The 110,880-nt window shown below is 66.3% G+C and overlaps 15 protein-coding genes across 28 annotated transcripts; 7 read left to right on the top strand and 8 right to left on the bottom strand.

The window, feature by feature from the left end:
- Positions 1–548: 548 nt before the first annotated feature.
- Positions 549–3,309, bottom strand: DMWD (DM1 locus, WD repeat containing; the record flags this gene model as incomplete). The annotated part of the gene is made up of 3 exons (XM_054811467.1): positions 2,902–3,309; positions 2,327–2,509; positions 549–1,737 (listed from the first exon to the last, which is right to left on the bottom strand). Coding segments are annotated over exons 1-3 (1,765 nt in total), but the record flags the coding sequence as incomplete, so codon positions are not given.
- Positions 3,310–3,576: 267 nt separating this feature from the next.
- Positions 3,577–17,060, bottom strand: SYMPK (symplekin scaffold protein). The gene is made up of 27 exons (XM_054811458.1): positions 17,005–17,060; positions 13,334–13,450; positions 12,458–12,523; positions 12,252–12,305; positions 12,077–12,150; positions 11,705–11,831; positions 11,377–11,626; positions 11,108–11,278; positions 10,658–10,897; positions 9,917–10,071; positions 9,656–9,806; positions 9,099–9,312; positions 8,859–9,009; positions 8,530–8,765; positions 8,169–8,250; positions 7,975–8,088; positions 7,747–7,894; positions 7,514–7,674; positions 7,329–7,437; positions 7,159–7,259; positions 6,951–7,041; positions 6,015–6,116; positions 5,724–5,911; positions 4,419–4,595; positions 4,224–4,310; positions 3,891–4,125; positions 3,577–3,797 (listed from the first exon to the last, which is right to left on the bottom strand). Exons 2-26 carry the CDS (start codon positions 13,439–13,441, stop codon positions 3,958–3,960), a joined length of 3,525 nt encoding a protein of 1,174 aa, XP_054667433.1. The 5' UTR covers positions 13,442–13,450; positions 17,005–17,060; the 3' UTR covers positions 3,577–3,797; positions 3,891–3,957.
- A 564-nt stretch (positions 17,061–17,624) lies between these two features.
- On the bottom strand, positions 17,625–19,703 carry IRF2BP1 (interferon regulatory factor 2 binding protein 1). Of its 4 annotated transcripts, none has more exons than XM_054811468.1 (2): positions 19,484–19,703; positions 17,625–18,803 (listed from the first exon to the last, which is right to left on the bottom strand). In XM_054811468.1, exons 1-2 carry the CDS (start codon positions 19,655–19,657, stop codon positions 17,625–17,627), a joined length of 1,353 nt encoding a protein of 450 aa, XP_054667443.1. In that variant the 5' UTR covers positions 19,658–19,703. The 4 variants fall into 4 exon arrangements, with proteins under 4 accessions (XP_054667443.1, XP_054667445.1, XP_054667444.1 ...); XM_054811470.1 differs by having other exon boundaries at positions 19,467–19,567; XM_054811469.1 differs by having other exon boundaries at positions 19,471–19,534.
- A 4,857-nt stretch (positions 19,704–24,560) lies between these two features.
- On the top strand, positions 24,561–28,235 carry CCDC61 (coiled-coil domain containing 61). Of its 2 annotated transcripts, XM_054811454.1 has the most exons (14): positions 24,561–24,847; positions 25,440–25,599; positions 25,682–25,764; positions 25,869–26,026; positions 26,136–26,288; positions 26,391–26,574; positions 26,687–26,769; positions 26,855–26,997; positions 27,102–27,180; positions 27,312–27,376; positions 27,465–27,546; positions 27,642–27,699; positions 27,823–27,889; positions 28,005–28,235. In XM_054811454.1, exons 2-14 carry the CDS (start codon positions 25,452–25,454, stop codon positions 28,100–28,102), a joined length of 1,401 nt encoding a protein of 466 aa, XP_054667429.1. In that variant the 5' UTR covers positions 24,561–24,847; positions 25,440–25,451; the 3' UTR covers positions 28,103–28,235. The 2 variants fall into 2 exon arrangements, with proteins under 2 accessions (XP_054667429.1, XP_054667430.1); XM_054811455.1 differs by lacking the exon at positions 24,561–24,847 and having other exon boundaries at positions 25,465–25,599; positions 25,740–25,764; positions 28,005–28,173.
- A 213-nt stretch (positions 28,236–28,448) lies between these two features.
- On the bottom strand, positions 28,449–29,867 carry BLOC1S3 (biogenesis of lysosomal organelles complex 1 subunit 3). The gene is made up of 2 exons (XM_054811457.1): positions 29,734–29,867; positions 28,449–29,182 (listed from the first exon to the last, which is right to left on the bottom strand). The coding sequence occupies exon 2, from the start codon at positions 29,177–29,179 to the stop codon at positions 28,670–28,672; it is 510 nt and encodes a 169-aa protein (XP_054667432.1). The 5' UTR covers positions 29,180–29,182; positions 29,734–29,867; the 3' UTR covers positions 28,449–28,669.
- Positions 29,868–37,967: 8,100 nt separating this feature from the next.
- On the top strand, positions 37,968–44,902 carry NKPD1 (NTPase KAP family P-loop domain containing 1). The gene is made up of 4 exons (XM_054811449.1): positions 37,968–38,054; positions 39,217–39,361; positions 41,014–41,145; positions 43,263–44,902. Exons 1-4 carry the CDS (start codon positions 37,968–37,970, stop codon positions 44,900–44,902), a joined length of 2,004 nt encoding a protein of 667 aa, XP_054667424.1.
- Positions 44,903–46,114: 1,212 nt separating this feature from the next.
- Positions 46,115–67,376, bottom strand: PPP1R37 (protein phosphatase 1 regulatory subunit 37). Of its 3 annotated transcripts, none has more exons than XM_054811441.1 (13): positions 66,884–67,376; positions 59,299–59,396; positions 58,422–58,467; positions 56,166–56,266; positions 54,038–54,157; positions 51,857–52,007; positions 51,131–51,286; positions 49,898–50,010; positions 49,489–49,630; positions 49,211–49,377; positions 47,967–48,864; positions 47,480–47,568; positions 46,115–46,951 (listed from the first exon to the last, which is right to left on the bottom strand). In XM_054811441.1, exons 1-12 carry the CDS (start codon positions 67,089–67,091, stop codon positions 47,486–47,488), a joined length of 2,283 nt encoding a protein of 760 aa, XP_054667416.1. In that variant the 5' UTR covers positions 67,092–67,376; the 3' UTR covers positions 46,115–46,951; positions 47,480–47,485. The 3 variants fall into 3 exon arrangements, with proteins under 3 accessions (XP_054667416.1, XP_054667414.1, XP_054667417.1); XM_054811439.1 differs by having other exon boundaries at positions 46,115–47,360; positions 66,884–67,375; XM_054811442.1 differs by lacking the exon at positions 66,884–67,376 and adding an exon at positions 60,104–62,051 and having other exon boundaries at positions 46,115–47,360.
- Positions 67,377–67,408: 32 nt separating this feature from the next.
- GEMIN7 (gem nuclear organelle associated protein 7) lies at positions 67,409–68,643 on the top strand. 2 transcript variants are annotated; one of them, XM_054811447.1, is made up of 2 exons: positions 67,409–67,627; positions 68,236–68,643. In XM_054811447.1, exon 2 carries the CDS (start codon positions 68,244–68,246, stop codon positions 68,601–68,603), a length of 360 nt encoding a protein of 119 aa, XP_054667422.1. In that variant the 5' UTR covers positions 67,409–67,627; positions 68,236–68,243; the 3' UTR covers positions 68,604–68,643. The 2 variants fall into 2 exon arrangements, with proteins under 2 accessions (XP_054667422.1, XP_054667421.1); XM_054811446.1 differs by lacking the exon at positions 67,409–67,627 and adding an exon at positions 67,638–67,817.
- A 95-nt stretch (positions 68,644–68,738) lies between these two features.
- Positions 68,739–77,110, bottom strand: CLASRP (CLK4 associating serine/arginine rich protein). 4 transcript variants are annotated; one of them, XM_054811444.1, is made up of 21 exons: positions 76,997–77,110; positions 76,404–76,606; positions 75,702–75,799; positions 75,074–75,175; positions 74,424–74,503; positions 74,078–74,162; positions 73,517–73,662; positions 73,328–73,424; positions 73,028–73,106; positions 72,800–72,873; positions 72,592–72,633; positions 72,208–72,435; positions 71,281–71,532; positions 70,661–70,840; positions 70,526–70,565; positions 69,584–69,644; positions 69,445–69,503; positions 69,318–69,364; positions 69,134–69,216; positions 68,943–68,967; positions 68,739–68,831 (listed from the first exon to the last, which is right to left on the bottom strand). In XM_054811444.1, exons 1-21 carry the CDS (start codon positions 77,082–77,084, stop codon positions 68,789–68,791), a joined length of 2,112 nt encoding a protein of 703 aa, XP_054667419.1. In that variant the 5' UTR covers positions 77,085–77,110; the 3' UTR covers positions 68,739–68,788. The 4 variants fall into 4 exon arrangements, 2 of the variants coding, with proteins under 2 accessions (XP_054667419.1, XP_054667418.1); XM_054811443.1 differs by having other exon boundaries at positions 72,193–72,435; XR_008574822.1 differs by lacking the exons at positions 68,739–68,831; positions 68,943–68,967 and having other exon boundaries at positions 69,185–69,216; positions 70,522–70,565.
- Positions 77,111–78,150: 1,040 nt separating this feature from the next.
- Positions 78,151–83,489, bottom strand: RELB (RELB proto-oncogene, NF-kB subunit). Its single transcript, XM_054811445.1, has 11 exons — positions 83,370–83,489; positions 82,729–82,791; positions 81,789–82,273; positions 81,260–81,417; positions 80,931–81,022; positions 80,673–80,804; positions 80,198–80,302; positions 79,476–79,691; positions 79,191–79,259; positions 78,971–79,048; positions 78,151–78,551 (listed from the first exon to the last, which is right to left on the bottom strand). Exons 1-11 carry the CDS (start codon positions 83,383–83,385, stop codon positions 78,265–78,267), a joined length of 1,701 nt encoding a protein of 566 aa, XP_054667420.1. The 5' UTR covers positions 83,386–83,489; the 3' UTR covers positions 78,151–78,264.
- A 173-nt stretch (positions 83,490–83,662) lies between these two features.
- On the top strand, positions 83,663–91,765 carry CLPTM1 (CLPTM1 regulator of GABA type A receptor forward trafficking). Its single transcript, XM_054811466.1, has 14 exons — positions 83,663–83,776; positions 83,887–83,996; positions 86,133–86,256; positions 86,553–86,711; positions 87,092–87,209; positions 87,904–87,989; positions 88,298–88,418; positions 88,705–88,949; positions 89,201–89,294; positions 89,779–89,969; positions 90,051–90,146; positions 90,408–90,543; positions 90,748–90,915; positions 91,264–91,765. The coding sequence occupies exons 1-14, from the start codon at positions 83,717–83,719 to the stop codon at positions 91,455–91,457; spliced, it is 1,902 nt and encodes a 633-aa protein (XP_054667441.1). The 5' UTR covers positions 83,663–83,716; the 3' UTR covers positions 91,458–91,765.
- A 791-nt stretch (positions 91,766–92,556) lies between these two features.
- Positions 92,557–94,323, top strand: LOC129200172 (uncharacterized). The gene is made up of 4 exons (XM_054811450.1): positions 92,557–92,799; positions 93,053–93,196; positions 93,281–93,450; positions 93,901–94,323. The coding sequence occupies exons 2-4, from the start codon at positions 93,067–93,069 to the stop codon at positions 94,321–94,323; spliced, it is 723 nt and encodes a 240-aa protein (XP_054667425.1). The 5' UTR covers positions 92,557–92,799; positions 93,053–93,066.
- Positions 94,324–94,850: 527 nt separating this feature from the next.
- On the top strand, positions 94,851–97,417 carry ERCC1 (ERCC excision repair 1, endonuclease non-catalytic subunit). Of its 2 annotated transcripts, none has more exons than XM_054811464.1 (9): positions 94,851–95,122; positions 95,272–95,592; positions 95,843–95,946; positions 96,039–96,138; positions 96,624–96,697; positions 96,796–96,895; positions 96,979–97,050; positions 97,169–97,237; positions 97,331–97,417. In XM_054811464.1, the coding sequence occupies exons 1-9, from the start codon at positions 95,042–95,044 to the stop codon at positions 97,382–97,384; spliced, it is 975 nt and encodes a 324-aa protein (XP_054667439.1). In that variant the 5' UTR covers positions 94,851–95,041; the 3' UTR covers positions 97,385–97,417. The 2 variants fall into 2 exon arrangements, with proteins under 2 accessions (XP_054667439.1, XP_054667437.1); XM_054811462.1 differs by having other exon boundaries at positions 94,855–95,122; positions 96,621–96,697.
- Positions 97,347–98,896, bottom strand: POLR1G (RNA polymerase I subunit G). The gene is made up of 3 exons (XM_054811465.1): positions 98,766–98,896; positions 98,104–98,233; positions 97,347–97,947 (listed from the first exon to the last, which is right to left on the bottom strand). The coding sequence occupies exons 1-3, from the start codon at positions 98,770–98,772 to the stop codon at positions 97,488–97,490; spliced, it is 597 nt and encodes a 198-aa protein (XP_054667440.1). The 5' UTR covers positions 98,773–98,896; the 3' UTR covers positions 97,347–97,487.
- Positions 98,897–98,947: 51 nt separating this feature from the next.
- On the top strand, positions 98,948–110,638 carry PPP1R13L (protein phosphatase 1 regulatory subunit 13 like). 3 transcript variants are annotated; one of them, XM_054811459.1, is made up of 14 exons: positions 98,948–99,007; positions 99,814–99,879; positions 101,503–101,558; positions 101,654–101,772; positions 101,849–102,245; positions 102,538–102,636; positions 103,154–103,251; positions 103,401–103,764; positions 104,034–104,470; positions 106,004–106,141; positions 107,319–107,452; positions 108,450–108,616; positions 109,658–109,857; positions 110,336–110,638. In XM_054811459.1, the coding sequence occupies exons 3-14, from the start codon at positions 101,504–101,506 to the stop codon at positions 110,372–110,374; spliced, it is 2,247 nt and encodes a 748-aa protein (XP_054667434.1). In that variant the 5' UTR covers positions 98,948–99,007; positions 99,814–99,879; position 101,503; the 3' UTR covers positions 110,375–110,638. The 3 variants fall into 3 exon arrangements, with proteins under 3 accessions (XP_054667434.1, XP_054667435.1, XP_054667436.1); XM_054811460.1 differs by having other exon boundaries at positions 98,971–99,007; positions 99,834–99,879; XM_054811461.1 differs by lacking the exon at positions 99,814–99,879 and having other exon boundaries at positions 98,988–99,007.
- The last annotated feature ends 242 nt before the right edge of the window (positions 110,639–110,880 follow it).

Genomic DNA, 110,880 nt, shown 5'->3' on the forward strand with positions numbered 1-110,880 from the left:
CCCCCAAAACTCCTCTCCACCCCCTCAGGCTGCTGGTGGGACCCCTCGAGACCCCCCCAGATCCCTCTCCCACCCCCCCAGGCAGCCAGTGGGACCCCTCAAGTCCCCCCCAGCCCCCCAAAACCCCCCTCCACCCCCTCAAACAGCCAGTGGGACCCCCTACATCCCCCCCCAGCCCCCCAAAACCCCTCTCCACCCCCTCAAGCTGCCAGTGGGACCCCTCCATCCCCCCCAGCCCCCCAAAACCCCTCTCCACCCCCTCAAGCTGCCGGTGGGACCCCCTACACCCCCCCCAGCCCCCCAAAACTCCTCTCCACCCCCTCAGGCTGCTGGTGGGACCCCTCGAGGCCCCCCCAGATCCCTCTCCCACCCCCCCAGGCAGCCAGTGGGACCCCTCCATCCCCCCCAGCCCCCCAAAACCCCTCTCCACCCCCTCAGCCTGCCAGCGGGATCCCTCGAGTCACCCCCAAACCCTTCTCCCACCTCCTCGGGCTGCCGGTGGGACCCGCCCCCCCCCAAACCCCCTCTTTCCGCTTCCCCCCCCCAACTCCGAGCACTCACGGCCTTGCCGGGCCGTGCCCAGGTGCAGATGAGTCCCTCCTGGCAGGCGGTGACGATGCAATCCTCCAAAAAAAGCAACACCGTCAGCCGTTCGTGGGCGATCTTCTTACAGACAAGGGGTTCCAGCAGCGGCACCTCGTGAATCCGGGGGCAAAGCGCCGTCCCCAGCACCTTGGCCGTATCCAGCCGTCCCCGTGATCCGGCACCGCCGCCGGCGGGTTTCTCCCCGCTCCGACTGATGTTGCCCAAACTGTGATAACGTTTGTGTTCTTTTTCGGCGCCGGAAGGTCCTTTACGTTCCTGAAGCGTCAACGTGGCGAAACGACCGACGCTAAAGGCCGGGGGGACGTCGGGAGGGGGGCCGCGAGCCGAACCCGTCCCCGCCGGTTGCGGGAGGCTGTTGGAGCGGGAAAGCGAGCGGGGCAAACCCGGCACGGGAACGCCGGCGTCCCCCGATCCGGTGAGGGTACGGGCGCGGGAAAGGGGGGGCCGAGGGTAGAGGACGTCCTCGGTCAGGTCCCACAGGCAGAACTGGGTGTCCTGGCCGGCCGAGCCGAAGCGGTAGGTGACGGCGGGCGAGCGACGGGCTAAGGGATCGGGGGGCTCGTCCTCTTCCTCGCCGCCGCTCAATTCGGGGGGCTGGGGGGCCTGAGTCGCCCCGGTAAAGGGATCAAAAGCCACGGCGTTGACCCAAGACTTGTGACCGTGACCTCGGGCCACCACCCGCCCTTCGGCGAAGGACCAAACCGTCACCAGATCGTCCTCGCCCCCCGTCACCACGTAACGCCCGTCGGGGCTCCAACAGACGCAGAGCAACCCCCCGAAATAACTCTTCATCATCCCCTGCAGCAACATGGAGTCGAAATGGAAAACGCGCAAACAGCCGTCCTGGCTGACGCAGGCCAGCGAGCGCCCGTCCGGCGAGAAGGCGAATTCGTTGAGGGCCCCTTCGCCCACCGCCCATTTGAGGAGGGGGTTTCGGGGGGTCTTGCTCTTACAGGCGAAGACGCTGAAGCCTTCGCCCTGCGTCAGGAGGTTGTACTGGGGGGCCGCGGCTCCGCACGGTTGCTCGGCGTCGTACAGGTACAGGTGACCGCTGGCGTGGGAGGCCAGGAAGAGCCGTTCCGTCTCCGGCAGCCATTTGACAAAAGTCACCTTCGTCTTGTCGATCAGGCGCTGCGGGGAGGGAAAAGGGAGGGTTGGGGGGGGGGGGCGGGAACGGGGCGGCCCCCCTCCCCGACGCGGGATGTCGCCGAGGGCTGAGCCTGAACCGGCGCGTCTGGGGACGCGAGCGGGCAACGCCTGGGGACGCGAGCGTGCGCCGTGGCACAACCCCGGGGCGTCGCTGAGGGCAAAACCAAAAAAAGGAGCATTTGGGGACACGAATTGGGGCATTTGGGAGCCAAATCCGCATCGCGGTGCAGCCCCAGGGTGTCGCTGAGGGCCAAACGGGCGCGTCCGGGGACGGGAGCGTGTGCCGTGGTACAACCCCGGGGCGTCGCTGGGGGCAAAGCCAAAAAAGGAGCATTTGGCCACACGAATTGATGCGTTTGGTGACCCGACTCGGTGTCACGACGCAGCCCCGACTCCCTCTGAGGGCGCAGCCGTCGCGGGTCCCTAACGAAGCCGGCCCCTAACGACCGCCGTCTCTCAGGGGGAAACCTCGGCCCTTCCGGCATCTCCCCGTGCGCAACGGCTCCCGGGGAAGACGGGGTGGGCTCCCTTCGCCTCCCCCCCTCCCCGCCTCGCCGCGGTCGGGGCTCACCTCCTCGTTAAAGAGCTTGCTGGTGTCCTTCTTAACGAGGTCGAGGTACTGGACCTGCCCGGCTGAGAAGCCCACCAGGAGGGCGATGGTGTCGGCGGCGGCCGTGAACTGGTTGAAGTCGTGGCAGGTCGGCTGCGTCCCCTTGTAAATGCGTTTGTCGATGGGTTTGTGCAGGTCCAGAGACTGCGGCGGGACGGGGGGGGGAACAGCGATGTCACCGAGGGGGGACGTCACCGAGGGGGGACGTCACCGAGGGGGGACATCACCCCTGCGCCCACCCCAGGCTGATCATTCCCCTGGGCCGGGCTCCGGTGCCACCGTTACTGGTCCCAGTGTCACCCTCCCCATTAGCGGGCAGCTCCCGGGGGGGGCTGGGGTCACCGTTACCGGTCCCCACTGTCCCCATCCCCGTTAGCGGGCAGCTCCCGGGGGGGCTGGGGTCACCGTTACCGGTCCCCGTTGGCTCCCGAACTCGCTGGGCCCAGCCCCGCCGCTACCGGCCCTACGACCCCAATGTCCCCAGCACCCCCTGGCTCCAGCATCCCCCCCCCCCGAGGCCCCGGTTCCCCCGTTACCCGGCGGCTGCCGCGACCACCGGAGCCGGCCCCACCGTAGAAGTAGAGCTCTCGGCCCAGATTAAAGCAGACCCGGCTGCGTTCGGCCGGGCCCCCAGGTTCCTCAGCGGGCGGCAGCGCCAATCGCACCATTGACAACCGAACCGGCGGCAGCGCGGCCGGGCCCGGAGCGGCGGCGGCGGCGGCGGGGCCCGGGCCGGCGGCGGGTGGGGAGGGCCCGGGGGCGGCGGCGGCGGCGGTGGGGGCGGCGGGGCCGGCACGGGGCCGGGGTTCGGGGCCCAGCAGCCGGTAGGAACCCTCGCGGGTGCGGAACTGGCTCTTCAGCTCCAAGGGCTGAGGCGGGAGCGCAGCGAAACCCTCCCCCGCCCCCGGGGCCGCCGCCGCCGCCGCCATCTTCCCGCCGGAAGGGCGTCACCGCCCGCCGGAAGCAGCCAGCCCGCCCGCCGCCGTTACCATGGCAACGCGCTGAGTCACACGTGACCACGCCCCAGCCGACACCACGCCCCCCCAGGCACGCGCTCAAAAAGCCCCGCCCAGGCTGCGACTGCGCCCCCTGCTGGGCGCCGCGGTGCTTCGCGGTGGGGGGGTCCCCACTCACGGGGGCGGGGGGGGAGAAGGTTCGGGGTGCCCCCCCCCCCCCCCCCCAAAGCAGACACAGCCCCAGAGCTGCTCCCAGGCCTTTATTGAACACAGCACCCCAGGGTGGGGGGGGATGACACCCACCCCCCCCCCGCTCAGCTCTCCGTTGGCTCGGGGGGGGCATCAGGGGCCCCCCCGGGGGGCACCTCGGGGCTCTGGGTGCCGGGGGGGGGCGGCTCCGAGGAGGGGGGGCTGCTGGGGGCTGCAGCGGCTGGGGGGGACCCCGCTGCGGGGGGCTCTGTGCTGGCGGGGGGGTCCTGGAGAGAGAAAGGGGGGGGGTTAGAGATCGGCCGCACAGCTCCCCCCCCCCAAAATGAGGGGGTACACAGGGTGCTGGGGGGGCTGCATACCTTGGGGGGGGCCGCAGGGGTGTCGAGGGTGGCGTCAGGGGGGGACCCGGGCCCCCCCGAGCTCTCCTCATCCTCGGGGACGCTGATGAAGATTGGGGGGGGCTCCAGATCGGCCCCCCCCAGGTCGGTGGGTGCCTCGGAGGGGGGGGGCCCCCGCGCTGGGACCCCCCCCCGGGGCTGGGGGTGCCGCCTTCCCCTTCGCCTCCTCCTCGCTCGGCCGCTTCGGGGGCTTCTCCTGGGGGGGTGGGTGGAGGAACGAGGGGGGTGGGGAAATGAGGGGGTGGCTTTGCGGGGGGGGGGGGGGTACCCCAAATCCGTCCCCGTGCACCCCACCTCTCCGGGCGGCCCCTCGCGGGCGTCGGGCTCGTGGCGCGCGGAGGCCTCCAGGATGGCCATGGTGGAGAGCGGGATGTGGGCTTGCTGGGGGGGGGACACACACACACGGGGAGTCACGCCGACCCCCGTATCATCCCCGTGGGGGTGTGGGGGTGTGCCCCCCCGCGATGGGGTGGGGTGTGGGGGGGTCACCTGGTGGGGGGTGAGGGCCCGGACGTGGCTGAGCAGCGGCTCCCGCAGCTCGGGGCATTTGTCGAAGATGGCGGCGAGCTGGGGGGGGGGCAGCTGCAGCACCACCTGGAAGGACTGGGGCTTCGTGCGCTGGCAGCACTTGATGAAACCTTCCCACACCTTGGGGTACTTCCACACCTGGGGGGGCAACCGGGGCACGGGGGGGTCAGCGGGGCGGCACGCGCGCACACACACACACACACACACCCCCTGGCACCCAGGGGTGATGGGGGGAGCAGCCACGGGGAGCTGGGGTGGGGAGGGGCACCCGTGGGGATGGGACGGACAGACACCCCCGGGGACAGGGGGACAGGATGGACAGACACCCCAGGGACAGGGGGATGGGACAGACAGACACCCCAGGGACAGGGGGACACCCCCAGGGACAGACAGACACCCCAGGGACAGACACCCCCAGGGACAGGGGGATGGGACAGGGGGACACCCCCAGGGACAGGGGGACAGGACAGACAGACACCCGGGGGTACAGGCACCCACCCAGGACAGACAGACAGACAGACACCCGGGGGTACAGGCACCCACCCAGGACAGACGGACAGACACCCGGGGGTACAGGCACCCACCCAGGACAGACAGACAGACAGACACCCGGGGGTACAGGCACCCACCCAGGACAGACGGACAGACACCCGGGGGTACAGGCACCCACCCAGGACAGACAGACAGACACCCGGGGGTACAGGCACCCCGAGGGACACCAGGACGGGCTGCCCAGCGACAGACACCCGGCCTTTAACACCCCAGAGGGAACAAGCGGCCACCCTGAGGGACCACCATGCCCAGGCAGGCGGCCAGACAGACAGACAGGCAGGCAGGCAGGCGGACGGGCAGGCGGACAGGCAGACAGGTGGACAGGCAGGCAGGTGGACAGGCAGGCAGCTGACCAGACAGACAGGCAGACAGGCGGCCAGATGGACAGGCGGCTGGCCAGACAGGCAGACAGGCAGCTAGACAGGCAGGCACATGGACAGACAGGCGGCCGGACAGCTGGACAGGCAGGAGGCCAGACAGACAGTCGGACAGACAGTCGGACAGGCGGCCGGACAGGCGGCCGGACAGCTGGACAGGCAGGAGGCCAGACAGACAGCCGGACAGACAGTCAGACAGACAGCCGGACAGTCAGACAGACAGTCAGACAGGCGGCTGGACAGCTGGACAGACAGGCAGGCGGGCGGACAGACAGACAGGCGGACAGGCAGACAGGCGGACAGGCAGACAGGCGGACAGGCAGACAGGCGGACAGACCTGCTTCATGATGAGGCGGGAGAGGATGTTCATGACGAAGCCGCCCAGGCGGGGGTACATGGTGAGGGCCTGGATGACGGTGCGCATCAGCAGCATGGGCAGGGGGCTCTGCTCCATCAGCTGCTGCATCACCACCGCCAGCACCTCCGAGGTGTAGACGTTGCGTTCGGCGAAGCAGAGGTTGGTGGCTGCCAGGGGGACGCCGCGTCACCTCCCCGGACGCCGCGTCACCTCCCCGGACGCCGCGCGCGCCTTTCCCCCCCCCCCCCCCGTACGCCGCGCGCCGCCCACCTTTGATGATGGATTTCATGTCGCACTTGGAGGAGTCGATGTTGTGCAGGGCGATCAGCAGCTCGCCCGGGTTCAGCGGGGACACGGCCGAGGCGCCGTCACCTGCGAGGGGATGGCGGGGTGGGGGGGGTGGCCCTGTCCCTCAGGGGGTTGGGGTGGGGACGGGGGCCAGGTGACAGGTCCCGTGTCCCACCCCGTGGTGGCCCCAGAGGCGAGGGCTGTTCCCGGGGTCACCCTGTGTTCCCAGGGAGGTGCCATGGCCCGTGTCCCACCTCAGGGATGTCCCATGGTGTCCCACCTCAGGGAGGTCCCATGGTGTCCCACCCCAGGGAGGTCCCATGTCCCACCTCAGGGATGTCCCATGGTGTCCCACCTCAGGGAGGTCCCATGGTGTCCCACCCCAGGGAGGTCCCATGTCCCACCTCAGGGAGGTCCCATGGTGTCCCACCCCAGGGAGGTCCCATGGTGTCCCACCTCAGCGAGGTCCCATGGTGTCCCACCCCAGTGAGGTCCCATGGTGTCCCACCTCAGCGAGGTCCCATGGTGTCCCACCCCAGCGAGGTCCCATGTCCCACCCCAGAGAGGTCCCATGGTGTCCCACCTCAGGGAGGTCCCACGTCCCACCCCAGGGATGTCCCATGGTGTCCCACCTCAGGGATGTCCCATGGTGTCCCACCTCAGGGAGGTCCCATGGTGTCCCACCCCAGGGAGGTCCCATGTCCCCACAGTGAGCACTAGAACTGTCCCCAGCGATGTCCCACGGTGCCCCACACCGGAGAGGTCCTGTGCCCCACTCCGAGGAGGTCCCATGGTGTCCCACCCCCCCAGGGAGGTCCCATGTCCCCACAGTGAGCACCGGGACTGTCCCCAGGGAGGTGCCAGGCTCTGTCCCACCCCAGGGCTACCACGTGCCCCGGGGTTGTCCCCATCCCCTACCGTGCTGCGTCCCCAGCAAGCGATTGAAGACCTCCTTGACCACGATGGGGTTGAGCTTGATGAGTTTGGGCAGCGCCTGGATCACCTCTTTCTGCACCCAAAACGGCAGCGCTCAGCGAGGGGACGCGAGGGGAGGGGACGCGGATGGGATGGAGGGGACGCGGATGGGATGGAGGGGACGCGGATGGGATGGAGGGGACGCTCTGACCTTCTCCAACCCGTTGAGAACGGGGATGAGGAACCTGACGTCCGGCAGCCGCTTGTGATAGAGGTCGCGGACCCTCTTCACCAGCTCAGGCGAGGGGGGCACTGCCAGGAGAGGGGTGGCACGTCACCGCGGGACACGCGTCACCCCGCCGCGTCCCCGCCGTCCCCTACCTTTGTCCGTCAGGCTGTGCAGGCAGCGCGTCACCAGCGTCTCGGCTCCCTTGGGACAGTTCTCCACCAGCAGCAGCAGCTCGGGCGAGTTCATCCCCATCCCGCGGATCTACGGAAGAGCCACCGTCGGCATCACCGAGCCACCGCGTGTCCCCTCGGCTCCCCGCCTCCGCCGCGGGTCTCACCGGCTGCTCGATGACCCGCAGGACGGTTCGCTTGATGTCAGCGATGGCCTCGGTGTAGACGGAAGCCAGCTCGTGGATGAGCTTGTGGTTGTGGGGCAGCAGCGCCAGGTAGAGGTAGAGGCACTGCTTGATGGTCTCCTCCGTCCACGGCGCCGCCACCTCTGCGTCACGCATGACATCACCGGAGCCCCGGGGACCTTCCCAGGGGTGCCAACCCCATCCCCAAAACTCACCCGTGTCCTTGTCGGCCCCGAAGAGGACGGAGGGTGGGTTGGGGTGCACCAGGAGCTGCAGGTAGTTGAGGGCGAACTTCTCCACGTACTCCCGTAGCTGGTCCTTCTCGTACATGCGCTTGATGAAGAGCAGGGCCTGCTGGCGGACCTGCGGGACGGCCGCGTGTCACCGGCGCGGGGACAGAGGCGTCCCCCGGGGCGCTGGCGGCCGGAACCCAACGCCGGTACCTTGTCCTTCTCGTGGGAGCTGAGGTCCAGCAGGACGTGGAGGTACTGGAACTGCCGCGACGGCCGCTTGAAGATGAGGTCGCGCAGCGTGGACATGCCCAGGTAGGTGCGGCTCTGCGGGACGGACGGCGGTGAGGGACACCGGGGCTCGTCTCGGCGTCCCCAACCCCGCGTGTCCTTGCGCGTGTCCCCACCTCGTCCTCGCAGTACTTGCGGATGACCTCCAGCGCACTCTCGGTGATCAGCGGCGCCTCCAGCACCACTTTGGTGAAAATCCTGCTGGGAAATGGATGACATCAGGGTGGGGACGCCACCGGGGTTGGGGACGTCACCGGGGTTGGGGATGTCACCGGGGTTGGGGACGTCACCGGGGTTGGGGGGACACGTGGGCAACCTTGGGGATCATCTGGAGGGATGTTCGCGACCCGAGAGCTGCGGCTCCCGCCATGCCGGCTCTCCGGAGCCTGGCAAAGCAGCCGGCAGCCCTGTCCCATCCCCGGCGACACCGTCCCGTCCCCGGTGGCACCGTCCCGTCCCCGGTGGCACCGTCCCTACCCGTCCTTCTGGTCTGGCTTCTCCTGGAGGCCGGCGAGGAGCCCGATGAGACACTCATCGTAGCGTTCCAGGCTGCCGGCGGGGAAGCGGCTCAGGTAGGCGTTGTACTCCTGGAAGAGCCAGGCGAAAGCCAGGTCCAGGCGGCCGCGGATGTCGTCGAGGATGAAGGCCAGCACCTCGCTCTTCAGCGGCACCTCGAACTGCGTCACCAGCGAGGCCAGGATCTTCACGCGGGCCTGTCGGGGTGGTGGTGGGGGGAGGCAAGAGGGTCCGGGTGAGATCTGGGGCGGGGGGGCTCAGCCCGATGCCGGAGGGGGTGCCGGGCGTACCTGGGCGGCCCCGCTGCAGGCGACGGCGCGCTCGGCGCGCAGGATGCGCTTGACGGCGCTCAGCTTCAGCTTCTCCATCTGCGCGTCGCTCAGCGGCTTGAGGACGTCGCCCAGGCGGAAAACCTTCTTGCGGCCGCCGGCGCCCGCCAGCCTCGGAGGAGGAAGAAGGAGGGGAGAAAGGGTCCGTCAGCACCCACGGGCGCTCCCCTCCACGCGGGACCGGCGCGGGAGGACGCTCACCGAGGTTGCGCGGCCGGGATGATGGGCTCAGGACGACGTTTGGCTTGGGGGGCTTCCTCCTCCAGCAGGTTGGCGGCCGAGCCTTGGGCACCCAGAACCGAGATGGCCTGGCCCTGGGCCAACGCCGACAACCGCCGTTTGATCACCACGCTCTCCGGCTTGGCCGCCTTCTCCTCCTTCGGCTCCTCCTTCAGGTGCTTCGTCTGCTCCACGCCTGAAAAACGGCGAGGCGGGCGGTGACCCCTCGCCGGCGGATACCGACTCGGGACCTCGTCCTCCTCGCGTCTCCGCGGGAAGAGTTCTACCTCGATTCTAACTCGATTTTCCCTCGTGCGTTCGTTCCGTGCGCTAATTAACGAGTCTTGTCAAACCACCGTCTCAAAAACTCGGTAAAACCCACCCGACTTCTCAAACTCTTGTCAAATCCTTATTTTCCCCTCGATTTTGCTGCTTCTCTCTTTCGAGCGAGCCGCGTCCCGCTCAGCCGCGACAAACGGGGTGGGGGGGGACACACGCACGCAGGGGACGCGCCCGCCCGCCCGCCGGTCCCCGCTCACCCGGGCCGAGCCCCGCCGCCGTCATCTGGGTGGCCATGAGCCGCGAGAGGTGCTTGATCTGCGCCTCGGTGCCGGCCGATTCCACGGGGGTGTAGGTGGCCTGGAAAGACGCGGGCATGGCCTCGGGCAGGTACACCATGCTGATCAGCACCTGCAATAAAAAAAAAAAGGGGGGGGACACACCGTCACGTCAGAGCCCCCCACCGAAAAGCGACGCAATCACACCCTCCCCTCTCCGGCGCCGCGTCCCCGTCTCCCGACCAGGTTGGCGACGTTCTCCGGGGTGAGCAGAGGCTGCAGGAACTCGGCGGTGATGTCCGTGTCCGAGGGGACGCTGCTCTGGCCGGTCGCTTTCGGTGCCGCCACGGTCGTCGGTTCCAGGTCTTTGTCCTCGTCGTCCTCGCCCAGGGGGGGTTCTGCCGGGATTGGGGGGGGGGGGGGCGGTTGGGGGGTGTCAGCGTCCCCCGCAGGTCCCCGGGGGGGTTGATCGGCCACAGCCAGACAGGAGGGGGGCCCAGAGAGGGAGCGGGATGACTCCGGGGGTGGCTTGTGCCACCAACGGTCCCCCCAGGAGAGGACTGGGAGGACTTGGGGGGGGTGTTTAACGCCCCCACCCACCCCCAGTGGGACCAGGAAGGGACTGGGAGGACCCGAGGGAGGACTGGGAGGACTCTGAGGGGTGTTTAATGCCCCCACCCACCCCCAGGAGGGACCGGGAGGACCTCAGAAGGAACTGGGAGAACCCTGAGGGTGTGACAGGCCACCGCTCACCCCCAGTGGGACCAGCAGGAGACTGGGAGGACCTGAGGAAGGACTGGGAGGACTCCAGGAAGGACTGGGAGGACCCTGGGGGGCACTGGGAGGACCGTGGGGGGGTTGTAACGCCACCACCCGTCCCCGTTGTCCCCAGGAGGGCACCTAATGCCCCACAGGGAGCTGGGAGGGCCCCCGAGAGTGCGTAGCGCCAGGGGGAGAGGACAACGGTGACACCCCGGGTCTCACCGATCTTCATCTTCTTGAGGGCGGTGTCGGGCTCGTCGCGGGGTCGTTTGCGGGCGTCGCGGGGGCTGGGCATGCTGCGGGTGATCTCGGCCTGTTGGGTGCCCAGGTCGACGAGGAGGGTGGTGATCTGGGGCTGGAAGTCCCCCGAGGACGGGTGCCGCAGGACGCTCAGGAGATGAAGCTTCAGGTTCTTGCGGACGCTGCTCACCTGCGACTTGGCCAGCGTGGGGGGCAGGTTGGCTGCAAAACGAGGGGGGGGGGGACAAGCGCGCGCGCCCACCCGCGTTAGGGACGAGGGGACGCGTGGGGAGCCCTCGGTCGAGAACCGGGACCGAGGACGTTTCGGTCCCCGCGGGGAGGCGGCCGTGGGGATCTTGGGGATCCGGGGCGGGGGGGGGGGAACCCCCTCTCCTCGCGGGTGACGGTGACACCCGGCGAGACGGCGTTTACCGTGGAGGGTCTCGTAGGCTTGGATGACCTCGGCCATGAACATGGGACGCTGCCGCGCGATGGTGGCCAGGGAGCCCAGCGCGGCCGTCAGGTTGATGCTGGAGATTGCCGGGTGCACCATGAATTTGAGGAGCTGCTCCAGGGCGGCTTTGCCTTCCTCCCACAGCACGTCTGAGGGGACACGGGGGACGCTCAGCTTGGGTGGACGCCCCCCCCCCCCCCAGCTTGGAGAGGGGGAGGAGCCCCCCCCCCGCCGCCGCCGCCCTCACTGTATTTGATGTAGGGGTGATCCTTGGGGATGCGCTCGAGGCTGATGTCGTTCTCGTGACGTTTGGGGACGTCGGAGTCGGCCATGCGGGGCGAGAGGGTGATGATGAGCCCCTCCACGAACTTGATGGCGTGGGTGCGGATGCCGTCGTTGTCCGAGTCGAGGAGGAGGATGATGTCGCTGGCCATGGCCGCCATCATCTCCCAGCAAGCTTCCTGCAGCTCGCTGATCACCTTTGATTTCACCATCCACTGCGGGCGGGGAAAGGGTTAAATCTCCCTGCCCAGCACCCATGGGTGCTCTCTTCCCAGCACCCAAGGGTGCCTCACCTGCAGGGCCACCTTGTAGAGCTGGGTCATGGTGAGGATGGCTTTCTTCACCACGTTGACGTTCTCGTCCTTCAGCAGCATGTTGAGGTTGGCGATGAGCTTCAGCAGCAGCTCGATGTCCCGCTTGCTGGGGTGGGGGGGGGGACAGAAATATGGGGGGGCGGACAGAAATGGGTGCTCTCATGTGCCCCCCCCCCCCGCCCCGGTGGCCCTTGGGAGAAAGGGGTGCTCAGCACCCACATCTCCTCCTGCCCGTGGCCCCAAAAGCATGGTTGGGGCGCATCCGTCCCCTGGGAGGGGGGGCTCGAGAGTGGGTGCTCAGCACCCAACGCCCCCCCAAAGCGGGTGCTGAACCCCCCCCCCACGCCTTACCAGGCCTCCTCGATGAAGCCCACCACGAACTTCCGCACCTCGATGGACTTGTCGGCCTGGAAGGCGATGATCTCCTGGAGAGGGGGGGGACACACAGAGGGGACACGGGGGGCTCAGCACCGGGCTGGATCCGTCCCACTCCCCCCAGATTAATCCTGACCCCCCCTCCGCTCACATCCAAGAAGTTGTCCAGCAGCGTGGGGTCCTTGTTGATGATCAGTTCCTGCACCTGGGGACAGAGGGACACGGTGGGGACACAGGGACGGGGCCACCTCCCTCCGCTGTCCCCCCCCCACCCCCAGATCCCACCTGTGCCCCCCCAGATCCCGCCTGCGCCCCCCCAGATCCCGCCTGCGCCCCCCACCCCGGGCGCCAGCTCACCTGCTTGAGGATGTTGATCTTGGAGTCGTTGCTGATCAAGGCGGCTTGGTTGAGGAGATCCACCACCTGCGGGGCACGGCTCGGTCGGGGGGGGACACACACCGGGGGGGGGACACCGGGGACACCCCCACCCTGTGGAGCCCCCGCTGGATCCCCTTGAGGAACCCCCCCACCCCCCGCCTTGGCCAAAGCCACCGTGGAGGTCCCCACGACCGGGGGGGCTGGATCCTGTCCCCCCAGTGTATCCCAGGGACACCCCCCCATCCCGGGGATCCTGCCCCCCCCCGATCTCAGGGACCCCCCATCATTGAACCTGCCCCCCCGATCTCAGGGACACCCCCCCCCAGATCCAGGGCCCCCCCCCAATCTCAGGAACACCCCCCCCAGATCCAGGGCCCCCCCAATCCCAGGGATACTGCCCCCTGCCCCAGATCCCAGGCCCCCTGCCCGCCCCCAGACCCAGGGCCACCCCCCCAATCCCAGGGCCCCCCCCAGTCCCAGGGTTCCCCCCCCCAGATCCAGCCCCCCCTCCCCAATCCCAGGGCCCCCTGCCCACCCCCAGATCCAGGCCCCCCCCCAATCCCAGAGTCCCCCCCCAGATCCAGCCCCCCCTCCCCCCAATCCCAGGGCCACCTCCCCCCAATCCCAGGCCCCCTGCCCCCCCCCAGATCCAGCCCCCCCCCCCAATCCCAGGGCCACCCCCCCCAGCCCCCCCCCCCCCCCCCCATCCCAGCCCCCCCCCCCCCCATCCCAGGGCCCCCCCCCAATCCAGGGCCACCCCCCAATCCCAGCCCCCCCCCCGATCCCAGGCCCCCCCCCCCAATCCCAGCCCCCCCCCCCCAATCCCAGGGCCCCCCCATCCCAGGCCCCCCTCACCCTCTCGGAGGTGCTCATGCCGTCGCTGCCGCACTCCTCCTCGCTGAAGAACTGGGAGGCCACGCTCATGCGGGGGCTGGGGCCCTCGGCCCCCCCCGGCCCCGCCATGGCCCCGCCCTGCCGTGGGGGGGGGGACACCGGTATCACCCCCTGCACCACCCCCTATATCGCACCCTATAGCACCCCCCCGCCACGCGCTATAGGGCCCCAGCGCGCTCCTATATGGCCCTGAGGGGTCCCAGACCCCACCTGGGACGCCCCGTACGGCCCAGAGACGCCCTATATGGCCCCAGGATGATCTATATGGCCCCAGGATGATCTATATGGCCCAGAGGCGCCCTATACGGCCCCAGGATGATCTATATGGCCCCAGGATGATCTATACAACCCAGAGACGCCCTATATGGCCCCAGGATGATCTATACGGCCCCAGGATGCCCCATACGGCCCAGAGACGCACTATACGGCCCCAGGATGATCTATATGGCCCCAGGATGATCTATATGGCCCAGAGACGCACTATACGGCCCCAGGATGATCTATACGGCCCCAGGATGATCTATACAACCCAGAGATGCCCTATACGGCCCAGAGATGCCCTATATGGCCCCAGGATGATCTATACGGCCCAGAGACGCACTATACGGCCCCAGGATGATCTATATGGCTCCAGGATGATCTATACGGCCCAGAGACGCCCTATACGGCCCCAGGATGATCTATATGGCCCCAGGATGATCTATACGGCCCAGAGACGCCCTATACGGCCCCAGGATGATCTATATGGCCCCAGGATGATCTATACGGCCCAGAGACGCCCTATATGGCCCCAGGATGATCTATATGGCCCAGAGATGCCCCATACAGCCCCAGGATGATCTATATGGCCCCAGGATGATCTATACGGCCCAGAGACGCCCTATACGGCCCCAGGATGATCTATATGGCCCAGAGACACCCCGTACGGCCCCTGTGGTGCCTTATATGGTCCCAGGATGATCTATACGGCCCAGAGACACTCTATACGGTCCCAGGACAATCTATATGGCCCCAGGATGATCTATACGGCCCAGAGACGCCCCGTATGGCCCCTGTGACGCCCTATACGGTCCCAGAATGATCTATATGGCCCAGAAATGCCCATATGGCCCAGAAATGCCCCATACAGCCCAGAAATGCCCTATATGGTCCCAGGATGATCTATACGGCCCAGAGACGCCCCGTACGGCTCCTGTGACACTCTATACGGTCCCAGGATGATCTATACAGCCCAGAAATGCCCCATATGGCCCAGAGACGCCCTATATGGTCCCAGGATGATCTATACGGCCCAGAGACACCCCATACGGCCGCTGTAACATTCTATATGGCCCAGAAATGCCCTATATGGTCCCCGGATGACCTATACGGTCCCAGGATGCTCTATACGGCCTACCTATGCCCTGTATAGCCCTAGGATGCTCTATATGGCCCAGAAATGCCACATATGGTCCCTGCAACACCCTATACGGCCCCAGGATGCTCTATATGGCCCACAGACACCCCATACAGTCCCTGCAACACCCTATATGGCCCCAGGATGCTCTATATGGCCCACACACACCCCATACAGCCCCCGGTATCCCCTATATGGCCCCTGGAGGGCCCTATACACCCCCTGCGATGTCCCATACGTGTCCCTGCCCCCGAGTTACTGCTAAACCAGGCCCCTATACAACGCCTGCCCTGGGCCCTGCCCTCACACGCACCCTATAGAACCCCATTCCCACGCAGGCCTGGTCCCTATAGAGCTGCACCCAGCCCAGCACAGGACCCTATAGAAACCTCTCCCTCCATACGTCCTCCCGCCTCCTATAGAGTCCCGTTCCCCACACAATGCTGGGCCCTATAGAACCCTCCCACCCCTATAGGAACCTATATCTATACCCCCCCCGCAGTGCCTCCACCCCTCTGCAGCGCCCCATCTTCACACCCCCCGGGGCCGTATACACCCTATAGTGCCCACACGCCGCCCAGGCCCTCATGGAGCCCACTCCCGTACCTATAGCCACCCCTATAGGCACCTATAGCCCCCTGCACCCCCTACACAGCCCAATTCTCCCCCCCCAACCCCGGCCCCTATAGAGCCTCCTCTCCCCCCGACTCCCCTATAGGAGCCCATACCCCCCCACAGGGCCTCGTCCCTATGGACTGCCCCTCCCCGGGCCCCGCCTGCCCCCACACACGGCCCAGGGCTCTGTGGAGCCCCCCTGGCACCTACAGACCCCTATAGAACCCCCCCGACCCCTACAGACCCCCCCAGGCCCCTACAGACCCCTATAGAACCCCCCCAACCCCTACAGACCCCCCCTAGCACCTACAGACCCCTATAGAACCCCCCCGACCCCTACAGACCCCCCCCGACCCCTACAGACCCCTATAGAACCCCCCTGACCCCTACAGACCCCCCCTAGCACCTACAGACCCCTATAGAACCCCCCCGACCCCTACAGACCCCCCCCCAGGCCCCTATTGAGCCCCCCTCTGCCCCCCAGGCCCCTACAGACCCCCCCTCCAGGCCCTTATAGACCCTCCCGGCCACTGTAGAACCCCTACAGACCCCTACAGACCCCCCCCGGCCCCTATTGAGCCCCCCAGGCCCTTATAGACCCCCCAGCCCCTACAGAACCCCCCCCCAGGCCCTTATAGACCCCCGCCAGGGCCCTATTGAGCCCCCCTCTGCCCCCCAGGCCCCTATAGAACCCTACAGACCCCCCGAGGCCCCTATTGAGCCCCCCTGGCCCCTACAGACCCCCCCAGGCCCCTATTGAGCCACCCTCTGCCCCCCCGACCCCTACAGACCCCCCCCCCCGACCTCTACAGACCCCCTCTGCCCCCCAGGCCCCTATAGAACCCTATAGACCCCCCCGAGCCCTACAGACCCCCCCAGGCCCCTATAGAACCCTATAGACCCCCCCCCAGGCCCCTACTGAGCCCCCCTCTGCCCCCCAGGCCCCTATAGAACCCCATAGACCCCCCCCAGGCCCCTATTGAGCCCCCCTCTGCCCCCCCGACCCCTACAGACCCCTATAGACCCCCCCGAGCCCTACAGACCCCCCCAGGCTCCTATAGAGCCCCCAGGCCCCTATAGACCCCCCCCGGCCCCTATAGAACCCTATAGACCCCCCCCAGGCCCCTACTGAGCCCCCCTCTGCCCCCCAGGCCCCTATAGAACCCCATAGACCCCCCCCCCGGCCCCTATTGAGCCCCCCTCTGCCCCCCCGACCCCTACAGACCCCTATAGACCCCCCCGAGCCCTACAGACCCCCCCAGGCTCCTATAGAGCCCCCAGGCCCCTATAGACCCCCCCCGGCCCCTATAGAACCCTATAGACCCCCCCCCAGGCCCCTACTGAGCCCCCCTCTGCCCCCCAGGCCCCTATAGACCCCCCCCGGCCCCTATTGAGCCCCCCCGGCCCCTATAGACCCCCCCCGGCCCCTATTGAGCCCCCCCGGCCCCTATAGACCCCCCCCGGCCCCTATTGAGCCCCCCCGGCCCCTACAGACCCCTATAGACCCCCAGGCCCCTACAGACCCCCCCCCCCCCCCCGAGCCCCTACAGACCCTCCCAGGCCCCTATAGGCCCCCCCCCGGCCCCTATAGAACCCTATAGACACCCCCATCCCCCCTCACCGCCACCCGCGCGCTCCGCGGCCTCCGCGCGCCCCTGCGCACGCGCAACCCCGCCCCTCCGCGATATGCGCGCGGGGAGGGGCCCGCAGGGAAGCGGCTGCCGAAGGGCGGGGCCGGGACAAACCCCGCCCCCTCGCGCCGGGGCGGGGGGGGTCCGCTGCGCGCATGCGCGACGAGCCGGGGGCGTCTGACTCGGGGTGCGCGCGGGGACACCCCCCCCCCCATTGCCCCCCAACTCCACTCCGCTCCCCCCAATTCACTCCCGCCCCTCGCCCCCCCAATTCCTCTGCTGGACCCCCGATTGCCCCTCCCATCCCCCCAATCGCCCTCTTGCCCCCCCCCAATTCCTCTGCTGGACCCCCAATTGCCCCCCAGCCTCCCTCCATCGTCCCCCTGCCTCCCTAATTCCCCCCCCCCCAGCTCCCCAACTGCCCCCCCAAACCCCCAATTCCCCCCCCCAGCGCCTCCCACCCCTCCCCAAGCCCCCCCCTTCCCCCCTCAAGAACCAGCCAAGCCACGTCTTAACCAAACCCCCCCAAAAAAACCCCACCGTCGCTTTATTGACCAAAAAGCGCCCCCCCTAGAAGTTTTGGGGAAACCCCCCCCCACCCCCTGCCCCCTCAGGGGTCCCGTTCCCTCTTGACGCGGACGTCGCCGGCCAAGATGGCGGCGATTTCGCCCTGCATGAAGGCCCAGGGGAGGCCGGATCCGGCCAGGGGACAACGGCCCCCGCTGGGACAGTGCACCTCCCCGCCGGCACCCCGCGCGCGGATGGCGCGGCGGGCGCAGGGGAAGCAGAACCGGTGAGCCGGCACCGACGGGCACTGCACGAAGTGGGTGTCCTCCAACCGCTGCCGGCACAGACCGCAACACAACGTCGGCGACGCCGAATCTTCCGCCGGGCGATGAGAGGCGGGAGGTTCCTCGGCCGCGGTTTCGTTCGGTGGGTGCTGACGATGCGGTCGAGGTTCATCCGGCTCCGGCGAAGCTTTGCGGCGGCGACGCGGTGGCGGAGGAGGGTGCTGCTGAGGCAAGGCTTCGGGCGCCGGCGGGTGGCGGAAGAAGCGGACGGCTTCGGTGAAGAGTTCGCCGAGCAGCCGCCAATCGCCGCTGCCCTGGCGCTTCTCGTACTCCAGGTATTTGTAACCGGAGGAAATGGCTTTGCCGGGCGCCCGTAGGCAGTCCTGGAACATTTGCTTCGCCAGGCCCAGCACGCCGGCGTAGACGCTGCCGGAGCCGCAGGGATATTCGGCGAAAAGCTTCAATTCGAACTCGAAGCCGGGCCGGGGCGCGGCGTCGAAGGCGAAGACCCGTCCCACCAAAGCGTGATCCTTACGAAAGCGGACGTTGAAGGGAGCGCAGCCGGCAAGGGCGGCCAGGCGTTCCCGCACCGCCGGCGGTTTCCCCGGCCAGTCCTCGGCGCGGCCGCGCATGGCTTCGCTCAGCTCCGCGAGGCACTCGGCGCCGCGCGGGCGGCACGGTACCGGCAACGGCGGGCCGCGGCGCTCGGCTGTCACCTCCTCGGAGCGGCACGGCCCTTCGGGCAGACTCGGCATCGGAGCGTCGCGGTGCCGGGTTTCGGCGTGGCTGTGCCGGAGTCGTCGGGCGGCCTCCAGCAATGGTTCGATACGGTTGGCGCCCTCGAAGTTGACGCAACCGCGGCAGACGGCCTCGCTGAAGTCCCACACCACGGCCCAGGGCATCTTGGGCAGGTCGCACAGGTAGCACCACTGTCGCCGCCACGACATGGCGGGGCCGCCGGGACCCCCTCCTCGGCGAGACCCTTGGGTGGGGGCCCTCTGCGCAGAGACCCCCTCAGACGGTCCCTTCGGGGGTCCCCCTCAGCACAAACCCCCCCTCGGAGGGGTCCCCCCCTCAGCACACACCCCCCCCCCCAGCAGGTCCGTCCCCCCCACCAGCACCCTCACAGAGGGTCCCCCCTCAGCACACCCCCCACCCAGAGGACCCCCCCCCTCAGCAGCTCCCCCCTCAGCCAGTCCCCTCGGGGCTCCCCCCTCAGCACTCCCCCCCCCCCCCCCGAGGGCCTCCCCTCAGCACAACCCCCCTCGGGGCTCCCCCCTCAGTACAGTCTCCTCGTAGGGGGGCCCCCCTCAACACACCCCCCGTCAGAGGGCCCCCCCTCAACACCCCCCTCCTCAGCACAAACCCCCCTCAGAGGGCCCCCCTCAGCACAAACCCCCCTCAGAGAGACCCCCCTCAACATAACTCCCCTCAGAGAGACCCCCTCAGCATAACTCCCCTCAGAGGGCCCCCCCTCAACACCCCCCCCCCCCCTCAGAGGGCTCCCCCTCAGTACAACCCCCCCTCAGAGGGCCCCCCTCAGCACAACCCCCCCGCCCCCAAGAATGCCTCCCCCCTCACAGGCCTTCCCCCCAACACTGCCCCCCGCCCTCAGCACAACCCCCCTCACACAAACCCCCCCCCGTACCCCCCCAACTCACCCACCGGCCGCTCGCACCTTAAAGGGGCCGCCGGAGCGCGGGGAGACGGGAAGGGACGGAGGAAAGGGGGAACGACACGGCACTGCGCCTGCGCGGGACGGCGAGCTGCCAGTGCGCCTGCGCGGGCGCCTGCGTAGGAGAAGGCGGCTGCGCAGGAGCGTGGGGCGGGGGGGTGGGTGTGGAAGGGGCATAGCGCATGCGCGCGAAGGTGCGGGCGGAGAGCGGGAGGAGCAGGTGGGCGTGGCCGCGGGGCGGTGTAGGGGCGTCCCGAGGACCGGCGGGGGCGGGGCGACACCCCATTGGCCACGCCCCCATGACCATATACGCCCTGGCCACGCCCCCATGACCACGCCCCCCGGCTGCCGGTGCTCGGGCGGTGCCGCCGCCTGTGCCCCATGGCGGCCCCGGTGGGAGTGGGGCTGTGCGAGGGCCACCGGGGGAGGGTTGGCATCACGGGCATCCCTCCGGGCTCCCCCCTCCGTGACCACTGAGATCCCTCCCGGACACCCCCGACCCAAACCCCCCGGGCACATCCCTGGGTCTCCACACCCCCACCCCCCGGGAACCCCCCCGTGACGGGACTGGGGGGGCCGGGAGAAACCGGAGGTGGAGGGAGCGGACCGGGAGCATCGGGGATCCCGGCCCCGGTAACGGTGAGGGGAGGCAGAGCTGGGGTATGGGGGCTATAGGGGCTATAGGGGGGTGGGTATGGGGGCTATAGGGGCTGGAGAGCTATAGGAGCAGTGGGTATGGGGGCTATAGGGGCTGGAGAGCTATAGGGGGGTGGGTATGGGGGCTATAGGGGCTGGGGGCTATAGGAGCAGTGGGTATGGGGGCTATAGGGGCTGGGGGCTATAGGAGCAGTGGGTATGGGGGCTATAGGGGCTATAGGATCTATGGGGAGCTGGGTATGGGGGCTATAGGGGCTGGAGAACTATAGGGGCAGTGGGTACGGGGGCTATAGGGGCTATAGGGGCTATAGGGGGGTGGGTATGGGGGCTATAGGGGCTGGGGAGCTATAGGAGCAGTGGGTATGGGGGCTATAGGGGCTATAGGGTCTATGGGGAGGTGGGTATGGGGACTATAGGGGCTGGAGAGCTATAGGAGCAGTGGGTATGGGGGCTATAGGGGCTATAGGGGCAGTGGGTACGGGGGCTATAGGGGCTGTGGAGCTATAGGAGCAGTGGGCATGGGGGCTATAGGGGCTATAGGAGCTATAGGAGCAGTGGGTATGGAGGCTATAAGGGCTGGGGGCTATAGGGGTAGTGGGTATGGGGGCTATAGGGGCTATAGGGGCTATAGGGGCAGTGGGTATGGGGGCTATAGGGGCTGGGGGCTATAGGGACTGGGGTTACAGGGGCTGTGCATACGGGGGCTGGAGGGGCCAGGGGCTGTGGGTATGGGGGTGTAGGAGCTGTGGGTATGGGGGTGTAGGGGCTGGGCTATAGGGGGCTGGGGGGCCTATGGGCATCTATAGGGGCTGGAGGAGGGAGGCGGGGCCCCACGGGGGGGGGAGGGGGGAGAGCGAGGACAACCCCGCCCTCGTGTGATGGTCCCGCCCTCGTTGCTGGGGTCGTTGCCATGGCAACGGAGTTGCTACCCAGGTGATGGAGGTGTTGCCATGGGGCTGGGGCTGTTGCTAGGTTCGTTGCCGTGGCAACGGAGGTGGTACCCCAGGCACCCGGGTCGTTGCTGGGGTTGGGGGTCATCACCGGGGTCGTTGCCATGACGCCGGCTTTTTGGACCTGGCCGCGCCCCCCCGGTTGCCATGGTTACGAGACACGGGGGGAGGGGGAGGGGCGGTTACTGTGCCAACGGGCCCACGCCGTTGCTATGGGAACGGGGCGGGAGGTGCGTGGGGAAACTGAGGCACGGGGGGGAGCCGGGGGCGGGGGTTACCCTCACCCCCCTCTCGACCCCGTTGCACCCCCCCCCCCAGGGATGCGGGAGCGTCCTGCGTGGGGCAGGGGGGCCCCACGGCCCCGCCCACTCTGGCTCCGCCCACTCTGGCCACGCCCCTTCCGCGGCCTCGACCCCGCCCCTCTGGCCGCTGTCCGTGGTGCTGAACCAGCGCGGCCGCCCCCACACCGGGATCCCCCCCCCACCCCCCATCGGGACCCCCCCCCACCCCCCCATCGGGACCCTCCCACCCCACACCGGGACCCTCCCACCCCACCCCGGGACCCCCCACACCCCACCCCAGGACCCCCCCCCCCGCCCCAGACCGGGACCCCCCCCCCACCCCCCACCGGGACCCCTCCATACCCCACCCCAGGACCCTCCCACCCCACACCGGGACCCCCCCACACCCCACCCTAGGACCCTCCCACCCCACCCCGGGACCACCCCCCCGCTCCACCGCCCCCCCACCCCTCCCCGCAACACCAAGACCCCCCCACTCCCCCGGGACCCCCCACCCCAAAGCCAGCCCCCCCCCCCCCCAGGACCCCTCCATCCCACGTCCCCCAGCCCCCCGTCCCACGCCAGCCCCGCGGACGCCTCGCACCCAACCGTCGCCGTCTTGGGTGCTCCCGGCGCTTTGGGTGCCTTCACCGCCGCTCCCAGTTTTACCGGCAGCGAGTTGTTGGCCATCGGCGCTGCCTTGAACATCTCGGCCGGTTGTGGCTACAGCCCGGCGCTGGCCGTCAACCTCTCGGCTTCCTACGCAAACCATGCGGTTGCCGGCCCGGTGGCCACCACCTTTGCCTTGGGTTCATTGGCCACCGCCAACGGTTATTTGGCCCCGGTGGCCACCGCTTCCTTGGTGGTGGCCACTGGTTTGGTTTTTGGCACCTGAGAAGCCGGTTGAGGGCATCGAGGAGCTGGTGGAGATCGTGGTGCTGGAGAACGTGGTGGGCGCCATCCTGGGCAAGGGGGGGGGAAGACCTCGGTGGAGTTCCAGGAGCTGACGGGTGCCTGGATCCAGATCGCCAAGAAGGGTGACTTCATCCCCGGCACCCGCAAAGTCACCATCACGGGGCCCCCGGCCGCTGCCCAAGCCGCCCAGTATCTCCAACGCGTCACCCACGAGCAGGGCATGAGGGCCACCGACCCGCCCGAAGTGGGCTGGGGTGGCCCGTGGGCATGGTGGCATCTCCAAAGGTTCCTTGGGTGGCCAACGGCTGTGGCGTTGGCACCCATGGTGGCATCTCGTGGGGGGTGCCTTTGGGTGGCACCCATGGGCACCCCCGACCTGGGGTGGCCCTGTCACACCCCCCCCCCCATATTTGGGTGCCCCCCCCAAGGGGAAGGTTTGGGGGGGGTTTGGGGGTCCAAGGAGGGGTGGGGGGCACCAACCCCCCCCCCCTTTGGGGTGCCCCCCCGTGAGGGCTGGTTTTAGGGTCCCCCCTGAATCAGGGTCTTTTGGGGGGGGGTTCGTTGTCCCCCTCCAATTTGGGGTGACCCCCAAAAGGGGGGGGACCCCTCCATGGGGCAGTTCCTCCCCCCATCATGCCGCGGGGACCCCTGGGGTGCTCCTACACCCCCCCCCGGCTCTATCGCGATATACAGCCTCTGTGTGTGCTCATCGCGATCAACCCTCCCGGGAGCCCCGCCCCACCCCCGACCTCGGCATCTCCTTCCTCCGTGTCGCGACATCTATCGCGATCCCCTCCCCCTCCCACCTCCGCGCCAGCCCCTTCCTCGGGGCACTCCCTGTGTCGCAACATCCCCCTCCCTGATAGCCTGTCTGCTGGGACATCCCCCCTCTATCGTGATACCCTCTCTCTCTATCACGATAGCCCCTATAGATACTCCAGGACTCCCTGGGGGACACACCCGTGGGGACACCAGCCGTGGCCACAGGGACACCCAAGGGTGCCATCGGCAGTCCCCAGGGTGCCACCGAAGATGGGCACAGAGCCTCTGGAGAAGCTCCTGGTCCCCATGGTGCCACCAAGGGTGCTCATGGTGCCATCAACGGTCCCCAGGGTGCCATCGATGGTCCCCAAGGTGCCACCAAGGACGGCCATGGTGCCATCAGCAAGGACCATGGTCCTCGGGGTGCCATCGATGGTCCCCAAGGTGCCACCAAGGACACCCATGCTGCCACTGACAGTGCCCACGGTCCCCAGGGTGCCACCAAAGACGGGCATGGGGCCACCGGAGAAGCCCCTGGTCCTCACAATGTCATAAACCATCCCCATGGTGCCACCAAAGATGCTCATGGTGCCCTCAGTGAGGACCATGGTCCCCACAGTGCCACCAAAGGCTCTCGGCAGATGCCTGCTGCACTGAGCCCCATGGACAGCCCCACGGATGGCCCCATGGATGGCCCCATGGACAGCCCCAGAGATGGCCCCACGGATGGCCCCACGGACAGACCCATGGATGAACCCATGGATGGATGCATGGACAGAGCCATGGATGGATCCATGGATGGATCCACGGATGGCCCCACAGATGGACCCACGGATGGACCCATGGCCAGACCCACAGATGAACCCATGGACGGCCCCACGGATGGCCCCACGGATGGCCCCACAGATGGCCCCACGGACAGCCCCACGGACACAGTCTGCCCCCCAGGGCGGGTTGGGGGCAGCAGGGGCGGGTGGTTATATTTTCCCTCACCCCATTTTTTTGGGGGGGCCGACCCCCCCTCCCCTCCCCCCATTCCAGGGGGATTTGAGACCTTGGGGCCGCCCCCTTCCCCCCCATTTCAGGGTCGGGGGGGGGGTCACGAGGTCCTTCCCCTCCCCCCCAGTCTATCCCTGGTTAATTAAACTGGTCCAAGGCTCAGTTGCCCCACACCTTGTCTGAGCCCCCCCCCCCCAAATCTGGGGCCCCCCCAATCTGTGCCCCCCCCCCCGTATGAATGGGGCGGGGGCGCTGGAGTTATCAATGGGAGGGGGCGGGGCCACGCCGCTGTCAATGAAAAGGGGGCGGGGCCAGGCGGGGTTCGCGAGAAGGGGCGGGGCCTCGCCCGGCATCGTCGAACTCGCGGCTTCTTTCCAGCAGGGGGCGCCACAGGGGCGGGTGGCTCCTCCCCTTCCTAAGGGGTCTGATTGACAGCCGCAGCAACCAGTGGTTCCGCGGAGATGGGAGGCGGGCTCCGCCTGACAGCCAATAGCAGCGGGATACTGGAGGGCGGGGGGTGTGTGTGTGTGTGTGAAGCGCCTAACGGCCTCTTGGAGTGAGGCGGGGCGAGAGGTGACGGGCTGCGGCGAGAACCAATGAGACGGCTTGGCTGAGCGTGATCGACCAATGGCACCGGGGGTAGGGCTGCGAGGGGGCGGGGCTGAGGCTGAGGCGGCGGCGGCGGAGCGCGGCGGGCGGCGAGCGGTGAGCGGGGCCGGGGCCGGTGCGGGGTCCCGGGCCGGTGACCGTCCGGAGGGGCTCTCCGGTCCCCCGCGATTCCCCCAGCGGCCGAGCTTTCCCCGGTATCTACCGCCTAAACAGCCCCCCCCGGGCCTGGTTCCCCCCCCCCTGCCCCCGGCCCCCCCCGGTGTCCCTCAGAGCAGAACCCCAGGGCCTGGGCTCCCCCAAACTGCCCCCCCCAAACTGCCCCCCCCAGGGCCTGGGCTCCCCCAAACTGCCCCCCCAAACAGCCCCCCCCAGGGCCTGGGCTCCCCCAAACTGCCCCCCCAAACAGCCCCCCCCAGGGCCTGCCCCCCCCCCAAGGCCTGGGCCCCCCCTTGCTCCCCCAAACAGCCCCCCCCCCAGCCCTGGGCTCCCCCAAACTGCCCCCCCCAAACTGCCCCCCCCAGGGCCTGCCCCCCCCCCCAAGGCATGGGCTCCCCCAAACAGCCCCCCCCTCCAGTTCCCCCCCCCATAGCTGATGCCCCCTCGTCCTACCCCCCCCTCCATCAGTGCACCCCAAAAATCCGTTCCCCCTCCCCATGCACCCACCACCCCAGAATCCACCCTAACGCCCCCCTCCCTGAGCCGCTTGGACCTGGGTCCCCTTTCCCAGGGGGTGCCCCCCCCCACTTCCCCCTTCTCTTCCATCTCCTGGGGGTGCCCCCCCCCCAGATCCCCAGCGCCATGGCGGAGCCGCGGTACCTGCAGGCCGACTGCGCCTTCCGGCACGGGGGACACACCGTCCGGCTGACCCTCACCCGCTCGATGCTGGACGTGGAGGTGGAGGCTCATCTCACCGCCGACCAGTGGAGGGGGGAGTTTGACGCCGCCTGTGAGTCCTGGGGAGGGGGGGAAAGAATTGAGGGGTTCCCCCCCCCCCCAACCGACCGACCCCCCCCCCCCCCTCTTCGCAGTCATCGAGGACCTGACTCACAAAACGGGGAATTTCAAGCAATTTGGCATTTTTTGCAGCATGCTGGAGTCGGCGCTGATGCAGGTGAGGCCGGTGCCGTCCCCCCCCGCACCTCTCCACGCCGTTTTGGGGCGGGGGGGGGCGTCCCACCGAGCCCCCCCGCCCCCTTAACTTTTCCCCTACCGCAGAGCAGCGAGTCCGTCAGCCTGGAGCTCCTCACCTACGCCGACCTGGAGACCCTGCGCAGCCGGAAAACGGGGGCGATCGCCCGGCCCCCAACTTCTGCCGCCTCCCCGCTCAGCGCCAAACGTTACCTCATCCTCGTCTACTCCGTCGAGTTCGACAGGTGACGGGGCTGGGGGGGGACGACACCGAGCGGGGGGGACGCGGCGGGGGGGGACACACACGCACGCACCCCCCCACGACACGGCCGTGTGTGTCCCGTCCCCCCCCAGGATCCACTACCCGCTGCCGCTGCCCTACGCGGGGAGGTCGGATCCTGCCGCGCTGCGCAGGCTGGTACGGGAGCTGAGGGAGGAGCTGGCGCAACTCCGGGCTCGGCACGGGGAGGATCGCCGAAACGCCGAGATCCGGCACCTGCGGGAAGAGTGAGCGGGGCCGGCGTTACCGGGAAGGGTTCGGGGGATCCCCGCCTGGAGACCCCCCCCCCCTCCTAAAACTCCCCCCCTCACCTCGGGGTCCCCCGACAGGCTGCAGCGGGCGCTGGAAGAGAAGCGGGCGGCGGAAGCGACGCTGCGGGCGTCGCGGCGAGAGCCGGGTGACGGGACGGCGACGGAGACCGCGGCTCTGCGACGAGCGACGCGCCGGTTGGAGGACGAGCTGCTACGGGAAAAAACCCGGCACCGACGCGAGCAGCGGCAGTTGGCCGCGGAGGTGGGGTGCCGGTAACGGGGCGGTTGGGGGGCACTGCCGGCGGTTGGGGGGCGCTGCCGGCGGTTCGGGGGTGCTGCCGGCGGCGCGGCGAACCTTTCCCTCCCCGTCGCAGCTTGCGGAGGCGAAGGCGTCGGAGCGGAGGCTGCAGCTGCAGGTGAAGAGCCTGACGGCCGAGCTGGCTTCCTGCAAGAGGGGGTGAGGCCGGGGTAGAAGAGGGGGGGTCCCGGGGGTGTGGGGGGGGTGTGTGTGTCCCCCCTCACGGCGCTTGTCCCCTCGGCAGCCGCCGGTCGCCCGCCGGCACGATTCCTCGCCCCCAGGAGCGCCGGTCCCTCTCCGGCACCCGGCACCCGTCGCGTTCGGCGTCCCGGGAGAGTCGTGGCGGCAGCCAGGGTCGCCCCCCGCCGCGGTCCCCGTCGCCTGCAGGTGGGGGACGCGTGGGGACACGCACGGGGGGGTGACGGACCCACACGGACACGGTTCGCCCCCCCCCCCTCCCCACCCCGACGCCATCTTCCCATCCCCGCCAGGCTCCCGCCCGCCGCGTTTCGACCCCACCGCCTTCGTCAGGGCCCGGCAGCGCCGGCAGAAGGAGGCCGAGCTCAAAAAGTCAGCGGTGACACCGGGCTTGTCCCCGTCCCCGTCCCCTCCCTTCTCTCGGGGTGAGGGGGGGGCTCCCCCGCCCCCCCTTAACCCCCCTCCCCCCCCCCCAACCTCACCACCGTCACCCTTGGGTGCAGCCAGCGGCGCGGGGCGGCTTTCGGCAGCGCCAGCCCGGCAAGGAGCCGCGGGCGCAGCTCCTCGGGTAAGCGGGGAGCGCGAGGGGGTGGGCGGGGTGGGGGCACCCACTGGGTGCTGGGGTTCGCCCCCCCCAACCCCGTTTCTCCCCACAGCCGAAAGTTTCCGGAGCCGGCGCTCGGCGGCGATGAGCTCCGGCAGCGACGCTGATGAGCGCCCTGAACCCCTGCCCCCCAGGTAACCAGCGGGGTGGGTGCAGGGTGGGGTGGGGGGGGCACCCTGACCCCCCCCCCAGCACCCCTTAACCCCCCCCCCCCCAATTCCTCGGACAGGAGGGCAACCCGCACCCGGAGACCCCTGAGCGCCTCGTCCTGCAACGGCCCCGGCGTGGTGAGAACCTCGCCCCCCACCCCGTTTGCGGGTCCCCCCTGCACCCCAAAGCGGGGTGAGCGCGGTGGGGGGGTGCACTGCCCCCGCTGGGTGCCACCCTCACCCCCCCCCTCCACCCCCAAGGCCTCTTGCCCGGCCGCCGGCCACAAGCCGTCCGCAGGCAACGCCGCCGGCAAACGCCCCGGTAAAGGTGAGCCCCCCCACCCTGCAACCCTCCCCCCTACATTTTTGGGGTGCCCCACCCCCCTCCCAGCCTGATTTTGGCTTTTTTTACCCCATTTTCTCCTGCTCCCCCCCCCCCTCAGAGAACCGTTACGAGGAGCCCTCGGCTGAGCTGGCCGAGATCGACGCCCGGCTGCAGGCGCTGCAGGAGTACATGGACAGCCTGGACACCTGCACGTGACCCCCCCGGGGACCCCAAACCCCCCCGGGGACCCCCAGACCCTCCCCTGGGGACTCTCCCCATGTCCCCAGAGGTGACAGTGCTGGCATGGGGTGGGGGGAACATCGTCCCCCCAAATAAACCCTCGTGTGGCCCCCACGGCGTGTCCTGTGTCTTGAAGGGGGGGGTGTCGTGTGTGTGTGTGTGTGTCCCCCCCCGTCACCGTCCCCTCATCCCACTGCTGGGGACGCCGATGACACGCGCGACGCGGCGCAGGCCACCGGTCCCATCCCCTGGGGCCACCCCGGAGCTCGACGGCCACCGCGAAGTGACGCCCCCCCCCACCCTGACACCCCCCGGGTGTCCCCACCGAGCCCCCCCCGGGCTGTGCCACCATCACCGGAGATTTATTGATTCCCGCGTCACGCGACGCGGCGGCGTTTGGGGACGACGCCACCCCAGGGGCGCGCGCGGTTTGGCGGGGAGGGGGGTGGGGGGGGTGCGGGCGTCATCTTCGGGGACAACTCGGGGTTCCGCAGCCGCGCCGGTGGGTGACCTCGAATGACGCCGCCGGTTCCCGCCGTTGCGTCAGAGCGCCGGCAGCTCCCCGCGGATGTCGGGCAAGAGGCGACAAGCGGCGACGATGTCGACGGTGGCGGCCACGGCGCGCAGGTCGCGACGAGCCAGGCGCAGGCAGTGAGCGGCGGCGGCCGCCGTCGCCTGCGCCCGCCCCAGGGCCCCCCCGAGCCCCCCCAGATGCCGGGCGGCGTTGCCGTAACTCTGCCGTAGGGCGCCGCCGACCGCTCCCCGGAGCCGTCCCGAACCTTCCCGCAGCCGTTGCTGTAACAGCGAGGGGCCCCCCCGGCCGTACCCCCAAACCGGCGCCGGTTCTTCCGGCGAAGCCTGGGGGGTCTTCGGCCTCTCGCCTCCCTCCTCCTCCTCCTCCTCCTCTTCCTCCTCCTCGGTTTCGGAGGCTTCGCCCGGCACTTTCAGCCCGGCACCGGGGAACCCCCCGCTCGCCCCCCGCGGCGGCTCCGGCTCTGAGTCGCTTTCGGAGGCTTCGCCCGGCACCACCCTGGGGGGGCGGGGGGCGGCCATGGCCTTGGGGGAAGGGGGGGGTGTGGGGGTGTGGGTCAGCGCCCCCCAAGTGCCCCCAACCTTTTTTTGGGGGGGGACACACACACGCACGCTCCGGGTTTGGCCCCGGGGTCCTGCGGAGTGTCTGCCCCCCCCCCCCCCCAATCCGTGCTCAGACCCCCCCACGGGGACCCCCAACCCCCCCCACGCCCACAGGGACCAACCCCACCCCACGGGGACCCCCAAACCCCCCTCCCACAGCCCCACGGGGACCGTCAGACCCCCCCCACGCCCATGGAGACTCCCCTCTGCCCCACGGGGACCCCCCCCATCCCACGGGGACCCCCCAAAACCCCCCCATACCCCACGGACCCCCCCCATAGCACCACGGGGACCCCCAAATCCCTCCACAGCCCCCCGGGGACCCCCTCACCCCACAGGGATCCCCCAAACCCCCCCATACCCCACGGCCCCCCCCCCTCCAGCCCCACGGAGAGCCCCCAAAACCCCCCCATACCCCACGGACCCCCCCCAGCCCCACGGGGACCCCCAAACCCCCCCCCCCCATCTCCCACCTCCTGCGCGGAGCCGCCGAAGGTCACATGACAGGCGGCCCCACGCGAGCGCCGCGTCACGTGGCACGGCCCGGCCGTCACCCGGAAGTGCCCTCACTCGGCATGGCGGGCCGGGCGTTGTCAGCCGATAGCGCATGCGCGGAGCAGCGGGGAAGGGCGTGCGCTCTGCCCCCTGGCGGCGGGAGGGGGAAGCGCGGCGGTGGGTGGCACTGGGGGGGCGGGGGGGAACTGGGAGGGACTGGGGGGGCCCTGGTGTCCCTTGTCCCCACCCCCCCACCCCCCCCCCCAGGCCCCATGTCCAGGGCTAAGGCCAGGCTCAGGCTTAGGCGCAGGCTTAGACCCAGGCTTAGGCGCAGGCCCAGGCCTAGACCCAGGCTTAGGTGCAGGCTTATGCCCAGGCTTAGGTGCAGGCCTAGGCCCAGGCTTAGGCTTAGGTGCAGGCCCAGGCCTAGACCCAGGCTTAGACCCAGGCTTAGGCGCAGGCCTAGACCCAGGCTTAGGCTCAGGCTTAGGCCCAGGCCTAGACCCAGGCTTAGGTGCAGGCTTAGGCCCAGGCTTAGGCGCAGGCCCAGGCTTAGGCCCAGGCTTAGGTGCAGGCTTATGCCCAGGCTTAGGTGCAGGCCTAGGCCCAGGCTTAGGCTTAGGTGCAGGCCCAGGCCTAGACCCAGGCTTAGACCCAGGCTTAGGCGCAGGCCTAGACCCAGGCTTAGGCTCAGGCTTAGGCCCAGGCCTAGACCCAGGCTTAGGTGCAGGCTTAGGCCCAGGCTTAGGCGCAGGCCCAGGCTTAGGCCCAGGCTTAGGTGCAGGCTTATGCCCAGGCTTAGGTGCAGGCCTAGGCCCAGGCTTAGGCTTAGGTGCAGGCCCAGGCCTAGACCCAGGCTTAGGCCCAGGCTCAGGCTCAGGCGCAGGCGGCAGCTCAGCTGGAAGGGCACGGGGCCGGCGGCGTGCCACCCCTGGGGCCCCCAGCACCCATCCTGCTGGGTGCTGCGCACCAGCGCGGCCTCGCCCAGGCGGGGGGTTGGGCGTGCAGCACCCACGTCCCCAGAGCTGCCGCTCCACGGGCTGGCGTGGGACTGGGGCACCCATCCAGCACCCAGCCCTGCACCCCCAGCACCCCCAATGCCCAGCACCCAGCCCTGCACCCCCAGCACCCAGCACCCCCAGCACCCACCCCTGCCACCCCCCCAACACCCTCAGCACCCAGCACCCAGCCCTTCACCCCCCAGCACCCACCCCTGCCACCCCCCAGCACCCCCAGCACCCAGCCCTTCACCTCCCCCCAGCACCCAGCACCCAGCCCTGCCCCCCCCCCCCCCAGTACCCCCACCCTGGGGTGCCCCAGCGCCCCGACACCCGCAGGCGCGTGCTGCAGGAGCACAGGGACGTGGCGCTGGGGACGGGGCCACCGCGGCACGGGGACGTCACCCGCCACTGCCCCCCACCCCTGCACGTCCCTGTCCCCATGGAGGTCCCCAACCCCCCCAGATGTCCCCAGCCCCCCAGATGTCCCCAACCCCCCCAGATCTCCCCAACACCCTGGAGGTCCCCAACCCCCCCCCCCCAGATGTCCCCAGCACCCTGGGGGTCCCCAACCCTCAGATGTCCCCATGGAGGTCTCTGTGCCCCCGGATGTCCCCAACCCCTCCAGATGTCCCCAACCCCCCCAACATCCCTGTGCCCCCAGATGTCCCCAACCCCCCTGGAGGTCCCCAACGCCTTGGAGGTCCCTGGCCCCCCCGGGTGTCCCCAATGCTCTGGATGTCCCCAGCCCCCCAGATGTCCCCAACCCCCCTGGAGGTCCCCAATGTCCTGGAGGTCCCCAACGCCCCCAGATGTCCCCAGCCCCCCCAGATGTCCCCAGCACCCTGGGGGTCCCCAACCCTCAGATGTCTCCATGGAGGTCTCTGTGCCCCCTGGATGTCCCCAACCCCCCCAGATGTCCCCAATGCTCTGGACGTCCCCAGCCCCCCAGATGTCCCCAACCCCCCCAGATGTCCCCAACCCCTGGCTGTGTCCTGTCCCCCCCTCCCCCAGCACCCCAGGGTGGGGCTGGGGGTGCTCACGGGGGCCGGGGAAGGTGACGCAGGTGAGGGTGACGTCACCGGTGACCTCGAGGGGACAAGGGGACATCCCTGGGTGGGGGGTCCCTGGGTGGGGGGTCCCTGGGTGGGGGGTCCCAGCGGACGGGCGGGTCTGTGCCCAGTGACCCCCCCCCCCACTCTGACACATGCGCAGAGGGTGGCACCGTCACCCGTGTCCCCGTGGGGACCCCCCCCAGCCACCGCGTCCCCTGACCCCAGGGGGAGCTGCCAGGACCCCCCTGTCCCCGTGTTCCCCACATCCCCCCCATGTCCCCTGTGTCCCTCGTGGGGCCACAACCCCCCCCCGGCCTGTTATGGCCCCGTGTCCCCCCATGTCCCCCCCATGTCCCCTGTGTCCCATGTCCCCTCCACCCCCCGTGCCCCCTGCATCCCCCCGTGCCCTCCTTGTCCCCGTGTCCCCGTGTCCCCCCGTGTCCCCTGAACCCCCGTTAACCCTTTCCTGGGCGGGGGGGGGCAGAGCTGATTTTGGGGTAGCCCCCTCCCCATTTTTGGTGACAGGGAGGTGGCCAACCGGTGTCACCGGTGCTGGCCTGTGCCCGGGCCAGCAGGTCCCTCTGGCAGGAGCCACCAGCCACAGGAAGCGGTGATGTCATGGCGATGTCACAGCGATGGTGGCGGGCAGTGGCTGTACCCTGCAGCCGTTGGCACCGGGGGGGGGGGTGTGGGGGTGTGGGGGTGTCCCCCGTGTCCCCTGCATCCCTGATGTCCCCCGTGTCCCTGCGTCCCCATGTCCCCTCGGGTCTCCTGTAACCCCCGCACCCCCCAGCCCTGCACGTCCCCGCTGCCCCCCGTGTCCCCCCACGTCCCCCATGTCCCCTGCATCCCCCATGTCCCCCCATGTCCCCCCACATCCCTCGCATCCCCCGTGTCCCTGCTGTCCCCTGCATCCCCCGTGTCCCCCCATGTCCCCTGCATCCCCCGTGTCCCCCCATGTCCCCCAACATCCCCCGTGTCCCCCCACATCCCCTGCATCCCCCGTGTCCCCTTCGTCCCCTGCATCCCCCGTGTCCCCTTCGTCCCCTGTGTCCCCCCATGTCCCCTGCATCCCCCGTGTCCCCCCACATCCCCTGCATCCCCCGTGTCCCCCCATGTCCCCTGCATCCCCCATGTCCCCTCTGTCCCCCGTGTCCCCCCATGTCCCCCCACATCCCCTGCATCCCCCGTGTCCCCTTCATCCCCTGTGTCCCCCCATGTCCCCTGCATCCCCCATGTCCCCTTGGACCCCTGCATCCCCCTGTCCCCCCATCCCCCCCAATCCCCCCCCCCAGCCCCTGTCCCCAGGCTCCGTCCCCATCCCGGTGTCCCCCTGTCCCCAGCCCACACCCCGGTCCCTCCGTGGGGCTGGATCCGGCCGGGCGTTGCTGAGCCCTGACTCAGGACCAAGCTCCCGCCGGCGCAGCCGGAATTTCTGCCTGCTCCCCACCTAATTATTTCCTCCCGGCGGGGCAGCGGCGGGGCCGGATCCTGACCCCGTATAAAGGCGGCGCTGAACTGGCCCCAGGGACCGATGTGGCCGGAGGCCGGCGGGGATGGAGCCGGCGGCACTGCCCGGGGTAGGACGGGGACGGGGACGGGGACGGGAGGACACCAGGGGGTGGGGGGGGTGACCCTGGGGTGGCTTTGGGGGGGCGCTGGGGATGGAGAGGGTGCGGGGTCCCCAGTGTGCCCCAGTATAGACTGAGCTGTGGTGCCCAGTGTCCCCCAGTATAGACTGGCTAGGGTCCCCAGTGTCCCCCAGTATAGACTGAGCTGCGGTGCCCAGTGTGCCCCAGTATAGACTGAGCTGTGGTCCCCAGTGTCCCCCAGTATAGACTGAGCTGTGGTGCCCAGTGTCCCCCAGTATAGACTGGCTAGGGTCCCCAGTGTGCCCCAGTATAGACTGAGCTGTGGTGCCCAGTGTCCCCCAGTATAGACTGGCTAGGGTCCCCAGTGTGCCCCAGTATAGACTGGCTAGGGTCCCCAGTGTGCCCCAGTATAGACTGAGCTGTGGTGCCCAGTGTGCCCCAGTATAGACTGGCTAGGGTCCCCAGTGTGCCCCAGTATAGACTGAGCTGTGGTGCCCAGTGTGCCCCAGTATAGACTGAGCTGTGGTGCCCAGTGTGCCCCAGTATAGACTGGCTAGGGTCCCCAGTGTGCCCCAGTATAGACTGAGCTGTGGTGCCCAGTGTGCCCCAGTATAGACTGGCTAGGGTCCCCAGTGTGCCCCAGTATAGACTGAGCTGTGGTGCCCAGTGTCCCCCAGTATAGACTGGCTAGGGTCCCCAGTGTCCCCCAGTATAGACTGAGCTGCGGTGCCCAGTGTGCCCCAGTATAGACTGAGCTGTGGTCCCCAGTGTCCCCCAGTATAGACTGGCTAGGGTCCCCAGTGTGCCCCAGTATAGACTGAGCTGTGGTGCCCAGTGTCCCCCAGTATAGACTGGCTAGGGTCCCCAGTGTGCCCCAGTATAGACTGGCTAGGGTCCCCAGTGTGCCCCAGTATAGACTGAGCTGTGGTGCCCAGTGTGCCCCAGTATAGACTGGCTAGGGTCCCCAGTGTGCCCCAGTATAGACTGAGCTGTGGTGCCCAGTGTGCCCCAGTATAGACTGAGCTGTGGTGCCCGGTGTGCCCCAGTATAGACTGAGCTGTGGTGCCCAGTGTCCCCCAGTATAGACTGAGCTGCGGTCCCCAGTGTGCCCCAGTATAGACTGGCTAGGGTCCCCAGTGTGCCCCAGTATAGACTGAGCTGTGGTGCCCAGTGTGCCCCAGTATAGACTGGCTAGGGTCCCCAGTGTGCCCCAGTATAGACTGAGCTGTGGTGCCCAGTGTCCCCCAGTATAGACTGGCTAGGGTCCCCAGTGTGCCCCAGTATAGACTGAGCTGTGGTGCCCGGTGTGCCCCAGTATAGACTGAGCTGTGGTGCCCAGTGTCCCCCAGTATAGACTGAGCTGCGGTCCCCAGTGTGCCCCAGTATAGACTGTCTAGGGTCCCCAGTGTGCCCCAGTATAGACTGAGCTGTGGTGCCCAGTGTGCCCCAGTATAGACTGGCTAGGGTCCCCAGTGTGCCCCAGTATAGACTGAGCTGTGGTGCCCAGTGTCCCCCAGTATAGACTGAGCTGTGGTGCCCAGTGTCCCCCAGTATAGACTGGCTAGGGTCCCCAGTGTCCCCCAGTATAGACTGAGCTGTGGTGCCCAGTGTGCCCCAGTATAGACTGGCTAGGGTCCCCAGTGTCCCCCAGTATAGACTGAGCTGTGGTGCCCAGTGTGCCCCAGTATAGACTGGCTAGGGTCCCCAGTGTCCCCCAGTATAGACTGAGCTGTGGTGCCCAGTGTGCCCCAGTATAGACTGGCTAGGGTCCCCAGCGTGCCCCAGTATAGACTGAGCTGTGGTGCCCAGTGTGCCCCAGTATAGACTGGCTAGGGTCCCCAGTGTGCCCCAGTATAGACTGAGCTGTGGTGCCCAGTGTGCCCCAGTATAGACTGGCTAGGGTCCCCAGTGTCCCCAGTATAGACTGAGCTGTGGTGCCCAGTGTCCCCCAGTATAGACTGGCTAGGGTCCCCAGTGTGCCCCAGTATAGACTGAGCTGTGGTGCCCAGTGTGCCCCAGTATAGACTGGCTAGGGTCCCCAGTGTGCCCCAGTATAGACTGAGCTGTGGTGCCGTGTGCCCCAGTATAGACTGGCTAGGGTCCCCAGTGTCCCCCAGTATAGACTGAGCTGTGGTCCCCAGTGTCCCCCAGTATAGACTGGCTAGGGTCCCCAGTGTCCCCAGTATAGACTGGCTAGGGTCCCCAGTGTCCCCCAGTATAGACTGAGCTGTGGTGCCCAGTGTCCCCCAGTATAGACTGGCTAGGGTCCCCAGTATGCCCCAGTATAGACTGAGCTGTGGTGCCCAGTGTCCCCCAGTATAGACTGGCTAGGGTCCCCAGTGTGCCCCAGTATAGACTGAGCTGTGGTCCCCAGTGTCCCCAGTATAGACTGGCTAGGGTCCCCAGTGTCCCCAGTATAGACTGAGCTGTGGTGCCCAGTGTGCCCCAGTATAGACTGGCTAGGGTCCCCAGTGTGCCCCAGTATAGACTGAGCTGTGGTGCCCAGTGTGCCCCAGTATAGACTGGCTAGGGTCCCCAGTGTCCCCCAGTATAGACTGAGCTGTGGTCCCCAGTGTCCCCCAGTATAGACTGGCTAGGGTCCCCAATGTGCCCCAGTATAGACTGGCTAGGGTCCCCAGTGTCCCTCAGTATAGACTGAGCTGTGGTGCCCAGTGTCCCCCAGTATAGACTGGCTAGGGTCCCCAGTGTCCCCCAGTATAGACTGAGCTGTGGTGCCCAGTGTGCCCCAGTATAGACTGGCTAGGGTCCCCAGTGTGCCCCAGTATAGACTGAGCTGTGGTGCCCAGTGTGCCCCAGTATAGACTGGCTAGGGTCCCCAGTGTGCCCCAGTATAGACTGAGCTGTGGTGCCCAGTGTGCCCCAGTATAGACTGGCTAGGGTCCCCAGTGTGCCCCAGTATAGACTGAGCTGTGGTGCCCAGTGTGCCCCAGTATAGACTGGCTAGGGTCCCCAGTGTCCCCCAGTATAGACTGAGCTGTGGTGCCCAGTGTGCCCCAGTATAGACTGGCTAGGGTCCCCAGTGTCCCCCAGTATAGACTGAGCTGTGGTGCCCAGTGTGCCCCAGTATAGACTGGCTAGGGTCCCCAGTGTCCCCAGTATAGACTGGCTAGGGTCCCCAGTGTCCCCCAGTATAGACTGAGCTGTGGTGCCCAGTGTGCCCCAGTATAGACTGGCTAGGGTCCCCAGTGTCCCCCAGTATAGACTGAGCTGTGGTGCCCAGTGTCCCCAGTATAGACTGGCTAGGGTCCCCAGTGTCCCCAGTATAGACTGGCTAGGGTCCCCAGTGTGCCCCAGTATAGACTGAGCTGTGGTCCCCAGTGTCCCCCAGTATAGACTGAGCTGCGGTGCCCAGTGTCCCCCAGTATAGACTGGCTAGGGTCCCCAGTGTCCCCCAGTATAGACTGAGCTGTGGTGCCCAGTGTGCCCCAGTATAGACTGGCTAGGGTCCCCAGTGTGCCCCAGTATAGACTGAGCTGTGGTGCCCAGTGTCCCCCAGTATAGACTGGCTAGGGTCCCCAGTGTGCCCCAGTATAGACTGAGCTGTGGTGCCCAGTGTCCCCCAGTATAGACTGGCTAGGGTCCCCAGTGTCCCCAGTATAGACTGGCTAGGGTCCCCAGTGTGCCCCAGTATAGACTGAGCTGTGGTCCCCAGTGTCCCCAGTATAGACTGGCTAGGGTCCCCAGTGTGCCCCAGTATAGACTGAGCTGTGGTGCCCAGTGTGCCCCAGTATAGACTGGCTAGGGTCCCCAGTGTCCCCCAGTATAGACTGAGCTGTGGTGCCCAGTGTCCCCCAGTATAGACTGGCTAGGGTCCCCAGTGTCCCCAGTATAGACTGGCTAGGGTCCCCAGTGTGCCCCAGTATAGACTGAGCTGTGGTCCCCAGTGTCCCCAGTATAGACTGGCTAGGGTCCCCAGTGTGCCCCAGTATAGACTGAGCTGTGGTGCCCAGTGTGCCCCAGTATAGACTGGCTAGGGTCCCCAGTGTGCCCCAGTATAGACTGAGCTGTGGTCCCCAGTGTCCCCCAGTATAGACTGAGCTGTGGTGCCCAGTGTCCCCAGTATAGACTGGCTAGGGTCCCCAGTGTGCCCCAGTATAGACTGAGCTGTGGTGCCCAGTGTGCCCCAGTATAGACTGGCTAGGGTCCCCAGTGTCCCCCAGTATAGACTGAGCTGTGGTGCCCAGTGTCCCCCAGTATAGACTGGCTAGGGTCCCCAGTGTCCCCCAGTATAGACTGAGCTGCGGTGACCAGTGTCCCCAGTATAGGCAGCCCCACAGTCACCAGTATCCCCAGTATAGGCTGAGGTATGGTGACCAGTATCCCCAGTATAGGCTGAGGCATGGTGACCAGTATCCCCAGTCCAGGGTGGGCGATAGTGAACAGTGTCCCCTGCATTGTCTGTCTCTGGTCCCAGTACAGCTGGGGGATACTGGTGTCCCCAGTTTGGGCTGGCCCAGTGTCCCCTGTATAGTCTGCCCCATGGTCACCAGTTCCCCCAGTATAGGCTGTCCCATGGTCACTGGTGTCCCCTGTATAGTCTGCCCCCATGGTCACCAGTATCCCCAGTATAGGTTGTCCCATGGTCACCAGCATCACCAGTATAGGCTGGACTATGGTCACCGGTGTCCCCAGTGTAGGCTGTCCCAGTATCCCCAGTATAGGCTGGGTTATGGCAACCAGTGTCCCCAGTATGGGCTGTCCCCCTGTCCCCAGTATAGGCTGGCCCATGGTCACTGGTGTCCCCAGTACAGGCTGTTCCACGCTCACCAGTGTCCCCAGTATGGGCTGACCCTGTGCCCCTCGTACAGGCTCTTCCAGAGCCCCCAGTTCAGGATGTCCCACCGCCACCAGTGCTCCCAGTCCAGCCTGCCCCATGGCCCCCAGTGCTCCCAGTCCAGGCTGTCTCATGCTCCCCAGTGTCCCCAGCACCAGTTACAGCCCGGCCCCCCAGTACCCTGCAGCCCAGTTTGTCCTGGACAGTCCCCATCACCTCACTCCAGTCCGTCCCAGTTTGTCCCAGTCTGTCCTCACGCCCCTCCAAGACCCCCCCATTAGCCTGGGACACCCAGGGAGGGGACGTGGGGTCTCTGAGACCCTCGGGGACAAGGACGGGGTCACCCAGCTCAAAGGCTGACACCCCCCCCCCCAAAACCAGCCCAAAAACATGAGGTGGCTCTGTCCCCATGGTGGCTCCATCTGTGTCCCCACGGTGTCCCCATGTCCCCACGGTGTCCCCATGTCCCCCTGTCCCCATGTCCCTGGGGTGTCCCCATGTCCCCATGTCCCCACGGTGTCCCCATGTCCCCGTGGTGTCCCCATGTCCCTGGGGTGTCCCCATGTCCCCCTGTCCCCATGTCCCTGGGGTGTCCCCATGTCCCCATGTCCCCACGGTGTCCCCATGTCCCTACATCCCCATGTCCCCGTGGTGTCCCATGTCCCCCTGTCCCTGCATCCTCATGTCCCCGTGGTGTCCCCATGTCCCTTGGGGGTCCCCATGTCCCCCTGTCCCCACATCCCCATGTCCCTGAGGTGTCCCCATGTCCCTGTGTCCCCATGGTGTCCCCATGTCCCTTGGGGGTCCCCATGTCCCCCTGTCCCCACATCCCCATGTCCCCGTGGTGTCCCCATGTCCCTTGGGGGTCCCCATGTCCCCCTGTCCCCACATCCCCATGTCCCTGAGGTGTCCCCATGTCCCTGTGGTGTCCCCATGTCCCCCTGTCCCTACATGCCCCCTGTCCCCAGGGTGTCCCCGGGGTGCGCAGTGGGTGACCCACGTCCCTCCCTCCCTCCGGCAGGGTGCCTGCTCGCCGGCGTGCGGGGGGAGCCCCGTGGGACCCGCGGGGTGCTGCGAGGAGCGGCTGGCCTGCCTGGGGCCGGGGGGGGACGCCTGCGCCTGCCGTGACGGTGCCTTTGTGGAGGTGGAGCCCGGGGAGCACCAAGGTACAGGGGCACTGGGGGCACTGGGGGCACTGGGGGCACTGGGGGCACCGGCCGGGATGGGGGCAGCCAGGGTGCCGGGCCCTCCTGTCCTGTCCTGCCCAGCCATCCCACCCCATCCCCATCCCATCCCATCCCATCCCATCCCCATCCCATCCCATCCCATCCCATCCCCATCCCATCCCATCCCATCCCATCCCATCCCCATCCCATCCCATCCCATCCCCACCCCACCCCATCCCATCCCATCCCCATCCCCATCCCATCCCATCCCATCCCCACCCCATCCCCATCCCATCCCCATCCCCATCCCATCCCATCCCACCCCACCCCATCCCATCCCATCCCATCCCATCCCCACCCCATCCCCATCCCCATCCCCATCCCCATCCCCATCCCATCCCCATCCCATCCCATCCCATCCCATCCCATCCCATCCCATCCCATCCCATCCCATCCCATCCCATCCCATCCCATCCCCATCCCATCCCCATCCCATCCCATCCCATCCCATCCCATCCCCATCCCATCCCATCCCATCCCCATCCCATCCCATCCCATCCCATCCCCATCCCATCCCACCCCCATCCCATCCCATCCCATCCCATCCCCATCCCATCCCCATCCCATCCCATCCCATCCCATCCCCATCCCACCCCCATCCCATCCCATCCCCATCCCATCCCATCCCCATCCCATCCCACCCCATCCCATCCCCATCCCATCCCCATCCCATTCCCATCCCATCCCCACCCCATCCCCATCCCATCCCATCCCCATTCCCATCCCATCCCCACCCCATCCCCATCCCATCCCATCCCCATCCCCATCCCATCCCCATCCCATCCCATCCCATCCCATCCCCATCCCATCCCATCTCATCCCCATCCCATCCCCATCCCCATCCCATCCCCACCCCATCCCCATCCCCACCCCATCCCCATCCCATCCCACCCCAATCCCACCCCATTCCCAATCCCCATCCCCATCCCATCCCATCCCCACCCCCATCCCATCCCCATCCCATCCCATCCCCACCCCATCCCCATCCCCACCCCATCCCCATCCCATCCCATCCCATCCCCATCCCATCCCCATCCCCATCCCCATCCCATCCCATCCCATCCCATCCCATCCCCATCCCCATCCCATCCCATCCCCATCCCATCCCATCCCATCCCCATCCCATCCCATCCCCATCCCCATCCCCATCCCATCCCCATCCCATCCCCATCCCATCCCCATCCCATCCCATCCCATCCCCATCCCATCCCATCCCCATCCCCATCCCATCCCATCCCATCCCATCCCCATCCCCATCCCATCCCCATCCCCATCCCCATCCCATCCCCATCCCATCCCCATCCCATCCCCATCCCATCCCACCCCATCCCATCCCCATCCCATCCCCCTCCCATCCCCATCCCATCCCATCCCACCCCAATCCCACCCCATTCCCAATCCCCATCCCATCCCATCCCCATCCCACCCCATCCCATCCCCATCCCATCCCACCCCAATCCCACCCCATTCCCAATCCCACCCCATTCCCAATCCCAATCCCATCCCATCCCCGTGGGGGCTGGGCTCCCCTGTGCCCGCAGACGTGGGCGGGTGGCTCAGGGTGACCCCGACCGTCCCCTCCCTGTCCCCAGAGGCGCTGACGGAGGATGACATCTACTGCCGCTGCCTCTCCAGGACGCTGTGCCACACCGCCACCCCCGTCACCGTCGGCTTCTACGCCCCCTGCGGCCACCGCCTCTACTCCCTGCTGGACAAGGTCACCGGTGGGTGTGGGGACGTGAGGCCACCACGGGTCACCCTCCCCAGAGGGTGCCGGGGATCCCCGTACCACCGGCCGCTCGCCCCTTTCCACCCCGGATTTTGGGGGCTCTGGTGCTTGTCCTGCCACCCCATTTTCTTCTACAGATTTGGGGTCCCCCATTCCACCGGCACCCACCCCACCCCATTTCTGCCCCTCACCTGGGCTCCCCGTTACACCAGCACCCCTCCCACCCCCCCCATGACTCGGGGCACCCATCCCATCCCCATCCCATCCCCATCCCCATCCCCATCCCCATCCCCATCCCATCCCATCCCATCCCATTCCATCCCATCCCCATCCCATCCCATCCCATCTCATCCCATCCCATCCCATCCCATCCCCATCCCATCCCATCCCATCCCATCCCATCCCCATCCCATCCCATCCCATCTCATCCCATCCCATCCCATCCCATCCCCATCCCATCCCATCCCATCCCATCCCATCCCCATCCCATCCCATCCCATCTCATCCCATCCCATCCCATCCCATCCCATCCCCATCCCATCCCCATCCCATCCCCATCCCATCCCATCCCATCCCATCCCATCTCATCCCATCCCATCCCATCCCATCCCATCCCATCCCACCCCATCCCCATCCCCATCCCATCCCATCCCCATCCCATCCCATCCCATCCCCATCCCCATCCCCATCCCCATCCCATCCCATCCCACCCCCATCCCATCCCCATCCCCATCCCATCCCCATCCCCATCCCATCCCCATCCCATCCCATCCCCATCCCATCCCCATCCCCATCCCATCCCCATCCCATCCCCATCCCACCCCCATCCCATCCCCATCCCATCCCCATCCCCATCCCATCCCATCCCCATCCCCATCCCATCCCATCCCCATCCCATCCCCATCCCCATCCCATCCCCATCCCATCCCCATCCCCATCCCATCCCATCCCCATCCCCATCCCCATCCCCATCCCATCCCATCCCCATCCCATCCCATCCCCATCCCCATCCCCATCCCCATCCCATCCCCATCCCATCCCATCCCATCCCATCCCATCCCATCCCATCCCCATCCCCATCCCCATCCCCATCCCATCCCATCCCACCCCCATCCCATCCCCATCCCCATCCCATCCCCATCCCCATCCCATCCCATCCCCATCCCATCCCCATCCCATCCCATCCCCATCCCATCCCCATCCCATCCCCACCCCAATCCCATCCCCATCCCATCCCCCATCCCATCCCATCCCATCCCCATCCCATCCCCATCCCATCCCCATCCCACCCCCATCCCATCCCCATCCCCATCCCATCCCCATCCCATCCCCATCCCACCCCCATCCCATCCCCATCCCATCCCCATCCCCATCCCATCCCATCCCCATCCCCATCCCATCCCATCCCCATCCCATCCCCATCCCATCCCATCCCATCCCCATCCCATCCCATCCCATCCCCATCCCATCCCATCCCCACCCCATCCCCATCCCATCCCATCCCATCCCCATCCCATCCCCATCCCATCCCCATCCCATCCCATCCCATCCCCATCCCATCCCATCCCCATCCCCATCCCCATCCCCACCCCATCCCATCCCCATCCCATCCCATCCCATCTCATCCCACCCCCATCCCATCCCATCCCATCCCCATCCCCATCCCCATCCCCATCCCATCCCATCCCATCCCCATCCCCATCCCATCCCCATCCCATCCCATCTCATCCCACCCCATCCCCATCCCATCCCATCCCATCCCCATCCCCATCCCATCCCCATCCCATCCCATCTCATCCCACCCCATCCCCATCCCATCCCCATCCCAATCCCATCCCCACCCCATCCCCATCCCATCCCCATCCCATCCCCATCCCCATCCCACCCCCATCCCATCCCATCCCATCCCCATCCCCATCCCATCCCATCCCCATCCCCATCCCATCCCCATCCCCATCCCACCCCCATCCCATCCCATCCCATCCCCATCCCATCCCCATCCCATCCCCATCCCCATCCCCATCCCATCCCATCCCATCCCATCTCATCCCATCGTGGGGATGGGATGGGGATGGGGCACCTTCACCCCTCATCCCCGTGTCCCCTCCCCAGGCTTCATGCGGGAGGAGATGGCGCAGCGGGAGGAGGCCGAGCTTCACCGGAGCCACCCGAAGCCGCGTAGCCCCGAGGGCTGGGGGTTGCTGCTGGCCCTCTGGTACCTGGCCTTCTACAAACCCATCATCACCGAGGGTCACCTGAGGAGGAAGAACATCGAGTTCATCTTCATCCGTTTCAGCGCCTGGCAGTACGCCGGCTGCGACAAGCTCTGGGCAGGTTTGGTCACCACGCTCTGCGACAGCATCCGGCACCATTTTGGGGCTCTGCCCCTCAGCGTCTACCACGTCATGGGCACGAGGCCCCGCTTCGCCTCCGGCTTCAGCCAGAAGGAGTGGGTCCTCAAGAAGGGCGCCTGCCTCAAGCTTTGGGGGATGCTCTTCGTCCTGGGCGCCGGCATCAGCATCCTGCTGGTGGCCCTCTTGGTGCCCGGCATCAAGGACCACCACGCCTTGAAGGTGGTGGGCAGCGCCGTCACCTCGCTCTCCGGTTCCGGTTTGGTGCTGGGACTTTTCTCCGTCCTGAAGAACTTGTTGGTCAGCGAGAAGCAGAAGATCGAGCGGTTGACCAACAGCGACAGGTTCGCCAGCCAGCTGGGCTTCATGAGCAAGGTGCGTCGCGAGGTGGAGGTGCTGGTCGACTTCTTGGCCTTCATGGAGATCTTTGAGCGCCGACGGCTCCGCGTGGTGCTGGAGATCACCAGCCTGGACATCTGCTACCCGGAGAAGGTGGCTGGCGTCTTCAACGCCATGAACACCTTGCTCTCCGACACCAACACCCCCTTCATCTTCATCCTGGCTGTGGACCCCAGCATCATCGTCCCCTGCCTGGAGCAGACCGGCTGCATGAAGGGTCTTGCCGACAACGGTTACCTCTACCTCAACCGGACGGTGACGTTGCCCTTCTCCATCCCCGAGATGGGTGCCCGCTCCCGCCTGCGATGCCTGGAAGCCGCCGTCCAGACGCGGGAGGACCTCATGTACCGCATCATCACCAGCAACGTGGAACGACGCCGAGCCAAGTGCCGGGGCGTCCCGACGGTTCCCAGCCGGCGCGAGGCGGACGCCGAAGCCGTCCGCTGCATCCACGAAGCTTTCCGCTGCCTTCACGACGGCGCCGACCCTCTCGCCCGGTACCTCCCCACCGACGGCACCCACGTCCATCGCATCGTCAATACCATCCCCATCACCCTACGGCTCCTCCTCCACCGCGCCGGCACCCCCGGCACCCCGTCGCCCCGCGCCGCCGCCGCTTGGGTGGTGTTGGCCGACCAGTGGCCGTGCCGGCTGAGTTGGGCGCTGCAGTGCCTGGAGGACGCTTGGCAATGTCAGGAGGCGCCGGATTTCGGCGCGCGATCCCTGTGGAGCATCTTCCAGGAGAACGTGGGGGAGCTGAGCGCCCTGCGGCAGCCCCTGCACAACGTCCTCAGCCTGGACGGGGACCCCGAGCTCTTCCAGACCTTCCTCTCCTGCGACTTCCCCTTCACCGCCCGCGACGCCCGCGCCTTCCTCGGCGTCACCGTCAACCTGGACCACTCCATCCGGCACAAGATGGGGCTCCTGCGCGGTCTCGACCGACTGCGGAAAGCCGCCGCCGCCCCCGTGTCCCGTAGCGTCCAGTGTCCCCAAACCGAGTGACGGCGACGCCGGTGTCGGGTCTCCGGGTGAAGCCTCTGGACGCGGGGGCCCCCCCAAAACGGGCTGGGACGTCGGTGGCACCGCGACGTCCCCGTGGTCGGTGGCCTGAGGATGCCCGTTGTGCTCCCCCGGCACGTTTTGGGACCCGTTTGGGGACAGGGACGCTAACGGCAGGGCGACAATTGCGATCCCCAAGGAGAGACGCTGCAGGGGATGGAACTGGGGTGACTGGGAGAGACTGGGGAGGACTGGGAGAGACTGGAGGAGACATGGGAGGAACCCGAGATGGCCCGGGGGGTTCCAGGGGTGACGCTGCCAACCCAGGGACCCCCAGCATCCAGGTGACCTCAGCTCCCCCGGAACCCCCAGCACCCACTGCCTGGGACCCCAGCACCCACTGCCGTCCCCTCCCCGCCACCCTTTGGGGACGGTCCCCCAAAGAGGGGGGGGGTCCCTGGGAGGGGGGGGGGGGCCACACACGACAATTCCCACCGAGCCCCAAAGCAGCCGCCGGTGTCAGCACCAGGGTGACCCCAAAGCCGCGATGTCCCCAAGTCACGTCCCCCAGGATCGCTGGGGCCATCCCAGAATAAACCAGTGGAACCCCCCGCTCCGTCTCTTGGGGTTTTTTGGGGTCCCGGCTTGGCGGGGGTCTCGGGGAGGGGGGGGGCAAGGGGCTGGAAGAAGCAGTAAGGGGGTGCGAGGGTGCAAATTTTGGGGAGCCATCAGCCCAAATTGCCTCTGGGAGGGATGCGGGGGGGGGGACCCGGCGAGCGATGGGCTACGGCACCTCGTCAGCGTTAATTAATTGGCAAAGAGCTTCCCGCTGGCGTCTCCCACCCCTGGGGATTTTTTTTTTTTTCTTTTTTGGGGGGGGGGGGTGTTAATATCTAAATTTGGCCATAAAGAACCACCCCCCCCAAAAAAAAAAAAAAAGCTGATTTTTTTGGAGGCGGGATGAGCCCCGCACCTCCCGTAAGGCACCAAAAGGGGGGGGGGTTGGGGGGGGGGGTGTGGGGGCGGGCGCGCGCTTGGAGTCGGCGACGAATGCAGATCTCGTTTAATAGAAAACGGTGTTAACAAAAATACACGACAGAAAAGAAATGACGAACACCAGCAGATCGATGGGCCCCCCCCCCGGCCGTAGTGTCAGCGCCGCAGCCCCCCCCCCCCCCCCAACTTCTCCGTGCCCCCCCCCCCACCCCCCCCCGGTGCCCGGTGCCCCGCGCCCGCAGCTCCCTGATAGATTTATTGCACTTAAGAAAGAAAAGCGACGCGGCCTCTCCCCTTCTCCGCGCCGGCGAACGCCGGTGACGCCGGGCAGGACCCTTCGCCCCCTCCCTGAGAAAACCGGCCGCTCGACCCGGAGGGGCTCGGCGGGCCCTGGGGCGCGCAGGGAGGCGGCGACGGCGGCGGCGCTGGGGGTGTCACCGCCAGCGGACGCCCACCCCACGCCGGCCGGTTTTTCCCGCTCCGGGGATCCCCAAAGTTGGGAAAGCGGGACGGGGAGGACGCCGAGGGTACCGGCGTTGGGGTTCCCACCTCGGATCCCCCCCGCGCCGGGGATTTATCTTTTTTTTTTGGGGGGGGGGGGGGCTCCACCAAAATGCTGCTTTTTGTGTTTCTGGTTGGGTTTTTTGTTTTTTTTTTCTTTTTTTTTTTTCCCGGCAGCCCAGGAGCAGGAGTTCAGTTGCAGGTTAGCCCAGAAGGAATTAATTAATTCTAACACCATCCTCTAACTCGCCACCCCCAGTAACTTTGCAGCCGATGATAAATATATACCGAAAACGAACGAACGAACGAACGAACCGAAAAAAAAAAAAAAAGGAACTGAAAAATAAATAACCATCGCGGCTGCGGACGCAGCCTGTCCTGGGTATCTTTAGTGACCGACGCTCCCCCGCGGGCGAGGGCAGCTCAACCGCGCCGCTTCCGTCCTCCTCCCGGCACGCGGCGCCGCCGGCGTCGCCGATTCCCTGTAGTGTGTGGTTTTAATCTCCCGGCGGGATCGATTGCCGTTTCGCCTTCGCCCCGGCGCGGGATCTCCTCCTCGGAGAAAGATAAGGAAAAAAAAATAAAATAAAATAAAGTAAAAAAAAAAAAAAAAGGCGAAGGTGTCGGGTAGTGTCCGGCGAGGGCAGGGACGGCCGGGAGCCGCGACGTCCCCCGGCTGGGTTCATTTTTCTCTGCTCTCTTTCCCTTCCCTCCATCGCCCCGGGGACGCGGCAGGGTCCCCGCGCGCAGGAGAAGCGAGGCGGGCGCCTGGGGAAGAGATTCCGGGGAGCAGGAAACTGGGTTTTTTTGGGGGAAAAAAAAAAAAAAAGAAAAATTTTTTTTTTTTTTTTAAAATAACCCTTCGTCCTGAAGCCCGAGGTTGATTTCTTAATCGTTGTGTGGAGCGGGAAGAGAATAAAGCTACGCCGGAGCCTCCCCTCGACGCCGAGCGGCCCCCGAAAACCTGCAAAGAGAGAGGAAGAGCGAGCAGCCATGGGGTGCCCGTCCCCGCCGGGACGCTCCCGGGGTTGTCCCCAGCTCCCCGTCCCCCCCCCCCCTCTCCGTCCCCCTGTCCCCGCTCACCTGCGGTCACAGCGGCTCCTGCCCCGCGTCCTGGCTGGCCTCGAGGAGCAGCTCCTCCAGCTCCCGCTCGTTTTTGGAGCAGCTCAGCTCTGCAAACGAAACGGCCGCTGTTTCCTTCCCGGTTTTCCCGCTTCCCCCCCCCGCCACACTTCTCCCCCGCCAAAGACGCGCGCGGGGAAACGCGGCGCAAGAGCCTGCTCGCTAAATGAAGAGGCTCGACGAGCTCCTCGGGGGAGCCTGATTAAGGAGCACTTCAAAGAACGAAGTTCTTAAGTACGGAGAGATTCACTTTGGGTTAAAACTCCCCCAAAAACCAAATTACCGCACCCGTGGGCATCCCACCGGGAAAGCGGCGGGGGAGTTAAAGCTCCGGGAAGACGCCGGCACGAGGAACGGACCCCGTCACGCTGCTCTGGAGCGATTTCGGGAGAGAGAAGCCGGAGGAAGGAGGCCAGGAGCCTCGGCGTCGGGGGGCTGGAGCTCTTACCGTGCTCGGCGGCGCAGGTCCCCGTCTTCCCGTCGCCGTCCGAGGACGCCTCCGGCAGCGCTCGTGCAAAATCCGTCTTCAGCCCGTTGGGGAGGGGCGTTTCGTGGGCCGCGCTCTCGCAGGCCGCGGCATCGCCCCGCTCGGGGTCGGAGCCGGAGCTCGTCGTTACCGAGCCGGCAGAGGATTTGGGAACCGCTCCGTTCGCCCGCGCAGCCGGGAGTTCAGGATTTGGGGCCGGAGCTGGGCTTTGGGGCTCAGCGGGTTTCGCGACGGCCTCGGCGGCTCGCTCCGGCAGGCTCTCCACTCGCGTCACCACAAAGATTTTATGACCTCGCCCGGGACTGGAAACCGAAATCCTTCTCTCGTTTCCCTGGGAGGGCGCAGAGGCCGGAGAGGCGGCAGGACTCCCCGCGCCGACGTCACGCTGCGACTCCTCGGCGACGCGCAACGGGGGCGGCCGGTCCCTCGGCTTCTCCGGGGACAGCAGCGGCCGGGGCGCGGCTTTGCCGTCGGCGGAGCCGGGCCGTTTCGGCTGCTCGCTCAAGTCCTTTGTCTCTAACCCAACATCGGCTTCCTCGTCCGTGTCCGAATCTGAGTCCGTCACGTCGCCTCCGTCATCGTCGTCATCCTCCGCCGGCTCCGCATCTCCGTTCTCCGAGGTCGTCGGGGTCTCCCCGGCTTCTTCCCCCTCTTCCGGCGGGGAGGCGGCGCTGCCGTCTCGGCCGTCCTCTGCCTGACCCTCCTCCAGAGCCTCCGTCACGGTGATCTCCGGCATCGAGGCCGACTGCTGCAGCTTCTGCTCCTTCTCCTCCTTCTCTTTGGCCAGGACGAAGTTGCGCTTGCAGCCGTTCTGGATTTCGGCCAGGAGAGCCTTCTGGGTTTCGATGAAACTTTTTACCTGCGAGGGAAGAGAAACCACGGGTCGTTTGGAACGCTCGGAAATCAACGGTCAGGGAACAATCGGCTCCACGGTTATTTTTCCAGCCAGGCACATCGTACCAAGGTGGGGTGGGTTTTTTTTGGGGTTTTTTTTGGGTTTTTTTTCCTCCACCCCTGTAAGAACGCGACTGATGTTTCCCCAAGAAACAATTAAATGAGAAAACGGCGGAGCTGAGCGGAAGCCCGGAGGAGGCACCCTCGAAGACGATGTTTTCCTGCCGGGAGGGGGTGTGTGTGTGTGTGTGGGGGCTCAACGAGACACCGAAACGGCACGAGAGCGGCGGGCGAGCGGGCGCGTCACCCACCGACTCCTTCTTGGGCTCCCTGTCCAGGTCGAGGCGCAGGAGCGAGTGGTTGACCTTCAGAGCCAGGGACAACGCCATGAGACCGCCCGTCTTGATCTCGTTCTCTCGCAGGTCCAGGCGCAGCAGCCGCGGGCTCTCTGCGATGAATTCCGCCACGGCCACGGCACCTGCGAGGGACGGGAGAAGAGCCGGTGAGAAGCCACGATACCACCGGACTCCCCCCCCCCCCCGACGGCGCTCGTCGGGGTGGCATTTAGCGGGTACCGGCCTCCACCCACCTTCGCAGGTCAGTTTGGTGGACGCCAAGCCCAGACGAAGGACGGAGCGGTTCCCGATCAGCCCGTTCTTCAAGTTACGGACGCCTTCGTTCCCGATGGGGTTGTGGCCCAGGTTCAAGGTCTCCAGGCTCTGAGCGTGAGGCTGCGGGTACCCAGGGGAGAAACGGCTCGAGGCGGACGGGAACGGCGGGATGGTTCTTCGAACAGCGCCGCCGAGCCCGGGACGCCCGAGCAGCAGCCGAAGGGGACGACGGACAGGTTTGTCCCCCCGAAGCAGCGCCGAGGGGGACGTCGCGCCGAGCCGCTCGGTAGGTACGATCCCAACCGCTGCTCGCCCTGATCCGGCCCCGGCGATCACGGGAAGGATCGAGCGCCCGACGGTAAGCCATCATTCCCGAGATCTACTCACCAGCGTCATCCCCAGATACACCATGCCGGTGTGAGTCAGCTGGTTGTTCCACAAAACCAGAGTGACCAGCCCTTTCCGCTGCTCCTTCAGCCCTTCGCAGATGTACGCCAAACCTGGAAAAGAGCCGGGGATCAGCCCTCCGCCGCCAGCGCGGATCCCGTCGGCTTTAACGACGTTTTTCCTTGCTCCCTCCAATCCGTCCATCCGCTCGGGCGCTGCCCGATCCCGCGCCCGGGCGCCGACGGAGAAAAGCCACGGCATGGTTACGCCGAGCTCTGCCCAAACCCCTTCCCCCAGCTGCTCAATTTGACCTCGGCTGCGGGCAAAGCGCATCCGTCGCTCCCGTGCATGCAAAAAGGCAATAAAAACCTCTCGGCTTATCAAATTACGGAGCGCGGTTTGCACCGTAACCCGGCCCAATCCTGCCGGGGCTGAAAACGGGCGCAGTTTTAAATTGCTAAATTTAAATTTGATAAGGGCGCTGCGCCCCTAACGCCAGCGATGCTGCGGAAACCCACGGCAACGCCCAGCGAGCGACTTTTGGCACGTACGATCCCGACGCCGCTCGTTATGAAGCGCCCAAAGACGCGAGGGACGTGGCGGGCTGACCTGCAAGGTGGCAAATTAACGTTCGCGCCTTAGGGTGGGACCCATCCGGGAGCACGGGCGGCCGGTGACATCCGATTTGATCCCGTTCGGGCAGCCAGGACAGCTCGCGCGGAACAAGAGCGGCTCCTCCGCCGAACCGCGACGTTCGGCCGAGTAATCGGCAAACGTCGACCGGAACCAGCCGGGGCTGAAGTTTGGGTTGGGATTGTTTCGTAATTCCCGGGGTCGATATTAAGATTTGGCCGCTCGTTTGGCTCCGGGGAACGGGGAGGAGAGAAACCGGATGGGAGCAAGAGATGGAGGGAGTCGAGAGACGCGACCCATCCCCGCTTCTCCCCGCTTTCGGGGGGCTGCCGTGCGCCTCGCGGCCCGGCCCAGGAAGCAATCCAAATTTCCTTACCAATCAACTTTAAAAAAAATATGAGAGGTTTAACCCCGACAAAAACTTTTCGGATACATCGAAGCCGCTCCGCGCACCCCTCACTGCTTCAGCTCAGTTCGGGAGCCGTGCCAGCAACTCCTCGAGCTCCGGACCCCGCAACCGCGATCCTCCCCGTCTTAAAATTGAGTCAAAACTCCGGAGAATCGGAGCTCTGCCCGAAGGAGCAGCGGAAGGACCCTCACCTGAGTCCAGGATGTGGTTGTTCCTCAGGTCGAGTATCTGTATGTAGCAGTTGAACTTCAGCAGGTTGCCGAGCTGTGCCGAGTCCTGCAACCCGTTCAGCTTGTTATCGGCCAGGTACAGCTCCCGCAGGTTCATGTTCATCTTCAGAGCCGTTGCTGAACGGGCGGAAAAAACCAACGCCTCAACCCGCGTCCGAATCCAGATTGGTACCGCGGAGCACGCGGCCCCCCCCCAACCCGAGACGCGCTCGCGACCGGGGACGCCGGTTGAAAAGTTCCGGCCGGTTTTCCGAGGCGTTCGGTTCAAAAGCGGGATCCAGCGTAAGCCCCTTTTCATCCTCTCGCCCTCGAAAGGGAAAAGGCGGCGGTTCGTGCCGGCACCACGAAGGGGCCGGTAACGATTCGCGCGCGGCACGCGCCCTCGCGTCCGGCGCGTCGCCATTTTCCGGCTAACCCGACCTAATAAACAACTAAACCCCAGAAACGCTCCCCTGCCAGAACCCTTAGCCGGTGCCCGTGATTTATCGCTAATTCATTAACTTAACAACGAGGGGCCGCCCCAGAAACACCCGACTTCCCACCCGACGCGGACACGGGGACGCGCGGCGACCGCCCCCGAGGCCTCGTCACTCGTCGCCGGGAACGTCGGTATCGCTCTACCCCCGCGCGCCCGACGTCCCGTAACTTTCCGGGTGCTTTTCGGCGCCCGTTTTTTTGACGACTCACCCAGGAGCATGAGCGGGCGTCCCGAGAGGCTGGCGTTTTCCAGGTGCAGGACCACCAGGCTGCTGCTGATCCGGAGGGCGCGGGCCACGAAAGGAGCCGAGTGGTCCAGCAAGGGCGTGTTTCGGGCGTCCAGGTACTGCAGGCAGTTCGTCTGCGAGGAAGACGAGAGAGGGATCGGCGCTCGGCCCCCGCGCCGCTTTTCGGGTCGGTTTTTTAAGTCGGGTTTATGACCGAAGCTGTTTTACGGGCTGAGCGCCGGCGTCGCCTCCGGGTTGAGTCGTGCCACCCCCCGCCCCCAAAATATTGGTTTTGGTCACCCCGCGGGCTTCGGGTAGGAGGCAAAGAGGCGGAAGGAACCGCTCGGATGAACCCGCGCGCCGGGCCGGCCCGCGCTGAGCTCCAGGTTCGAGCCGCGCGATTCCGCCTCATCTCCCGGAGAATCCGCCGGCACCTTCGAACCGCGGCACGGGGGAGGACGCGCTTCAGGCGAACCGTCGCGGCGTCGCGTCCTCCGAAGAAAAGCTTCCCCTCGTCCTTACGCGTCCGAGGACGCGCCGCTCTCCAGATCCGGGCTCCGGGATAGCGTCGAGCCACGCGTCCCTCGTCCGGGGGTTCCCTCCGAGCCCCGAGACTTCACGCGCGCTGCTCGAGATCCGCAGCCGACGGCCTCCGTTTGGCCGATTGACCGTTTTCCCTTCCGCGCTTCCGGATTTTCCCTCCCCTTCCCAAAAACCAGAGCCCCCAAGCTGCTGCCTCCAGCTCCCTTCGCCACGCGGGCCTACAGGCAAACGGTTTGAAAGCGTCGTTACGGGGTTCGGCCAGCGCCGCGCAGCCGATATCCGGCTTCTCCGAAACGCGGGGCGAGCGTCGCTCCCGGTTCCTGACGAAGACGCCGGCACGGAACGCTACGGGGACGCCGGCTTTCCAACCGGAGTTACGCAAGGCGCCCGGCAACGCCGAAATGACAATCAGCAGGTCGAGAGGTAATTGCGGACGGAGGGTGGTGTCGTACCGCGCCCCGAGCGGGGAAGCACGAGACGCCGCCTCCTCCGCGTTCGCCTTTTCGGAGGGAACTCAAAGCGCTGAACAATGAGGTTAATTAGCCCCGTAAAACCAACCACCGGCGCTCGTCATCCTGCCGTAAAGATAACGAGCGCCCGGTTGGAGAGGCTGACCCTGCCAGCACGCCGCTAATGACAGCCTGCGCTTTTCTTTTGGGTGGCTTTGCTGCGAGCTGCATTTCCGTTTTCTCCGCTCCGGGTGCTGCCGAGGCATTAAGCATTAACCTCGCGGCAGGTGGGGAGAGGGATTTATTTATTTTTATTTTTATTTTTATTTTTATTTTTTAATTTTTAATTTTATTTTTATTTCTTTACTTTTTTAAATTTTAATTTTAATTTTTAATTTTTAATTTTTATTTTTATTTTTATTTTTATTTTTATTTTTTATTATTTTTATTTCTTTTTATTTTTTATTTTTATTTTTATTTTTAATTTTTAATTTTATTTTTATTTTTATTTCTAATTTTAATTTTAATTTTAATTTTTAATTTTTATTTTTAATTATTTTTATTTTTATTTTTATTTCTTTTTTATTTTTAATTTTTTATTTTTATTTTTATTTTTAATTTTTATTTATTTTTAATTTTATTTATTTTTAATTTTTATTTTTTAATTTTTATTTTTATTTTTTATTTCTTTTTTATTTTTATTTTTATTTTTAATTTTAATTTTTTATTTTTATTTTTAGTTTTTATTTCTTTTTTATTTTTTATTTTTATTTCTTTTTTATTTTTATTTTTATTTCTATTTTTATTTTTATTTTTAATTTTAATTTTTATTTCTTTTTTATTTTTATTTTTTATTTTTATTTTCATTTTAAATTTTTATTTCTTTTTTATTTTTTATTTTTATTTTTCTTTTTAATTTTTATTTTTATTTTTATTTCTTTTTTATTTTTCTTTTTTATTTTTACTTTTTTTTTTTTTTAATTTTTATTTTTATTTTTTTTTCCTACTTCTGAGCCTGGCCTAACCAAGTCTTTTCCAAACCGGGCGGTTTTCCAGACAGGAGAGCAAAAAAAAAAAAAACCGCGCGGGAGTCTTCGGAGAGCTCATCCGCGGAGCCGCAGCGGGGGGGGGTTAAAGCAGGTACCGCAAAACATCGGCGAGCGAGCACAAACCTTCCTCATCATGTGCGCGGCCGCCTGCCAGCCTCGGGTGCCGATGTGTTTGTTAAAGGAGATGTTGAGGTGCGTCGCCGACTCGTAATACTCGATCATGTCGAATAGCGCCGAGGCGCCCTGCAAAACAAAAACGCAGAGGGCGAAGCTGCGTGAAGCGGGCAGAGGCCAAGCGGGGTTTGGGAGGGCGGAAAGAAGAAAAAAATCTATAAAAATCAATAAAAATCAATAAAAATCAATAAAAATCTATAAAAATCAATAAAAATCAATAAAAATCAAGCTTTTGCTGTGCTAGGACGCGAGCCGGACGCCTTTCGTGCGACCTCACGTCACCGCTCCGGTGTTTAGTCATTAAACTAAAAAAAAAAAAAAGGCAAAAAAAAAAAGGTATCTCGCCATTTTTTGGGGTTTTTTTGGTTTTTTTTTTTTTTTTTTTTCTTTCTTTCCTGGATATTCACCCCGAGGTGTGAGTGGGCTATCAGCTCGGCGCCCGTCCGCTCCCTGCGGGGTTTTATCCAGTTCCGCACGCAGCGGCGACGCTACCCCAAGGCAAGAAACCACCCGATAATCCAAATCGGGCTAAAAAAAATAAAAATAATAATAAAAAAAAAAATAATAATCAAAAGGTATAAAACCCAAGAGTTACAGGAGGGTAAGGAGTGAAAGGGATTGGCAGAGCAGGGCTCGTGCCTGTGAAACGTCTAAAACTCCTACGGCAGAAGCGGAACAATTTGCTTAATTACATAATGAGTCTCTTCGGAGAAAATTAGCCGAAACGTACGCCGGAGCGGGCAGAGAGGAACCACAAAAGTGCTGCAAGGCTTCGGGAACAACAACAACAACCAAAAAAAAAAAAAACCAAAAATACGCGGAGGGACCCGGAGGGACCGGAAAACACCCAGAGGGAAAGCAAACAAGAGAAAGAACAAGGTTTTGGGGAACGACGGGACTTTCTGCTGGAAACGGGGTGCTCATCGGCAGGAAACGAGGAGGAGGATGAGGATGAAGATCTGGGTCTTGGGTGACTAAGTCCCCGGCGTGACGCGCGCCGGTCTCGTCTCGTTCTACCCCAACCGGGAGAGAAAAAGCGTAAAGCGTCGAGCTCTCGCCATCTCTCTGCCCGAGCCGTCCGGTTCCGAAGCCACGGGATACGTTTAAATTATTAACGTGTAATTGTTCCTCCTGCCGGGTAACGAGTCGAACGAAGCACGGGATCATTTTACAGCCAAAGACGGCAGGAGCTCGGCCGGCCCGGCCCTCCTCGCCAGGCCGCGGCGCCGTCGGGGGACTCATCCATCCCCCAAACAACCCGTCCCAGGACGCGATTCCACCGGGAACCGCGGCCCCGGCGCCCGAGCCAAGCGGGATCTCGGCCGGCCGCGTCAGCTCGATCCCAGGATGAGAAACCAGCGCTGGGGTCGAACCAGGAGCCGCCGTCACGGGTTTTTTTCCCCAGTTCGTATCGGATGCGGGCGGAGGCCCCAAAGAACCTTCCCAAAATGCTGCTCGAGCGGGAAAACCGCGGGGGGAGGAAAAAAAGCGTCAAGAGCTTCCGAGCAAACACGGACAAGATACGCCCGAAGTCAGGTTTGGGATAGGGATGGACGACGCAGGGAAAAACGAAACCCTCGAAGACGCAAGGACTGAAAAGGGCCTCTCTGGGAAAGGGAAACTCGGGATGAGAGCTGGCTAAAATAAATTTTTAACCACTTCCTTAATTTTTTTACCTCCTCTGCTTACCCGCTGGAACCTGAACTCAGGGCCCCAGGCGTTGCGAGGGAGGAGGAAGGCAAGTCGGGACGGGATGGGACATGCAGAAGGGAGCCTGAACTTCATCCTCGGCCCCGAAAAGCCGTCTGAGAGCTACCCACAACTCCCTCGGCTTTCAAAATACGTATTTAAAAACGCCTCGGAGCTTCGAGGCCATCCGGGCTTCAGGGCGAACGGTCAAGCTCTTCCTTTTGGAGCAGCGAACGCCGCGTCAGAAAACCTCGAGAAGAGCGTGGGCGTGAAGGGAACGGGTACGGCAACACGGTACGGCCCCAAAAAGACAAGTGGGTGCCCAGGAGGAGCCAGGGACCGACCGCAAAACGGGAACGAGAAGCCGGGAGAGGTCACGGCCACTTACGTCTTCATCCAAGCTCGTTTGCTCCAAATCAACAATTTTAAACTGGACCCGCTTGAAAATTTCTTCCAGCGCCTCGCAGGCTTTGTAATCCAGCTTCTCCCCTGGGGAAAGAGCAGAGCAAGGTGAATTCGGGCGCTTCGGCGGGCGACGCGCAGGGCACGGACAACCGCGAGCTCGGGAGCCCCGAGCCGCGGGACAGAGGACGCACGGAAAGGTGGATTTTCTTCCCCGTTCGGAGGCAGCCCGCCTTTCGAACAACCCGCCTGAAGGGAAATTCGAACCCGGCGTTGGGGTGTCGATTTATTCACGCGTGCCTGCCCCAGCGGCGGAAAGCATCACCTCGGCCGAGCGCTTCTCGTTAAAAGACAGGGATCGGGCATCGCGGGGAGCCCCAAAAGCCGCGTCGGGGCTCGGCAGCGACGCCGCGAGCCGGGAGAGGGATCCGCAAGGAGACTTCGGAAAGGCTGCGTCTCGCTCGGTTACGTGCAGCGAGCTCAGAGGATTTTGGAAACCTACCTAAAAACCACCGCGGTTGCTCGCCTGACACGGATCGGCCACAGCGGCGACGCTTCTGCCGCCGAAACCCCACCGAAACCCGGGATTCCCGTCTCCCCGCCGGGCAGACGGTCGTCTTCCCAACGAGCCAGCCCCTCGACGGCTTCGGTCCATCTGGAATTACGTTCCGAGCATCTCCGCCGACAGATTACTCCTCTCGCTATATAAAAGCGCCACGAGGTCGAAATTAAACCCCTGCGCGCGCGTCGTAAACACACACGCCGGTTTGCTGCCTCTGACAAATTTATTCGCGTTTCAATTTCAGGAAGCGCCGGCAAAAGCTGCTTCGAGGGCATTTTCCAAGACTTTGAGCTTTTTATTTATTTGGATATTTCCTAGGACCATCCTCGCCAGCCCCGTGCAGCGACAAGTCCGGTGCCGGGCGGCCCGTGGACGAGCCACGATAGCTCATCCCCATCGGCTCGTGGGGGCTGCGACTCTCCCCAAAACCGCCGCACGAGCTACTTCCGATCGAAAAACGGGGAAGTTTTCCCCCGATAAGCATCTGTGCCGGCTGCTTTTCGGTGCCGCATTGCGGGTCATTCTGCCAGGCAAACCGAATTAGGGGAGGACCTGCAAACGCGGAGGTGGAAGCTCTGCCTTTCCTCCTAACGCCGGCGGATCCTGGCGCCCGTACGAAGAAGGAGGCGACGGCAGCCGGGCACCATCACCTCTACGCTGCGCCGCCGCCGATCCTCTCCGAAACATCGAAAAGCCGAAAACGCGGCAGCAAACGCTTGCCCATCGGAGTCTCCGGCAGCCGAGAGCCACGGGCCGATCTCACCCCGGGAATTCGCTCAGTAACACCCAGGGCGAGCTGCGGCCCCTCGCCGGTTCCCTCCGACGCTTCGAAGCCGGAGGAGACCGCGTCCGACACGAGCCCGAACGAAAAAGGCGGAACGGGGCTTAAAATAAACCCAAAGCTTTGTTTCCGTTGCCGTAACCATCGCGAGGAGGATCCGAGAAGCAGCTGCGCGTCGGGTGGGAAACAATCCGTGCCGCGGACGGGGGATTACGAACCCTTTGCTGAAGGCTGAGCCGGCGTTATATCGTGGTATAACAACCGGGTTTCTGCGTCGCTTGGGGGCTTCTGAGAAACTCCCGCTTCCAGAGGAAGGGAGACGCGGGCTGCCCAGCCAGCCAACAGCCGCGGGATTCGTACGTCAAGAAAAAAATCCTGGCTGGCAAAGTTGAGCCCAAACGATGGCGAAGAGTTTATTTTTTTTGGGGGGGGGCAAGGGGAGCGCGCGCGCGTTTGGGCAAGGTCCGCGTTGTTACTCCTCTGCGTCCGTCCTGCTCCGGGCGAATGGGCTCCCGCTCTGCGAGGGAGTTTCGAGACATCCGTCGGAAAAAGTGTTCCAGCAAACCCGCTCGGGCTCAGCCCTAACTCACGGTCGCACGAGTCGTTTCGGGAGGTTGAGGGGGGGCGGGTACGAGGACAGCGCTTGGAGGGGGGTGTGGGACGGTCCGCTGCTCCGGGGGCATATTCTGCTGCTGCTTTGGTGCTCCTCGACCGGGACGTTAATATTCCTCGTACGGAAATACCTCCGGAGCCCTTTTTTTGCTCCCATCGGGATTAAGGCTCGCCGGCTCTCCTGTTCTTGCCGACAAGAGCCGAACCGGGAGCCGTACCGATGGAAGGAAACACCGGGATTGCCCAGAAGGGAAATAAAATCCGCTGGTGATGGAAAAGGGACTTACCTTTCAGATCTAAGCAGTCTATCCTGGGAGCCAGATCTTTAAATTCCTGCAAAAGAAAAAGCAGCATTTCGTACACAGGAGGAGGAAGAGGAGGGGAATTAATGCGCGAGGTTAACGAGGTAACACGACAAATCGGGCAAATCCTCCCCCAAAACGAAGAGCGGACACGGGAACTCGCAGCCCGAGGTTCACTTGAAGGCTGGATCCGTGCGAGTCACGGGGAAAGCCGCCGACCCTCCCTGGGACAAGGTCTTGGAGCTCTACAGGGGCGGCCGAGGAAGATGAGGGTCCGTCTCCGCACACGGAGGCACCGGAGCTGCCTGGGGAAGGCACGGCGGGTGAAGAAGCCCCAAATCTTCCCTCCCAGGTCAAGGGAAGAAGCTTTAAACACGGCGCTCCAGCTCGCTGCTCTCAGACCCGAGGATTGAAACGGGACTTTTTATTCGCCCCGTGCGAGCAGGGAAAAACCCACGGCGCTCGTCGTGGTCTCCCTGCGGGCTTCTCTCCCCCGACCGCACGCGCGGATTTCCACGTCAAAGAACAGCCGAGGTTTAAAACCGCTTCGCAACCAAGCCCGTTCAAGCCTCGTCGGGGCGAGGGACAGCCAGGGTCCACCTCCAGCACCCCCCCGACGGATGCAGCTCCAAGCGGGGAAAAAACAGGGTCCGGTAGCGCGTTAAATTACGCGTAATATTTTGCTAACGATCTCCTCGGCTTTTGCTCTCGGCAGCGAGTTTCGTCTGTCCGGAAACCCGCTCGTGCTTTTAAACCGGGAGCCTTCGTTCCCGCCTGACGCGCCGGCGACTGTAAAAAAGTCGAGACGCGTAATAAAAGGGACGCGTTCGGCGTCCTGGGGCAGGACCGGCACCGGCTGTACCTGGATCTGCTTCAGTAGTTTGGGGATCTGCTTGCAGTTCAGCTTCTGGCAGGCTTGCTTGTAGGCGGTCATGATTTCATCGATGGTCACGTTCTGGGCTGCAAAGGTACAGGGTTAAGGATTGAGGTTAGGGTCGTATTCGCAGGAATCGATACGTCCGCGTTCCCCCCCGCCACGGGACGCCGTTATCTGTCGGGATTTACAGCCGGCAGAGGAGCCTGCCAGGAGATTTAGAGGGATTAAGGATGTTCAAACGCGACGGAACGGAGGAAAACCCGAGCAAGGGCCTGCTCAAACGCGTCTGCGGGAGCGAGTCCTGGCTTGCTCGGGCAGAAAAGGGGCCGGAGAAGCGCGAGTGGCACCTCCCGCCTCCTCCGGCCGGGTTTGGGCACAGGAGCTGCTCTTTCGGGAGCAGAAAAGCTTTTAGAAAGAGTCGGGGGGACGACAAACCCTGACCCCCCTCAGCGTAAACGGCGCCGTCAAATACGTTCCTCTTGCTTTTAGTTTCGCTCGACTTTGGTTTTTCACTCGATCGCTCTGCGATCGCTGTGCGGGCAAGGAGCCGGAGCCGATAACCCCAGATTTTTTCCTAATCGGCTTCCGGAGACAGCCGGAGCAGTGTACGGAGGACTCGGGGTGGTGGTGGGGGGCGGTGGTCAACCCAAGTCAGCGAAACATCGGCAAAAAGCTCCCGGGCTTGTCACCCTCGAAATTCAGCTCCTTGTACGGAAGCCGCGGGAGGGGCACCTTGCTGCCGTCACCGTCGCCGAGCTCGGCTCCAAGCAGCCGAGCGGCGTTTACTCACCGCTTCTGCCTTCCCTGAATCACGGGTAATGCCGTCGCTCCGGATGCCGGAGAAGCCGACGCGGGCGGCGGGAGCCGCCGCGGGATCATTAGCCACGTGAGGCGATGCCCACCTCCGCTTTTGGCGTGATTTCGGTTCGGCGATCGGCCCGAACGAACGTTAAAGCCATCGCCGGTCAGAAGACGATCTGGAGAAACTGGATTCCCCCGGGGAACCTCATCTGGCAGAGCAAGCCCCTCCCTCCCATCCCCGAGGATTACAACATCCAGAGAGCTCGATAAAAACCTAAACCAGCTGCGGGGAAAATAATTAAAAAAAAAACCACAAACCAACCAAAACCAACAAACTATTGTAATCTTCTCCCCGTTCCCTACAAACCCGTCAGGACGCAGTCAGAGCAACGCCAGCCAAAATCGTTTTTTCAGCTGTTTTTAACCCTACGACCCTTCCCAGGCCACCGTGGTGAGGTTTTTCGGGGACAACTAACACCCGGCCGAGCAAAGCAGCAAAGGTTTAAATACGCCCCAAGCGCGCGCGCTTAACTAGGCAAGACCTACGGATGGTTTTTCACGCCCCAAAAGCCCCACGCGACGGGAAAACGTTTTGCTCCTCTGAAGCGCCACGGGGACGTGCTGGGTTGCCGGTTCCCTGGGAACCGCAGAAAGTGAGCCCCGCGTCCGTGAAAATAAATAAAAGCTAACCAAAAAAAAAACAAAAAAAAGAGAAACGCGAAGGTTAGCGAGGGGATTCGCAGAGCGCCGCGACGTTTCTGGTTCCGTCGCCTCGCCGGAAGCCCAGCGGGAAGAAGCAGCAGGTCTGGCGGTCCTGTCGAGCTGCTTCCAACGTCCTCCGTCGCAGGGAGACGCGCGCCGAGAAGCTCGCCGTCCCCCGAAAGCCATCGGAGCGGCTCCGTTCCCGAAGAACATCCCGGGATGACGTTCTTCCAGGTCTCCTCTGGGCTTCACCGCCAGTTCCGACTCCGTTCCCCCGCTTCCCGGCTGAGCGCCCGGAGCTCCCCGATGCTGGAAAAGGCCCCGAGTTTATTCCTGGAGTTGCAACCGTTCACGGAACCGTACGGACAAAACCGACAACGCCGGCCAGCCCGGCGCCCATTCCGTACTTCCCCGGGCAGCGTTTTTGGCACGACACCGCCCAGCCGGTCCGTAAACCCTTTCGCGGCGGCTCCGGATCGTCTCGGTGGGGCCGTTGGTAGGACCGGTTGGGGGTTTTGATCTTGGCGTTGCTCTTCCGAAGCCTTCGAGGAGGTTCGACGGCAACGGCGAGCGGCGGTTCTTCTTCAGAAGAGGTTTCGCTCCGAGGTCGCCTCGCTTTTCCGATCCACAAAAAAAAACGTCCTTAATTTTTGCCCCAACAATGCATCCTTAGGATCAGCACCGAGAGCCTCCGAGGGAATTTCCTCGCCAGCTATCGGGGGGGGTTTCAATGAAAAAGGATCTTCGCGCTGTTTTTCGCGAGCGTCCCAGCCCTGCTCGTTTCTCTTCTCCCCCCCTTTTGCTGCTCTCCTGCCCGTTTGTGGTAACGAAGCCTGCAAATCAATATTAATATTTCCTGCTTGAGCTCTGTCTTGCGGCTCACCAGCAAATATTCGCAGCGTCTGTAACATCCGCCTTCAAAAAAACCCTTGAAATTTCTGGGAAAAGTCTTTTTTGGGGTGGTTTTTGGGTTTTTTTTTTTTTTTTGGCAGAGCTGAAGCCGATCCCGCGGCACGTGTTTTTTTCAACGGCTCCGAAGCTGGCAGAAGGACTTTACGCTACCAACGCCGTCCGTAAAACAAAGCAGAGCTGTTCCGCAACCGGCTTTGAAAAAATACTTATTTACACACGGCCGGGTGATTTGAACGAGCGAAACGCGGCTGTCTCCTGGCTCGGGCGGAATTACCCGCGGCTTCAAACGTCTGGTTTTAGAAAGAGCAGGTTTCCATTCGGAGCATCCCAGGCGGCGTGGAAACCCCCCCCCCCACCTCTTCCTTACGGTCTGCCCCAGAAATAATCACATTAATGGACAAAACGAGATGGAAACCAGAGCTCGTCTCCCGGTGCCTCCCGGCGGCCGCACAAGACTTCGACGCGTTTCCCTAACGAAGAATTAAGATTTATTACTCAAATGACGACCGGCTTTGACCCTGCTGACGTCCTGGTCCCTTCTGCCATCTTAAAACCCTACGCTAATATCCCCAAACAGAGTTAACTACCTTATTAATTAATCTCTTTATTATTGCTTGGCGGATTAAGATCCGAAGAGCGATAACGAGGTTATTTCCCAACCTCCCGCCTTACTCCACGTGTTTCATCTGATAATTTTCTACTAATTGTCACCCGCAGCTCCTGGCGGAGCGGCCAGCGACAGCGCGGGTTTCGCCTGCTCCTCCATCCGCGTCCAACCCCCGGGACGACGCAACGCCGAAGCAAACAGGTCGTTATTTATTAACAGGCGGCATTAGCCGCCGGTTCGTCTTCTCAGTCTCCGCGCCGCGGAAGAGAAAAGCCGATTTTTTTCACGGGTTCGTGCCGCGCTCCGCTTAGTTTCGCTCGCTGAGCTCGCTTCCAGCCCGCGTCCCGGGAGGCAGAGCGTAAGGCGACGTTGGCAGCGGGGACGTCCCTGTCCTGGTGCTGTTCCCAAAAATGCGGTGAGGAAAAGGCAGTGACTTTAACGCAACCTAATTAACTAATTTACCTCTGTCCCTGAGGTCACCGAATGACATCTCTAACTCTTTGCCTCCGCCCGGGAGCATCCTGCCGCCGCTTCTCCCGGGCGAGGCGTCACGTCCCGTCTTCCCGTGCAAGGGCAACAGCAGCTGGAAGAATTTTTTATTTTTATTTTTTTTAATTTTTTTTAACTCCGGCAGAGTCGTCTGCTGGCAATCAAGCGGCTCCTTCGCTCTCGGTGCGGTGACACCCGACGCAGGGAGAGCCGTCGCGACGTTCTGCATCGACGCCGGTCCAAACCGAACGCGCCAAGCCCTCAAACGCTTGGGACAGCAGAACTTCACCCGCGCAACGTCTCTGGGGATTTTTACCCACGTTTCCACGCTCGTTCCTTTGCGACGCCGCTGTGGTTTCCTGCCTGTATCCTGGGGAATCGGGTGAAGACGTCTTTCCCCTCCCAGGCTTTCCATCAGAGATGGTGGGAAGACACGTCTCGACGGCGGGGCAAGCCTCTGGCTCCTCTCCCCAAGCGTGGAGGTCTTGAGTTTTCTAAGAAAGCAGCCGGCGAAGACGGTTGCCCAAAGCCCCATCCAACCTGGCCTTGAACACTGCCAGGGAGCCAGGGGCAGCCACAGCTTCTCTGGGCACCCTGTGCCAGGGCCTCAGCACCCTCACAGGGAAGGATTTCTGCCTCACATCCCATCTCCATCTCCCCTCCTGCAGCTTCAGGCCATTCCCCTTGGCCTGTCACTCCCTGCCCTTGGCACCAGCCCCTCTCCAGCTTTCCTGGAGCCCCTGCAGGGACTGGAAGGGGCTCTAAGGTCTCCCCGCAGCCTTCTCTTTTCCAGGCTGAACCACCCCAACTCTCTCAGCCTGAGGTCTCCAGAGCAGAGGTGCTCCAGCCCTCAGATCATCTCCGTGGCCTCCTCTGGACTCGCTCCAACACCCCCAAGTCCTTCTCCTCGGGGCTGCTCTCCATCCATTCTCCACCCAGCCTGGAGTCGTGCTTGGGACTTGAACGCAGGACCTTACACTTGGCCTTGTTGAACTCCACGACGTTCGCACGGTCCCACCTCTCCGGCCCGTCCAGGTCCCTCCGGACGGCATCCCTTCCCTCCAGCGTGTTGACCCACCGCACAGCTCGGTGTCGTCGGCAAATTTGCCGAAGGTGCGCTCGATCCCGCTGCCCGTGTGGCCGACAAAGATGTTAAACGGCGCCGGTCCCACCCCTGAGGAACGCCACTCGTCGCCGATCTCCACTTGGACGTCGAATATCGATATCCGGCACCTATCCCATCCTAGGCAACCCCCTGGACCTGCGCAGGCTTAAATCAAGACGGGGTTTGTCGGAAAACAAGCTGGGGAAAAACGGGACGAACTTTCGGGTCTTGTGGGTGAAACCCGGTGCAGCGTCAGCGGAGGAGACCCACTGGCCGAGCAGCCGCGGAAAAGAAGGAGCGGAGAGGAAGGTCAGAGCAGAAAGCGTTGTAATTTAACCTGACATCAATCCGGGCGAGGAAGCGGAGAGGTCGGCACTGCAGCCCGGCAATAACAAATTAAAGGCAGAAATAATTAATGCCAATCAGCAAGGTTTCACAGAAAGGAGGGCTGACGAACGGAACCCGACACGCGTCTGGAGAGAGGCCGCTATGAGCTCAGGTGGCTCTGGCTGATCAAGGATGCTTTAAAAGTGCAACAGTGCCAGGGGGCAAAAAAGAAAGTTAAAAAAAAAAGAGAAATATTAAAAGAAAAAGCAAGGATGCTTGATTCAGTAAGAAACGTGACGCTATAAAGCTACCGACCCCCTCTGCATTCCTGCGAGAGGTGAGGGAACCGCTGACGTTCGGTATCGCTGGTTTAAAAAATAAATCGAGCCTCCGCTTTGTGGGGTGAGAAACTGGGAGCAGACGGACCCGCCGGCCGTTAAACGCTAAATGACGTTAACGAAGCTCTAAACGCATCTCCTCCTTCGTGTCGCGTAGCTTCGCAGTAAACCATACGCCTTCTTCACCTTCCTCTTCCAAGCCCTCGAGCGCTTCGGGGTGGCAAGCGTGCCAGAGAGGAGGACCCACACCGACGCGCAAGCGGCGGCGTTGCCGAACCCCGCGCCGCGTGCTGCCCGGCAAAACCGGCCCTGCCGGTACCGGCTAGGAAGGCGAGCTCGGATTCAAGTAGCCAGAAGGAAGTTAAACAAGCAGAGGCGCGTCTGCTAGAGTAATTTCAGCTGATGAACGATGAATGGGAGGTAAATAAAAGCCCGGAATAAAAACAGTTATTATCCACACGTGAGAGGAAGAATAAAAGCGGCGTCACGGGCAACGCGATCCTGAAGCCAAGGGAAAGGCAGGTCCCGGATGCCGGCATCCACGGAGCCACGACCATCAGCAGCGTGCGGGATTCCTCTCTAATTACAGAGGGGAAATTTAATTTCAGGCCCTTCACGGGCTGAAGTTTGAGGTTAAATGGCTTGAAAGAAAAGGTCCCCAACGCCCGCAGGGCACGACGCCTTTGGGGAAAGCCTCTAGCTCTGAGCCAGCGCGCCCGGAGCCTCGGGAAAGGCGAGCTCGGCCGAGGAATCTGTCCCTCCCGGGCTCCCTTTGGGAGAAGGCCCTTTGGGAAGAGAACGGCTCGTTCGTGAGCGCTGAACGACGTCCGTTTTGTGGAGCAGCAGAGGAGGGGCTGGGGGACGAGCCCCGGGCTCGCTGCGCCAGATGACCGTCCCATCTTCATCCGGAGCGGGATCAGAGCGGCAGAGATTTCATATTAACGCAGCTGGCAGGATACATAAACAACAAAAACACGTTAGGGAGCCGTTTTTCTCCATTGCTGGAGGTATTTCACAGAGGCATCTGGCTACCGGTCACCGCTGGTAATGCCGAGCAATAAAACCAGAATTAATCGGTGCTACGTAACGAGATCTGGTGTCTTTTAAGCCAGGTCTGACGTCCGTGCAGTGAAACTGGAACGGGTCTCATCACTCAAGGAGATGCGCAACTGGAAAAAACTTGGGAGAAACCAAATTTCTGGCTTGCGACACAGTAAAAAATAAAATAAAATTAAAAAAAAAGCGGCCTCTGCGGGGAGCTTTTGGGATGGCCGCGGTCGTGCCGCAGCACAACGTCCTTTACCGTATCTCCGGTCAGTTCCCGTGTTTCGGCACGGTATAAAGAACATCCGGCAATTTGCAGCCAGCCACGTCACGCGATTATCGGGAGCCCTGGAGGCATCCTGGTCCAAACCCCCTTGGCCAGCCCGGCAGATGGGCCTCGAGCGGAGCCCCCGGCGGGTTTGGCACCCACCAGCAGCGGATCCACGGATGCCACAAGAACGGGCACCGGCGCTTTGCTGGAGCTCACGTTCTGGCCGTGCTCCTCGTCTGGGGACATCTCCAGGAACGTGACGCACCTCTGCTCACCGCGCCGAGCTCCCCGTGCTGCCGGAGGGGCCGGGGTGGACGTCAGCATCCAGAGACGTCACCGAAACCTCCGGGATCTCGGAGGGATGGAGCGCCAGGTCATCTCCTTTCTCCTCCCTTGCACAGGTGAAGCTTCGGTAACGCTTTGGGGAAGAGTCGCTGGTTTCTCCACGCCGCTGCCGCAGGACTGTCGCCCTCCTCGATGGCAGTGGGTGGCACAGACCCCCCCACCGGAGAACCGGGCGCCCGCCAGGCCTCTCCCACCACGCCGGCGGAGCCCAACCGTCGTCACCGTTCCCACCGTGCCAGCTCAAGGCGGCAAAGCCGGGAGCTTCCCTCCGGGACAAAGACGCGGCCGAAGCCTTCGACGGTGGGAAGCCGGGGGTGGCTGGTCCCCGCTGCCGGCACCGATTCGCCCCCGTGGTATCGCCGGGCCCGCCGTTTTGGCATGAACCGCCCTGGGTTTGACGGGAACCGTGGGTTTCGGGGGGCTCCCAAAGGCTGCGCTCGGGCAGCCGATTCCCTGGTGACTTTGGCTGGGGGACAGGGGTCTCTCCCCCGGGCCCGAGGCGCCGCAGCGGAGCTTCTGCTCCGGCCTCTTCGACACCGGCCCGGCCTCAACCCCGGAGCCCCCGTTCGAGGAGCCAAACCCGGTGTCCAGCCTCCCCCCCCCCCCCCGCCCCCCTTCTCCACCGGTACCGTGTCTCCAGGGGTCCTTGGGCTCCACCGCCCCGGAGACGATATCCTCATCGGAAGGGAACGTCACCCGCTTAGCACCGGGCCGCAACCGCCCGTCCTCGGTTCCCCCGACCGCCCCCGGTGGGGAGGCCTCAGCGGACGGCGGGGCCTCCTTGCCGGGTTCTGGGGGGGCGGTCTCCGGCCCGCAGTCCTGCCCCGGTACCTCCATGGCGGAGCTCTCTCTCTCCTCACCGCCTCCCCGGGGGCATCGCCCGGCGCTGAGGGGCCGCTACGCGGCGGGACGGGCGCGGAGCTGGTGCCGGGGGGGGGTGAAGCAGCCGCGCACCGGAGCGGAGCCGCCACCGCCGCCCGCCAGCACCGCAGCGGCCTGAACCTCCGCCGCCGCACTTTCGCCACGGCCGCGGGGAGAGGAGGAACGACAGCCGGGGAAGGAGGGAGAGAAGCGGGAAGGGGAAGGTGGAAGGGGGGTTGTGGGTGTGTGTGGGGGGAATGGGGACGGGGTAAGGCCGCGCCGCTGCGCTCAGCCCCGCTCCGGCTGCGGGACGGGCGCGGGCCGCCGTGGCGAATCTGCGGGAGCGAATCGTTACGGGCGGGCGGGGGAGCAGCGCTGGGTTCGCCGCCGCACTTTCGCCACGCCGGGACGGGACGGGGACGGGGAGGCGGCAGCGCCCACCCGGAGCGGCGGAGGGAACGAAGACACGCGGGGAAGCGCCGCTGAGCCCCGAGACCGGCCCCTGACACCCGGTATCCGTTCCGGCCCCCCCCCCCCCACTTCGCCCCGTTAACGCGAATCTGCGGCGGCGGCCCGGCGGAGTTGCGCACTTCCGGCGGCGGCCCCACGCGTGTTCGGGGACGCGGCTCCGCGGGAGCGTCTCGGGGTTCCGCGCGGGCGCCCCCCGCGCGTGTCCTACGGTCACGAGCCTCCGGTGCTCCCGTACGTGCGCAGGGCTCCCACGCGTGTGCAGCGGGAGCGGGGCGGGAGGGGTAAACCGGGAGGCGGGGGCTCCGTGGGAAGGTTAGGGGGCACACGGGACCCCGTGGGGCCCCTATGGGGAGTGTGTGTGTGTGTGTGTGCACGTGTGTCCGTGGGGGGCACGGGGGGTGGGGGCTCATGGCGGGGGGGCAGCGTGGGGCTTTGGGGGGAATCTGGGGGGGGTCACGAGTGGGGTAGTGGGGTCCAGGGTGGGCAGGCGGAGCAAGCGGGGACATCGGGGACTCTGCGGGGTGGGGGTGGCACAGGGACGGGACAACCGGGACGCGATGGGGAAGGACAACACGGGGCGTGGGACCACAGAGTGTGTGTGTGGGGGGAACCCACTGGTGACCGCTCCCCCTTCCCCCCCCCCTTCCAGGAGCCGCCATGCCCGTGCCAGTGGGGGTCCTACGGCTGCCGCGGGGCCCCGAGGGCTGCAGCCGGGGTTTCAGCCCCACCTCGCCCCGGTTCCAAGCGCTGCTGGGGGGCGACGCGGTGACGACGGCGGCGGCGCAGGGGGCACGGGCAGCCCTCCGACAACGGTACCTGCGGGGGTTGGCGGCCGCCCGGGGCCGCCCCACGCGATTTTGCCTGCGGGCGGGGGTCCGGGTGGACGCAGTCTTCGGCGCAGCAGACGTGGACGCGGTGGCTTTCCAGGTGGACGCGCTGCAGACGCCCCTGGGCGTGCAGGCGGCCGCGCTGCTGCGCTGCGCCGACGTCCTCGCCTACTCCTTTCTCCTCGACTGACCGTTAATTAAAAAAAAAAAAAAAAAAAAAGGCAAAAACCAACCCACTAACAACCCTTTTTCTGCTCTTTTCCGCCCTTAATTATAATTTCTCCGGCATAAGCGGAGGGGAAAAAACCACGGCGACAAGGGAGGATTTGGGTTTTCCGTCTTTATTTGCCATCAGCAGAACCAGCGCCGTCCCCGTCAGTGCCGGTAGTGAGGGCTCCGGGACCGGGAGCGGGACCGCCTGCGGAGCGGGGAGAGAGGGGTGGGTGAGAGCGAGGAGGGGGGGGGGGGTCCCAGGGGAGCCCCAGCCAACGGGACCCCCCCCACCTGTGGGGTAGAAGAGGGGACGTACCTTCGGGAGGAGCTGTATTCCCGACCTGCAAGGCAGAGGGGACACACTCAAGTGACGCCGGGACCCACCGCAGCCCCTTTTCCACCCGTTTTTCCCCCAGAATACAGCAGCTGGTGGGGTGTTGGGTGCAAACCCCTTCACCCCCCCCCCCCCTCGCACCGGCAGCGGATTCCCCGTCAGCCGGCACTCACCGTAACGCGGTGACGGGGACCGGCTCTGCCGGCTGTACTGCCTCTCCCACTCCTCCCGCTCCTTCTCTCGGCGCTCTCTCTCCCTGCCGAGAAATAAAAAATGGGGGGGGGGTGTTTGTGAGTTTGTGGGGGGTGTCACGGTGCGGCCCGGATCCACGGGAGGGGTGGGTGGGAGAGGATTTACTTCATGCGGATCTTCCGGGCCATGGCCCGCAGCTCGTCCTCCCGCTCCTGCGAGAGAAGAATCTCCCGTTAACCGGCTCGCCGGGCACACGGTGCCATCCCGGCCCCCGCCCCGCACCCTCCCCTACCTGTCTCTCGTGCTCCTGTTGCAGCATTTTTTCCTGCGCTGCCTTTTTATCGGCTTTAACTATAAGAAAAAGAAAGAAGTAAGACTGGGGAGCTCAGGGGGTGCCGGGGCGCAGTGGGGGGGTGGGGGGCACTGCTTACACTGCCGGTTCAGCGCTTTCTGCATGCGCAGCTTCAGCTTCTCCTGCGGCGTCAGCTTGGGCTGCAAGCAAACCGGAGCCGCGTGTGAAGGGGGGAACACGAGGACACGGTGCAGCTACGCTGGCCCGGCCTGGGGACCCCCCACCCCCAGGCTCCCCCCCACCGGCTTTGAGCGCAGATCCGTGCGCCGCTGCCCGCCTTGCCACGGTGACGGTGACAGCTCTGTGCCCCCCATGCCGAGCCCCTCTGCGGGGGTCCGGGTGTCCCCGCGGGCTTTGGTCGTGCCCCGAGCAGCGGGGACGTCACGCGTCACCCGTGGGTGCTGTGGGGACAAACGCCGACGGTTGAGGGTGGCGTCGGAAGCGTGAGCCGCTCCCTGCCAGCGCGCCAGGAGGCCATGGGGGGGGCCACATGGGCATCGGGGGACCCCAGTGACATGGCGGCCTGGGGACAGCATGAGGGCACGGGGGGGCTCACGGAGCTGGAGGCGACAGCCGTGGCCTGCGCCCCTTCGGCAGCCCAGCTGCCCGCCTCCGAGTGGGACGAGGGGCTCCCCCCCAGCCCCCCCCCTCCAGAGCAGCGTGAGGAGCCGCCGGGCACGGGGACAGCTGCCGGGAACAAGCAAAGCAGGGCAGAGAGGCCCCGGCTTCGGCGCAGACGGCACCCAGCCAGCGCCGGCCAGATCCCTGGGGTCCCCGCTCCCCCCTCAACCCACCCGGAGCCGGGAGTACCCCGAGCGGCCCGTGGCCCTGCTCCCGCCCGGCAGCCCGCCTCCCCCCCCGGCTCCAAGGAGGGAGCGGGATCGGCGCCTGGCCGAGGAGGGGGAACGCAACGGGTCGCGGGGGCACGCGGCGCCAGTCCTGGCACTTCCGCCGCCACCGTGGCCCTTAGCCTGCTCTGCAGTGATGCCAATTAAACAGGTGAGGTTAAATTCTTACTGACTTTGGCAGCTCCTGTCTCTTTACCAGCAGCAGTGTCAGCCCTAAAAAGGGGGGGAAAGAGGGCGGAGATGAGCGCGGGGAACACGGCGAGAGAGCTGCTCGCCCCCCCCCCCCGGCTGCCTTTCCCCTCCCTCACTTTTTCAGTTTCTCCCCCACGGCGGGCGACGCCGCGGGCCTCGGCGGTTTCTCTCGCACCGGAGACGCCGACTTGCTGCGGCTCCGCGAATCGCTGGGGCTTCGGCTGCTCCGGCTGCTGCTCCAGTGTCGGCTGGACCTGCCGCCTCGCCGGTAGCGCTCCCCGGACCTGGAACGGCTCCTGCGGATGAGGAGTCAAGGTTGGGGGGCAGCCAAAGACCGTCTGGGCCCCCCTGCACCCTGGCAGCGAGCGGAGACGGTGCTGGAGGAGCTGGCAGCGTCCCGTAGCCCCTGGGGCAAAGCCACCCATTAGCACGGTGAGCAATGGGACGCTTTCCCTTTTATTCAACACGGACAAGACTTTTTTTGGATACGGGGACAGGCGTGGGACTCCCAGTAACAAACTGGGACAAACCTGGCAGCGGCCGAAGCACCAAACGGAAGGGAGAGGCAGAGACGCGTGGGCTTGTTCAGCCCGCAGAGGCGGCAGAGGGGACGGTACTGCCGCCTCCGGCCGAGCAGGAGGGCAACGAGTCGCCGGCGACAACTCACCGTGGAGGAGCCCAGTGAAGAACCGGGGCAAAACGGGCAGAAACGGGGATGGCCGAGGGTGGAGCTCACCTGGAGCGGCGGCGGGAGCTGTAGCGATACCCCCGGTCGGGGGAATAGGATCTGGAGCGGCGCCGGCTGTCCCGCGAACCCCCTCCCGAATAACGGCGGCTACGGCTACGGGAGCGTGAGTACCGGTGGCTGCGGGAGCGGCAGTAGCGGCTGGAGCGGTGGTAGCCGCCGCCTCGGTGCGAGCGGGAGCTGGAGCGGGAGCTAGAGGACGAGGAGGAGGATGGGGAGGTGGAAGAGGATGAAGAGCGTCTCCTGGAAGGGACACACAAGACGAGACGTTGACACGCGGGACGAGCGAGGAGGGGCCGGGACCCTCATTGCCCCGAGCACCGGGTGGCGCCGCACAGCGGGGGGTACGGCCGGACCCTGTTCCCCCCCCCCCCCAAACCGGGGGTGCTGAGCCGCGAGGAGAGAGCGAGCACCTCTCCCGTGCCCCACGCCGGCACCGTGCCTCCAGGCGCAGCCGCAACAGCCCCGGAGCCGCTCGGCCCTTTGCCAAGGGGCTCCTCTTGGGTGGCAGGAAGCCCCCCAGGACCCCCAGCCGTGGTGGGAAAGGAGCCACGACAGCCACCCCGATTCCCTGCCCGAGCTCTCTGGGAGCTGGCAGAGTCTTTTTAGGGCAGCTGACGGCTTGACTCACACCCAAATTCCAGCCCCCAAACCCGCCCGTCTCCAGGAAGACCCGGAGATGCCGTGAAAACCTGAGCGAGCCCGGCACCACAGCAGAACCGGGGCAGGCGCGCGTCCTGCGCGGTTACGTGACGGAGAACCCACCCGCTCCCTCCCACCACATTTCCCCCTCCCCTTGAGAAGCGCCAGCAGCTGGGCCGTGGCGTCGGGAGCGTTCCCTCCACGCAGGGTTGGCCCGGCTCCGTGACCGCGAGCGTAAAGGGTTGGGAAAACGAGTCGTACGGGAGAGTTACCGACCGGGACGAGGTGCTATGACCTGCCGCGGCGCTGCCCGGTTGCCCTGGGGCGGAGCGCTGTTTGCCGAGCGAGCTGGCTTTTCCGGGGACGCCGCCGGCTTGCGCAGATGCCGCTGCTGCTTCCTCGTCGCTGCCGCCGAAACTGGTGATGAAGGTGATCTTCTCCTCGTGGCCGGGAGACGGGGTACGGGAACGGGAGCGGGATTCGGAGGTGGACTCCGAGGGGGAGCTGCGAGGTGGCGAGGAGGGAGGAGGCTTCAGTCGCTGAAAACGCTCTCTCCCAAAAACCACAGGGGTGCCAGGTTCCCTCCGGTCATGGGAACCCGCAGGAAGGGGACGTCCCCAGCCCAGAGAACCCCCTTGTCCCGGGGCTGCGGCCGCTCACCGTTTGTAGGGATCGTAGGTGGGGCTGTCCCTCCGCGCGTAGCTGCGAAAGGAGAGCGCGTTAGGGAAGGAAAAATCAGGAAATCGGTGGGACGTCACCGGGGGACGCCCGGGATGGAGCAGGGAGCAGCCCGGGACAGATACGAACGGACCAGGGCCGTGGCCGAGTTCCAGGAGCTCCGTCTCGGCCGCCAGGTCGGGGAGCTCACCTGGGCGGGCTGATTTTCCTCCCTTTCAAGCGTTTCTCCCTGAACTCCCTCCGCTGGCGGCGAGAGCGACGGCCCTAGGAGAGCAGCCTGAGCTATGAGACGGCTCCGGCTGGGGGGGCGGGGGGGAAGCCACCCCGGGTGTTTACAGGCCCCCCTCGGGAGGCAGAGACACCTCCGTGAGCGCTGGCGGGGGGAGGCAAGGCACCCAGAGTTCAGAGTTCCCCTTACCGAATACATCGCTTTTTCCTCTTCCAGGGCTTTGGCGTTTTTAATAGCTTCCGCCTCCTCTTTGTCCTTCCGCAACATCCTCCCCCGCCCCAAAAAAAACCAAAAAACAAAAAAAAAAAAACAAAAAAGACAGATCCTCAATAAGAGCCCACTGACCAACACCCAGAAAAGGAACCTGCGCTCGAGGGAAATGTTTTTGGGGGCCCCCCACCCTAAAGACAACTACATCCCCAAAGGATTCAGCCTCTCCCGGTGAGGCTTCCCGGGGTTTTCCCCGGCTGTCCGGGCCACCGGCCGTACCTGACAAAGTCGCCCTCCGCCATGCCGTACGTGGTCGCCTGCTTGTTCAGGTCGGCCACCTGCTCCTGGTTCAGCTCATCCACGTCCACCTCCACATCTGCGGGCAAAGCGCGGGCAGCTCAGCGCACCCCGAGTCCCCCCCCGCCTTCACTTCCCCGTCGTGCCAAACCGGCGAGGGAGGGTCGTTACCGATATCGGGAATGACTTCGTCTTCATCCGTGTTGCTGTCTTCCTCGGAGTCTTCCTCCTCTCCCCGCTTCTCCAAGGAGTTCTCGAGCTCAGCCACGGTGCTGTCCTCGTACGTGTAGCCGATGGAAGCCTTTTTCTCCGCCAGCCTGGGCACAGACACGCTTAGCCCCTGCCCGCCTCTCCCCTCCAGTGTAGCGGCTCCACGCCGGGCAAGAAGGCGAAGGGCCGAAAATTTCCTCGGGAAGAAACAACCAGCCCTTCCTCTGCCTCCCTCCTCAGCCACCACCGCTCTGCTCAGCCCCAGCACAGCCTCGCGGCCGCAGCGACAAAAACAAGACGGACATTTCAGCGCGGAGATGCTGGGGGACAACTTCAGAGCGTCGCCGGGAGAAGCCGAGGGTGGACGGTGCAGCCGGGGGCTGCTCGGTCTCAACCCGGTAGAGGGGAAACGGGGAGCGGTTGAACAGCGGGTGTTTCCGAGGTCACGGAGCCACGTTCCCAGCACAGCCCCCGAGGACAGAGATGCGCCAACCGTCCTCTGTCACCTCTTCTCACACTCACTTCTTTTTTTCATCTTCGTTCGGCTTCTGGAGTCCCCCGTAGAGCTCGTCGATGTAGATCTGGTAGAGACACTGCTCCTCCGAGACTGCAACCACAGAGGGAAATTACCAGCCTGCTTTACGCCCAACTTGAGAGAAAAACAGCTCGGAAAGCTGATTAACCGCAGCTCGTTAGAGGGGACGCAGCTCTCCCAGCGCTCTGCCACCCCCAGAGCTGGGACGACACCGTCCCCTCGCCCTTTGGCTGGCGCCGCGTCGAGCCGTGCCCCAGACAAGCCGGGATTTCCCCCGAATCGCGGGGTCTCAGCGCAGCCCCGACCCTCCTCCCGTCCGCGCGAGACACTTACTGCCGGCAAAATCGTTCTGCACCAGGCCTCGGTACCGCTCGTAGTTGCACTTTCTCTCATCAGACTCCTGCTCGGGAGAGCTGGAAAGGAGCAAGACGCAACCGTTGTGCTCAGGAGTCTCTGGGGAGATGGAGGTTCCCCTCTCCCTAAGGGATTTTGGGCCCCGAAAAACCCACGGCCCCTTTCTGCTCAGATTAACGAGATCGGATCAAAGCGGTGCCGACTACAGCAGCCCCCTCCAGCTGAGCGCCTCTGGACCAGCCTCTGGGTGTTGTGTCAGGGCTTAATTACTCTAATTACGGCCTTTTCATCATGCCATCTTACTGCAAAGAGCTCCGCTCCGTCCTCTCTAAGTTTTAGATAAGGAAAAGCTGCTGTGGGGTTCCCCTTCACCCCGTGCTCCAGCCCTACCCATCCCTCTGCACTCACTCCAGCTTTATCCTCCTCGTACTGGGATCTCTAAACTGGTCCCAGTACACAGACAAGAGTCTAAAACGCAACCCTGCCCGCCCTGCGGCGACCTCAGCCGGTCTCGCAGATGACGCTGGCTCCGAAACCTCAGCCAACCGCTCCAAAACAGACCCAAGAAGGCCCGATCCGGACCCGGCAGCTCCCGTCGAAGTGGGGTGCCCCGGCACCCCACGGCTTACATGGGGTTCAGCAGGGGCGGGGTGTACATGGGGATGTAGTCCAGGTGCGCCCGCACGTCGAAGCGATCGATCATGTTGTTTGTGTCGCCCTGCCAGGGCATCCTGCAGGGAGAGAGAGGTCGTCAGGGCTGGGGTGGGGGGGACACGACAGCCGGGAAGCCCCCCAGAGAGGAGCAAGGCCCCCCCAAAACCCCCCTCTTGAGCACCGGCGGGCGCGCTCAGCTCTCCCGCGTTAGTCGCTCCCAAGTGGGGAAGGGGAACCGACTCATGTGCCGCAGCGGCGTCTCCTAAAAGCTCCGGCAGAAGAGGAGCCGAGTCCTTTTTATACAGCTTCGGCGAGCGGAAACCAGCCCGGATTTCACTTCCCAGGGCGGGAAGGACTCTGGAGCCCCCAGGGCCACGCTACAAGGAGCCAAGCGGCCGGGGTGGGCAAAAAGCCCCCGCCCCATTAACCCCAAAACCCTCGCCGGCAGGCTCGGCGCCTCTCAAAGACGCTACGGCCGCGTGAGAGCCCCCGGGGAAGGCAACGCCTTTGGCGAGGCACTGAATCGCTCCCCCCGCCCCGAACCCCCTCGCCGGCCTGGGGAGCGGTGGGAGATGCCTCCTGTCCCCGCGCGAGGCTACTCACATGTTGACGGGGCTTTCGGCGGCCAACGCGACGGCCGAGTCCAGGTGGACCTTGCAGGCCCGGCCATGGACCTGGAGAAACTGGGCTGGGTCCTTTTTCTAAAAGAAGCAAAAAAAAAAAAAAAAAAAAGGAATAAAAACCCCCAAGAGTTAGAAAAAAAGAGAGCAGGAGCCCTGAGCCTTGGGGAAAAGGGGGAGCCCCAAGCCTCCAGTGCTGGAGAAAAGGGGGAACCCTGAGAAAAAAGGGGAGCGGGAGCCCTGAATCTCAGGGAAAAAGAGGAGTGGGAGTTTCAGAGAAAGGGGGAGCAGGAACTCTGAGCCTCGGGGAAAAGGGGGAGCAAGAGTCTCAGAGAAAAAGGGGAGCCCTGAGCCTTGGGGAAAAGGGGGAGCCCCGAGCCCTGAACCTCAGGGAAAAGTAGGATCATGAATCTCAGAGAAAAAGGGGAAGCAGGAACCCTGAGCCTCAGAGAAAAGGGGGAGCACAAAGGGGGGTGGTTTTGCCTGCGTGCGTTTAGGGCGCCCACCCGAGGACACCCCCGCGGGGTCCCCGGGGAAGGGCAGCCAGCGCCGCCACCTCCTTTATCCGTCGTTCTTTCACCCCAAAACGAGCCGCCAGACGCCCAGCTGGTTCCTAAAGGCCCCAAATTGGGGTTGACTGAGGGACGAGCCGGGGGTCACCCGGTGAGCGGACCAGGACACTCACGATCTTCTCGTAGTACTCCCTGCGACGTTCCGCTCGTTTCTTGTAGTCCACCATCATCCCCCGCAGCTTGCGTTCGTGTTTGCGGGCTTCGTGCCACATCCTGGTGTCACCCCGCTGCCGCCGAGCCGGGGGAGAGGGCTCCCACCGGGCACCGAGAAGGAGGAAGAAGAAAAGATCGTGGCGCAGGGACGGTTGTTCCCTGCCTGGGGACGGAGAGCTGCGTTAGGGGGACACGGAGGGACGCGGTGACCCGGGGGAGCCCCGGCAGCAATGCGGGGCGCGGGGGGGATGACGGGGAAGGGGGCACCGGGCACCCACCCGGGGACAAACCGGGGGAAGGGGGGGACACACACCGGGTAGCTGTAGGGGAGGCGGGGGGGAGGCACACGGGCATAGGCCCCGGGTAAGGCCCGACGCGGAAATCCCTACGGCACCCACCGTGAGCGGGAGCCGCTGCCCCGGCGGGTGAGGGGGGGGGGGGGTGAGGGGGGTGTGGGGGTCCCTACCGAGGGGGGGGGACGGTGGCGGGGGGGGGACGGGGGACACGGGCACGGACACGGGTGGGAGAGGCCCCGCCGCCATTAATCACTCACCGCCGGGCCCACGGCCATGGAGCGACCCGGAAGCGGAAGTGAGGTGACGGAGGAAGGGCGGGAGAAAAGAGCCGGGGGTGAAGAGCATTGGGGCGGGCGGATGACGCAGCGGGGAAGGAGGGGCCGAGGGCCGAGGCGTACGGGCTGCGGGGATGGGCGGGGCGGTCCCGGGTCGGGCTGCTCCCAGTGCCGGGGCTGGTCCCGGCTCCGGTCCCATGGCGGTCCTGGGCCAGGCCGGGCCCGGTCCGAGTCCCAGAGCGGTACCGGGTCAGGCTGCTCCCAGTGCCGGGGGTGGTCCCGGTCCCGAGCTGATACTGGGCCAGGCCGGTCCCGGTCCGAGTCCCGGAGAGGTACCGGGTCAGGCCGGTCCCGGTCCCGTGGCGATCCTGAGCCGGGCCGGGCCCGGTGCTGGTCCCGGTCCCGGGCTGATACTGGGCCAGGCCGATCCCGGTCCGAGTCCCGGAGAGGTACCGGGTCAGGCTGGTCCCAGTGCCGGGGCTGGTCCCGGTCCCATGGCAATCCTGGGCCAGGCCGGTCCCGGTTTTGGTCCCGGTCCGAGTCCCGGAGCGGTACGGGGTTCAGGCCGGGCCCGGTGCTGGTCCCGGTCCCGTCCTGGGTCAGGCCGGTCCCGGTCCCGAGGCGATCCCGGGCCAGGTCGATCCCGGTGCTGGTCCCGGTTCGAGTCCCGGAGCGGTACCGGGTCAGGCCGGGCCAGGTCGATCCCGGTGCTGGTCCCAGTCCCGGGGCAATCCCGGGCCAGGCCGATCCCGGTGCCCAGCCCAGCCCAGCCCCACCAGTCCCCGTGTGCCGGTGCCAGGTCAGTCCCAGCGCCAGGGTGCGGCCGGGGCTTCCCGCGGGGACTTCCACTGGAACCAGTTCTCCCAGTGGCCCCAGTATCCCCTTCCCCCCCAGCCCCCCGGAGCAGGATGAGGCCAGCGATGGAGTCCATGGCTTTATTTCCCCCCCCCCCCCCAGTCCCCAGGGACGAGGGACGCACGGGACGGGGGCACATGTCCGTGTCCCCCCCCCGCCCCCCGGGGGGCCACGCTGTGCCCCCCCCGGGGCCACCGGAGGGTCCCCCCCCCTATAAATATAGTGCAAAGCGGCTTGAACGGGGGGGGGGGGGAGGGGGATGTGGGGGGTGTCCTTCCCGGGGGGCTCCGCGCCGCCCCGGCAGGGCCAGCCAGCCTGGGGCAGGGGGGTGGGAGCAGGAGGGGCCCCCCCAGTTCGGATTGGGGGGGGGGGATATTGGGGTGCTGGGGGGGGGGTCAGACGTCCCCGAGGCGCAGGTCGGCCTCCTTGTAATGTCCGGGGAACATGTGGGTGCCCACCAGGCTGGCGGTGGGGTGGGGGTCTGGAGGGGGAAACGGGGGGACGCGGGGGGGGGAGCCGTAGGGCTCGGCCAGCAGCTCGGGGCCCAGGCAGGCTGGGAAGTCCGTGGGGGGGTACGGGGGGGGCAACCCCTCGCGGAGGCCCGGGGACGCGAAGGGGACGTAGAGCTGGGACAGGGCGTCGAAGGGCTCCGGCTCCCCGGCGAAGAGGGCGAAGGTGTCTTCTGTGGGGGGGGGGGGGGAAGAGAGGGTTTGGGGGGGCTGTAGGGGGCCCTTCTGACCCCCCCCAAATCCCATCCTGGGGTGACAGCAGGGCTGCGGGGGTTTGGGGATCTCTCCCAATCCCGGGGTACCCCTGAAGCCATGGGGGGCTTGGGGGGCCCTGGGCAGGAGCTGGGGCCATGGGGGGCCCCAGGGGCCTCTCCCAACCCTGGGGGGGGACCCACAGCCCGTCGGGGGAAGGTGCCGGGGGACACTCCCAACCCCAGGGGTGACCCGGAGCCATCTCCCACCCTCAGGGGGGGCTCTTCTCACCCCAGGTCATGCCAAGCCCCCCCCCCCACCACCCTTTCCGGCTCGGCCATGGGTACCAACGGGGCCCCAACCTCTGCCCCCCACCGCGTCCCCCTCCCCGAGCACCCACCTGCCGCCGGCAGAGATGCAAAGTGATCCATGTATCCCGGCGGCTTCTTCCTCCTCTTGGCTTCGATCCCGTACGGATCTGCGGGGCCGGAGAGGGGGTGCGGGGTGAGAGAGGAACGTCACGGCAAGGGGCCGCCCCCCACCCTGGCCTGGGAAAGGGGCTCCCCGATACTGGGGTGCCCCCCCCCCCCCAACCCCTTCCCCGTGGAGCCGGCACCCACCTGAGCCCGAGAGCTCCTCCAGAACGTCGGGCATCCCCCGCTTCCGCTTCACATTCACCCCGTAGGCGTCTGCCGTGGGCAGAGGGGCCGTGAGCACCAGGGGGTGTCCCGTCCCCCGTCCCCCCCAGTCCCAGCTCTCACCCCGTTAACCTCGTCCCCATGCTGGGTCATGCCTCGTCCCCAACCTGGAGAGACTCATCCCCAGCCCAGGTGGGTTGTCCCCATCCCGTGGGCCACATCCCAACCCCGGGGACCCTTCGTCCCCCTCCCGGGCCGCGCGGGTACCGTGGTCCTTGGGCAGGTAGGTGAAGCGGAAGGACTCGCTGCAGACGCTGTCGGTGAGCCGCTGCAGGAAGACTTCCACCTCCACGGGCTCGGCCAGCTCCAGGTGCTGGTAGGGCGGAGTCTTGAAGACGATGGCGACCTGGCGGTGCACGTCGGCCTGCGAGAAGTCCGCCCGCGCCTCCCACGTCTCCTTCCGGAAAACCACCGCGATGTCCTCTGCGGGGAACGGTGGGGGGGGGGAGGTGGTCAGCGAGGCAACGGGACCCCCCACCCCCTCCTTCCAGCCCTCAAAGTCACCTACTGAAATTTGGGGTCCCTCCTTCTGCACCCTGAGGGTCCCCTCTCCCGCACCCTGAGGGTCCCCCCTTTCCCGCCCTCTACGCCTCCCACCAGCACCCAAGATTCCTCCATCATGACTTGGGGTGCTCTCTCTGGTACTGGGGTCCTCCCCCTCCAGCAGAGAGGCTGGCAGGCTGCAGGACCCCCTTGCACCCCTCTCCAGCACCCACAGTTCCCCCTCCAGCACCCAGGGGTGTTAAGGAACCTGGGGGGAGGTGGCAGCTCCCAGCTCCCAATCCCATTTGGACCCACCCCAAAACTTTCCAGCACCTCTGGCATTCCCCCCCCCCCCTTCACCCCCATCCTGGCTTCTCGGGGGGGGCAATTTGGCCCCCGAAGATGCCGTCGGGGTCTCACAGGGTTCCCAGCTCAGCCCCCGGTACCTTTCTGGACCTTGTCGCAGAGCAGGTAGAGCTCCTCGCCGCCCGTGCAGGGACCGCTCTCCTTGTTCATCCGGCAGATCCGTAGCTCCGAGGTGTTGGTGGACTCTGCGGGCACCATCGTGGCTCAGGCTGCGAGCCGGTGAGGCGACTCCCAAACCGCCCGGGTGTCGGACTTGGGACGGGGCACCGGGACCAGGAACGGGCACTGGGGACGTTCCCATCGGCATCATCTCTTTCGACCAGCCCTCGCACGGGGTACAAACCCCGTGGGACGCGGGTGACCATCCCACCCTGGGCACGGGGGACAAATCCCCGCCAGCCACGTGGGACCAACCCCGGCCGAACCCCGGAGCCTGAGCCGGGCTTCGGCAAGGAACCGGCTGGTGCAGCCTCACCACGCGTCCCATCCCGGAGCAGGGAGGGTTCTGGGGGTCTGGTGGCCCCACTGAGGACGTGAAACCCCACCACCACGTACTCTTGTCGAAGATGGGCTCCGAGAGCACGGGGCTGAGGTGCCGCGTCTGCCCGGAGCCGTCCTTGTAGGAGGCCTGGAAGCAGATCCTCACCACGTTCATGTCCACCTCCTGATGGTTCTTGAGGGAACCGGCTGGGCGAGAGGAGAGGGGACGGTCAGCGGCCGCACGGGGCGGGGACATCCCCACGGGATCCGGATCCCCCGCAGCGACAGGGTCTTGGCCCCCAGGAACGGCTCCGCTTGAGCCCCCCCCCCCACCTTTGAAGGGGTCGATGCCCAACTGCAGCTTCTTCTCTATCGCTGCCTCGATCTCCTTCTTCTTCACGCACTGGATGCCCAGGTTGCTAAAGCTGCCAGGGAGCAGAGATGTGCTGGGGAGGTGGCTACCCCCATCCGAAAACCCGCAGGACCCAGGTATCCTGCCCCTCCCAACCTCCCGCTGCCCAGGGAACCCCCCAAAAAACAGCCTTCGTCCTGCCGGTGCTGGCTCCAGCACGAGCCGACGCCGGCGTCCCGGCGCAAGGTCTCCACCCCGGTCCGGCGCTGCTCCCTGCCGGCGGCGGGACTCATCCTGACGCCTCTCGTACCTGTGCTTGGGGTTGGTCTGGGGCTTGAGGACGACTTCGCAGAGCCCGTTGCTGCAGTCCTTGCCCACCAAGCCGTGGGGGTGGACGCGGTAGGGCCAATCCTTCCACACCAAACACGCCGTCACCTTCACCTCGGGGATCGTGTGGCAGTTCAGCAGCTGGGGACACACGAACCGTCAGTGCGACCCCAGGTACGCTGACGCCGGGAGACCCCCACACCTGGGGATGCGGGGAGAGGAAAGCACCCCCAACACGGGGCTCCGGCACCCACTAGGGTCCAACCACCCCCCCCACGGGAGTCGGGCACCTTCTAGCACCCAGCTGGCACCCGCCACCCCGAGGAGACGCGAGCCATCAGCACCTCCCCAACACAGGAGAGCCCGATGCTCAAGGATGGACGCTGAGCGCCCCAACACCCGTGGGGCTCCTGCGTTCTCCTGGCACCCACGGGGCTCCGGCAGCCCCCCAGCACCCTTCTACCCACCCTCGGCTGCCTCCAAGCCGGGCACCGATCGCGCCGCCCGCTCACCTCGATGGCTGGCAACGTCTTGCTGGCGTCGGTGCTGCTCTCGCCCAGGATGCTGCCGGCCGAGCGGCCCTCGCACTCGTAGCGGAAGCGCATGCCCCGCTGCTTGGGCTGCTCCGTGATCACCAGCTTGGGCGGTTCCAGCAGCTCCTCCAGCTGCTCCTTGCCGTGTCCGGTGGCCGGAGACCAGCGGTGCCGCCCGCCGGTACCTGTCGTACCCCGCGGGACCAGCTTGGGTGATAGCGAGAGGGTGCTGAGGCTCTGGGCGAGCTGCGGGGACCGCGAGTCGGCCGGTAGCACCGCGGCGCCGTAGGGCGCCAACCCGCTTGCCAGCGGGCAGGGCTCGGCCGGGCGCAACGGCCGGGTGGCCACCACAGGGCTGGAGCCACGGGCCACCAGCTTGGCCGAGCCTTTAGGCAGCACTTTGGGTAGGATTGGGGCCGGATCCGGCTGGAAACCGTCCTCCTTCATGACCTCCTCGATGATCTCTGCGGGACGAGGAGGGTGTCACGGCAGCCTAGGGACGGGGAGCACCCCGAATCCCTGGATAGACCCCTCTGGGCTTGCTGTGCCCCCCCCCTCGTTTGCCCTGAGCCAGGTGAGGGGACAGGACCGGCCAGATACTGCTTTGTTTCTACCCAAAACCGTCCTCCTTTGTGCTCAGGGCAGAGGATGGAGCAGCCATCGGTGGGAAGGATGAGACTTCGGGATCCTGCCGAGGTTCCCCGAAAAACACAGGGCAAAACTTACCGGCTGCCCGCGTACCCCGGGGGTCCACTCACCTAAATCATCTGCAAAGGCAAAACCCCGCCCTGAGTCTCCACTCCGGCACCTCCGTGACCGGGAAGGGTGGGGGGGGAGGCTTGAGGGGGACCCCCCGGCCCTGGGGTGCGTGACCGGGAGGGGACAGCAGGATCCGGGCTGGCGGGGGACGGACGGACACGGCTCTTACCGGTCACGGGTGCGGCGTGTGCCATGGCCAGGCCGGGATCCTGCAGGGCAGCTCCTGTGGGGACACGCGACTGTCACCCCCCCGGAACAGGATTTGGGGGGGACACGACAACAATGTCGCCGCCCCCCGCAGTGAAGGGATTAAAGTTCCCCCAGAAGCAGGACCGGGGGATCCCCAGGATCACGTCGTCCCCCCCCCCGTGGTCCCCCCCAGACAGAAATTAGGGGATCCCCAGGCCCAGGACCCACCCGAGGCAGGGGGCCGCCCCCCAGCCGTGATCGGGGGGTCCCCAGGCCCGTGACACCCCCGAGGACAGGGGCTACCCCGCCGGACGGGGGCTGCCAGGGGATCCCCCAAATACCCCTGTCCCCCTCCGACCCCCCGGGCGGGAACCGGGGGTCCTCAGGACCACACACCCCCCCCGGTCACCCCCCCCCCCCGGGTCACCCCTCCCCCGGTTACAAATCCCGATCCCCCTCTTCCCCGACACAATCCCGGTTGTTCCCTCTCGGCCCCGGTTCCCCCCCCCCGCCCCGCTCCCGGTGCGGGCCTCGGTTCCCCCCGCTCCCGGTACAGGCCCCGGTTCCCCGTTCCCTCCCCGGTGCCGGTGCAGGCCGCAGCCCCGCGCTCACCGAGCGGCAGGGCCATGTCCCGCCGGCGGCGCCCCCCGCCCGCCCGCCCCCGCCCGCCAGCCGGAGCCCGAAGCCGCGCGGCCGCCGTAGCTGGAAATCCCCGCGCGGGCGGCACCGCCATTGGCTGTTGCCGCTGAGGTCACCACCGCGGGGCGGGTCGGGAAACCCCGCGCGGGCGGCGCAACTATTGGTTAACGGTGATGATGATCGACACGGAGGGGGCGGGGCCGGGAGCTGGGTGGTGGTTTACCTCCCCGCCCCCTTCCAGGCCCCGCCCTCCCTATAGGCTCCGCCCCCTCGCTTATCACGTGGCCCCGCCGGTCTCGCGAGAGAGGCGGCGCAAGAAGATGGCGGCGCCGGGGACGGAGGTGGCGGCAGCGGCGGGGGCCGCGCCGGGCCCGGGGCAGGTACGGGCGGGCCGGGGAGACCGGTGATGGGGGGGAGGGGTGTCCCGCTCGGCTGACGGTACCGTGCGATCTCCCTCCCTCCTTGCCGTCCCTCGCTTTTCTCTCGGTAGGTGACCAGTAACGGGAGCGCCGGTGGCGGAGAGGCGGCGGCGGCGGCCGAGACGCAGCGGCAGCAACCGGCTCCCAACGCCTGGCAGGTCATCAAAGGCGTCCTCTTCAGGTGAGCCCCACCCGCTGCTACCGGCCCGCTATCCGCCACCCACTCGCCGTCCTTTTCCGCCGTGGCACCGGGACCCCAAACCGGGGGGCGCAGCGGTGGGGGGCCCGGAGCGGGCAGGCGGCTCGCTCCACCCCCACCCCCACCCCCCGTCCTGGGGGCGCAACGGGGTCCCTGGGGCGTGGGGGGACGGTGCTGCCCATCCCCTGCCCGTGGGGCTGCCCCTCGTGGGCTCCGGGTTCCTTCCCGGTTTTCTCCGTGGAAGCCCCGGGTCCGGCTCGCCCCGGGTCCGGTTCATCCCGGGCAGGGGCAGCCGACGCTTTCTGGGCTTTTCCGCGGAACCGCCGGCGTTTCCCGTGCCTCGCTGCGGGGGGATCCAAAGTCCAGGCCGCGGCGTGGGTGACGCTCTGCGCGGCGCTGAGCTCCCGTTTCCGTGAGGAGGGGATCCCTCTCCTGTGGGGAAGGAGAAGGTCAGGGCGGTTCCGCTGGCGCGCCCGTAACCGGCATCGGGCGCGTTTGGATGTGTTGTTCCCGACCTCGCCTGCGTCGCAGTGAGGAGGCCGATGCCGGAGCCGGTAAGTCTCAGCTCTCGGACCGGCGCCGCTGAACGGGTCGTGAATCCCTTCTCCTCGCATCCGCCAGCCGCCTTCCTGCTCCGCTTCTCCGTCCGTCTCCTCCTTCCCATCCTGCCGAGGGCGGGTTTGTTCCTTTCCGAAGCGCCGCCTCCCTCGGCAGATCCGGTGTCCTGGCCGGCGAAGCCAGGGGAAAGAAGAGCGTTCTGTCGTCTCGTCGCCGACGGATCCGTGCCCTCGGAAATCTTCCGCCCGTCGTGGTCGACTGGCAGAGGAGATGCAGAGGGAAAACCCTGAGAGGGCGACGACCGCGTGCCACAAGTAAAGCGTGATGTCTGGTTCCCGAAACCTTCGGAAGAAGAAACGTTCTCCTAAGCCTTTCCTGAGCAAACCGTGACGTCCTTGCCGCGGATTTATGACCGCTGATGCAGCCGCAGAAGAGCCGGCAGCGCAGGCTCTGTGCTGGGCCCCGTGCGCCTCCTCCGGTTCAGCGGCCCGGCCGGGAGCACGTGCGGGGAGACTTTCCAAAATGCTCCAGCTCAGCCTAACGAAGAGTTACGCTGAATTAAATCCCCGCTTCTCTTGGGCTCTCCGGAGTCTTTCGCCTGTGACATGGAAGCAAAGCCGCGACCGTTGCTTTGTCACAGGAGTCGTTGTTCGGTTGCTGGCCTTGCCCACCGTTCCCAAACCTTTTATCCGGTTGCTGCGTGCGCGGACCGGGAGGGGGGGGAAAGCCTGATTTAGCGGCACATACAAAAAGCTCCTCGCGCTTTACCTGCAAAGAAAAACAGAGCCGCAAACCCTCGTACCTCAGGATGCCTGCCGAAAACCTTCCAAAAATGGGGGGGGGTGGGGGGGGAAAGCTCGATTTCTTTTAATACGCTCAAACGCTGCTGCCTGGCTCGGCTCGCAGAGAGCGTGTGGAAGGGACCTGTCCCCGTCTCCGCGCTGGGGCGGCCCGGGGAGCTTTGGGGAGCGATTGCAGCTGCGTGCCGGAGATCGGGAACCGCCGTGGCTGCAGGTTGGGAGGTGGCGAGTGAGCCGGGGCCGCTCAGGACTGTGCCGGATGGTCCGCCCCTCGCTTGTTAGGTGACCCTGTTGGTTTTTTGCCGGTTTTGTGCTGTGGTTTTGGCGTCGATTTGGCTTACGGAGGGCCGAGCACCTCACGCGCGTGCGATGTCGTCCGGGGGACGCTTTGCACACCCGTCGGCAGCTTTCTCCGGGGTTACCTCGGAGCGTGACTTCCTTACCGCGTCCTCGAGGTGACTTCCCAGTGTCTTCGCTCGCTTTTGGCTTGCTCCCACCGTGCCTGGCGCTGGGTCTGAACTGGCCCGGAACCGGTTTGCTCTGGCCTGCGCCTCTCGCCCAAGCGTGAACGCTTACCGTGACGGAAATAAGTGAGAACGTCGAGTTTTGAAACGCGGACTTGTCCATCCAGCGCTAACGATTTTCCCGCCTCCCCGCCCCGGGGAACGAGGGGGGGGTTTGTTTGCAGGAGACCGCGTCTGATTTGGCTGGGGAACGGCGGCTAAAACGCCTGAGCGGCTTCTCCCCCTTCCTCCCGCAGGATCTTCATCATCTGGGTCATCAGCAGCTGGTTCCGCCGCGGGCCGGCACCGCAGGAGCAGAGCAGTGCGGGCGGGACGCCGCGAGCCCCGAGCCGAAACCTCTTCCCCAAGGACACTTTAATGGTAACGCCGGCAGCGGCCGCGCTGTCCCGTCGCGGTAACCGCGCCGTGGCTCCGTGGTTGGACCTCTGAGTTAGATCTTAAATCTAGCAGAGCTAAACCGTAGCTCTGCCCGCGGCCGCAGCGTCCTGGCGGCGTAGCGTCAACCGAGAGTTATTTCTTGGGCTCGCCGGAACGCCACGCTGGTTTGGGAGGGGATGCTGTGGCGCTTTACGGCGAAGCAGGAGCGGTTCAGGCGCCTGTATCTCACCGTTGGGCTGAGTCGCCCACCGGCAGCTGACGTCGTCCTCTCTCTGCAGGATCTCTACGTTTATATCTCGGAGCACGAGCACTTTACGGACTTCAACGTCAGCTCGGCGCTGTTCTGGCAGAAGCGGGATCTTGTCTACGGGGACTGGACCAGCGGGGAGAACGCCGACGGGTGCTACGAACACTACGGGGAAGTTGACATTTCGCAGGTGGGTGCGCCCGCTGCTCTTCCTGGGAGGTTTGAAGCCGGGTGGGGGGAATCGCCGAGGGGTTGGCGAGGATTGCCAGGATCGTGCTGAAAGTTATCCCGGGAGCTCTGAGCGGAGCTGAGGCGTCGAGCAGCGTTGGCCGTCGCAGCGCGTCCCTGCGTCGCCTTTATCTGTATCTCGTTCGCGTCGGGCGGGGGGACCCTGTGGAGCGGGTCGGTGTTTCTTCTGGGCGTGCTGCGGAGGTGACGGGGCTCGAAGTCATCGTTTTGGTGATGATTTTGGCGTCGGTTGCCGGGCGCTGTACGAACGCGGGCTGGGAGATGACAGCCGTGCTCCGACCGCGTCCGGCTTGTAACCGCCCCGTCGGGGTGTGATTTCAGAGCGTCCAGCAGAACGGCTCCATCTACATCCACGTTTACTTCACGAAGAGCGGCTTCCATCCCGACCCCAGGCAGAAAAACCTGTACAGGCGCCTCGCCACGGTCCACACGTCACGAAGTATGACCTGGCGCAGGAGGGCAGCGCGCGGTGGCCCCCGGGGGTGGTGCTGGGGAAAGGGGTGCCCCGATTCCCGTGGCAAAACGGGAGCCCCAAGGAGTCGGGCTGAGCTCTGGCTTTGGCTCCGTGAAGGCAGGTGCCTGAAGGGGAAGATTACGGCAAATATCCAACTCCCCGCGGCCTCCGGCGCACTGGCTCAGCTGCTCCCTGAGCCGGATGTTTTCCACGCTTGGAATTTGTCTTTTGCGAACATACGGAGGAAAAACCTCTTGAAATCTCTGCGAGCTCTTAGTTTCTGTCCGCCTTCTGCGGGTGGGGGGGTCCCCGCCTGTACGGGGGGTGTGGAACCCCATCAGCCTTGAGAAGAGGAGGGAATCGCCACGTTCGGGTCTTCCCGCAGGACCGGAAGATCCGGACACTTGATCTCAGGTGTTTTCCTCCAACAGCGATGCCGTTATCCCAAAGGTTTGGCTGTTAATTTGGTTCGTTGTCCCCGAACTACAGCCTTTCCCTTTGATAACTGGAAGATCTGTGAGACAATCGCGATTAATTAGTCCTTTTGGGGGATGATGTGAGGGAAACGGGCTTCTCCGGTCAGCTCCTGCCTGTCCTGACAGGCCGTAGCCTCCTTAGCTTTCCTTCCCTACCTTCTTGCGGGGAGCTGGAAACGCTCACCTTTCCTTTTTCCTTCCAGTGATCAACAAATACAAGCGCCGGCGGTTCCAGAAAACCAAAAACCTCCTGACGGGTGAGACGGAGGCAGACCCTGAAATGATCAAGGTAACCGGCTATTCCTTTTTGCAGGTGGTTTGGGGTTTGGTTGGTTGGGTTTTTTTGTCCCAACGATCAAACTCTGAAATATTCACGTGCCTTCCGCCCGTCACAAAGCTGTTGGGAAGCGCCGCAGAGGGCGAAGAGGACGATGATTTCCTTGTAGCGTTTCTGGGATGGGAGGGTTGGCTCTGCCCCTTCCCGTTCCTCCCTCTGCCCCCTTATTTAAAGGGGGATGGCGCCGGGCTGACGCCGGGCGAGATGGAGGGATGCTGGCCGCCGTGCCGGTGACGGAAGCGGCGGTATTCTCGTTGCAGAGAGCGGAAGACTACGGTCCCGTGGAGGTCATCTCGCACTGGCACCCCAACTTGACCATCAACATGGTGGATGACCACACGCCCTGGGTGAAGGGCAGCGTGCCGCCCCCCCTGGACCAGTGTAAGGGCCGGGACGTGCCAGGGCTCCTTCCGCTCCCAGGGCGGCTTTCCGGGGCTGTCCCCGCTCCTCGGTGGATGCGTTTGGGCTCCTGTGGGGTACAGGGGCTTATTTCTCTGTCATCAGCGTGACCCCCACCTCTCCGGGAGCTCGTACCGAGCTGGGCCGGGGCTCAGCAGCCTCTCGGTCTCTCCCGGGTGGCCGCCGAGGGGGATGACGGTGACGATGGCTCTTGGTGCTCCCTGTCTCCTGCTCAGCCTTTCCCTCTGTTCTTCTCCCCCGGCTCCAGATGTGAAGTTTGACGCCATCAGCGGCGACTACTACCCCATCCTCTACTTCAACGACTACTGGAACCTGCAGAAGGACTATTTCCCCATCAACGAGACCCTGCAGCGCCTGCCCTTCCGCCTCTCCTTCTGCCCGCTCTCCCTGTGGCGCTGGCAGCTCTACGCCGCCCAGAGCACCAAATCCCCCTGGAATTTCCTGGGAGAGGACCTCTACGAGCAGTCGGACGAAGAGCAGGACTCGGTGAAGGTGAGAGCCGTTTGCGGGCCTCCCTCCTCCCGGCTGCAGCTCTCCTGCTCGGCCGCGTAGGTCAGGATCTCTCTTTCGTAGCGGCTCCTTCTCCCACGTTTCACGACGTCTTTTTCCCTCGCTTCGCTGGAAAAGCGTTCGATGCCCGTCCTTTGTCGTGATCGCTCCTCATTAATTATCCTTGCGACACGACGAGGAGCGCTGGGCAGGGTGGGACGGAGCCCGAGAGAAGTGTTTGACGCTTGTTCCAGGTCGCTCTCCTGGAGACGAACCCCTACCTGCTGGCGCTGACCATCGTCGTCTCCATCGTGCACAGCATCTTCGAGTTCTTGGCCTTCAAAAACGGTGAGCGCCGCGGCGGGACCTCGGGGATCCGCAGGGCAGGGGAAGGACGCGAAGGCGGTGGCGCGGCAGACGTCGTCGTGCTGCGGCGCGGTCTCGGCCGGCCGAACGCCCCGCGCTGCCGCGAGCCCTTCTCTCCCCAGCTGCGATGTCTGCAGCAGCTGTAGCCAAATCCAACCGTGTCCCAGGTGGGCTGCGGCCGCTACGGCACGCGTTGAGGCATCCGGCGCTCCTCGGCCGTGCTCCTCCGCGCCGCGGGGCCGACTTGAGGGCAGAAAGCTGCAAACTTGGGGTTTTCTTTGGTCTCTGCTGCCCGTGCTTATGCCAGACGGCGTTTTGCGGTGTCTGCTCGGCTCCGGCGATTGCGCCGCCTGCTCCTCTCGCTCCCTCTGCCGGGGCACGTGCCGCGGTAGCTCTCCGGAGCCTCCGGTGCGGGGGTTTCCTCTTCCCCTCCGGTGGGGTGACGGCTTGGGCTCCTTCCTGACAGACATCCAGTTCTGGAACAGCCGGCAATCTCTGGAGGGGCTTTCCGTCCGTTCCGTCTTCTTCGGCGTTTTCCAATCCCTCGTCGTCCTCCTCTACATCTTGGACAACGAAACCAACTTCGTGGTGCAAGTCAGCGTCTTCATCGGGCTCCTCATCGACCTCTGGAAGATCACAAAGGTCATGGACGTCCGGGTAAGCAGCGACGCGGGTGCGGTGGGGACCGGCGTTACCCCCGGTCCTGCTCGGTCACGCCTTTCCCTTCTCCTTTGGCAGCTGGACCGTGAGAACAAGGTGGCAGGAGTGTTTCCCCGCGTAACCTTCAAAGACAAATCCACCTACATCGAGTCTTCCACGAAGGTGTACGACGACGTGAGTCAGGGGGCCGGCGCTGGGGCCAGTTCCAGCCGGCCGCCGGCTTGGCCGAGCGTCTCGGCGCGCGTTCTCGCTTCGTCTTTCCCGCTTCCGCCGGGACTCACCGGGAACGGGGCAGGCGGAGATGCTGGCTGCCGGCGCTGCCCAGCCCTTCCTTGGTCCGAGGCTCGGGAGCCGGGGAAGCGCCGGTTCGGTGCTCCAACGTATTTCTGGCTCATTTTTTTTTTTTTTTTTTTTGGGTGTCGCTGTCTTCCCCAGATGGCTTTCCGGTATCTCTCGTGGATTCTCTTCCCCTTGCTGGGCTGTTACGCCGTGTACAGCCTGCTCTACCTGGAGCACAAGGGTTGGTACTCGTGGGTGCTGAGCATGCTCTACGGCTTCCTCCTCACCTTCGGTGAGTGCCGCGCTCGCTGCCGGGACCCGCCAAAAATCCCCCCGCGCGGGAGGAAGAGGAGGATGGGAGGAACCGGTTGCGCCCTGGGGTGCAGCTTTTCCTCTGGGGCTCCTTCCCGCTCCCTCTGGGCTCCTCTCTGATGGGGGATACCGGCAGAGCTTCGTTACGGTAACGAGGAGCCCCCCCCCCGTCTTGCTTCCGCAGGCTTCATCACCATGACCCCCCAACTCTTCATCAACTACAAGCTGAAGTCGGTCGCCCACCTGCCCTGGCGGATGCTGACCTACAAAGCCCTCAACACCTTCATCGATGACCTCTTTGCTTTCGTCATCAAGATGCCCATGATGTACAGGATAGGCTGCCTGCGGGACGGTACGGCCTGGGGGGGGGGTCCCTGGGGGTCCCCAGTCCCTGGGGGGGGGCGGGTCCTGGGTGGGGAGGGGGTCCCTGGGGGTCCCCAGTCCCTGGGCGTCCCTCCTGCTGCTTATGGTGGGGGGGGGGTCCCAGTCCCTGGGGGTCCCCACTCCCTGGGGGTCCCTCCTGCTTCTTAGGGTGTGGGGGGGTCCCAGTCCCTGGGGGTCCCTCCTGCTTCTTATGGTGGTGGTGGGGGGTCCCAGTCCCTGGGGGTCCCTCCTGGCCCCTTGTGGCCCTCCCCCACCTCTGCAGGGTTGAGGGGTGGCCCCTACTTCACACCTCTCCTCCTCCCCCCCCCGCCTCCAGACGTCGTGTTCTTCATTTACCTCTACCAACGCTGGATCTACCGGGTGGACCTCACGCGCGTCAACGAATTCGGCGTCAGCGGGGAGGACCAGGTCTCCCCCCGACCCCCCCTTCCCAGCAGCCCCCCCTCAACACTCCCTGACGGGGTCCCCCCAGGGGGGGAAAAACCACCAGAGGACAAGAAGAAGGATTAACCAACCCCCCCACCCTCTTCCTCGCTCGGTTTTTACCAAACCCGGCGTCTCCGCCGGGCACCGGATGGGGGGAGCGGCCGTGCCAGGTGGTGGCCCCGTCCCCCCCCCACCTCCATTTCCCTTGGGTTGGGGGGGTGGGGGGGGCAGCCGCACGGGCCCCCTCCCCCCCAGGGAGTGGGGGTCCCCCCCACCCCCGTGTTTCACGTCCCCTGGTCCCGTCAGCGTTGTGCGCTCCATCCCATTGTGCCGGTGTGTAGGACAGTGTCGCGGCGTCGCCTCTTCCATAAAGAGCTGATTTAACCCCAAAACCGACCCCCCCCTCTCATTTCCCCCCCCCCCCAAGAGGGTTTGGGGTTCCCCCTGGGGAAAAGGCACAAGGGGGACACCCCCCCCCCTTTTCGTGGGGGACAGCCCTTGGGGGGCTGGTCCTGGGGTCCCTCCCGGTGTTTGGGGGTGTCGGGGGGGGTCCTGTGCCTGGGGCTCCCTCCCGGTGGGTATTGGGGGGGGGGGGAGGGGGCCGGGTCCCTCCCGGTGTTGGGGGGGGTCTGTCCCCATCAGTACAGGGGGGACCCCGTGCCTGGGGCTCCCCCCGGTGGGTATTGGGGGGGGGCCGGGTCCCTCCCGGTGTTTGGGGGTGTCAGGGGGGGGTCTGTCCCCATCAGTACGGGGGGGACCCTGTGCCTGGGGCTCCCCCCCGGTGGGTATTGGGGGGGGGGGGTGGTCCAGGGGTCCCTCCCGGTATTTGGGGGAGTCACGGGGGTCCATCCCCATCGGTACCGGGGGGATCCCGTGCCTGGGGCTCCCCCCCCGGTGGGTATTAGGGGGACGCCGGGTCCCGGGGTCCCTCCCGGTATTTGGGGGGGTCACGGGGGTCCATCCCCATAGGTACCGGGGCCCCCCCGTGCCTGGGGCTCCCTCCCGGTGATTATTTTGGGGGGGGGGACGGGACCGGTCACGGGGCTCCGGCGGCGGCACTGCCCTGAGGCCACGTGCTTGCGGAGGCCACGCCCCCTCACGTGGCGGAGCACCGGCTCCGCGGCCGCACGTGGCGCCGGTAGCCACGTCACCGAGCCGCGCCCGTCCCTATTGGCTGTCGGTGCCGTCCATCTGCCTGCGGGGGCGGGGCCTCCCCCCGCCGGTCCCGTCCCCGCAGCGGAGCCCCCGAGCCCGGTACCGGACCTTCACCCCAGACCGGAGGTCCCGGAGCTCTCGGTACCAGAGCCCTCTTGCCCGTTACCGGGTTCCTCTCTCGTACCGGTACCGTGAGCGATCCCGAGCCCCATTCCCGCACCGGGCCCAGCCGCCACCCCCCATCCCCGGTACCGGCTCGGGACTCAGGCAGGTACGGGGGGGGGGGGCAGGGGGACACGGGGCCGTTTGGAGACACGGGGGGGGGGGGTGTGTGTGACCAGGCGTGTCCCCCATCACGGCTGCGACACCGGACACCGGGCTGGGGGACAACGGGGTGTCCCATCCCCGCCCCCCAAAGTGCCACCCTGAGCCTGGGGGGGGGGGGGGGGCTGTGTCACAACTGGCACCTGGCCACCCGCACCCCCCCCCAGGACCCCCCGTGTCGTGTCCCCCCCCCCCCCCAGGAAGGGCCACCCCGATGCCGGCTGAGGGGCCGGGGGTGACCACCGAGCTCCCCTCCCCTGGGGCTCCCCCAAAGAAGATGGGGGGCGGGCGGGGGGCACGGGACACCCCAGCCAGCGACTCCGAGAAGGATTCCGGCTTCTCAGGTAAGGGGCCGTATCCTGTCCCTGTCCCCGGGGGTCCCCGGGGCTGGCTCGGCGTGTGGCGGGGGCTCACTCCCACCCCGGCAGACGCCAGCTCGGAACACCGGGACAGGCGGGAGCGGACGGACGCGGAGGAACTGCCCGACGCCCAGCCGGCCCCACCGCAGCACCCGCTCGGCGCCCCGGCGGCACCCGGCTACCACCCTTTCGCCCGCCTGGCACCCGTCTACCTCGTCCACAACGTTCTCCTCCAGCAGGTAACGGCACCGCGCTGCCGGATCCGGCACCGGACTGGTTCAGCCGCTGGGCCGGTACGACGCTGTGTTACGCCAGCGCCGTGCGGTTCTGGCACTGCGCGGCACCGGCACGGCGCCGTTACGGCGCTGGGTTGGTTCGGTATCACGCGGCTTCGGCACCGGGGGCGGTTTAGCACCGTATGGTTCCGGTACGGTGCTACGGTGGCACCAGGCCGCTCTGACACCGCGCGGTTCCGACACCGCGCTACGGCGGCGCGGCTCTGCTCCGTTACGACCGGCACGGGGGCTTGTTTGGTGCCGCGCGACATCGCCACCGGCCCGGTTTGATGCCGGGCTGCTCCGACACTGCGGGGTTCCAACACCGTGCTGTGCCGGCATCGGACCGCTCCGGCGCTGTGAGGTTCCGGCACCGCGCTGCCCTCACCGCCGCTCCCCCCTTTTTCCCCGCAGCCCCTGGGAGCCCCCCCAGAGCCCTGGCAACCGGCTCGGCTTCTTCTCCTCCAGCCTCCGCCACCCTCCGCCTCTCACCAGGATACAGCCGTCGCCCGCCACGACGCCACCGCGACGGTTGCTCCGGTAGGGAATCCGGGGTACCGAAGCCGGCGGTTGGGGGTAACGGCGGAGCTGCTGCGGCGGGGGGGGCTGCTGGCGGCGGCTCTGCGCACCGGGGCCCTTCTCCGGCAAAACCGACGCACCCAGCGGGAGATCGTCGCCCTACGTCGGCACACCCGGCTGCTGGCCCGCGCCGCCTGCGATCCCCGCGTCTGGCCTCGCCTGCGCGACGCCCTGGGAGGGGGTGGCCCCCCGGTGCCCCCCGCACCCCGTCAGGACCCCCCCGCTTTTGGGGAGGGGGTGGGGGCAGGGGGGTTGTAGGGGGGTTGGGGGGAATAAAGGTGCTGGGGTGTCCCCAATGTGTCCTGCCCCTTGTGTCCGCACTGTTCGTGGGGTCCGTGTGTCCCCCCCCCAACCCGTGTCCTACCCCGGGGTGTCCCCCCCCCCCTCCGTGTCCTGCCCCGGTGGCCCTGGGGGTCCCCCCACTTTGTATCCCCAGTGTCACCCGGGGTGCTCCCCCCGTGTCCCCAACCCCCCGCCCCGTGTCCTATCCCCGGGGTGCCGTTTCCCTGCCCCCCCCCCCCCCCCGCCGTGTCCTGTCCCCGGGGTCCCCCCTGCCCCATCCCCGAGCTGGGACACACGGACACGGACACGCGTGGGGGGGGGGTGTCCCGCGGGGCACGCGCGGTTGGAGCTGTCACGCGCCCCCACCCGCGCGACCGAGCCCACGTGCACCCCCGCGCCGAGGGGCGTGGCCCCAGGGCCGTAGCCCCGCCCATGGGGTGGGAGGTGCCGAAGCGTCCAGACGAGAACTCGGCAGTGCGCATGCGCAAGGATTCTACGGGACGGGAAGGCGGATCCGTGCGTTTTGATTGACAGCGCGCCGGCCAATCGCGAGGAAGAAGGGGGTGGGCACAATGGTCGCGCCGTGACCACGCCCCTACCCCGGTACCGGAGCCCTCCCGGCATCCCCTGCGCTGACCTCTGACCCCCGATTTCGTTCCCGGCCGGGCCCGGGCCTGCGACCCCCGCGATCCCCATGGAGGCGGCCGGAGACCCGGCCCCGGCCGGGAAGCGGAGGCGGTTCACGTTGCGGCAGGAGGGTCCCACCGACCCCGCGGTACCGGCGATCGGGGGGGGGGATACGGGACCCACGGGCACCGGGAGGGGGTGGCCAGGAGGGGCGCTGGGAAGCGGCCCACGGGTGTCCGGGGCGGCGTGTGTCTCACGGGGGACCGGGGGCCCCTTCCCCTCTCGCTCCCCCCCCAGGTCCCGTCGCTTTTCAAACCCTCCGCGGCCCCCCCCGGGCCCGGGCCCGGGCCCCCCCCGCCGCCCCCGGGGCCCAGCTCCTACGCCGAGTACGTGATGCAGCAGTCGGTCATCACGGCTGTTCCCGGAGCCACCGAACCGACCCCGGTCCCCACCAGTGCGGTAGGGGTTCCCTCCCGGCTCCCCCCGACCCCCGAACCTGGCGGTGGTCCCCCGGGGGGGGCCGTACCGGGGGGTAGGGGTAGCCCCGGGGACGTTCCCCCCCTGCCGGTGCTCAAACCGGGTACCAAAAGCAGCAGCATCGTGGTCAGCCCACGGCAGGTGAGTGGGGTGGGGTGGGGTGGAGTGGGGGGGGGGCATGGAGGGACACCATCCCCCGGTGTCGCAGGGCTCGGGGGAACCCGTCCCCCGGTAACGGGGCGGGGGGACACGGGGACCGTCCCCCGGAGTCTGGGGCTGTGCGATTATGTGCCCTGACCCCCCACCCCACCCCGGGACACGGGAGGGGACTTGTCCCTGGTGTCCCTGGACAGAAGGGGGACCGGCCCCCCCCCCTCCCCTCTCCCCCCAGAGGGGCAACCCGGTGCTGAAGTTCGTCCGCAACGTCCCCTGGGAGTTCGGTGACATCGTCCCCGACTACGTCCTGGGCCAGAGCACCTGCGCCCTTTTCCTGAGGTGAACCGGGGCTCCTGGGGGGGTCCCTGGGGGGCCGGGGAGGGGTTGGGGAGGGTCCCCTCGGCATCACCCCGTCCCTGCTGTGTCCCCAGCCTGCGGTACCACCACCTCAACCCCGGTTACATCCACGACCGCCTGCGGCACCTGGGCCGGAGCTACGGGCTGCAGCTGCTGCTGCTCCAGGTTGATGTGGTGAGAGGCTCCCTGTCCCCGTCCCCTCGCTCTCCCGGTCCCTCTGTCCCCCCCATCCCCGTCCCCTCGCTCTCCCGGTCCCTCTGTCCCCCTCATCCCCATCCCCTCGTTCTCCTGGTCACCTCCATCCCCTCTGTCCCCGTCCTCTCCCTCTTTGGGCTCTTCTGTCCCCATCCCCTCACTCTCCTGGTCCCTCTGTGCCCTCCATCCCTGTCACCTTGCTCACCTGGTCCTTCTGTCCCCCCGTCCCCTCGCTCTCCTGGTCACCTCCGTCCCCTCTGTCCCCGTCCCCTCCCTCTTTGGGCTCCTCTGTCCCTGTCCCCTCATTCTCCTGGTCCCTCTGTCCCCCCCATCCCCTCCCTCTTTGGGGTCCTCCATCCCCGTCCCCTTGCTCACCTGGTCCCTCTGTCCCCGCCATCCCTCTCCCCTCACTCTCCCGGTCCCTCTGTCCCCTCTGTCCCCCTCGGCTCTCCCTGCCGCAGAAGGACCCGCACCAGGCGCTGAAGGAGCTGGCGAAGGTCTGCATCCTGGCCGACTGCACCCTCCTGGTGGCCTGGAGGTAGGGGCTGTCCCTGTGCCCCCCCCCTCCCCACGCCGTGGGGGACCCTGCTGTCACCCCTGGGTGGCTCCCCCACCTGCTGCCTGTGCCGTCCCCAGCCCCGAGGAGGCCGGGCGGTACCTGGAGACCTACAAAGCCTACGAGCAGAAGCCGCCCGACCTGCTGAAGGAACGAGTGGAGCAGGATTTCCTCTCCCGGGTGAGCTACGCCCCCTCCCCACACCCCAATTTGGGGACCCCGAGGGTCCCCTGACACCCCCCCCCCTTCCCCGTCACCCCCAGATGACCGACTGCCTGACCAGCATCAAGTCAGTGAACAAGACGGACGCGTTGAGCCTCCTCACCACCTTCGGGGTGAGTCACCCGTGGGGACGTGTCACCCACCCTGGGGCACGCCGGGGATGGACACCTGCCCCCCCCCCCCCCGAGCCCCCCCGTCCCCCCATCTCTCACCCTCCCACCCGTCCCGCAGTCGCTGGCGGCCGTGGTGGGCGCCTCCCGGGAGGACCTGTCCCTCTGCCCCGGCGTCGGGCCCCAGAAGGTGAGCGGCGAGGGGACAAGGGGGACGCGGCCCCTGACCCCCCCCCCCCCGAGTCCCCCCCTCACGCCCCCCCCTTTGCCCCCCCTCCTCCAGGCCAAGCGGCTCTTTGACGTCCTGCACGAGCCCTTCCTCAAGGACCCCAAATGAGCAGCTGCCCCCCAAAATTTCTGGGTTTTTTTTTTAAAATAAATGGCGTTTATTGGTGACGCAGCCTCGGTGGGGGGGACGGGAACACCCGCTGTGCCTGGGGTCACTCCGGCCGTTCCCGTTTGTGCTTCTTCTTCTTCTTCTTCTTCTTGGGCACCTCCAGCTCGCCGGGGGCCAGCGCGACGTCTTGGGGGGGTCCTGGCCCACGCTCCCCCTCCTCGCCGGGCGCTGCCCTCCCTGGGGTCGACACCTCGGGTACCTCCAGCGGCTCCGTCGTCGTCATCTTCTTCTTCTTCTTCTTCTTCTTCCTCTTGGCCGGCGGCACGTCGGGCGTGGGGACGGTCACTGGGATGCCGGGGGGTGGCCCGAACCTCTCGGTGATGACGAGGGAGCCGTAGAGCGGGGGGGCGCAGGCCAGGGGGCCGGCGGGGGAGTCGGACACCAGGAGAAGGGTGCTGCCGGCTCCCCCCGGCACCGCCCGCACCCCGTAAAGCCGCGCGTCGCCGTCCCCGTCGGGTTGGAGCTGCCCGCAGCCGTCCAGCGGCACCGTGCGGCCCTCCAGGCTGCGGGGACGGGGCGCTCGGTGGGGTGGGGTGGGGGGGGCCACGGCCGCTGGTGCTGTCACCCCTCCCGCCCCCCCCAAATGGCACTGTGACCCCCCCACCCCCCGGATGAGTCTGTCACCCCCCTGTGCCCCCCCCCCCCCCCCCCCCACTGACCTCTCGGGGCGGAAGTCGGCGGGGGCGCGGATGAGCCAGAGTTTGGTGGAGGGGCTCCCCAGGGACCCCCGCGGGAGGGGCGTGGGGGCCACCGCCTCGAACTCGGGGGGACACCGGAACCGCACCGGCCCTGGGGACAGCCGGGTCACGGGCTGGGGGGGCTTCGCTGCGACCCCCGTGGCCCCCCAATGTCCCAACCCTCTCCCCTCCAGCCCCCCCCGTGGCCCCGCCGTGTCCCCCCCCACTCTCTGTGTCCTCGCACCCCCCACTCTCTCGTGCCCCCTTGTGTCCCCCCATGCTCCCCCACTCTCTCATGTCCCTCCCCGTGTCCCCCCCACTCTCCCGTGTCCCCCAGTGTCCCCCCCACTCTCCCGTATCCTCCCGTGTCCCCCCCACTCTCCTGTATCCCCCCGTGTCCCCCCACTCTCTCGTGTGTCCCCCCACTCTCCTGTATCCCCCCGTGTCCACTCCACTCTCCTGTATCCCCCCGTGTCCCCCCACTCTCCCGTGTCCCCCCACTCTCCCGTATCCCCCCGTGTCCACTCCACTCTCCCATATCCCCCCGTGTCCCCCCACTCTCCCGTATCCTCCCGTGCCCCCCCACTCTCTCGTGTCCCCCCCACTCTCCCGTGTCTCCCCACGCGAGATTCCCCCCCCCTCACCCTCCATGCCGTCGCGTGCACCTCCTGGCCCCGCCTCCGCTCCGGCTCCGCCCCCGGACGCGCCCACCCAGCCGCTCAGCGCGGGAGCGGCCCCCGTGTCCCCCCCCCGCCCCGCGGGGCAGTTGGTGCGATCCGGCGGCGGGAACGAGGGGAGGGCGGGGCGTAAGGGGTGAGGCCACGCCCTCGCCCCGCCCCTTAGTGGGCGTGGCTGCGGGGCCGTCGGGCGGCGGCGGCGTTTAAAGGTGCAGAGACCCCGGCGGAACCCGGGGGGGGCCCTGGGGGGGCCCGGGCGGGGTCAGGGGCACCCGAGGGTGGGGGGGGGGGTGTGTACCGGTACCGGGGACGGTGGGGACGGGGGGGGTCAGGCCCGGCCTAACAACTCTCGGCGGGCATTGGGGCTCGCCCGACCGGCCCGGGTGGGGCGGGGCGGAGCTGGGAGGCGCCGCAGGTACCGGGGGTGTGGGGGGAGAGTGACCCCCCCCTCCTCCGTGGGGTCTGCCGTGTCCCTCTCTCGTGGGACCCCCCCCCCCCTCCCGTGGGACGTGTTCGTCCCATCTCACTCCGTCACCCTCCCGCTAGGGTCTGACCCCCCTCGCCCGTGGGGGTGTGTCCCTCGTGGGATCTGACCCCGCCCGTGGGTGTATCCCCCCCCCCCCCGTGGGATCTGGCCCCCGCCCGTGGGGCTGTGTGTGTCCGTCCCCCGTGGGATCTGGCCCCCGCCCGTGGGTGTGTGTGCTCCCCGTGGGATCTGCACCCCGCCCGTGGGGGTGTGTGTATCCCCCCCGCCGTAGGATCTGCCCCCCGCCCGTGGGTGTGTCCCTTCCCCCCGTGGGATCTGCCCCCTTCTCGTGGGATCCCTCCTCGTGGGATCTTCCCTTCTCCCGTGGGACCCGCTCTCCCGTGGGATCTGCCCTCTCTCGTGGGACCCGCCCCTCCCTCCCCCCCCCCGTGGGATCTGCCCCCCCCCCCCCATCCCCAGCACCCTGGGGTGCAGGGCGCGGCCCCCCCCTCCCCCGCCCCGCTCAGCTCCCTCCCCCGCGTGACCCAGCGCTGTGGAATTGGGCGTAGAGGCCGCGGGGACGCGGGCGCGCCACCGGCACCGGCACCCCACCAGGTACCGACCCGCGCGTGGGGCCCGTGGGGATGGGAGGGGGCAGACCCCTGGGTCTGGTTTGGGGAGCTGGGCGGGGGGAGCACCCTTGGGTGCCGGGACCCTGAGGTGTGATTCGGGGTGCCGGGGAGGAGCACCCTTGGGTGCCCGGGACCCTGGGTCTGGTTTGGGGTGCTGGGCGGGGGGAGTACCCTTGGGTGCTGGGCGGGGGAGTGAGGAGCACCCTTGGGTGCCGGGACCCTGGGGTGTGATTCGGGGTGCTGGGGGGGAGCACCCTTGGGTGCCCGGGATACTGGGGTGTGATTCGGGGTGCTGGGGGGGGGGGAGCACCCTTGGGTGCCGGGACCCTGGGTCTGGTTTGGGGTGCTGGGCGGGGGGAGCACCCTAGGGTGCCGGGACCCTGGGGTGTGATTTGGGGTGCTGGGGGGGGAGCACCCTTGGGTGCCCGGGATACTGGGGTGTGATTCGGGGTGCTGGGGGGGAGCACCCTTGGGTGCCCGGGATACTGGGGTGTGATTTGGGGTGCTGGGGGGGGGGGGAGCACCCTTGGGTGCCCGGGATACTGGGGTGTGATTTGGGGTGCTGGGGGGGAGCACCCTTGGGTGCCGGGACCCTGGGGTGTGATTCGGGGTGCTGGGGGGGGAGCACCCTTGGGTGCCCGGGATACTGGGGTGTGATTCGGGGTGCTGGGGGGGGGAGCACCCTTGGGTGCCGGGACCCTGGGGTGTGATTCGGGGTGCTGGGGGGGAGCACCCTTGGGTGCTAGGATACTGGGGTGTGATTCGGGGTGCTGGGGGGGAGCACCCTTGGGTGCCCGGGATACTGGGCTGTGATTTGGGGTGCTGGGGGGGAGCACCCTTGGGTGCCGGGACCCTGGGGTGTGATTCGGGGTGCTGGGGGGGGGGGGGAGCACCCTTGGGTGCCCGGACACCTGGGTCCAGTTAGGGGTGCTGGGGGTGTGTGGGGGGAGCACCCTTGGGTGCTGGGTTCCTCCCCAGCTCCCCTCCCGTCTCGCTGCCCGACCCGGGGCGAGCTGGGGCTTGTCCCGGTCTCCCGGGGGCAGGAGCCGGGTGGGGCCGCCAGGGTGGGGCGGTGGCGCGGGGGGGGGGGGGTGTGTGGGTGTGGGTGTGTGTAGGGGGGTGTCCCCCAAAACCCCTCTGCTGTCCCCACACCCCGGGTGCGCCCCTCCGACACCCCAAATCCCCCCCCCCCCCAAGGCACTGGGGCACCCACGGCAGGAGGGGACTGTCCCGTTTCCGTGGGGGGGGGCTGCCCCCCCTCCATCCTGCCCCCCCCCCACGCCAGGTGACCCCAGTGGGAAGTGGGGGGGGGTGGGGGGGGTGTCCTACCGCCCCCCATCTCTAGCAGGGGGGTGCGTGTCCCCCCGCCCCGCCCCCCCCGTGGCCCTGTCCCGGGGGGGTGGGCGGTGCCCGCTCCTTGCAATGGATTAATTACCAGTAATTATGATGATGATGATGATGATTCGGAGAGGCGAGCGGGTCGCAACACGTCCCCGCTCCCCGCGTTCCCAGGGGACTGGGGGGTGTGGGGGTGCACGGGGTAGGAATGAAGGGGTGCCCCCCCCCCAAATAGTGGGGGAGCCCACCCATTACCCCCCCCCCCCAGGATGGCGAGCGAGCGGCTGCGCAGCGCCCAGGACCTGCTGGATCTCACCTTCCAGTGTGAGTGGGGGGCTGTGGGGAGGGGGTGGGGGGGTGACGCCTATTGGGGTGCGGTCTGACACCCCCCCCCACCCCCAATATCCGTGTCCCCCCAGCCCTGGCCATGCAGCACATGGACCTGAAGCAGGTGGAGCTGGACACGGCGGTGGCCAAGGTGGACGAACTCTCCCGGCAGCTCGAGTCCCTCTGGACCGATGGCCCCGGTCCCCCCAAGGTAGGACCTGAGATTGAGGGGGGGGGGCACCCCATTGCCCCCAACCCCCCCCCATACCCAACCCGTCCGTCCCCAGGAGCCGTACAGCCCCAGCCGGACCCGTTCGCCCCTCGGCCGGAGGAGCCTGGCACCGGAGAGCCCCGAGCTGCCGGGGGATCCGCTGGGGCGCCCCGGTTCCCCCCGGACCCCCCATTATCTCCCGGGAGAGGATCGGGCCCCCTCGCCCCGACCCAAGGTGCTGGCGGTGCCTTACGAGGGGTTGGCGCTGCCGAGTCCGGGGGGCCGAGCCCCCTCCCCGCGTCCTCATCGTCCCTACGAATTCCTGGGGCTCGGGGGGTCCCCCCGTCCGGGCGAGGGGCCCGTGTTCTTCCCTGAGCGGGTGCCGTCGCCCCGACCCCCCGCGCCCCCGCCCTACGAGGCGCACGGGCTGTACCCCTCCATCGGCAGCTCCGCCGGCACCTTCCGGGCGCAGGGTAAGGCCACCGCGGTGGGGGACACAGTTGGGGGGTGACAGTCCCTGGGCTGGGGGAGGTGTTGGTGTGTCGTGTCCCCCCCCCCCTCCCCAATCCTGGGGTGCTTCCGTCCCATCCCAGGGTGTCCCCCACCGCCCCTGGGCTGTCCCCATCCCGGGGTGTCCCTGTCACCCCCCACTCCTGGGGTGCCCCCATCCATCCCCGTACCCCAGCTTGAGGGTCTGGTGTCTGGGCCGTGCCGGGGAGGTGTGGGGGGGGTCCCCTCAGCCCCATCCCTGTGTCACCCCCCCAGATGACCTCGTGATCAAGCGGCGGCCGCAGAAGAGCTGGAACGAGTCCGACCTGGACGTGGCCTACGAGAAGAAACCCCCCGGCTCGGGGGGCTATGACCGTGAGCGGAGAGGGTTGGGGGGGGACACGGGGGGGGCTGGGGGAAGCCAAGCATCTGAAGTTGCTGTTTTGGGGGGGGAGAGTGGCATTTTGGGGGGGCAGGGGAGGGATAGAGAATCCAGTGAGGACGAGGGGGTCCCAAGGCAACTGGGGGGGGGGGGTTTGGGGTGTCCAGGGGCAGGTTGGGCCTTTTTGGGGGGGGGGGTGTGGGACCAGGAAGGTCTGGGGCCGCTGGTTGGGATACAGCGAGGGGGACGGTGCTGCTGTGGGGGGGACGGGACGGGACGTCTGGGGCTGCTGGGGTCTTGGGGGGCACCATGTGGGGGTCTGGGGCTGCTGGGGGAGCGGGGTCCAGGGTTGCCGGGTTGGGTGTGGGGTTCCGGGGGCTTAGAGCACCTCACGGGCCTGTGTTGGGGTGCCCCTGGGGTGGGGGGTCACATCCCCCCCTGACCCCGGTGTGGCACTGAGGTTTGTGTCCCCCGTCCATGTCATGTCCCCCCCCCCCCCAAAACTTCCAGGCACCGGCGAGGGGCAGCCGGGGCCGCGACCGTCCCTGGGGCTGGCGCTGGCACCCTGGCGGGAGTCGAGCCTGGACGGGGCGGGTGCGCAGAGCAAGGTGAGCGCTGGGTTTTGGGGGGGGTGGGTGGGTGGTGTCAGGGCGGGGTCCGGCCACCGTCCCCAGCCCCGGTGCCTAACGCCGGGGTAGATGGGCGGGTGGGCTCCCCCCTCCCTGATACCTTGTTTCCCCTTCCCCCCCCCCCCCAGGATGGTGCTTACGGGGGGCACAGCGCCACGCTACCCCGTAACTACAAGGTGTCCCCGCTGGCGGGCGAGCGGCGGGCCGAGGGTCCCTTTCGGCGGTCGGCACCCGGCACCCTGCCCCGCGGCTGGCACTTCTCCCAGCAGCCCGTCTCCCGCATCCCCGTGCCCCCCCAGGGTGGGCGACCCCCCCGCCACAAACCCCTGCCCCTCTCCATGATCTTCAAGCTGCAAAACGCTTTTTGGGAGCAGGGGGGCGGTGGTCCCCGGGGGCTTCCCCTAGCCCCTGCCACCGGCCCCCGTGCACCCCAAAAGCAACCTCAGCTCCCGGCGCTGCCCCAGGCCCCCCCGGCGTTGCCAGGGGGCGAAGGTGAGGTTTCTGTGGGGTCCCCAAAGTGGGGAGACATGGGGATTATTGGGGGGGGGGGTGTCTGCGGGGCTCGAGTGGGCAGCAGGACCTGGGTTTGGGGGGGACCGGGAGGTACGAGGGGTACGGAGTCGGGGGGGGGGGGGCAGTGGGGCTGCAGCATGCTGAGACATGGGAGGTTTTGGGGTGCTGACCCACTCAGGGTTGAGGGGGGGGGGGGGTGTGTCACGGTGCGCGGGTGCTGGAGCGCCCTGACCCCGGTTCCCTGGCAGGATCCGGGCGCCCTGCGCCCCCTGAGACCGTCCCGCCGGACGGGGAGCCGGAGCTGGAGCGGCTGCTGCAGGGTGGGGAGGCGGAAGGGCTGGAGCGGCCGCTCAGCCCCACGCGGCTTCAGCCCCTGCTGCCCCCCGAGGCCCAGCGGGTCCCCGAGTTCGAGGAGGTCGCGCGGGTGCTGGCTGAGATGCCGCGGCCCCTCAAGCGCCGCGGTTCCATGGAGCAGAGCCCGGGGCCGGCGCTGCCGCCCACCCGCACCCGCCAGTACCAGCAGCTCATCACTCGCCTCCTGCACCGCCCGCCCCGTCGCGACGAGCCCCCGGCCCCCGGTGACACCGGCGTCTCGCCCGAATTGCCGCCCCCCGCTCCGGTGGCCCCCGAGTCCCGGCCGCCTCGCCACAGCCCCCCGCCGCAGTCCCCCAGCAGCCCCGTCCCGGTAAGTGTCTGCGCTCCCCGGGGGTGCCACCTGGTCCCCAGGGTCCCTTGGAGCCCCCCAGGGTGCCACACGGCACCTGGTGTCCCTCGGAGCCCCCCGGGTGCCTGGTGTCCCCAGAGGCGCCCGGCGGGTGCCCCCACGGTCCCCCCGGGTGCGTCATGGTGCCAAGCAGTGTCCCAAGAGGTGTCCCCAGGGTCCCCTGGGTGCCATAGAATGCTGGGTGCCCCGGGAGGTGTCCCCAGGATCCCCTGGGTGCCAGACAGTGCTGGGCACCCCGGGAGGTGTCCCCAGGGTCCCCTGGGTGCCATAGAATGCTGGGTGCCCCGGGAGGTGTCCCCAGGGTCCCCTGGGTGCCATAGAATGCTGGGTGCCCCAGGAGGTGTCCCCAGGGTCCCCTGGGTGCCACAGAGTGCTGGGCGCCCCGGGAGGTGTCCCCAGGGTCCCCTGGGTGCCAGACAGTGCTGGGCGCCCCGGGAGGTGTCCCCAGGGTCCCCTGGGTGCCATAGAATGCTGGGTGCCCCGGGAGGTGTCCCCAGGGTCCCCTGGGTGCCACAGAGTGCTGGGCGCCCCAGGAGGTGTCCCCAGGGTCCCCTGGGTGCCAGACAGTGCTGGGCGCCCCAGGAGGTGTCCCCAGGGTCCCCAGGGTGCCAGACAGTGCCGGGTGCCCCGGGAGGTGTCCCCAGGGTCCCCTGGGTGCCACAGAGTGCTGGGCGCCCCAGGAGGTGTCCCCAGGGTCCCCTGGGTGCCAGACAGTGCTGGGCGCCCCAGGAGGTGTCCCCAGGGTCCCCAGGGTGCCAGACAGTGCCGGGTGTCCCGGGAGGCGTCCCCAGGGTCCCCTGGGTGCCACAGAGTGCCGGGTGTCCCGGGAGGCGTCCCCAGGGTCCCCTGGGTGCCAGACAGTGCTGGGCGCCCCAGGAGGTGTCCCCAGGGTCCCCAGGGTGCCAGACAGTGCCGGGTGCCCCGGGAGGTGTCCCCAGGGTCCCCAGGGTGCCAGACAGTGCCGGGTGTCCCGGGAGGTGTCCCCAGGGTCCCCTGGGTGCCACAGAGTGCCGGGTGCCCCGGGAGGCGTCCCCAGGGTCCCCTGGGTGCCACAGAGTGCCGGGTGCCCCGGGAGGCGTCCCCAGGGTCCCCTGGGTGCCACAGAGTGCCGGGTGCCCCGGGAGGTGTCCCCAGGGTCCCCTGGGTGCCAGACAGTGCCGGGTGCCCCAGGAGGCGTCCCCAGGGTCCCCTGGGTGCCAGACAGTGCCGGGTGCCCCAGGAGGCGTCCCCAGGGTCCCCTGGGTGCCAGACAGTGCCGGGTGCCCCAGGAGGTGTCCCCAGGGTCCCCTGGGTGCCAAACAGTGCTGGGCGCCCTGGGAGGCGTCCCCAGGGTCCCCTGGGTGCCAGACAGTGCTGGGCACCCCGGGAGGTGTCCCCAGGGTGCCAGACAGTGCCGGGTGCCCCAGGAGGTGTCCCCAGGGTCCCCAGGGTGCCGTACAGCGCTGGGTGCCCCGGCGGTGTCCCCCAGTGCCCCTGACCCCCTGGCTGCCACAGGAGCGGCGCTCGGCCCTGCGCGACCCTTCCTCGCCCCGCAGGCGCCCCGGGGCCCGCGTGCGCCTCAACCCCCTGGTGCTGCTGCTGGATGCGGCCCTGACCGGGGAGCTGGACGTGGTGCAGCAGGCGGTGGCTGAGGTGGGAATGGGGGGACAGGGACAAGGGCTGGGGGACAGTGGGGATGGGGACAGGGTGACAGTGGGGCTGGGGGGCTGGGGGACAGGGGGCTGGGAGGTTGGCAGGGACAAGGGCTGGAGGACGGTGGGGACGGGGCTGGGGGACAGTGGGAATGGGGACAGTGGGAATGGGGACAGGGGGATTGGGGACAGGGGGACGGGGCAAGGGCTGGGGGACAGGGGAGATGGGGATGGGGACAGGGGGATGGGGACAGGGTGACGGGGGGATTGGGGACAGGGGAGACAGGGGCTGGGGACAGGGTGACGGGGCTGGGGACAGGGTGATGGGGGGATTGGGGACAGGGTGACGGGGCTGGGGACAGGGGGACAGGGATGGGGACAGGGTGACAGGGACAGGGGGACAGGGATGGGGGCTGGGGGACAGGGGCAAGGGCTGGGGGACAGGGGAGACGGAGATGGGTGGCAGGGGGCTGGGAACAGGGTGACGGGGGGATGGGGGACAGGGACAAAGGCTGGGAACAGGGGAGACAGGGATGGGGACAGGGGGACAGGGATGGGGACAGGGGGACAGGGACAAGGGCTGGGGACAGGGGAGGCAGGGATGGGGACAGGGGAGATGGGGATGGGGACAGGGGAGACGGGGATGGGGACAGGGGAGGCGGGGATGGGGACAGGGGAGACAGGGATGGGGACAGGGGAGACGGGGATGGGGACAGGGGAGACGGGGATGGGGACAGGGGAGATGGGGATGGGGACAGGGGAGACGGGGATGGGGACAGGGGAGATGGGGATGGGGACAGGGTGATGGGCTGGGGGACAGGGGAATGGGGACAGGGGAGACAGGGATAAGGGCTGGGGGATGGTGGGAACAGGGACAGGGTGGCAGGAGGATGGGGGACAGGGTGACAGGGGGCTGGGGGACAGGGTGACAGGGGGCTGGGGGACAGGATGACAGGGACAAGGGCTGGGGGACAGTGGGGATGGGGACAGGGACAGGGGCTGGGGGGCTGGGGAACAGGGGGCTGGGGACAGGGTGACAAGGGGGTTGGGGACAGGGTGACAAGGGGACCAACGCGCCTGCTGCTCAGGGGCGGTAGCGGAGTGCCGGGGTGGGGTGGGGGGGTGGCAGCGGGGGTGGCAGAGGGTGGCGGTGTGGGGACAGGCGTGCGTGTCCCCAGCTGAACGACCCCAGCCAGCCCAACGACGAGGGCATCACGGCGCTGCACAACGCCATCTGCGGCGCCAACTACGGCATCGTCGACTTCCTCATCGCCAGCGGGGCCAACGTCAACTCCCCCGACAGCCACGGCTGGTGGGATGGGGACCCGCTGTCACGGGGGTGGGGGGACCCCACGGATATGGAGGGGTGGGGACACCTGGGACCCTCAGAGCCCCCCCCCTCCCTTGCCCCCAGCCAGAGGGGATGGGGACAGGCACCCCAAGGACTCCCACAGCCATGGGGACCCCAATAATGCACCCCCCCCCCCCCCCCGAGCCCAGGGTGATTGGGATGGGGACAGACGGGGACCCCAATAACCCCCCCCCCCAAGCCCGGGGTGATTGGGATGGGGACAGACGGGGACCCCAATAACGCCCCCTCCCCAGAGCCCGGGGTGATTGGGATGGGGACAGATGGGGACCCCAATAACGCCCCCTCCCCAGAGCCCGGGGTGATTGGGATGGGGACAGACGGGGACCCCAATAACCCCCCCTCCCCAGAGCCCGGGGTGATTGGGATGGGGACAGACGGGGACAGGGACCCCAATAACCCCCCCTCCCCAGAGCCCGGGGTGATTGGGATGGGGACAGACGGGGACAGGGACCCCAATAACCCCCCCTAGAGCCCGGGGTGATTGGGATGGGGACAGACGGGGACCCCAATAACCCCCCCTCCCCAGAGCCCGGGGTGATTGGGATGGGGACAGACGGGGACCCCAATAACCCCCCCCCAGAGCCCAGGGTGATTGGGATGGGGACAGACGGGGACCCCAATAACCCCCCAACAACCCCGGGTGAGCAGGGACGGGGATGGGGACCCCAGTTATCCCCAAGAGCCCAACACAATTGGGGACAGGGACCCCAATAATCCTTGTCGGCCTCCAGCGGTCGGGGACCTCGATAATCCCTCAACAGCCCTCGGTGACTGGGGACGGGGAGGGACGGGGGACCCCGATACCCCCCCGTAACTGAGGCACAGGGACTCCTTCTTCCCCAGGACACTGGGGGGACGGTCCCAGGGGAGCCCATCTTCTGCCCCCCACCCTGCCCCCCCAAAAAAAAAAATTTTCTCCCCATCCTGACGGTGCCAGGACGCCGCTGCACTGCGCGGCCTCGTGCAACGACACGGGGGTGTGCGTGGCCCTGGTGCGTCACGGCGCCGCCATCTTTGCCACCACCACCAGCGACGGCAGCCTGGCCGTGGAAAAGTGCGACCCGTACCGGGAGGGTTACACCGACTGCTACAACTACCTCACTGGTACCGGGGCAGGGGGGGAACTGGGAGCACTGGGGGTATATGGGTACGGTGCGGGGGGAACGGGGACTGGGGAGGGTACCGGTGACTGGGGAGGGGGGGTATGGGTGCTGGGAGGAGGGATATGGGTACTGGGATGGGATACTGGGCTGGTATGGGTACTGGGAGGAGGTATGTGGGTACTGGGATGGGTACTGGGAGGAGGTATGTGGGTACTGGGAGGGGGGACTGTCAGGTATGGGTACTGGGAGGAGGTATGTGGGTACTGGGAGGGGGGACCGTCAGGTATGGGTACTGGGAGGAGGTATATGGGTACTGGGATGGGTACTGGGAGGAGGTATGTGGGTACTGGGAGGGGGGACTGTCAGGTATGGGTACTGGGAGGAGGGATATGGGTACTGGGAGGGGGGACTGTCAGGTATGGGTACTGGGAGGAGGGATATGGGTACTGGGATGGGATACTGGGCTGGTATGGGTACTGGGAGGAGGTATGTTGGTACTGGTATGGGTACTGGGAGGAGGTATGTGGGTACTGGGCTGGGATACTGGGCTGGTATGGGTACTGGGAGGAGGGAGATGGGTGCTGGGATGGGATACTGGGCTGGTATGGGTACTGGGAGGAGGTATGTGGGTACTGGTATGGGTACTGGGAGGAGGGATTGTTGGGTATAGGTGCTGGGAGGAGGGATATGGGTGCTGGGATGGGATACTGGGCTGGTATGGGTACTGAGAGGGGGTATGTGAGTACTGGTATGGGTACTGGGAGGGGGTATCGGGGCTATATGGGTACTGGGGGTCCTGCGGGTACTGGGAAGGGGGATCACAGCTATACAGGGGATACTGGGGGGGTGCGTGTACAGGTACTGGGATGGGTATCGAGAGGAGGGACCGGGGATACGGATACTGGGAAGGGGTACTGGGAGGGGTACTGATACTGGGAGGGGATGCCAGGATGGGTGTGGGGGGAGGCCAGGGGTGCAGTGCCATAGGGGTGCTGGGGGTGCGTTTGGGGGGTCGAGGGTGCTGACGTCCCTGTCCCTGCAGAGGTGGAGCAGAGCATGGGGGTGCTGAACAGCGGGGTGGTGTACGCGCTGTGGGACTACAGCGCCGAGTTCGGGGACGAGCTGTCCTTCCGTGAGGGCGAGCCTGTCACCGTCCTGCGCCGCCAGCCCCAGGAGGAGCTCGACTGGTGGTGGGGGTCACTCTACGGCCACGAGGGCTACGTCCCCCGGAACTACTTTGGGGTGAGTGGGGGGGTGCCACAGCACCTGCGGCCCCCGGGGGGGGGGGGGTCCCACGGCACCCACAGTCACACCACAGCCCCAGGGGGGTACCCACAGCGCCCATGGCCCTGGGGGGGGGGTCCCACGGCACCCACAGTCACACCACAGCCGCAGGGGGGTACCCACAGCGCCCATGGCCCTGGGGGGGGTCCCACGGCACCCACGGCAACCCCACAGCCCTCGGGGAGCACCCGCAGCGCCCACAGCCACGGGAGCGCGGGACCCACAGCCCCAGAGGGGTCCCACAGCACCCACGGCCACCTCACAGCCCCAGGGGGGCAGCCGCAGCACCCATGACCCCAATGGGGTCCCACGGCCCCCCGTGGTTCCCCACAGCCCCTCCGTGGCCCTGAGGGCGGATCTCACGGCCTCCCTGGTCCCTCTGTGGCTGGTGGTCCTGGGGGACACCCTCGCCCCTGACGCTCTCCCCCTCCCTCAGCTCTTCCCCAGGGTGCGGCCGCAGCGGAAGAAGGTCTGAGGGGGGGCCCCCGAGGACATGGCGGGGGGCCTGAGCCGACCGTGGCCCTCCATCCGCTCGGATGCATGAGTCCCCCTTGCCGGTGGGCACCTCCTCAAGCTGCCCCCCCATCCCATATCCCCCCTCCGAGCAAGGCACCGGGGTGCCCCCCCCACGTACCCCCCCAGCGGTGTCATGTATTTCCCCCCCCCCCCCCCCCGGCTGGTGACAGCGGGTTTCACCCTACGGTGTTGGCTTCTCTGGGGAGTAAAGAGCCTTCGGCTGCGCCTGGTGGTCTCCATCCTCTGCGTCACAGGGGGGTTGGTGGGGGCTCTTGGGACTGAGAGTGACACGGGTGGGGACACCCCGCTTTGGACCTGGAGGGGTGCCATGGCTGGGGACACCCCGCTTTGGACCGGAGGGGTTACACAGGTGGGTCCCATCGGCAGGCGGGTGTTGAGCCCTGCCCAGGGGTCCAGGACCCATCACACCTAACGGTGCCTTGAGCAGAGAAACGCCGTCCCTCC

This window comes from Grus americana (assembly GCF_028858705.1).
Source record: "Grus americana isolate bGruAme1 chromosome 34 unlocalized genomic scaffold, bGruAme1.mat SUPER_34_unloc_2, whole genome shotgun sequence".
Lineage (NCBI taxonomy): Eukaryota > Metazoa > Chordata > Aves > Gruiformes > Gruidae > Grus > Grus americana.

Excerpts from the sequence above, each read along its gene's own strand:
- SYMPK (XM_054811458.1), bottom strand. The coding sequence starts at position 13,441 with ATGGCGGGGCCGGGGGGGGCCGAGGGCCCCAGCCCCCGCATGAGCGTG. Across the intron at positions 11,627-11,704 it reads TCTACAAGGTGGCCCTGCAG|TGGATGGTGAAATCAAAGGT; the intron begins GTGAGGCACCCT and ends CCCCGCCCGCAG. Across the intron at positions 9,010-9,098 it reads ATCCCGGCCGCGCAACCTCG|GCTGGCGGGCGCCGGCGGCC; the intron begins GTGAGCGTCCTC and ends TCCTCCTCCGAG.
- IRF2BP1 (XM_054811468.1), bottom strand. The coding sequence starts at position 19,657 with ATGCCCCTTCCACACCCACCCCCCCGCCCCACGCTCCTGCGCAGCCGC. Across the intron at positions 18,804-19,483 it reads GCTCCGGCGGCCCCTTTAAG|AGGGCCCCCACCCAAGGGTC; the intron begins GTGCGAGCGGCC and ends GTCTCTGCGCAG.
- CCDC61 (XM_054811454.1), top strand. The coding sequence starts at position 25,452 with ATGGCGGAGCCGCGGTACCTGCAGGCCGACTGCGCCTTCCGGCACGGG. Across the intron at positions 25,765-25,868 it reads TGGAGTCGGCGCTGATGCAG|AGCAGCGAGTCCGTCAGCCT; the intron begins GTGAGGCCGGTG and ends CCCCTACCGCAG. Across the intron at positions 27,890-28,004 it reads CGGCAAACGCCCCGGTAAAG|AGAACCGTTACGAGGAGCCC; the intron begins GTGAGCCCCCCC and ends CCCCCCCCTCAG.
- BLOC1S3 (XM_054811457.1), bottom strand. The coding sequence starts at position 29,179 with ATGGCCGCCCCCCGCCCCCCCAGGGTGGTGCCGGGCGAAGCCTCCGAA.
- NKPD1 (XM_054811449.1), top strand. The coding sequence starts at position 37,968 with ATGGTCACCAGTATCCCCAGTATAGGTTGTCCCATGGTCACCAGCATC. Across the intron at positions 38,055-39,216 it reads TGGTCACCGGTGTCCCCAGT|GGTGCCTGCTCGCCGGCGTG; the intron begins GTAGGCTGTCCC and ends TCCCTCCGGCAG. Across the intron at positions 41,146-43,262 it reads CCTGCTGGACAAGGTCACCG|GCTTCATGCGGGAGGAGATG; the intron begins GTGGGTGTGGGG and ends TCCCCTCCCCAG.
- PPP1R37 (XM_054811441.1), bottom strand. The coding sequence starts at position 67,091 with ATGGAGGTACCGGGGCAGGACTGCGGGCCGGAGACCGCCCCCCCAGAA. Across the intron at positions 59,397-66,883 it reads CAAGGACCCCTGGAGACACG|CCCAGAACGTGACCATCGAT; the intron begins GTACCGGTGGAG and ends GTACCTTTGCAG. Across the intron at positions 51,287-51,856 it reads ACGCCCGCTCATGCTCCTGG|CAACGGCTCTGAAGATGAAC; the intron begins GTGAGTCGTCAA and ends CCGCCCGTTCAG.
- GEMIN7 (XM_054811447.1), top strand. The coding sequence starts at position 68,244 with ATGCCCGTGCCAGTGGGGGTCCTACGGCTGCCGCGGGGCCCCGAGGGC.
- CLASRP (XM_054811443.1), bottom strand. The coding sequence starts at position 77,084 with ATGCTCTTCACCCCCGGCTCTTTTCTCCCGCCCTTCCTCCGTCACCTC. Across the intron at positions 76,607-76,996 it reads CCATGGCCGTGGGCCCGGCG|GCAGGGAACAACCGTCCCTG; the intron begins GTGAGTGATTAA and ends CTCCGTCCCCAG. Across the intron at positions 70,841-71,280 it reads AGCTCCCGCCGCCGCTCCAG|GAGCCGTTCCAGGTCCGGGG; the intron begins GTGAGCTCCACC and ends CCTCATCCGCAG.
- RELB (XM_054811445.1), bottom strand. Across the intron at positions 81,023-81,259 it reads CAGACCAACCCCAAGCACAG|CTTTAGCAACCTGGGCATCC; the intron begins GTACGAGAGGCG and ends GCTCCCTGGCAG. Across the intron at positions 80,805-80,930 it reads GGGCATCGACCCCTTCAAAG|CCGGTTCCCTCAAGAACCAT; the intron begins GTGGGGGGGGGG and ends CCTCTCGCCCAG.
- CLPTM1 (XM_054811466.1), top strand. The coding sequence starts at position 83,717 with ATGGCGGCGCCGGGGACGGAGGTGGCGGCAGCGGCGGGGGCCGCGCCG. Across the intron at positions 83,777-83,886 it reads CCGCGCCGGGCCCGGGGCAG|GTGACCAGTAACGGGAGCGC; the intron begins GTACGGGCGGGC and ends TTCTCTCGGTAG. Across the intron at positions 90,544-90,747 it reads CGGCTTCCTCCTCACCTTCG|GCTTCATCACCATGACCCCC; the intron begins GTGAGTGCCGCG and ends TTGCTTCCGCAG.
- LOC129200172 (XM_054811450.1), top strand. The coding sequence starts at position 93,067 with ATGCCGGCTGAGGGGCCGGGGGTGACCACCGAGCTCCCCTCCCCTGGG. Across the intron at positions 93,197-93,280 it reads GAAGGATTCCGGCTTCTCAG|ACGCCAGCTCGGAACACCGG; the intron begins GTAAGGGGCCGT and ends CCACCCCGGCAG. Across the intron at positions 93,451-93,900 it reads ACAACGTTCTCCTCCAGCAG|CCCCTGGGAGCCCCCCCAGA; the intron begins GTAACGGCACCG and ends TTTTCCCCGCAG.
- ERCC1 (XM_054811462.1), top strand. The coding sequence starts at position 95,042 with ATGGAGGCGGCCGGAGACCCGGCCCCGGCCGGGAAGCGGAGGCGGTTC. Across the intron at positions 95,947-96,038 it reads ACCTGCGCCCTTTTCCTGAG|CCTGCGGTACCACCACCTCA; the intron begins GTGAACCGGGGC and ends CTGTGTCCCCAG. Across the intron at positions 96,698-96,795 it reads ACCCTCCTGGTGGCCTGGAG|CCCCGAGGAGGCCGGGCGGT; the intron begins GTAGGGGCTGTC and ends TGCCGTCCCCAG.
- POLR1G (XM_054811465.1), bottom strand. Across the intron at positions 97,948-98,103 it reads GCCGACTTCCGCCCCGAGAG|CCTGGAGGGCCGCACGGTGC; the intron begins GTCAGTGGGGGG and ends CCGTCCCCGCAG.
- PPP1R13L (XM_054811459.1), top strand. The coding sequence starts at position 101,504 with ATGGCGAGCGAGCGGCTGCGCAGCGCCCAGGACCTGCTGGATCTCACC. Across the intron at positions 101,773-101,848 it reads ATGGCCCCGGTCCCCCCAAG|GAGCCGTACAGCCCCAGCCG; the intron begins GTAGGACCTGAG and ends GTCCGTCCCCAG. Across the intron at positions 102,246-102,537 it reads CGGCACCTTCCGGGCGCAGG|ATGACCTCGTGATCAAGCGG; the intron begins GTAAGGCCACCG and ends TCACCCCCCCAG.